At 40.0% G+C, this 144,179-nt stretch overlaps 1 non-coding gene across 1 annotated transcript; it reads right to left on the minus strand.

Moving 5' to 3' along the window:
* Positions 1-97,303: 97,303 nt before the first annotated feature.
* Positions 97,304-97,378, minus strand: TRNAS-UGA (transfer RNA serine (anticodon UGA)). The gene has a single exon. It is a non-coding gene; the product is annotated as a tRNA-Ser (tRNA).
* Positions 97,379-144,179: the final 46,801 nt, after the last annotated feature.

Consider the following 144,179-nt stretch of genomic DNA (forward strand, 5'->3'; position numbering starts at 1 on the left):
TAATAAGCAACAATTTCAACTGAAAGATTTATACGCGATCAAATAGAACGTAAATTATAGCTCTTGTCTACTCTTCCGGCAAACGATCTATATGCTGGCAAGAAAGGTGGGAAGAGAGGAAAATTCAGCAGACCAACCCGACCACAGCGTATGCGCCTAGACTTACGACGTCGCGGGAGGAGGTGCTTCACGCACCTCATACTACAGCAGCTTACTAACACAAGGCTGCTGCGCAGTGTTGCCAACAACTTGAACGTAAAAGTCGCTAAAAGTCCTTAGAAAATCCACTAGAAAGTAGCTAAATGAAATGTAAATGCTCTAGAAAAAGTCGCTAAATCAAATGTACTTTTAAAAAATAGCAAAAAGGTGAAAAAAATCTAGTACTTGCCTATAAAAATATTTCCTCGTTACTTTCCTCTTCCTCTGAACGCTGCACTTCACACTGATTACCGATGTCAGATACTACATCAACGAGGAAATGCATTGCAAGAACGTTGTTTATTATTTCTGTGCACTTGGTTTTATGCAGACGAATGCATGCTGCACTGCAGCTGTCACCAGACCTTTTCATACATAATTCGGACAAGTGATTCACAGTTAGCAAAGAACAGTGTTCGGCAACGAATAAAGCTAAACCAGCTTCAGCACTAGAAGTATTTAAATTTTCCGGTTTGAACTGTTTTTCTGCTGTTTTGCAGAACAGAAGTAACCAAATCTGACTTTATGTTTCTGTGTTTCCGAAAGTTTTTTTCCAGATCAGTAGCTTTGGCATACAGATAGTTCTACTTTGGAGTACTTACAGTACGCTTTCGCCGTGTCACTATCCACAGGGGCCAACCATTTGTAGAGTTTTCCCCACTCTTTCCAGCAATGTTGCTTGTATTGCGGTTTTCCCATACTGGACACTACCCTGTCCTGGTCTGCGCACAAATCCACACACAAACTTTATAATTTACACTAGCACTTCCTTTGTCACCACACACTACACAAGAAACTACAATCTGAACCCACGCACGACGCGACCGCGAAGTCAAACGTTCTGTTTTATAATAACTCAGCCGTAACGGAGCCAGGAGGAGTATCGGATAACAATGAGCTGTGAGCAGTGATGTTTACAAACATCACAAACCTTACTGGAAAAGGGGATACGCTTTGCTTCGGTTTCTCTTTGCGCATCAGAAGCGAATTGCGAGGGTGTTTACTTATTTAATAACTATGAAACGGTATTTAGACGTACCTACGCATATATTTTGTGAATTCTCCAGATTAGTTGCTAAAGAGCACACGAAGTAGCCAGAAAAGTCGCTCGTCACTTTTTCACGTCTTTTGTCGCCAACTAGCATTACAAATCCGCCAGTTTAGCGACTTCTCGCTAGAGTTGACAACACTGCTGCTGCGTTTCTTATCGCGCTGGGTTGGTCGCTTCCCCGATCCCCACTTCTCTTGGCAGAATGTAGAGCGCCCGCCGTAACATTAGACAAGAACTATAACTTGCATTCTAATTGATCACCTATACACTTTCATTGACAAAAGTTTGTAATAAAATATTCAAATTAATTTTGAAAACAAATAGGCTACAACGTTATTAGCGTAAGATGTCAGCTATATTTTATGGTTCATTTGAACGAATTTTGCTGCGCATTGATCTTGCGCGCTCGCTACTTGTGGCTTTTGCCAGGCTTCATTTACTTACTGCGGATGCAAATATTTCCCGTAATTCTACAAAACATTATATTCGTCTCTTCCACAGTAAGAATCAACACACTCACTCTCTCTCTATCTCTGTAACAACGGCGGCAGACGATTAGTCATCTAGGAGTGCGGAAGGGATACGGAATGAAATGTATGGAGTACGATGTTAAAAATATAGAATGCATGAAGCTACAGGTAATTATCGAAAGCGACAAAAAAGAAGAAACAATTCTTAACAACAATGCTGACGGAAAAGATACAGCAGCCGCTGATCTTTGTAGAGACCGCATTGAAGCAAATGTAGCTTTCTAAATTTTTCGTGGTCTGCAAGATCCTTCAAAATCTTATTAACCTTTGCAATGATTATTTTATTTTGCTTCCTAGTGTCCTTTCGGGACGCTTCACTTCCACCGGCTAATGTTCCACACGTAAGATGCTGCTCCTCAATCCTCAATACTCAGTGGCGACGATTGGGTTCCAAAACCAGGGGGCAAGATACCAAAACTGGGGGGGGGGGGCAAAAACAGTATATTTTCCTTTGTAGATAAGATTTAGCATAGTGTGAGGGCAAGAGTGGCGAGAAGTGAGGGGGCAACAGCCCCCCCCCTCGCCCCCTCCTAATCGCAGCTACTTTACTAATACTAAATAGATAACCAAATAGCCCTTTCACAAACAACATCGAAAATGAAACCAACCGCAAAAGTACGGTCACGGACACTTGTAGGTTGTAATGATTTATTTGAAAGTCAATGGTATTGTTATAATCCAGAAGTGTCCCTGACTGTACAAGGTGCAAAGTGTCAACTGAACATCTTAGAACAAGCGAGGCAACCCTACAGGGCCAGGGGTGTGGAGGAGGCAAGGGAAACTCCGAAAGCGAGTGTCCTTGACTAGACTATAATTGGCGTCAGCTTTAGTAAAGTGTAATATCACTCATTTAGAATTCATGAATACCTAAAAAATTAGTTGTTCAAACAATGATGAAGTAACTTTCTTTGTAAACAAGAATTACAGGCTGTATTATCGATGTATATAAATGCCTGAATTATTGACAATTCATTTATATTTTGCATGAAAAGTGTTCACAATTTACATTCCCTGCTGTCAAAAACTCTTCGCCACAAAAAGGCAAAAAAAGTAAAAAGGTAAAGTGCTCCCCTGTGCTTAGCACCACGCCATGAAGGCGTATAGGGGGTGTGGGGGTAACGCCCCACACTTTCTTGATCCGGTCGTGAGTGGGGGTGATGTGATCAGCATTACGCCCCTGACCGCCTTTACCCCCCAGGGTTTCCCCCAGGTACCCATATTATTCGACGCTGGGTGGGCGCCGGGGTCGCTTCCATCGTTAGAAAAGTTCCCGGATTTGAACCGGCCGGGGATCGAACCCGGGACCTTTAGCATGGTTGTCAAACGCGTTACCGACTGAGCCACCGCGCCACAAATAGGCACAACAAAAATGTTAATTAAATGAATTTCACTGTTTTAATGCGACGTAATACCCAGAAAAGAATATTCCCTCTTGTTTCTCTGCACCTGATTTTTATTTCACTAGCATAATTGCTGCATATATCAGAGAAGTAGCCTCTTGATTTTTTTTCCAGAATAATACACGAGCTTAATACATCCCGTGGCGTAACAATTCTGCACATGGTCTACAAAGATGTCAACGGAAAGTTTAAAGCTTGATGAAAACCTTTTATAGGAGTGTCTTCTCGACATCTGCGATATCAAAGCGTCAAGAATGATAAATAGAAAAAAAAATCGACTTTGGTAGTTTTTGTTCCTTTTGTGCGGTCCTGGAAGACAATATGTGTAGTCATAGTTAAAGCCCGCTTATTTCTCTTTCGGTGGAGCCCTATTTCAAAGCCGCGGGTTTAGCAGCTTGCACATAACGTCCATTCCAGTGATAACTTGCACTTCTCCAGCATTCAGCATCCCAAGTTGACCACCGCCTGGAATTTCAGGATGGGCTTCAGGACTGTTGATATGTTGTTTTGACATCAAATAGAACAGATGTATAAATTTTCAGATTCACACAATTTTTGCAAGATTAAAACCTAAATTGACGGTCTAAAATGGAAAGTTAGTCTCCTTGGATGCCCCAGTCGTTACAAAGCTATCAAGGAGCACTTATTGGCGCGAAAGAAGAATCCCTTTAATTTTATTTTTTATTTTGTGCGAGACATGAGAGTGTATACGTAGTTGTGTTTGTCCCATTGTACACTCGTAAATGCATTCTCATCGTCACCCCAAGAGATAAAAAACAACGAAAATAACTGAAGAAAAAGAGAGTGAGTGTCGAGAAGTTTCGACCTTTACAATCGTTGAGGACACGGTGCAACCTAAAAAGATCAATATTGTTAATTGTTAAACACTTGTTTTCTAAAAATAAAACCAATCGAACGCAGGCTTACGGTTGTCCGACCTGTGATGGCATGCTGTAACTGCTGTTGGCGTAAGTGAAGAGATTCCTTCCTAGAGTTTTCTCACTAGCCACTGGACTAACTGTGATCCTATATATTTTATACCCTTAGTCCCTTACCGTTGGAAAGAAGTATGCACACAAAATTACAAAGCAATTCGAACTTTCAGGATTCGTGATTTTGTTTATTTCCCTTCGCTCTTGTGCCAGGATGAGTGGCGATACAATTAAATTGATGAAGGGACACTCCTCACACACCCATGACGAGGCCGCGGGATTCGAACGCCGAGACCCCTGGCGACGTAGCGTGCTGTGCTAACCATCATCCGCCACGAAGGCCAGCCTTTCAGAATACGTCCATTACAGTGTGGCGAGGGGGTTTAAACTTTCACGTTTAAAGGTAGGTTCCTGTCGCCAGGAAAGAGATGAGCATTTAAGCAATGTTTTCTTTCACCCATCCTACTGGTATATATCATTGTTGCAGTTTAGTGTTGCTATGCGAAGGCAAACTTCCCTCAGGGCAGAAGAATTCACACAAGATTTTAGGTGAAAAGGGGGCGGCGCCAGGGGTGCGCGAGTGAGTGCTTGCGCACCCCTTAATTTTCTTCCGCACCCCCTTCAGCACACCCTACGTTCAACTGATAATACTAACATTAATATGTAATATTATGTCATGTCATATCAGTAGCGTACGCAGGATTTCATCAAGGGGGGTGTTATTTCGAAAACTTTCTACAAATTCACATTACCATTGTTTTATTATACTTTATTTAATTAATTAATAATAATAAATTAATTAATTATTATTATAATTAATTAATTAATTTAATTACTAATAATAGTTATTACTAATGCAGATGCTATTTATGAAAGAAATAGAACAAAATTACATTTCATTTGTTTCTTTGTTACAAAATAATTGTCTAGTCAACGGTTATTTGTATATGATAAGTCAGACATTTAAAATGTGAAGAAAATCCATAAGAACAAGCAAATATATTAAATTTATTGAAATAATCGAAATACGAAACTCATTCAAGGAGCCGCGCTGGTCTAGTCTGACAACTTCGTGGGATATCCGGGTTCGATTCCCGGAATCGGTTGGAATTTATCCAGCCTTGTCTCCGCACCCAGCCTCATAGCAATGGGTACCTGAGAGCAACCCTGGGACCCTGGGGGATGAAGGCTGCCGGAGCATGGTGCTGATCACATCACCTGCAAAATAGTTTGAGATCGAGAATCTTTGGGGCCCACCACACCACTACGTGTGCCTTCATGGCACGGTGCTACATGCACGGGAGAATTTACATTACCTTTACCTATGGAACTCGCCCAGGATGATGATGAAGCGCGAGAATACATGTTGCTAAATTCCACTGAGTCTATGTTTTCGTTGAAAAGTAAGTTAATAGACATTCCAACACATTTATCACTTCTAGGTGATTCACAAAGCACTTCTTCAACATTATTTAATGAGGTGGATGTAGACTCAGCATCACTTGAGAGTTCACAAGGGGATGCGAAATCAGTTCAGAGAAGACGTTTGCAATAAGGTCGGCACACTGCGACGAAGCAAGGAATTTTCACAATTCTCGCGAGAGTCACTGCGCGACTTTTTGCAAAAGAAATTGCAAAATTGAACTTTGCGACCGCTTAGATTGTGTTTGGAATGTTGTTTTTTTCTTCATGCTGCATGGGAATAATAATTCAAATTATTATTATTATTATTATTATTATTATTATTGGTGGCCGCGGTGGCTCAGTCGGTAACGCGTCTGACTACCATGCTCAAGGTCCCGGGTTCGATCCCCGGCCGGTTCAAATCCGGGAACTTTTCTAACGATGGAAGCGGCCCCGGCGCCCACCCAGCGTCGAATAACATGGGTACCTGGGGGAAACCCTGGGGGGTAAAGGCGGTCAGGGGCGTGATGCTGATCACATCACCCCCACTCACGACCGGATCAAGAAAGTGTGGGGCGTTACCCCCACACCCCCTATACGCCTTCATGGCGTGGTGCTATGCACAGGGGAGCACTTTACCTTTTTTATTATTATTATTATTACTACTACTGTCGCAGATCTTTGACTTTGATAAATTAGCTATTTTTTTTTCTACAGCATATTCCATAATATTTCAAAAGCTCAAGGGGAGGGGTTAAACCCGGTAACCCCCCCCCTTGCGTACGCCACTGTGTCATATTGAGCGCCGAATGATAGGTTATTATTGTATGCAACAGGCAAGCACTGAAAGAGGTACCAATACTTTTCTGTACTTGCGGCAGAATTTGTAAAGATCAGCGGTCGTTTTTCTTCTTTCGTCAGCATTGTTGTTATAAATTTTTTCTTCTTTTGTTTCTTAAGTGGTCTGTTCGTGGTTTTTGATAATTGCCTATAGCTTAATGTGAGTTATGTTTTTTTCTTTTTTGCATTGTTCATAAACGGTTTGTTTTCCGCCTACTTGTTCTTCCTTCCACTGGAGCAAAAAATTCAGGTGCTTTTAAAATATCACCTCACCAGGTCGTGCTCTGGAAATTATTTAATGCGAGTTGTAACATGAAGGGTAGTTTTCTTCTTAATACGTTCTATGTATTTGTTCCACGAAAAATGTCCAGTAAACGTACCATTTCAAGCTTTTTCAAAGACTGTTAGGAAGATGCCCAATGTTCACGAATAAATTTTACAGTTCGTTGTTGGGGATAGTGCTGCAGAAAGGATTTTAAAGATGACACAGTTCCTGTGCCCTTCGCGTTTTGTCTTGTGGCAGACGGTGCCTTCATTGGTTACATTGAGAAGGTTCAAAAATTGTCTTTTTAAGGGCAGGATGGATTTATTTTGTATTTCACTACTTTGTTCAACGTGTATCTGAATGTTTACACTGCATGGTATGACCACTTTCTTGGAGTAGAAGACTTAATACATATCATCATGGACGTCCAGGGGGAGGGCACAGGGTGGGGGGTAGCATCCCTGGAAAATGAATGTCAGTCTTAAGTTATATACTTCACACATATATTTTAATTTCACTCAGTAATTTATGTTAATCAGTAGCGGCGATTAGGGATGCAGTTGCCCTCTGCTTTTTGCTATTTTTGCCCCTGAACTGTGCTAAACCTTTATCTACCAAGGGAAAGTAAACTGTCCTTATCCCTCCCCTCTCCCCACAGTATTGGCACCGGGCTCCCTCAGTTTTGACAGGTTGCATGCGTGTTTCATGTTTTCCTTATTTTCAGAATCGCACCCCCTAACTTTATTTCTGCAACCCTTCAGCACCCCTAGATGAATCATTCTGGCGCCGCCGTTGGTGAAAAGGGATCGAAACTGCAGAGATATTTGAAGATACAGTCGTTGCATATTAAAATCAAGCTGAATGGAGGCATGAATTATCAGTTTTTCATAATTACATATTTCAAAGTTCTTACTTGGGAAAACCGTATTTTCTTCATAAAGTTTTGTGATGGTGTTTTAGTTTTTCCTTGGATAAATGGAAATTTTTCATAATGCAAAGGGAAATTATACTTTCCACTTTTTCAAACATTTGTTTGTTTTCTAAGTAACAATTTACGGAGTTCCGTGATTAATAATGTAATGAAATCCGATTGCTCGTGTTCCCATCATCGCGGTTATCAGCTTAAAATGAGTTTGAGTTTTTGTTTTCAGTCCACTTTATGCACAGAAATTCTAATCAGGTCTAGTCTTACAGTTTAAAGTGGTATCCGAAACAGCATGTATCGAACTCAGAACCCCCTGATTACAAGGTGACGATTACCACTGCGCCATCGGGGAGAGGTCTTGGCTTAAAATTCGAAAGATTTCTTGGTAAAGGAAGCATTCTCTCTTTCAAGTTTTCATGTCCATGCCTATGTGCGCAATTTAAATGCAAGTACAGAGAAGTTCCCAATGTTTCCTTTTCTCTCTCCAAGCTACTCGTGAAGAAAAATATAAAAACCATTAACGTAAATAGTCATTTACAATTTTGAGAACGCCTTTACATGACTAATTGCATGATATGCTTACAAAATTTCAAGGTTGTATAAATCAGTTTGATTTATTTAAATTGTGTGATTGACAAAAATCAGTGTTTCATGTCAGTTTTAAAATAAAAGAAATATACAATAATGCACATAAGTAATTTGTGGATATTAGAATCACTTTTGGTGAAAATACATTAATTTCTTAATTTCAATAGTTTTTACTTAAAGTGGGCTTAAAATCACACTTAAACAAAGAAACAATTTCCAGGAAAAATTAAGTGGACAAATTATATGTACTCATGGAGTTAAACTCGTAAGAGTTATGAATGCAGCACTAGCCACCCCCCCCCCCCCCGCCTTCCCAACAGATGCATAAAATCAGCTTAAATGTGAACTCCTTGGCGTCGCAAGGTGTTTTTTCGTGAAACGTCCTCTCCTTAATTAATTAACTGCCATATTAATGCTAAACTTCGTCACACCTTTTGCACTACTCAAATACTCTGGGTTTTGAGATATTGCATGAAATAGAAAGACGCAAACATTTGCACCGCACTACAGTGACAATGATTCATGGATTACTGACAAAGTAAATCGGCAGGCTTCCTTTGTAACTAGATTTCTCGGAGACAGTAGCTGGCACACAACAATCGTAACATAACCCCCCACCTATACTGTTATTGAAGAGTTTGGCTTGTTGTTTCCATCGCGGCTTCTCACCTTTGATCAAAGCCTTGCCGCCTGAAAGTCCCCCTCCCTTGTTTTATCTGATCAAGCTACAGCCAGGGCATTTGAAGCGGTGTTTGTTTTTCGTTACGTGTACTTCGTCTGTGGGCTGCATAGGAGTGCGCAGACACTCCGATTAAGGGGGAGGGGGGGGCAAAAGCCTTGATGAAAATCCAGTCGGGGAAATTAAAACCTCATTCTATATCAAGGGCCCATACCCAGGTTTTTTTAGGGCTGGGGGAGATCCTAAAATGTGGAACAAAGAGAAGGGCCGAAAATGCAGTTGGATTATTTTACGTCACTTTTCAGCCACTTTTGGCTAATCATGTAATCGTGACGATGCGGATGATTGATGAAAAACACTTACAAAGAACACTCATGTCCAGACCGGGATTCGAACCTGGCGTCAGAGCGTGATACGCTAGCCACTCTGCCACGGTGGTAGGCGAAAAGCTGTTGGAGTATTAGATGTGACCAGCAATGCTATGGTGGTATTGCAAGGAGATATATAATTGTAGAGTTGCAATTATGATCCAAAGTAACGGGAAAAAATTAAGTCATCGATAGACACCCCCTCTCCCAACCTGACAATAAACAGCACAGTCGCTCACATTCAAAGTCTGTCACACAGCGTACAACTGAGTGATTATTTTTGCACTCAATTCTCAGAAGTATTCATATAGTACGTTCCTCCGCAAACTGTGTTTTCAATTTTCCATTAATTTTCTTACATCAGCACCATTGAACAACCATGATAATTCTAGGTTTTGATAATAATATATTTATAAATTTAATTATGCGCATTAGCAATGATTCTTCAATGCCCTTATAATAATTAACAAAAATTAGTGTGTCTGAATGAAATTATGTGTGAAATACATATAATTTAAGGTGGACATTCATTTTACAGTGGGGCGTTGGCCTGCCTTGCTCCTCCTTCCGGACGTCAATGGTGCCGGTGATTTGATGCCAAAACTTAGGGGTGCAAGGAAAGTTTACTTTCTCTTAGTAGACAAGGCTTAGCTCCAAGAGGCAATGTTCCGGGTGCAAAAAGTAGAGGGGCAACTGACCCCTTGTCCACTAATCGTTGCCACTGATCTGCAGAATTTTAGAAAAAAAAATGTACATGTCGTATTTGACGTAGTATCAGAATCATTCAACCACCTAAGTATGAAGGAGTGCTAAAAACAAGAAATTTTCCGGAATGTTAATGACAATAAATTTGTTAGAGGATAAAGTGGGAAAGTCCAATTACATAGTAAATAACGTAATTGCTTGGAACTCTCATTGACATGAAGATATTTCATTTTTCTTTAGTAGTATAATATTGTCGATAAGATTCCTCTACACTAAATTTATAATCGGCAGTATTAAGGGACAACTGCCCCCCCCCTTTTGCCCACTCCTATGGTGGGCTGTATTCTTGATATTTGTTTTACAAAATTTATACAACACATAACTAGGGCCCGTGACTTTATTGTTATAACTAGTGTGCGGATCAATATGCACTAAAAAAGTGGAAAATATGCATGCATCTATGCACTAAAAACAAGTAAAATATGCACTCAAGTATGCAAATTATGCACTAAAGGAAAAATATAGGCACAAAAAATTCCTCGAAATACATTTCTTTTTTAAAGTACCACACATGTAGTGACCATTGAAGGTATAGACGAATTAACAACAGCTTCCATGTCAAGTAAGGTTGCAAAATCTTGTATTGAATTGAATTTACTATTTCCAGTTGTTAAACACAATATAACGAAAATCGTTAAGTAGTTTTGAATTTATGTAAATTGCAGTGCACTACAACATATCTCTAAATTTTAGTGATTTTTTTTTTCCGTTTATCAGTTAGTATATCCTTGTATGAAGAAAAGGTGCGCTCCACACTACAACTTGTCACTGGACAATATTTCAATGCAGCTATGTCCTCTGGCGTGAGATCTTGTAATAGTTCTGTTAATTCACCTTGTAGCAGAACTTTCACTCTCCTATAATCCACTGTTTTAGTAAAACAATCTTGAATGATTTTTCCTTCCGCATCTTCACACAATGCAAACTACACTAATTCAAGGTAGTACAGACTGTTTACAAGCAAAAATCTCCGTTGCCTTATATAGGCCATTGAAGAAGGCCGGGGGAGGAAATGCATGTGTTCTCTGTGTCATTTGCCAGGTATGCGCGAGGGAGGGGGGACCGTCTGCCCTGCAGCCCATAAACAGGGGTTTTCGAACACCTGTGCTTCAAAATTTTACTCTCAGAAACACTCCACAGACGAAACATTAACCAAGTAAACAAATATATTTAAAAAAAAAAAACTACCAATTTAATGATTTTTTCACGTAATATGCATTTATATGCGCTTACGCAGTAAATATGCATGAACACCTTAAATATGCATTTATATGCACTTTAAAAACCCCCTACTTCGGTTCGGAATGCTCTGAAAGAACTTTAGAACCGGGTTGCATATTAATTAGAGGATCGGAATAAAATATGCAAATATGCAAAATCCGCCCTCTAGTTATAACATATTTTTTATTTGGCATCGAATGGAATACTCATCTACGCTTATCTGATGAAAATCAGCCGAAATAGACAAACTTGACAAGGCATATTTTAACATATTTTACCAATTTCGCGTCTTTACAACGTATTTCTTCAATTTTCTCATAAGAAGACATATTTCTGTATAATTTCGTAATTGTCTTGCACATAATCGGTTATTTTATAATTTATTCTTCGTACCTTTAACGCAACGGATAGTTTATATTATCGATGGAAGTATAATTAAATTAAGGACAAAGAAATTAAAAGAAGATGCGGTTTTTTCTTTCCAACTAATACAGAACAATAATACCCCCACCCCCGATTTTTTTTATCCCGCGGCAGTTGATAGCCGTGCGAACATTATTGAGGAAAGAATGTACTCTGTCATTGTTGTGCATGCACAAGACTCACAATAAACAAGTGTCAATTGTTCTCGTTTGTTTACCTTTTTCTCGCTTCTCACAACAATCAGTCAAAAGCGAAAATAGCATTCTGTACATTACAGCCCCCTTTTCTATCGGCAATCGAATACAGAAGTTTCAAGATATTTTTCGTTGGAGTCAGTGTGTATACCAGTGTCCTTCGGTGATATCGACACTTGGGGTAGCAATCAGTGGCGTGCCAGGGAGGTTGTTGTGGGTCATAATCCCCCTCCCCCCTTTAGGGTCCAGTATTCCTAAAACTAGAACGTCAAAGAAAGGAAAGGATTGCAAAATGAGGAAGGACTATTGAAAAGAAGCGCGTGTTAATCCCACCCACTTTCGAAAATCCACAACATGTTGATTTGACTATTAAGCCAGAGATCCCGGGTTCGAACCCTTACTTTGCCATGGGTGTTATTTGTGTTTGTTCCTTCATCAATTTTATCGTACCATCTTGACGATTAGCCAAAAGTGTAGGAAAAGCGAAGTAAAACAAACCAAATTAAACAATCAATCAATGATTTGGTTTATGCTACTTAGCGTGGCTGTCACATTTGGTTAATCGCGAAGATGGTACAATACAATTAATGAAGAGACAAACACAGAAAACACACATGCCGATGTAGGGGTTCGAACCCGCCACTCCTGGTGTCATAGCGTGCAGTGATAATCACTCCCCCGCGGTTGGTTGATTTGGTGTTTAAGTCCACTTTATGTACATAAAAGCTAATCGGGACTGGACCCACAGTTTAAAGTGGGATCCGAACTACTATGTTCCTCCACCTGGTACCGATCCGGGGCACTTGCACTCCTCCACGGAGGTCCGCCGACAACAAGGATGAGTGGAAAGCTCTAACTATTCGGATACTTGGGTATCGGTAAAGCAAACTGTATATTTACTCAGTGGTACGTAAATTTCAATTGGATTTTTGAAACACCGTATTTGTATATGATTAACGTTTTTCCAAAAAAAATTGCATTGTTTGATTTCCCTAATTTCTCCATCTCACGATCTCGTCACTGAAGGATCCGGGCTCGAGCCCTGGCCTGTGCATGAGTGTTCCTTTGTAACCACTTCTCATCCGTATAATTTAATCAACGTTCATCTTCATGGTATAAGTTAGGTAAAGTGATGGAAAAGCAACGCTAAAGAAAGGAAAAGAAAATACAAATAATTTCCTCCCAGTGCATCTGCAGGGCACTGTGAAATCAGGAGTCCAGAGTTCTCTGTTTATGATTGTCCCTCGTGCAATCACTTCCATAAGCTCGTTAGCTACTAATCGCCATTAAATCTATACAGCTAGAAAAAATGATGGAAGGTGGCAAAAAATAAATATATTAGAGGGGATGAACAGTTAACAAAACATACTTTTTTGTAGTTTCTTCAAAAATATTCATTTGTCTTTTTTAGTTCTGGGATACATTTTTCATTCCAAATTATTTCAGTATTCACTGCAGAGTACAACACCTACGAACAAGAATGCGCGCTCGTCACGGGTTCGAATCCCGGCCTGAATTGTTCTTTGTTAGGTCCCTTCATCAATTTCATTATATCATCACTCATCCTCATTTTCGCGATAACGAAATGTGGCAGAAAGGTGAAGTAAAATAAACCAAACCAACAACAACAATTAGAACGCGAGTTTACTTGCCCAAATTAATACATTCGTATTTATGATTGTTTAGCTTACCCATTTTTTATTGTAGGCCAAATTATTTGTATATTTAAATAAAACTACTAAAACGAGAGCGAGAGAGAGCGTGAGCAAATATTTGTTATTTAATCATTCTATATTCCATATTTGAAAAAAAGAAAAGAAACCATAACACTTTTGTCTTCACATAATACAAGTACGTTCCCATTCATATACAAATAAAACTACGTACATCCCATATTATACATAATACATAGGGGCATGCATATTTCGTTTTTGACGAAAAAACGAAATTTAAAAAAACACATTTTAGTGTTAATTTTTCATGTTTTTGAAAGGTGTGAGATGCATTTTGTGACCATGTTTTGTCACAAAATAATGCGAAATGAACTGCAAAAAGCGAAATTAACTCTTAAACACGAAATTTAGGGTTTATTCACCGACGCGACACCTTCCGAGGTCTGAATTATCCTGAGAGTTATGCAATTCCCGGAAAATTGATTAATTCTGCTGTTAATATTGGAGAAGCAAAAATGGACTCCTTTACACAGAAATAAACTTAATACTCTGATAACTACATAAATGTGCTATTAGAAGTGAAATGTTAATTCTGTGGAATAAGTGTAGTTTTTAAATCAAATTTAGGATTATATTCGCAATTTTAAAACCTAAATGTCTTTTTATATACCACTTTTCATCCAATTTCTCACCGCTATAACACCGATATTTTATTTTATTTACCGATTTTGAACCTGAAATTGACTCAGTTTTTGTACCGAAATTTTGCTTTTTTATTTACCAAAAATATGTGGCTCTAATAATACATATTGAACAACGTTTAAAAGGTTGTGTAAATACAGAGAACATAAGTACTGCAGAAAATTTTCCCCTGAGTTCTTTAGAGGATTTACAAAGGAATCGAAGGGAAACCAATCCCCTATCTGTCCTATAGGAGATAGACTAGAGGACCTGAAACCACGGACTTTCAACCATTGGAGAGGGCGGCGAGGCGGCAAGGGACGTACAGGCAGAAATCTTCTCTTTCCCTTCGGCCGGTTGTCTATACCTGGATCTGGTAAGGCGGAAGAAGAGCCAGCTAGGGTATCCAGCCTTGCCAGCTGATCACATCGAGGGACTAGAAGCGCGTGTAAAGAAGTGTTGCATATGAACTGAGGCTTCAAGATAATAAATATTGTGATTTGAAAATAATTAGAGACGTGAGATTGATTGATCTATCTCTGCTAGACTAGCTACACCTCAGTACACGTCACTGGTGTATACTCTGTCCTTGCTTAGAATAATTGCAGTGATCCTCACGATATTTCCTATATTTTCCCACCACATTTTTCGGTTAAAGGAATTCTGTCTTTATTTAATACCCCACCTTAATCCATCTTCCCCGAATAATGAGAAATTTGAAAGTACTGTTGTGCATATATTTAGTTTTACAGGGAATATTTCTGCATTTTCTAACATTTTACATTTTTTATGACATAATTACATACATATATTACAGTATTATAGGACGTAAAGTCCTGGACCCTACACATAACACATGCCCTAAGCTCTTGTTCTCCCTTATTTTCATAATGACGATATGACCACGAGCAGTGTTAATAATATAGAACACTGACAAGTATCAAATTGAAAATCTAATAGATTATTATGAGCAGTAATTAAGTTGTGAGAATTCTTTAAGGGTATGCTGTAATTATGAAAATCTTTGTTTTGTTAAATGCTGGGACTTTATTTCTAAAATATAATATCAATACGAGACAAATTGCTGAGTGGTCTTGAGCTCCACAGTTGGCGCTACTGAGATAAATCGTACCTGGGCAATTCCGTTGAAGATTTTTCACCTATTTGATGTTCTTACGTACGAGCAACACTCCAGTACAAAACAAATTTTCGTACATGTACGTTCAAAGGAAATAAAATCAGCTACTCAAAATTCATGGTAATGTAGTAAAAAGTCCTGGAAATATAGAAACTTTTTTTTCATCTATCCTTTCATATCATATTTATCGGGTAGTTACTTCAAAGACACTGGGGTCACCTATCCAGAGGTAGCTTCTCTCACAGACCCCTTAAAAAAGCACTGAACGGATCAATGCTCTTCTTCTTCTCATTTACACATTATTTCCCAATTCCATCTACAAGAAAGAATGCTTTTAATCTTCTAGTGTCATTAGTGTGCCAGAGCAGGTGTTGGTTGGGCCATCCATACCTCTCATCCCTTTGCCACAGCATTCCTTTAAAATGAAGGCATCAGCCTCCCTTATGAAAATCCTTGACATACCACTGTATGGGGTACAGAAAAAGTTTCACAAGCAAACCCGTGAATTGCTTTAAAGAAAATGCAAGGGGGGTGGGGGTCGAGATACATGTACATTTGATTCCAAAGTGAAGTTATTTATATTCAGACAGAATCAGGTATATTGCTGGGTGGTTTATGCTTGATTGTTGTAATTTGTATTCTTCTGAGTTGCTGTTTTCCCTTTTTTAGTTGAATAGCGATGATTGGATGGAATTTATGATGAGGCATGCCGGAATTAGTACTAGACTCCTGTGTAATAGGTCGTGAGTTGATTACTGAAAATACTTCTCCACCAGAAGCGGCAAATCTACTATTGGAAAGGTTGACGTATCTTCATAAAAATAAATTCACAGTACCATTTATACACGATTTGTATGTTATGAAACGAGTGAATTATGGACAAATAATGATTGCTTATTTAAATCATAGCTTAATCTTATGTACTCGTGGTGGACCAATCGGGAGGCTGTTACGCTGTCACGCGGGGCACACGGATTTGATTTCCAAGGTGGGCGATCTCCACGTCAATGCGTCCGCTATATGCTCAAATAGGTTATTCGAGACGGGGTTACAGTTTAAAGTGCTATCCCAACCACTGTGTGCCTCTATGGAGAATCGAGACGTATTTGTTCTGCTTGCAATTTTTAACCTGGCAGGACGCACGCTGTGTAATTTTAATTGTTTTAAAGCTTGTACTTAGTAATACCTTTATTGATTAATTTAATTTTATTAATTTTGAACATTTGAATGGAATCACACAATTGATAAAAACGAGAAAAAAATAACATGTTGAAACACCAAACTGAAACGTGTGAGCATGCGTTGGGTTAAATTTATCCAGGCAGTTTCTAAGATCCTGCTAACTAACGAAGTAACTCAATGGGCCATATTATCGATTACGTCACTGGCAGACTGCTGCATTTGGAACGCTTTTTCTCCTTATGCTATACCATTCGAGCTAGATCGCTAGGCAGGGTCGGCTTTAGGGCGGTGCAAACGGTGCCACCGCACCGAGGAGGTATAGCTGTGGTGGCGCGTCAGTTCAGATTAATTTGAATGTTGTGTTGCCTCTGCACTAAAACCATCATTTCTGATATATTTCGCGATATGACGGAATACTTCCTAATTTCGCATGTCATATTTGTAGGAGACAGAGACAGACGCAAGGGGCTGATGGTATTGCAGCATCCCTAAATCCATGAACGAAAAAATAAAAATGTGGGAAATGTTTGAGAGATCATTTTTTTTTTTTTTTTGCTCACTACACTCGCAATACAAATGTTTCCAGAAGGATCATACCAAGTTTATACTTAGGCCTATTACTTTGAAAATATTGGCGCATTATCAAACTAATGTTGTTTTTGGTTTGCAAATAAACAAATTTGCCAAAAGAAAAAATCGTTCTTTTAGACATCATCAAATGTTTCTGATTGGGGTCTCGGGTTTGATACGCGGTGGAGGCATAAAATGGCTCGAATCCCACTTCAAGCTGTAGGTCCAGTCCCGATTAGCCATACTGGTATAAAGTGGACTTAAAACACCAACTCAATAAATCAATCAAATGTTTCTTCTCTTAAAACTAATTCCGACAGAACTAGAAGATTTTTCTTCCTAAAATTGATGTGTGGCGCCGAATTCTTTTCTGATCGGGGGCCAGGAGTGCTCACAAGGAAGATTCATGGCGTTCCTGAGTCATGGGGATATTTAGGGGGACAAGATTCTATAGTTTAGCTACCAATTATACATATCTTCACACAAGAATGTGGGGATAGTTTCGTTTGATTCACTTGTTATCGATTTTTAGTTATGGTTGTTATTATGTACAGTTTTTCTACCTACCTGTGGGTGATCACGGCGATGGGATAGAAATGAAACACCCCCTCTTATGCCTTTAGAATCGGTTTGGAAGGGTGGGGGAAATGCTGTTCTCATTAATACAAGGTTAGTGAAGCAAACAAACTAACAATGGCAGTGAGACTCAGCAGTTTTGTACGTTTTATGTTAGCAAACATGAAAGTGAGCCGTGCCTTTTCTTTCTTGTGTCTTTTAATTTCAACTGGATCCTGATATCCGGTTCTGATTTTCGGTTCCGGATACCCGATTTTTATTTTCATACCAGATCCGAATCTACAGTTCTAAATTCAGATGTAGATAATTATGCATCTCCCATTTTTTGTTGTATTTTATTTATACTACTTACGATACTCGTACGTTATGCTTCTAAATTGAGCATAGAAATGAGAGAAGAGAAAAGAGAGTTGTCATGGTTTTCTCTTTCGTCCTATTGTTCGCAAAGTTAGCATATAATTACCGGGAAAAGCAACTTTAGAAGTAAATAATAAACCTGTTACATTTACGTACCTAAAAGTAACAGAGTTGCAGTTATTCCCTTTGGAAGGTAACTTCGTTACAGTTAGGTACTCGATGAATGTAAGTATTAGTTGCAAACGGCGGCATTAGAAGTAACGAATTACTTTGAAGCACTGACCCATCTCCACTATTTACTTACGTACATAGTCTAATCTTCACCTTCCCGTTGCAAATTTCAAACACTTCTGCCTTATAGTGTAAACTAACTAACTAACTCTCTAGCCTTCTTAAACCCGAAGGTTCATGGCTGCAGCAACACAGGCCTTCCATCTGTCCCTATCTTGAGCAAGATCTATATACTCTTTTCCATCCCTACCGATTTCCTTTAGGTCTATCTCAACGTTCTCCCTCCATCTTCGTCTTGGCCTTCCTACAGGTCTGTTACCATCAGGTTTCCCAACAAGAATCCAATAAACTCCTCTTTCCTCTCTTATAGTGTAAAAAATATAATAAAATTAAAGTTAAATGTAAGCAAGAAATGCCATCTATCCCCACGTGAAATCACACATTCCAGTTTGGTACCTTTCTTGAGGTTACTTTTTAAAAATTGTAAATAAGCGAACATTACACAAGAATGAACCCACCACGACAACTAGCGCCCCCCCAATCTTATGACCCTTTGCCTCACACAGGGTAGTATTGATTATTTTGGGCATCACTCCTCGAGCAATATGGTTTACCATTGAATCTGATCCCAACAGATACATGATGTCACTAATGACGGGAGTTGAAAAACAAAATGGTTATGCAGTTAAACCTGAGTTATATGTATGTCAAGGTAAAGAGAAAATAATACGTATAACCATAGGCGCCGACTCCATAGGGCTTGGGGGGGCTTTAAGACCCCCAATATTAACTATGTAGGGCAGAGCCCCCAAATAATTTTGCTTAAGATGATTTAATGTATTATTTTGCTTCTCTTGTAAAGTTTACTCTGAATTGTGCCACATGAACTTAACTTTAAATAAACATTTAAAATTTTCTAGACCATCAACTTTGGGGGGCTGAGACCGCTAAACCATCAACTCTGGGGAGGCTATGACCAGAGACAGTCTGAGTATTGTTAAAATGTTTACTAAAAAGAGTTTCAAAAGACGAGGTGTATGAACTAGGGTAGTGGATGGGACATTCGGGCTACAAATGGCTCACATGACATTCTGAACGAGGTCATTGATATATTAGGGAGGTCTGTTTTGCGCTCCGTGGTAGCAGATATTAAAAGTCGGGAATATTTTGCTATTATGGTTGACGAAACTTGTGACATGTCCATCCGTGGTATATTAATATTCTGCAAAAAAATGATATTTTTGAGGAATTCATGGGCTTTTATTAGGGGTGTGCGGGACGGGATCGGGACAGGAAATGTTCGAAATTTCCGGAAGCTCTGAAAATCTCGAATTCTACACGTCATTTTCACTTTAAGTGATTTGTGGATTAAATACTAACAATTTACGATAAGTTCCAGAAATTGACAATGCCGAAAACGTCGAGAAATAACGACATTTTAAAATGAGCATTCGGTATTTCCCGACTGCTCGGGATCGGGACGAGAAATTTTTTCCCCGATGCCGGTCCCGACTTTTCAGAATCCCGCACACCCCTAGCTTTTACGAGATTCCGAACGCTGCGGCCAAAACTTAAAAAAGGGAGAAAGTGACTCATTCATTAATTTTTTTCAGTAATCAGAGCCCCTGCGTATAACTGAGAATTACTTTCAAATCAGATTTACATAACACGCCATTATTAAAATAAGTGCATATATTTTGAGTTACAACATACAGTATAATACAGGTCATTTCTGTCATAAAGTGCTAAATTAACGAATTTAAAAGTTAACAGTTTGATTCTTAAGTACATTACATTTGCCACTTTAATAGTTTTATGTCGATTAGCGTCCACTTCCCGTATACAACTTACTTTCTTGTCAAGCATGTAAGTTTTCCTCTCTCATGAATTTAATCATATCATCATTCATATTCATTGTTGCAATTAGCCAAAAGTGACAATAAGACGGTGTTAAATAACAAAAATCAAATAAGATCCAAAGGAAAATAGATTAAAGAGAATTATATAATATTTCAGGAAACATATAAGCAGCATGACTGGTATCTTGTTCTGAGCAACTGCGTCAAATCTCCTCTGATTTCATGCCGCGTGCCGCCTCTGTTTGTTGTCTTCTCTGTGACACCGCCGCGCCGCACTCCCCTTTCTCGCAATTCCAGACCGACCGCCGCCGTATCCACCTATCCTGTTGCGTATTTGTGTTTTTTTGTGACATTGTTGTAGCTTGGTTACGTACAAATCAACTGTATTTTATGTTATAGGTATAACACAGAATTACCTATAAATGCATTACGTACAAGTAAAGGTTAATTAACTCGTTTTAAAATTATATTTTCCCGAGACCTACAGTAATTGACGTATAAAACCGAATTACGCAGAACTGAGTTACGTATGAAGGAATGTGGATCGTGACGCTACGTTCAGATTGGGTTCGATTGTTGGGCAGAGTAAAACACCCAAACAAACAGGCTGATGTAGAATAGGATATCATATTGTATCAACTTGATAATTAATAGTTAATTCAAATCACCAAATTTCGTACTTGTAACTAATAGTTTCGAAAATATCGCAACACCAAATATACCATGTGATATCGGTTTGGTGTTTGATTTCTTTTTTACTTAAACCTATCCAATCATTAATTTTACCTTTACACCAAGCACCATTAAAGTGTTTATCGAACCTATTGGTAAACAGCTAATAAACACAAGAAACCAACCAACACAATAAACAGCGTCTAAAATAGAGGAGTAGCATAACCAAAATCTCTCTCTTTTCTGTCCGGTTTAATTGATTGATTTGGTGTTTTAAGTCCACTTTATGCACAGTAAGGCTAATCGGGACTGAACCTACAGTTTAAAGTGGGATCCGAACCACTGGGTGCCTTCACCGGGTATCGAACCCGGAACCCCTTGATTACAAGGCGACGACGTTTCTGTCCGGTTTAAGTACTAGGGTATAATAATCGGAGGTTGAAATATTCAGCTAATGAAGAAAATCGTAAACATCAAGAAGTTTTAACTTGCATTTTGCTATTTATGGTCAAAATTATATGTATACTGGTTAATTGCGGCGATGAGGATGAACTATTATATATGTGATAAAAGAAACACAATCTAAAGGCAGCCACACCCTGACCAAGATGAATATCATGACTCATTGAATTTGCTGTCAGAATTAGTAGGTCACTCCACTAGACACTAAATAACAAAAGGGGAAGTGAGTTATATTTTCCTTCAAAATTCGATTACTTTAAACAAGAAGAGTAAAGTTATATACACCTGTTTCTTCAATCCACTAATATTTCCAATATCAATTTTCAGAATTTTATGGAGTTGATTGTATCAATATATATTTCAATGCATAATAATTAGGATTATTAAAGTATAATGAAAGCGTTCGTTATAATTGAATTGAATTGTTGTTTTAAGTCGACTTTATGCACAGAAAGACTAATCGGGACTGGAACTACATTTTAAAGTGGAATCCGAACAACTATGTGTTTCCACAGGGTATCGAACCCTGGACCAGCGATTACAAGGTGACTACGCTGCCTCTGCACCATCAGGGAGGCCCACACAGACCTATTATAAGTCTTGAAGTAAAAATCATATGTTGCAACAAAAGGAAAGAAGTTAATGACGAACTATGCATGCAAAAACAATAGTAATTTCTCATACACACATTCTTCGTTTGGCAACTTCACTCATTGCCATATCATTTCTTCCCTCTAATCTCTTCAACGCTGTCACTTACATTGTACTTAATTCCTAGCCATACAAGCGATTTCAGGATTATTCTGTTTCTGCACAGCAACAACAAGAGAAGAGGGCCTTGGGGAATACTGCACACACTCAAAATGCCAGAACATAGATATCAACTGAGCAGACGGTCCCACGAATCACAACAATTGCCACTTTCAGGTGAATGTGGAGGAGGGGATATAAATTATATACGTATACATACGTATATAAAAACAACTGTTTATTATTATTATTATTATTATTTTATTTATTTGCTTACTTAAACGTCCTCGTTGTCTCCAACGGAGAGAAAACCACAATCGTAAATCTTGGTGCGTTGCCAGAATTAATTATATACAGAGCATTCCCTTACATTCGCTACGAGACTCGGCGGCAAGCGGCCCGGTAGCAGCGTTTGTCTTTCCCTGTGAACGGGGTCCGCGACAGTCGCTCGAGTCGGCTATTAAAATTACAGTTTTCATATTGTGTACTAACCTTGACTACAGAAGGTGTTGAAAATGATGTCCCTCTGCTACAACACATTCCTGGCATCTCCGAAAGAAATTGGCATTTACACGTGCAAGTTCGTTTACTACTGTAATTCTCCCGATTTCTCGTACAATACTCTCTTTTAACGCACGGATGGTGTGCGGATTGTGTTTGTATACTTTATTTTTTAGATTTCCCAATTTTTCTTTCCACTTTTATTCAGAACTGACACTGTTACTCTAAACTTTTTTACGAGGTTTAATATAGTGGTCCTATGTGGAAGGGGAACACCAGGAAATTTCGTTGCAAAACGTCGTTGCACTTCTCCACAATTCCTCTTTCCGAAGTAACACTCGACAACGTAAATTTTGTTGTGCCATATTAAGCCACAATCTTCAACACACGGACACGACACAACACAACTTCCGAGGGAAGATTATACTGGCGTCAGTCTGCAACGTCAACAGAAAGGGAAGGAGAGCGAAGGCAGGGAGAGCGAAAAAAACAGACTGTAGCGTGCGACTGTCGCGGACCCGTTCACTGGGAAAGACAAGCGCTGACGCCGGGCCGCTTGCCGCCGAGTCTCGTAGCGAATGTCGGGGAATGAATGCTCTGTAGAAGTGCTGAGATGGTGTGGAATGAAATTAAGGGGCGCGGTGTTGAAAATAAATAAAACACGAATCATGCATGAATGTTTTAGCCACTAATTGAAATTCCAATAATATGCCAATGAAAGTGGATAAAACTAGCGAAAGGTGTCCCGGGTTCGATACCCGATGGAGGCACACAGTGGTTTGGATCCCACTTTAAACTATAGGTCCAGACTTACTGTGCATAAAGCGGACTTTAAAACCCCAACTGCTTCACTCTTGCTCGGTTTTAGTACAAGACATGTTTAGAAATTTGATTGATTGAGTTGGTGTTTAAGTACACTTTGTGCACAGGAAGGCTAATCGTGACTGGACCTACAGTTTAAAGTGGGATCCGAACCACTATATGCCTCCAGCGGGAATCGAACCCGGAACCCCTTGATTACAAGGCGACGATGCTACCACTGCGCCATCGGAGAGGCCAAAAATTTGAAAAGAACAGCTTGTTGAAGGGAGGCCAATGACACATGAAAAATTGGAAGATTTTTTCCAAGGAAAGGCAAGCAAGGTATTTTCCCACAGGATGGGAGGGAATATGTTTCAGAAAATTGATAAGACACATTTGACTTTTAAGCCCATAAAAAAATTGAAAATTAAGAATTATATTTACAACCTTTCTACCTGCATATTTAAATTTGATCACGGTCGGACGATTTTTTAAATTTTTTTTGATTTCTTGTTTGGAAAAAGCAAAAAAACCGGCAGTTTTTTATTCTCAAGACGACTAAAAATCGAAAATAATATGTTACTATAGCTTAACATAGAATTGAAACAGTCAAATTTTGATGTAACTCGTTTTTATTTAGGTCTACTGATTAATTTTTAATTGGAGTCCAAAACTCGAGTATACATAGCTTTTGATCCGATAGTAGGCAGACAACAAAAACGGTGTATCAACAATGCAAAGGATAACACAAAGCACCTGACACTAAGCTATAGGCATTTATCGACACACACAGACTACTTGAAACATAAGAAGAAACCATTCTTAACAACAATGTTGACGAAAGAAAGACAATGGCGGCTGCCTTTATAAACTGCCGACAGTACAGGAAAGAAATCGGCGATCAGTGTTTGCCTGTTGTAAACAATAACAGCGGTCTCACTTTAGAACGCAACATTCGGCGCTGAATATGACATGAGACAGCATGGCACTCTAAGAGTTGTTGTTGTTGAGTTGGTGTTTTAAGTCCACTTTATGCATAGTAACGCTAATCGGGACTGGACCTACAGTTTAAAGTGGGATCCGAAGCACTATGTGCCTCCACCGGGTATGGCACTCTATAAGAGTTGGTGTTATTGGTTGAAAAATGGGTGAGGAAGAAAATTAAAGGGTGCGCAAACACTTCTTCGCACCTAGCCCTTGGCACTGACAAAGAAAGGGTAGTTCAGAATTGCCAAGCGTCTGGTCTGAACGTCTGACCACTCTCCCCCCACTTAAACAGGACAGGGAGGGGGGAGGCGGGCGGCGTTTTCCTTTGGTTCGTTTTTTTCAAGGGTAGCAAAATACTCATTGCAGTTCATTCCATCAATACTTGCGTCAGTAACATCTCTACAAGCAAAGGACAATTTGATCAAATCTCATACTCTATTAATTAAAGTACTTAATATTATTATTATTAATATTAATATACATATTCAAACTTGCAAGCAAAAACGTAATTTCAATCAAGTTCAACGTAAGATTCTTTTTAAGTACACTTTATTCCTAGAAAGGGTAATCGGGATTGAACCTACAGTTTAAAGTGGGATCGGAACCACAAAGTGCCTCAACCGGGTAACGAAGTCTGGACCTCTTGATTACACTACGTTCTGGAGAGAGAGATTCTAAAATGGCAAACTTAGGTTTCTCAATGGGTAAACACTAGTATTGTAACTGTGAATAGTACAGAGTATACAGAATATGAAAATCGCCTTGTAAACTGGCGATATGCAGTGGAGGTGCACTATACACTGGTTCGAATATTATATTATATAATATGTAATATATTATATATTACATCTTATATATTATATGAATAACTTACTTTCTGTCCTCCAAAATCTGGGGGAGAAGTTAGTTCAGTGTAATACGACGCCAGGGTTTCCGGGTTTGAATCCCAGCCTGGGCATGAGTGTCCCTTCCAAAATTTCTTCTAATCACCACACATCCGCACCGTCGTGGTTAAATAAAATGGCAGAAAAGCGCCTCCTAATAAAATTATTGAACACTGTGAAAAAGTAATTCACGGACTGTAACTTCTTTCTTAAAATCTGTCAGCCATAATTCTGTTTAATTACGTTGATTATAAGAATAATTTTAAAAATATATTTTTTTTAAATTTATAAAGTGCTTATTTTTATTACAAAGCGAAATGAAATAGAATGTTTATGGATGAATGAGGAAAGAATCTGATTCCAATATTTCAACTGATTTTACAGTCGAATAATCATTACTGACTGAGGGAGCGTAGGGCGGCAGTGTCCCTCACTTTTAGCCACTTTTGTTCCGACACTATGCTAAAGCTTATCTATAAAGGAAAAGTAAAGTTCCTTTGTCCAATCCAGTTTTGGAACCCAATCGCCGCCACTGTCGACAGCACGCCTTGCAACACACACCACCATCCTGAGCCCAAAGGAAATTTTCCTACCTGGCCACCTTTAGTTGTCTTTGTTAGGCTGTGAAGTGGAAATGGAGACTTGCTACTCCTTGCCGCAGGCCTATCTCTCATCCCTCCCTCATGTATATGCCAGTGGGCGATGCACTGACCATACGTAGGGGACGATTCGTTGCTGCCACTCGAGAAGAGGGAAAACACGTGCCATATACTAAGTTAAATACAATTGAGTCGCCGTAGTTTTCTGGTTTTCGATATCATAGTCTGCTCCAATTGTTCTCACGGTGACACTGGTGTAAGCAGGATTTTTGTTCTGGAGGGCCTGAAATTGTAAAGGTGTATAGTATATAGCTTTGTTCTAGAATTGTGGAATACCGAATAAAATATATAGGCTATTGTATATTTTCAGCTTTTCACTATTAAAACTGCACTCGAAGACAGATATGGTTATCGGGTGTCATTTTAACTTTAAGGGAGGTTTGCGTTTACATCTTTCCTTTCTGTGAGTTCTTACATATTTTCTTTTAAAATTTGGATTTTCTTAAAATTTCTGGAGGGCAGTAGTAGCCCCATCAGCGCCCCCTGCGTACGCCAGTGCAAGGTGCTATGCCCCATAGGAAATAGAAACCTTTATTGCTCGCACAAAATCATGCGTGTCGTGTCGTTTCAGTGTGAAATCCCCATGTAACGTGCTTCTTGAAAACAAAAATTTTGAACTGAAGCGACACAAGCTGCATTTATAGCTTGGACTGGACTATGTTCTCAATACGGTGCATCGTGTCACCTGTTTCTGTTGTTCCCGCATACGCAATGAATCTTTTGCATTAGATTGAAGGGTATCGTGTCGCTTGTCGCTTGGGTGTGAAATCACCATGTCGCTCGGGCCATGCATCAAATTGACTTGGTCTGTTCAATTGTGCGCGGTGTATGTGTTGCCTTAGTGAGCTTTTGCATGTCGCTCGAACTGGGCTCTTCTCTCATTGAGAGATTTCACATTGAAGAGACATGTGGTGCTTGAGAATCTCACCAGTCGAACTCAGTCTTCTGGGGCTACCGGTAAGGTGTGAAACGTTGATATTGATTGACTAGTTCCGAAGCGACATGTATTGTGTGTCGCTTTGGTCTGAAAGCTGCTTGGCATCTCCGTGTTCCTTGTCGCCTGTAACTTTCAGACCGAAACGTCAAGTAACACGTGGATTTCACTCCAAACAGCAAATGCAAATGACATATGTCGATTGGAAACGCGTCAATCCGCAGCAACGTTTCATAACGTAGCGGCAGGCATAATAGGTCTCAGAAACTTGCGTTGGATTGGTGAAATCCTCAAGCAACACGTGTCGCCTGTAAGTTCGGTGTGAATTCTACCTTACTTTAGAGACATGTATTACGAAAAATATTGAAATGTTAGTGTTTAACTACGTATTTTGCCATTTTTGAACATATGCATCAGCATTCTAGTGACGAAAGAAACATTTTAAGGGTGGAAGGTATTTCGGGAAGGAGATTGAAGTCGTACTCTTAAATACGCCACTGTCACCACAGAGGAGGAGCAAATTTTTAACGAGTTGAGTAGACGGAGAAAACGAATAGTTAGACCACAATTAAGAACGTAAATATGTATGTTGTTTTTGTACTATATTGTCCTGTATCTGGCTTTTGTGCTTTAGTTAGAGTAAGCGCAACCATTTCCAGTATTCTAGCATAGGAACTCTGGTTGAATATTTTGTTAATTAATACAAGAAGAAATCCTACTAGTTTGCTTTCTTGATGAGGAAATACACAAGCATTTCCTACAATATTCTTTGCTCGCTCACACGCGCCCTCCGGCAGATTGCTACAATTCTTCGTTGATATATATATTTTCCGAGAAATACGAGACATAATTGCCCAAGCTCAAACCGTTATATTAAATACGGCTACTATCACACAACGAACCCTCTCAGAACGCAATCGTGAAGCGCCGTTAACATTTCCCATGTAGGCAATGATGTAGCAACGCTGCGAACAATGCAACGTTCAGAGCCGTCAGTGAAAAATGCTGAGTCATGTAAGTTGAGGCGGAGATCCGACAACGCTGTTCTCTGCAACCGCAGGCCCCACCCCCTACGATCTTCCTCGCTCCGCCTTGACGTCACCGCTGATGTAGTTCCGCAATTTTTCACACACTGCAGATGTCTCTGGCGTCGCACAAACGACACACACGTTGTGTGTAGGTGATAAGCACAGAGCCCCGTTGAGAGGAACCGATAAACACCTGATACACACGTACAGGCACAATGCCCCGAAAAGAGGAACCAGAAAAATGCACTGTTTTGTAGCATAACTCTGAGTACAATTGTCGGACATTGTTCTACCTTTTATCAAAATACTGATCTTGGTCGCCTTCGTCGATTAATTCCACGACATTAAATTTTCCTTTGCCGGTTCGGCCATAATATTAAATAATGTGCTTTCTCGTTCCGAGGAACCACCAAAATTACCTCGCAATGAAAAAGTCCCTCTTAATGCTGGTAATTTTTCTGATCTTGTTCCTCGTAATGACGGGTATACCAACGCACACACACAAACACACACACACACACACACACACAGGATTTTCGACAGGGAGGGTAGTAATATTTTTTTAGTAGTCAGTCCTCATTTTGCCTTTGAAGTTTTTTTTTTAAAAAAAAAAAAATTCTGGGCCTAAGCGGGGTTATGACCTCCACTAATTCCCCCTTGGATACGCCACTGCTTCCACCCACACCTCCTACATGGGTATTTCTGAGAGTTCAAATAAGGGGGTTGGGTCGTAGTCTACTCCCGCCTGGAAGGTGGAAAGTTGACTTTTCTTTTAAAAAATCGCTAAATACACAAGGTCACGGGGAAATTACCAAATTAACCCCCCTCCTCACACACACACTTTTTCCTACAGTACCATGTGAGGACTCATAATTCCGTGCCACCGACTGTTTCACACCTCTCTCTCTGAGCGAATAAGAGGTGACACAATCTAATCGGTGTTCCCCCTATTTACCTATACAGTAGAACCTCGATTTTACGTCTTTCAGGGTACCAAGTTGAAAGGACTTAAAATGTGGGAAAATGTAAAATCCGGGAAAATTTTATAGCATAATTGTTCCATTGGGAACATGAACATCAAATGCATAATACGCGAAAATGTAAAACCAGGGAACATACAAATCGGGGGTCCACTCAGCGTGATAAAAATCATTCAATGCGCATGCGTTACTACCAGATAAAGGTGTCACGACACACGATACTGAGAATACAGCCCAGTCTGATTGACAACCATGCGACATGAGAAGTCACAGTTCTTTTTATATTATTATCCTGTACACAAGATCGCAAAGCATCATGGTACCCTAGTATCAGGTGTCTCCTCTTTTCTTTTGGGATCTGCGGTAGAGAAAGCGAGATCCATGTCCATGTTAATTGCCACCTGGATAATAATGCCGAGGGTGCTGGTTAGGGTTGGTCCGCAAGAGCACGACTTCACGTGTTAAGTAATTTAGCGTCTGGGAAACAAACAAAATGGCGGATTCCTCGGAACTTTCGTGCCGTGGCCCTCCTATTTGATTCCAGGTACGAGATGCGGTAACTTCGTTCCGAGTAGCCCTGGGCACAAGAGAAAACCTAACCCCTTTGGCTGTGATGTGGTACATGCTTTGAACGATGCAGTGCGTAGTTTGCCGAAAACTTGCAACATGGTTTGAGAGTAACACCAGCAGACATGAGTTCGTTGATTTAAAGGATACTTACCATCTCTGGCTGTTAAACATTTGCAACTTGGGAGCGAGTGATAACTCCTGAAACTACCAATCAAAACGTCAGCAGCTGACGTCATCTCAACCCAGCACCTATTGCTAACCCTCTTGCTCACAATCTAAACTGTTGGTATATAAGCTCGTTAACTAGACTCGTGCGCATTCAGATGGGTGTTTCGAAAAATCTTACTCTACCAAACAATGAGATAGAAGCAGTGTTGCACAATATAATTCTTTCCATTATGTTATTTATAACTGCATTTAATATTTTTTCAACACAATTGAATCTCCATTATAAAAAATCATTGGTGTGTACATGGAACAGACAGCTTTTTAAAATCATTTCCACTTCTCACAGAGAGAACATCTAAAGAAAAGCGATAATTGGAGGGTTTAATACGCATGCCCTAGATTTTACAATACGACACGTCACTTACGCCTGAAAGTTTAATACGGAAGCTACTAGCGCCGCCAAGCGGCTGGTTCGAACAAGTGAGTCGAGTAACCGTGGGACAATGGTGCAATACAACTCTGAAAATGAGTCAATAATATCCATTAATATATATTTTATGATATTCGCTTTCGAGTGTGCGTACTTAGTTAAGTAGAAAATAAAATGTATGTTTGTTGTAGGCTATTCTTCCCGCCTCCAAAGTGAAGTCATTTCGTCAACCAATAAACGTTTGCTATCTTTAATCGACTCACCTGTATTCATCCACCTGACACCTAGAATAATATATTTACATGAGGCTGTGACTCCGAAAATTTTCATGGTGGTATCGTTTGGATTCTGTGTGAATAGCGTGTTGAATTGTTTGTTTTTCTACTTTGAGATCTAATTAATTGAAGTTTGATTTGAGAATAATAGTTATAGAGTTACAAGATTAAATCTCTCTATACATTTTACATTTGATATGTGAAAGAGAAAAGCGAAATAAAAACGCTTGTGATTTCCCAAGATGGCTCAGGATGTGAAGATTAATGAGGAAAATTTAATGCAAGCAATCCAGAGTGATATGAATGTGATTGTACCTGAACAGTTAGCGGAAATGGAAGTTAGTGATAAGACTTCTTTCAAAAGAGGTCGATCTAATGAAGAATGCACGGAACCTGAAGTGGAGAAAAACCCAAAAAATCCGAAAGTAAGTGCAAGTACAAAGGTTGGTGTTGCTAAATATAGAAATGAGGCATATGATATGTCTTTATATTATGAGGGACATCAAGGCCCATATATCGTGTTGGTGGACAGTACATTACCTGGATCACAGAGCTTGAATACGGTAAAATTAGGTTATAATTTGTGTAAGGAGAAGGCTGATGTTGAATTCGTTAAACAAAGTGGCTTGAAGCAGGCAAAATTGACATTTCGCACAGCATATGATGCAAATAAATTTGCTAAAAATGAATTCATCAAGGAAAAATACCATTTAGAAGCCAGAATTCCTAAAGGTCTTTTAGTGAGAGAAGGATTAATATATGGTGTACCTACCGACATCCCAGTAGACGAGATAATCGAAGACATTAGAGCTGAAGTTCCAATAATAGATGTAATAAGGATGAAGAAAACTTTTTTCAATGAAGAGGGGGAAGTAAGGCAAGAACCTACTAAACTGATTAGTGTAACATTTCAATCTCAACAGTTACCAAAAGAAGTGAAGTTGTGGAGACAAATATTTGAAGTGAAGCCAAAAGTAAGATCTGTGATTTTATGCAAGAAATGTTTCCGTTTCTCACATACGCAAACACAGTGTAAATCCTCTCCCGTGTGTTATAGATGCGGTCAAGCGGAACATGGAATCTGCAATGCCAGTCCTAAATGTATTAATTGCAAAGGAAACCACTTATCTACCGATAAGTCATGTGTAAGATGGGAGCAAGAGAGAGAAATACAAAGGCTGATTGCTTATAACAACATCTCCTATCAAGATGCAAGGAAACAAGTACTTTTTGGAATTGATCCACGAAATGAACAGCGAACATATGCGACCTCTGCTAAAGACTTTCCTAAATTGCTAGAGATAAGAAAGGAATCAATAAACAAGGAAAGCCCTTGCACATCAGAAAGTCCTACTACGATCAGATTAAATTCTGTTACAGATTGGGAAAATAGAAGAAATGACACATATCTGAGTAACCTCTGTTGGAAGAAAGTGCCACCAGAATCTGACCGGTCTTATGAAAGTTTTAAAAAACAACACGGGGAAAATTTTAGACTGCATTCTGCTTCACAATTGAGGAAAACAATTAAACTTGTTTTGATAAAGGACAAAAATAAACACAAGGATCCACAAATTGCGTCAACATCATCAGCAGTGGCTAATACAAGTGAACCTGTGAGCACAACGTGTTCCTCTAAGGAACAGGATAGAAAATCAGATTCGATTGGACGCCGGACAACAGCGGAGAGTCCTTCTCAGAAAGAATCGCTAGTAAATCTGCTACATCTAATAGCTGAACTTACCACAACAATTTCAGTGAGTGATGATTTATTATATATTAGGAAAATAATCTTAAAATGTAATGACATTTCTTTACAAATTTTAAAACTAATTCAAGACTTACAAGATTTCGGGGACACCCCTTAATTTAAAACAACAATGTGTTACCAGCAAAGAAAATACTTGCCATTAATAATACAATGGAATTTAAGATCCTTCTCTGCAAGGAAACTTCAATTAATTAAATTAATAGATGAGTGTCACCCGTTAATTATTTGCGTTAGTGAGGTATGGGGTTTAAAATCAGAAAATATTCATATTGCTCACTATCATAGTATATTAAATGATTATAATGTGCGAAATAAGGGTGTGGGAATTTTTGTTCATGAAAGTGTACCATTTCAACAAATTCAGTTTAATTCAACACATGATTTATTTTCCAAATATAATGTAGAAGTGGTCGGTATAAAAATTCAGTTAAACAACTTACTTTATAATATTATTAGCTTGTATATTCCATCTCATTATACTTCGCAACAAATACAGAGCTCTCATCTAAATTCTCTTATATCTGGCTTTCAACATCCCTTTATCATAACAGGAGATTTTAATTGTCATAATACATTGTGGGGTGATCATAGAATTGATACTTTGGGAAAGACAGTTGAAGATTGGATGGATTATAATAACTTGACAGTTATAAATGATGGATCTCCAACACATGTTCCACCAAATGGAAATAATATGTCCTCTATTGATCTAACTTTAATATCTGATAATCAGTGTTTTGATTTTGTGTGGGAAATAGACTTTGATTTACGAACTAGTGATCATTTTCCATGTTTCATCACGCTAACATTATCTCAAAAATTTCCAAAATTAATAAAACAAAAAACAATTCGTAAGTGGAGCGTAAAGAGGGCAGATTGGATGAAATATAATTCAGTTTTAGACTTAAAATTTTCAGCTAAAGAATATCAAAACCAATATACTGTACAATATGAAAAATTTGTGGATATAATAACTCAAGTTATGGATTATGCCTGTCCCCGACTAAAACCGCAATATGATCGAAATTTTCCTAAAATAGATTGGTGGAATGAAGAATGTTTTCAAGCAAAAAGGAAGCGAATACAAGCATTGAAACAATTTGTAAGTGCTCCTTCACCTGCAACTTTGATAAATTTGAAACGAACTACTGCAAAATCTAGAAAAGTATATATAAAGGCTAAGAGATTTTCATGGCAAAAATATTGCGAAGAAATAAACCCTAACACAAAATTAGACGTCATATGGCGCAAGTTCAGATCACTTAGAAAAGCACATGTAAGTCGGACTTTACCTTTGTCCACTGAATGGAAAACCGATTTTATTAATAAAGTCATTCCTACACCCTTTACATCAGCCTGTGAACCTCCTAATATATTCTACACGTTCTCATCTACATCAAAATACTCAAAGGGGTTCACATCCTCTATCACTGTAAATGAAATTCATGAAATTCTTCAAGGGTCTAAAGATTCTGCTCCTGGCATTGATGGAATTACGTATTCTATGGTACGAAATCTTCCACAGAATGCACTAAGCATGTTATGTAAAATTTTCAATCAAATATTCCTATCGGGTAAAATTCCCGTTGCATGGACCTCTCAAATTATTATACCAATTCTAAAATCAGGGAAAAACCCTTCGTTGGGTCAGTCATATCGCCCAATAGCTCTAAGTTCCGTACTGGCAAAAATTTTCGAGAAGCTTTTATTAAAAAGATTAGTGTGGTTTATGGAAGGTCAAAAGGTATTTTCGCCCAGACAAATGGGATTTCGTAAAGGTTATGGAACCCAGGATGCATTAGTAACATTATCTTCTCATATGTATAGCGTTATTAAAAGAAACCAATCAGTACTTTCAGCCTTTATTGATATTCAAAGTGCATATGACAACGTGGATATTACTGTTCTATTGAGACAACTACAATTACTAAAAGTGCCACATTGTATACTCATAATGACATGGAAATTGTTATCTAAAAGACAACTTTATTTTCATTTTGGTTCAGAAATGGTAGGTCCAATATATATTGGACAAGGACTACCACAGGGAAGTCCTCCTAGCCCATTATTATTTAATGTTTATTTATCAGATATTAAAACAATAATAGATTCCCCATTTCAGTTTCTACAATATGCTGATGATATATGTATATATTTAGACTCAAACAATCACTTAAAAGATTTTTCAATGTTTGAATATAAATTAATAGAATTTAACGAATGGTTAAAGCAGAAAAACTTATCAATATCTTTAGAAAAGTCCAAAATAGTAGTATTTAAGCATAAGGGTCTTCAAAATATTTTCAACATTATTCCTAGGAGATTACAAATTCCAATTGTTTCACAAGTAAAATATCTAGGTGTATGCTTTGATGCTTCATTATCATGGCAGTATCAAATAAATATGATGAAAAATAGATCCGAAAAAATATTTCATTTATTTAAAGCTATGGCGAATACCAAATGGGGAGCACATCCTACCAGCATGCTTATGTTTTATAAGAATTATTATCGAGCAGTATTAGATTATGGATTAATGGTCTTGTGTAATCTTCCAGTAACAAAACTTTCTCCACTAGAAGTCCAGCAACGAAAAATTCAAAAAAGATGTTTGGGATTAATGAACAGTACTCCTAATGTAGTGGTATATATGGAGTCAGTAGAATGTTCGGTTTCTGTGAGGATAAAGTTAATTGCTATAAAAATGTTAATTAAAATTCAACATTCACCATGGCATCCTTTCAATGATGTTTTATTAAATCTTTTAGAGCTGCATGATTCAGGAATAACCAATGATAAATCAGCTACGCTTTGGGTACAACTATTTAGTAAATATCATCATGAATGTAGTCAAGTACTCATAGCAAGAACATTGCCAGTGTACTCGTTAGAATTTCCCACACAACCAATTCAAAATATATATTTCCCGAAATATAATCATTCAGCTGAGTTTAGAGAATCTTGGGAAGACTTTTATCATATATATACAGATGGGTCTAAAACTGAAAGTGGAGTAGGAGCAGCTCTTTATGATACTGAAAGAAATATATCAAAAATGTTTAGGTTACCAGTGGAGGCATCCATATTTACAGCAGAAATATATGCGGTATATCAAGCTTTGATTTATATTGGTACAGTTCCTGAACAGAAATTTCTAATACTGGTTGATTCGCAAAGTGTTTTACAAGCAATACAATCTAATTATAAAAATTTATTTAAAATATCACCATATGTCATCAATTGTATTCGTGCAACTAATAGCTTAATAAGCAATGGAAAAGTAGTTCATTATGTGTGGGTAAAATCACACATTAATATTTACGGAAATGAACAAGCAGACAGATATGCAAAACAAGCTGCTCAATTGAATGAAACAATCCAGTTACCATTGCATTACACAGATCTTTTGCCGAGGGTTAAGAAGAAATTTTTTGAAGAATGGAACTTATGGTGTAATAATTCATTACAAAGTGTTGGTGAAAGTTATCGTCCTTATGTTGACTACACTAGGAAAAAACCTTGGTTTTATAATTGTAAAGGTTCAAGAAATGCAATTGTTTTAATAAATAGACTAAGAAGTGGTCACGCGAGAACATATCATCATTTATTTAAAATACACATTTTAAAATCTCCGAATTGTGACTGTGGTGATTTAAGGGGTGATGCTCATCATATTATTTTGGAATGTCCAATTCACTCAGAGAGAAGAAAGACTTTATACAAAACATTGTCAAAAATTAATGTTCCTTTCCCTATTAATATGACTTCAATGTTGTATGCTCCAGATATTAGAATTGGATATGTTATACTTGCTTTTTTGAGAAAAGCTGATATAAAATTATAATATATTTTTGTTACTGAATGAGTTAATGTAGTTATATAAAATTGTGTTTAAGAGCGTTTATGAACTTTGTGTGTAAAATTTATATTAAAAATGTATCTTATGTACTTATAATGTATGCTGGGCATAAACAGCCCCCTGTAAGCTGTAAGTCCAATAAATATTAGTTGAGTTGAGGCTGTGACTCCACTGAGTGGTCGCGTGTCCCATTTGATAACGACGATATATTCTCAGGGGAAGAGTGATACGAATAAATATAAGAACATGGGACTTCAGAAATAAAACAAGTATTCAACCTGTTAGTTTGCCAGACGAGGGCTTCGTTCGTTCCAGACGTTGAAAATTGAAATTCGATAGCTTTGGTTTGGTATCATATATATCATCATATTCCCTTTGCCGCTAAGAGAGAAAGGAGTGGGCACTCAAGTTTTTGATGTGAACTTTCTCTCGCTTTTCTTCCAGACAGTCACAATTGAAAACTTTATCCCCGATTATTTTCATCCACTTTCCCTCGATAGGGAAAAGTGAATACTCTCCCAAGAGTAGAAATTGAGGTTTTTATGATCGATTCTTGGCTTTTGAAGTGGATTTCTTTTATGTTTTGGTGCTGGAGCGCTATGAAGTAATATGTTCCTAAGAAATACCAGTGAAGTTCTATTATCCGAAAAAAAATATTGACACATAAGCAGCAAGTAAGAGCTACGTTTGAAGTACTTAAGTGTTATGTGTAGGCACGCAATCGAAATTAAACAAAAGATCGAGATTGAGGTTGAATTGATCGAGATTGGGCTTGACCTTCAGAGGTTAAGAAGACAAGGTTTATATTCAATCAATTTCGTCCAGATTTTCTGAAATAAGAAACACGTGGAAATACAGGGTGAGTCAAAAGTCATGTTACATAGGAAGTTTTGATCCCATCATTCAAGACAATGCTAAAAATTGTGACACCGTCAAGTAGGGTATATGTTTTCAAATGCATACTTTCATTAACCACAATATACTGAATTAAAATCCGAATGATACTACTCCGGTATCATTGAGCATTTGTGGCTATGACGTCATCAATGTGCCCTTTTGTCTAACTACATAGTTTACGGTAGGTCTCTGATTAATCATTAATATCTCGGAAACTAAGGTACAGATTTTAGTAATTAAGACAAAGTTGGAAACCTTATAAACATCCTTTAACGTAGTATACATCCATATGTGTGACTCAATAAATAATAAATATGTTTTCGTAAAATTTTTAAAATTTAAGTGGAATATATTAGTTTCCTTAGTTAACATCTGATTTTATTCTAATCAAACGTTATGCACGGTGTCAACTGTGATGACAGCTTACAGTAAAGAAGGTAAGCAAATTTACGAAACAGAACAGCGGGGGAAGGTTGTCTTCACCAGTAGAGATAGATGGGTGTTGAAGTGATAATGACCCAAAAGCACAAGACAACGTTCTCTCAGATAACCTCAGTGATGAACTCCTATTTCCAAGACTATGTATATCCAAAACTATCCAGCGGTAACTGTATACTGGGAACATTCGTGGCAGAGTGGCTATTCGAAAACCACCACTAAGCTGTGAAGCGTCGAAAATGTTGCCGAGTGCACAGAGGCTGGACACAACAACAAGGGGACAGGTCATCTGGTCTGATGAATCTGCATTCACATGATTGTATATCACCTGGCGTGTTTGGGTGTGAAGAACTGCTGCAGAAGCCTTTCATGTTGACGGCCTCCTTCGTACTCTTAAGCATGGAGGGAGTTCTGTGATGGTGGAGGAGCGATATCTCGGTGTAGTTTTTGACCACTTTTAGTCCTCCATGGGGGGAGGGGGGGTGACAGTAGAGGAATATCGCAGAATTCTGAACATCTCCATCCTGTGATCAGGACAGTGTTCTCTGGAGAACGATCTGTTTTTCAAGACAACAGTGCCCCAATTCACACTTTTGCTGCATCAAAGCATGGTTCAATGAGCACGAAGATGAAGTTGAACATCTCATCTGAGCTCCTCAGTTGGCTGATGTTAACATAATTCAATAATTGTGAAGTATTTTGGAGGAGAAAGCGCGTCCTAGGTTTTCACCTTCAGCCACACTTTCTGAACTAAAGAGGAATGGATGCGTATTCTTTTCAACATTGTGCATGACCTGCTCTTGTACACCTCACGTCGGATACATGCTGTAATTTCAGCTAAGGATGGGTCAACAACTTCCTAGGAATAAAGATTTTTGTGTCAGATCAGGGTGTTCATATTAATTTGTCCACCACCTGTATGTCGAGCATAATTGCAGTGAACAGCTGCTCATTTCTAATAGGTGATCGAATGAACAAATGAATAATGACAACCGATATAATTAAAACATCCATATACGTATAAAAGGCCAGTATCAAACTGTGGCCTTTAGTCTGAAAATCCTCAATGGTAGTACTATGCCCTTAATAATATCTTAAAGCAATCCTTAGACCTCCGAGTGCTTTAGACCATCCTCTCCTATATCAAACCACTAAATGTTGACTTAAAAAATTCTTCCAAACCACTTCCTTGCATTAAAGAGCCGATACTACCTACAAAAGACATCAATAGGTGCATAATTCTTGGTTTACGTTGTTCCACCGTTGAGGATTTAACCATTTATTTTTCATAATAATTTTGTGTGAAGTGAATGAAGTTCATGACATACTTTGTAATAATATGTTCCATGATACATGTACTTGTAAAGACTGTGTATGTGTTTGAAGGAGATGCATCTATGAGTGGACCAAACATATGTCATCTTGAGGGCCCTTCCGATGACGTAGAGACAATGTCGTAGACTTAAAATTAAGGGATCGCGGGTTCGATACCCGATGGAGGCACACAGAGGTTCGGATTACATTTTAAACTGTAGGTCCAGTCCCGATTAGAATAACTGTGCATAAAAGTGGACTTATGTCACGTTGAATAACTACTACAAACGTTACCTTCTTGTGCTGCCAATCTACTCACATAACCGGACTAGTATGCTATGTGTTTCCAAGACTACAGGAATTAATCACATTATGTGCTTTTTAAACACCACTTATGAAACTTCCAGCCGTTCTTTTTTCCCCACTGTAAGTCATGTCGGACGATGTACCTTCGTGGATGACTATAACGTCAGTGTTCTTGCCGTCGAAGGCGGTTGGATTGTGCTGTATGATTCATTACTTACTCATTGTCACACCGCGGCTTGACCGCGGTATTTAGTAAAATTATTAGGTATCAAATTTTGATCTTGCATCGCTAAAAGGTTCAAAGCCGCACTTCGATTACTGCTTTCAGTTCCGAAGTCTATAATGGGTGGAGCCATACCTTTGGGCGCGCTCTTTTTGTGTCTGTGTAACACTGTGTTACCATGGTACATAAATAGTTTAAATTGCTTGAACATTTTTCGTAATATTTATGATTCTCCTGGCCTTATGAGGTTATCTTGTAATTTTTATGATGATATTTTAATGACGTCATAACAGAAAATTCTCAAGAATGGCATAATTCGGTTTCTGTCAGGAAATGTTGTTCATCAAATAAAAGAAGAAAAAACAAAACCTTTATACCCTACTTGATGGTTCAAGGGAAATTCTGTCCTAAGAGTAACTTATAGGGTCGTGAAGCTTTAGTTTTATTTTTCCTTAAATTTTCATGTTATTTTTAATATTGCAATTCGATGTTAATTTTCACGATTTAGGACAAAATTCGGTGTTATATTTGCATGCGTCTGTACTGTTCCCCCTATACTTAAGATTTTCACATTGCTTGAGTTCCGGAAAGTTGAGACAAAGTTTAGCTTTAGTGACAAAAGAAAATATATTTGAAGGCTTACTTTGGGAGAAATGACCACATTTTTGGCATTTGGAAAACTATTTCATCTCATCAGCCGCTAAATATACAATAAACACAAATCGTCAAACTGCAATAAATGGAGTGTGACAATCTCTTTAATCGAACTTTCACCAGCTATGCTAGAAATAACGTTACTCATTTGAGGCATTTTTCGTGTTAAAGTGCGAAATTCTGTTATTCTGAAAAATGGTATAATTTGCGTTATTTCGCGATTCCGAAACACCGAAAATTTGCCTACCCAACCTACCAAAATGCATTTTAAACACATTATTGTGCCCATTAAGGTGGCCCATGGCAACAGATGTAACGGGTTTATAATTCTTATCTTTTTTTAAAGTTACAAGCCAGGAGCGTATACTCTAGGCTAGCTAGGCTATCTGCGAAGCCTGAAGTCTAAAGTATAAAATTCAGGAGAAAAATCGATCAGAAATTGTAAATAATATTATTTATATCAGTGAGATGATGATGCTGATTCTGGAGTTAGCAACCCGATTTCTTATGAATTGGTAACCTGATTTCCTATGTGTTAGTAACCTGATTTCCTATGAGTTGGTAACCTGATTTCCTATGAGTTGGCAACCTGATTTCCTATGAGTAGGCAACCTGATTTCCTATGAGTTGGCAACCTGATTTCATATGAGTTGGCAACCTGATTTCCTATGAGTTGGCAACCTGATTTCTTATGGGTTGGCAACCTGATTTCTTATGGGTTGGCAACCTGATTTCTTAGGAGTTGGTAAATGTATTTCTATTCATAGCCTAGGACCACGTGACATAGTGAGACAGCCCAGATCTTGGACCCAGTATACGTTACTGTTACAAGCAATGTTACAAAATATCCATTTGGTACACGTTGTTAATTAGTTATAGGAGTTATTTCTTTTAATTTCAGAAATTTATCCCTCATTAGAGATTTGCAAATTGCCTTAGAAGCTTAACTAGGGCCATCTTTGGTTCACCTCTTACCTTATTTACTGAAACGTCACGTGGTCGCTTGCGGAGAAATATTTTTAGTACGTTGAAAGCAGGAGAAGGTAGCACGCGCCAGACTTGTTAGCCAGTGAGAACTTTTCAATACCGTCGCAATAAAACGAACGTCCCAAGTTAAATGAAGAAATTGGATATTCAGGATTGCATCATAGATTATTCATATGCGCGGGGAAGTTTTCCCAATGTGGTGAATTTCTTTCGCCTGAGAAGTCTATCAACTCCCACGTATCGCGCTCCCCAAAGGAGCTGTACGAAATGAGAGAACGTAATCACAGCATCGTGAATGAATTGAGAGGCTTGTGGAGTCCGACAGGGCCCCAAGCGCGGCAAGATGACGTCAGCTCCCAGGTTACGAATCAATGGAGGTTCTCAGAGGAAGAGAGAGAGAGATAGGGGGGGGGGGGCAAAAACAGCTGAGCATGCAGAAGGACTCTATTCCCAGAAACCTGCCAATGCTTACAAAGCCAAAAGCCTTTGTTTGCTTCCAAGGTACGAAGAAGTCACCATTCTCTTTGCCTAACGACCGCTGTTGACCAATCAGTAAAGGCACGTTTTTTTGTTAGCTACCACGATGTAAGGCGAAATGTTCAAAATCTTTCCGAATCATGAACGTTGTAATTATACGGGGAAGTACCGTCTGTTGAGGTAGATATTATACAGGGTGTCCCAAAAAGTCTGGTGTTGGAATAATTAAGAGATTTATTGAAATAAAAATAAGTTTCATATTGCAAAATGAAGATCAGTCCTTGCACTGTATCTGGTAGTGCACATGAGTAAAAATCTCTTCCTGTAAAGGAGCAAGAAATGCACAAACAAAAGTCTGCAAAACCCATATTTCCCCCACCGATGGGGGGAATATGGGCAGTTGTGTTTAATAGGTACATTTAAGGACATATAGACTTAAAGCCCGACCCTGTGGCCGAGTGGTTAGCACATCGCGCTGCGACGCCAAGGGTCCCGGGTTCGAATCCCGGTCGGGTATGGTTGTTTGTGAATGTCCATTTTCATCCATTTCATCACTCATCCCCATCTTCGCAAATTAGCCAAGAGGCACAAAACGCGAAGTAAAATAAACTAAATCAATCAATCAATCAATATAGGCTTAAAAATTAGTCACAGGTTAGCACCGAATGAATGCATATCATAAACAATGGCGTGCGTACGTGGAGGGCGGGGGAGGGGCAGTTGCCTCATCATAATACTCTCACATATAAATTTAGTGTAGAGAAATCTTATTACCGTTATTAAACAATACATCTATAAATAATAAAGTATTTTCAAGCCGACAAAAGTTCTAAGCAACCACAGCCTGTTTATTTCCTATGCAATTGGATTATCTCACTTCGTTCTCAAGCAAATTACTTGTTACTGTCATTCCTAGTTGTGTTAGAGTTAGATTATTTCCGTAACATCTTTGGCTGTTTGAAGCTTCGGAACGAGTCACAAGTCTCGAAGCATCCAATTAAACAAGCGAGCCGCTGACGTCATCTCAACCCAGAACCTATCGCTAAGCCCCTTGCTCAGGTTCTACACGCCCACTAGGCTCGCTAGACAGACTCGCGCAGTCCGCTGGAGATGTTCCGAAAGTAATTCGACTCTTACACCTATGTGGTCGAAGAATGAATTCGTCACACATTGGAAATGAATAAATTATGTGTAGTTGTTTTGAATCTGCTGAACGAAATTATGTTTATATGTAAATAAGTCTGAACCACAGAGAAGGAAAATAAAGGAGGAGAGGAACAGGGAACTTTTGTGCCACGGAAGCTGAAATTCTTCTAAGAGTGATTTTGCTTAGTACCCATCAATAAAAAAAAAAAATAAATAAATAAAAAAAATCAGTGAGATGGAATGAAGTTTTTCTTTCTCCGACTGAACTTTCATCAAGACTTTTGCCCCCTTAATCAGAAGGCCCTGCGCGCGTCAATGATCAAATTTCCTCACCCCCCTTGATTGCAAGGCGACAACGCTACCACTGCGCCACCAGGGAGGCCCTCACCCAATTATTTTTCGACCACACGGGAACATGTAGTTATTGCGTGAATATGGAATATACATGTTGAAAAATGTTCTGAAATATGAAAATAATATGTAAAAATAACTAAAATATGTCAAATATGAGCCAAAACCTAATACATGTAAAAATATGGACAATCATAACTAAATTTTTTGAGTATACATGCAATGATGCGCAAAGATAATATAAAATGTAACTGATACACTTGTAGGGTGAATTGTATATTCTGCAAATATGCTGTATAAGGAAACAAAGTGATGGAGTACAAAGTTAGGTGGGTGTACGTGCACGTTTCGTTCTCGTCTCGGTTGCGAAGGGCAAGTCTCGGTCTCGTGTCGAAAGGTCTACTGCACACAACATATACATAGGTTGGATAAAAAGTAGTGGCAACATTGCTGTTATTCGTACCAGGCTCTACTGGATAGCGAAAACTCCAGTTACATTGCTATATAAGAATATAAATAATAATAATTATAAAAAAATAAAGGACAATATAAGTAGTTTTCATCATTCAACAAGTTCAAGCCTGTAAAGTGTTAGGTACGCATAAAGAAGTAGTCAAGGAGGTAAAAATTAGTAACTCCAGGAGTATATTAAATATACACATTGCCACCATCCCACCAAGGAAGACTTTTTGAATTTATGCTGCATGACATAATATCGTATAACGCCGAAGTCGTGACTCGGACCCGGGACACCCGGCGTCATAACTCGATAGACTAATCTCTTCGCCAAGGGTCCGGCTGAAGCGCTGGAGGTAGCTTCTTAAAAGCATAATACACCAGCGACCTTCAGTGGATATTTAAAAACTCAGCTGACACGGAAAACCACAGGAAATCAGTTGAAATAACGCAACGCCAGCCTTATGCAAAAAGCACGGTTAACGGCAGGATGGAACTGACTCAACGGCTTTAACGATCGGAAATTCGAATCTCCTTTAAATAGATCGCGATAACATTTCTCACCCCAGTTGTAATCAAAGTTATCGAGTGAACAGTTGTTGTCTCCAATTAACAGTCTGATAATTGATCGATACGTAAGGAGTTACAGCGAGAGTTGATCTCCCGAAAGCAGTTTCATTTTAGGTCCGTGCCTTGTCTACTAGATCAGCGAGACGATCATCTGTACAAGACACCAGAGGAAAACGAACATTCCTTTTTTCCTTTTCTATAATTCTCATGACCGTGCCAGACCAGTCAATCGAAGTGTAAACATCGAATGTCAAAATGATCTCCTTATTCCACATGCTTGTTTACGGTTACCTTCGTTTCTCAGGGGTGCTACCCCAAGCCATAAACGTACCTCTCCCGCAACCGAGTAGCTTTAGGCTGACCTAGTCTGAGTTTGATCCCAAAACCCGAGGGGTTTTATACGATATATACATTGCAAAATCATGCAACAATTGAAACTAAAAGATAACTTTTATTTTGATATCATTATGTAGGTATTAAATAAATGCATACCTACAATAAACATATTATTTGACAGTATTACTTGAAGTATTTAAAAATAAAGCTATTATTTTTCTCATGTATAACCATAAATATGTAACATGGTCAAATTTTTATTTGCAGTGGAAAGTGGGGACTTCCCGCGATGTGATTCTTTCAATTTTTGCGAAGAGATCAACAGTCATGTGCACTCAGACCACGTGCCACTCCAATTTTGATCTCATTTCGTGAACATATTGTTAGGGCGGCTCTGCAATATTTGACTGAATAACACACAGCCGTTTCCACTCACCAACTCTTGCTCGTCTAACCTTCCGGTTATCCGCTACGGCAACCCCATGGTTCACAGACTCACGCGTGACAGCAGACTTGCCACTACTATCTATGCAACCCTCGTACATACTTTCACAACAAATAAAGTCTCGAAATTCGAATCTTCTCGGTACCATCTCTACATTATTCTCCGTCGCGATTAGCCAAAAGTGGCAAAAAGCGACTCAAAACGAGACATTTACTTATCTACCCGCCTTAATCCAAACACACTGCATCCCCGATAGCGCAGTGGCTAACGACGTTCCCTAGCAATCAAGGGTCTGCGTTTCGATTCACGGTCTGGGCACATACTGATTCGGGCCATGTTCTAAACTTGGCCCCGCTTAGCCTGTTTGTGCATAAAATACACCTAGAGCAAAACTTCTTCCGGGACATCTCCAGCATGTTCACAAGGCAGAGTCGTTTCATAGAACGTATCCCCACAAAGAAGCAAGAATATTGATCCGTCAAGTGGTGCTATGCGGCAACAAAGAAAAATTATATATTAAAAATGCAGCGTTTTCCATCCTGCTAAATGGTGCTTGGACGCACGACATTTGATAATTCTGACACAAGGCGAGCCCACTGTGATTGACGCACCCAATCCACGAACGGAGTACGGATTCGAGTGAAAATGCTACCAACTCTCCCATTGGAACTTCCGCCATGAGCGAGTGAATGATTTGATTTATTTTACTTCGCCTTTCTTCCATTTTTGGCTAATCGCGAAGATGAGGATGAAGGGTGATGATCAGGGAACGGATTTATATGTAAATACATATTTATATATGAAGTTAGAATCAGTTATATTTTGTATTATCTTTGCGCATCATGGCATGTAGACTTCAAAAATTATATTTTTATTTTCCATATTTGTACATTAGGTTTTGGCTCATATTTTACATATTGCTTCCATATTTCACAATACTCCATATTCGCGCAATAAAAAACATATTTGCGTTTGCTATTGTTAAGACACTTGAAACTCCTGTTTATTTCCAATTGTTGTCAACAATAGAGAATAAGGGCTCAAGCATCTGCTCCTGCTTGTCACAAACGTTATTTTCGCAACGTTGAAAAAGTGATCCAAGTCGAGCAGCCCGTTGCTAACCCCTCGCTATAATTGCGCGGCTGACAGCAGCGCCGGAAGCAACGATTTTGTGGCACACGTACAGTGGGATCCGTGAGTATTACCGTGCAAATTGTCCATCACCATGTTCGTGCACTTTATTTGACCATCCATCGCTTAAAAACACAAGAGAAAAATTAAAGAAAATAGTCACTGACAATTATTGCACGGTATAGTTCTAATGGATCCCACTATACGGGATTCGCTTCTGGATTCTCTTCAAGGCAGTCACGGTAATAGCTACAATGCCGCGAGAGGCACATCAATTGTTTTACAGCTCAAGACATACGTATCGGAGTTTAAATATGATAGTAAAGTTTAGTTTGTCTGTGCCGCGACATCTACTCAAAAATTCTTGGTGCAACAGTAGGCAACATTTCAACAGATAAAGATCAGGCGAACAAACAACGACAGCGTACTACATTTTATATAGCTCGTGTAGCGTCTTATATTATTAAAAAGGTAAATTTTACAATTTTAAGTCCATATTTTGGTGAAAATAACTAAATATTTATTTTCACATTTAGCACATATTTACTGACTCGGCTGTGTGCATGGACGTAGTTTCGTAGGGGCTAGGGGTGGGGCTAAGCCACCCCCCCCCTCAAATCACGCCTTGAGTAATGTTCATTTTCTGTTGCACAAAATGTTGAACATTACAACTTGTGTGTGCCAGTGTATTCGGCTGCAGCTGAACGGTTTTTTTTTCTGGAATGAGACGATGTCTGAAAATATGGCTAACGTCAATCATGAGGCATGACACTATTGAACATAGAAAGGTAAATTGTTGTGGACCGCAAAGAATTCTTCAGCCATGTATACAGAAGAGCAAATAAAATAGCACTTAGATAAGACAATTATGCAATGTGTGTAATAATTTTATTATTTCCATGGAACTAATCGAAACTGCTTCTCAGTGCTTTGCCTTGCAGCATTATTATTTGTTAATATCCATGAACACAGGATTACCTATTTATATTATAACACTTTAAAATTATAAGTTCTTTATCCTAAAGAAGAAATGAAGACCACAGGGGAAAAACGTGCTTTGTTTGTTTGTCAATTTTTGGCCAAATTGAAGTAAAGGTACTATGAAATAGCTCTGTGAAGGGTCTCTCTAACTAGGAATTGTACAAGAGTAACTTTCTTTTTCCATCCATTACAAAGAAGTTTTGGTTGCGTGTAAAGGGAAAGAACATCCTCATAACATGGAAATAATGTGCTCTCCTGTAAAATCAAGAAAATGGACAAAGCACGTTCTTTCCCTGTGGTCTTAAAATGTTTTTTTTTTTAATAAATTTGCAACAATCTATAATAGTGCATTAATTATTTTCATAAAAGTGACGCTCGACATAAACACAATTCCTTCCTTTTGGATAAAATGATGTGGGGATCACCTGTTTCACAAAGAGAAAGTCATCACGACTTTCGTAATGGATAAAAGCATGAATAATGTTAGCCCCTTCCAATTGAACGGACGAATCTAGGCCTATGGTTTCTTTAAACCAACTACGGTTATAGTTTCGTTGATTTCAGTCAGTTCTGTTGAATTACATGTCGCGTGGCTTTTTATGCTCTAGATACCTTGTAAAATTTGTGTTTAGGGGCAATATTCTGTAATAATAAACATATGTTATTTCAATAAAAGAAACACTGATTTGTAAATTATAAAAATGAAATATGGGTACAGTGGACCCATCACGGTCGTTCCTGTATACAAAAAAAGCTTGATGTAAAATATTCTTAACATTTCTTGTAACAAATCGATAGGGACTCATTTCGCCGTATGATTGCTATAGCGTTCAGAATTTGTAAAACAAAATCTCGAAATGACTTGCATTTAAATTTTATTTTCAAGTTAAAATAGCGTTTTAAAAATTATGTTTGTAATTATGTTCCCAATTATTGACAATTGTTAGATTAACTTTAAACAGCAGGTCCAGCTCCGATTAGCTTATTGGGTGTAATAAAGTTATCTTTAACGAAACAAAACCTTCGCTTTTCTCTCAGAGCAGTATCAACGCCACAAAATGAATACAAGGTGCAGGCACGTATCTATATTTCTGGAGGTGGGGGGGGGTCCAAACCAAGTCTCTTAAAATAATAATAATAATAATGTTTAGAATTAATACGTTATTACAATTAATTTGTCTATTCATAATAATTATTATTAAAATAGGTAATTTAATTAATATTAATACCACATGAATAGGTAAAAGACTGTGTATTGATAGTAAAAATTTGACAGTAGCTGTTCATTATCTAGCTTACTTGTAGTTAACATTGTTAAAATATGCATAAAATCAAATCAAGGAAATTGATGGAAAAAAGAAAAGAAAACGAATGTTTACTGAATAACATAAAAGGATATTAAATCTAGTAAATGAAGAGTAAAGTTCCTGATTAATATTTTAAACATATTAGTCTAAGTAGGCCTATTATAGTGTGCCTAAATCTTCAATCTCAAACTTATCTTCGCTATCGTGTCGGCGCAAATAAATAAGACTCGATCACACAACAAATGCTAAACAAGTATATTTTGATTATTTAATTTTAGTACTTGGTGAATAGAATTCTTTCGGGGGAGTCCGGACCCCCTGGACCCCCCCTCTAAATACGTCCTGCATAAGTTGCCCTTTGAAAACTACACCAACTAGTGAAATCGTGATGTCTACACTTTCACATACAGTTAACAGGAATATTTGTGATTTGGAAGATTACAGGGTTTAATCTTCCATACGAGTTAGTTGTTCAATTTTTAAAAGCTGAACACTAAGTATTGGAGCCAACCGCCGTGGCGGAGTGGTTAGCACAGCGCGTTACTACGTCAGGGGTCCCAGGTTCTAATCCTGACCTAGGCATGGTGTTTTTTGTGAGTGTTCCTTCATCAATCTCATCATATCACTCATCGCGATTAGCCAAAAGTTGCAGAAGGGTGACATAAAATGAACCAAATCGATCAATTAAAAATTATGAGCTGCCTTGCGTGTCGTGGACTCGCTACTGAATAATCTGGTTCGAGTCCCGACACAAACACGAATGCCCCGTTGTAAGTGTCCGATCATGACTTTCATCTAATGTTCATGGCCGCGGTTCCCTAAACTGGCAGAAAAGCGATATAAAAGAAGGAAGAATACGAAAAGTTAGTTCACTAATTTGATAAAATGGTATCCAATATTTTCTCCTTTCCTTTCCCACACAATTAACTTTAAAATATGCCCAGAACGAGACTTCTAGATTTACTCCTTCCGAGGTTTAATAGATTTCCTTCAGTCTCTTGTAGAAAATTTGAAAATTTGAAAATTTACACAATAAAGTTGAATTGAAGGTGAATACTGGAAGTATTTGATTTCCGAAAATGTAATTTAAAAAATCCAGGCGCAAAGGTATAGTCGACGTGCTAGCTACGTTAACGACCGGCTGGCTTTGAAGTCCACGGACCGCCCACCAGCTGCAACAAACACATTCAACGCAAAGTGTTGCCACACATCTATTCTACGTCACCTTGTCCCTCCGCGCACAAGCACCTTTCCACATTGAAGTTTCAAACTACGGCAACAGCGTATCCGCAGTCATGTGACTGAGACTCCACGTGGAGTAAACGAGCAGAATGACAGCTACGCCCATTGGCTGAAGGTTGAGTGTGATTGGACGAAAACAATTCGCCCGCTATTTATCCCCACTCACGTTTGTGGCGGCGGCTTTCTTTAGTTCTTCGACGTTCCCTAAGATAGATAGATTGATTGATTTAGTGGTACCCTTCACCCTCTATACCCCCTGGACAGGGGCGCCGACTTGTAAAAATTATTGGCGGGGGCTCTGATCACTGAAATAAATTAATGAATGACTCATTCTCTCCATTTTTTAAGTTTTGGCCTCAGAGTTCGGAATCTCATAAAAGCCCACGAATTCCTCAAAAATATCATTTTTTTTTATTCACAGTTCTAATGCAGAATATTAATTGTCCACGGATGGATATGTCACAAGTTTCGTCAACCATAATAGCAAAATATTCCCGACTTTTAATATCTGCTACCACGGAGCGCAAAACAGATCTCCCTAATACAGGGGGGTCCAAAAAAATGTACTCGCTCTTTGATAGTCCATATCTTCTGACAAAATTGACTTGTGGGTACAATTTTTGACACTGAGAGAGAATTATGCTAGATGTTCAAAATGACCACCAGCAACTTCTAAACAACTCCGATGGCACCGAACTGCAGACCGTACTATGGCAGTCAGTGTATCTGGCGTAATGGCAGCACATGATGCTATTATTTCTTTATGTAGCTCGTTGAGTGTAGTTGGTTTTGTTGATACATGTCATCCTTGATGGTCCCCCACAGGTAGAAGTCCAGTGGTGTCAAATCACGGAACCGAGGTGGGTACTCAATAGCACCGCGTCGACCTATCCACCGTCCGGGGAGAGTGTCATCCAGGTAGGACCTGACATCGCGATGGTAGTGAGGCAGGGCTCCATCTTGCAGCAGGTAAACATTTCATCGCCAAACATGGTTCGGATGGCAAGCAAAATTCTTGACTGAAGCACTTCAAGATACAACTCACCGGTTACGGTACCCTCGAAGAAGAAGGGACCAATCAAACCACGCGATGACAAACCACACCACACGTTAAGCCACGGTAGATTCCCTGCCTTCACCACATAAACGTGAGGATCGATGGGCGACCAGTAAACACAATTGTGGCAGTTCACCGTACCGTTAAGTTTGAATTGCACCTCGTCAGACCACACAACTGTCCTTGCAAATTCTCAATGCTCGCGAACCATGTGCTCAAACCACTCGCAGAATTCGATCCTCCGATCTGGATCGTCCTCGTTGATCGCGTGTAGCAGTCATGGAATGTACACTTTCCACTGTGCAACCTTCAGAATGCGTCTTACGCTAGACTGGCTGGCAAATTGCCAGCGCCGCCTACCCGCGACAAATTAAACAGTTACACTACACGTCCACACGAGATTAGTACGTTTAAGTCTGTTTGTTTCGAAATCATTGCATTACAAACAGTGAGTACATTTTTTTGGACCCCTCTGTATATCAATGATCTCGTTCTGAATGTCATGTTAGAGCCATTTGTAGCCCAAACGTCCCATCCACTACCCTAGTTCATGCACATCGTCTTTTGAAACTTTTTTTAGTAAACATTTTAACAATACTCATAATTACATACTTAGTATATAGTAATACGTCATGTGTTTTGCTGTCTCTGGTCATAGCCCCCCCAAAGTTGATGGTTTAGCGGTCTCAGACCCCCAAATTGATGGTTTAGAACATTTCAAATGTGTATTTAAAGTTAAGTTCATGTGGCACAATTCAGAGTAAACTTTACAAGAGAAGCAAAACAATACATTAGATCCTCTAAAGCAAAATTATTTGGGGACTCTGCCCCCACATCGTTAACATTGGGGGGGCTCGAGCCCCCCCCCCAAGCCCCATGGAGTCGGCGCCTATGTCCCTGGAGAAAGTGAAATATTTTGCATGGTTTATGAAGATTGTGTTTATGCACGATTTCAATTGATTTTAGCTCTCGGATATGTGTTATTGTGAAGTAAAGTACGCCTGTTTCCTTAGCATGTTACTTTACCGTAAAGCAGAACAACCCGAAGGCTTCACGCAAGTGAATATAGCACCCAAAACGACTTTCCACAACAGCAGCTATAATTTTATGTAGTTAGGTTAGGATTGTTAGCTTTGGTACTGATATAGTTATTTTCGGCGTGTTCTTTCGCTATTTTGGGGTGTAAGGGGTGCTCCTTCCACGTAATGCACCCAATAGTCAACCTCACTTCCACGTAGTACAACCTGGACTGCAGACTTACGAGGCTCTGGCGACTGGCACTATGGCCAGTATAATTTTGTTTGTGTTGTCCTGTGTTTTGTTCTTATTTGTGCTGAGTGCTTCTTTACAGCCTCAGTTTTTAACGAAAGTCAGAAGATTTTAATATTTTATGATTTTAGTTATGCAACGTTAGAGTTGTTATGTATAACGATAAGGGGCTGGACCCCGTATAATGTGACGGGTACACAATAGCCTTAGTGCTGACGCACCCAAAATTTTACATTCAAATTTCGCTATTTTAGTATACATACAAACAGTTTTTACTAACAAAAAGCTGCGAAAATACTCTGAAATTGCAGGTTTTAACATACGTGGGCCATTCTTTGGGATCAAATTTATCAGTTATTTGTGCTTTCCTAAAGCTGGAACCACTTTTATATTACGTAAAACATTGAAATCTGTCGATTAAAAAAAATCGACGTAATTCTCGAGGGGGCACAGTGGGTAAACGGCCCCGATTTAGTTTACTTCGCATTTCTGCCTCTATTGGCTAATAGCGAAGATGAAGATGAGTGATGATATGATGAAATTGATGAAGAGACGCTCACGAATAACGCCCATACCCTGGCCGGGATTCGACCCGGGACCATGTGCTATATAGGCTGACACTTGCACCATATATTCCAAGCGACAACTTCTTTAGATAATGTACACAAAATTATATTAACTTACAAATTCTCTACCGTAGACTAAACTTTATCCGCTTTCACTTTCTTGCACTCGTTGTAAACAAGGTTTAACCACATTTAAAAAGGTTTCCAAGAGCATTGGTCAAGTTAACCAGTAAAAGGTATCATATGCACATCACATGTCATGGAGGCAAATGGAAAGGGGGCGTGTGTCTAAGCCCCACATATTCACAATCTCGGGTGAAAGTGATGTGATCAGTATTACGCTCCGCCTTTACCTCAGATACCATTTATTAGAGGCTGTATGAAATTGTTTTTGGGAGGGTGTTCTAAATTAAATTAGGATTATAAAAGGTCTGGTACAAACAAGCACGTATCTAGAAATATATTTCGGGGTAGGAAAGTCCCAACCAAATGTCTCAGAAATAATCATAAATGTGCGTACAATGCTGTAATAATATTATGTAAATTGATGTCGTATTGTTATTATTGCATTAATAGGTAAAAGGCGATATAAGAATAGAGATGATATACAATAACAGCACTGAATAAAAAAGGCTGTTACATCCAGTTGACGAAAAGTAAAGTTCCTGATTAAGTTTGCCGTTCATTTAATTTATTTTGCTTCGCTTTTCTGCTACTTTTGGATAATCGCGAATATAAGGATGAGTGATGGTACATTGGCGGGCATTAACACCCATGCCCGGTTCGCGATTAGTACAGGGGAAAAATTCCTGATTAACATTTTATGCATATTATTGTAAGTAGTATTGTGCATAATTCTTCCTTGGTACTGCCATTCAAAACTTTACGATCTCAATCTAATGCTCCCAGGAAGTTCGGCGGAAATAAATAATCCTCTATTATGCAACAATGAGTAAAGAAGTATATTTTGAATACTTAATTTTAGTAATTGGTAAGTATTTCGGGGAATCCGGATCCCCTAAATACGCCCTTGGCACAAATAACCGTCAAACTCACCTGTTTTCAAATCGGTCTGGGGGCCACCGCCTGATGTGTCCATGGTTCTGTAAATCCTCTGGTCTCTCGGGAAGGTTGTGTTCGTTTTCATCTCCACACCACATGCTACAATCACTATCACTGCACCGTAACACTCACTGTACGCCCACAACTTGCACACGCTAATATTTCAATGATCCACCGCGATGTAGTTGAATTCCACCTCAGACGCCTTACAACATCTACCACTAAACCCGCACTTGACGGTTCACTTTCCTCGCGGACGTTCCCCCGGGAACAAAACTCGATAAACAACACGGTAAAAAGCGCCAATTCAATGCGGCATTGGAAACAAGGACCTCCTGCTTACCGCCTCGTGAATCCGAAAGTCAAACACACAACGTACGCAGGTGTACCAACAAGAAAAGAACAGCGAAGACTTCAAAAAAGCGGGAGGGAGGAAGCTAACTCCAAAACAGCAAGCCAGATGGCGTTGCAGTCGGGTCAGAGATCCGGCTTTGGGCAGCAAAACAAGAGGTTCTCCCACCTTTGACACGCAAGGAAGGACCAATCCCGGTCGACCAACAGGTATGTTGTTTATTACAGTCTATCTCCCCGGCTTGCACAGACGAACTGATTACCTGCTATGTGCTCCCAGGAACTCGCTCCCCTCCCCCCAACACCCTCCCACGCAGGAATGCTGTTGCAGCAGCGGATGGGAAAAAGAAAGGTTGGCTCTCGCACAAGACATCATGCTTCCCAGAACTTGCATGCATAATCCTCACACACTCTTGTTTTGATGTTCGTCGGTAAATGCTTGCAATGTGTTCCTCCTCCTCCTCTAGGGCATTCAAGGGGGGAAAACATCAACTTGCCATCTTGATGTTTCCTTCTGCTGTTATCCGAGTGGCTGTAAAAGCATGGGAATGTAAATAAAGCTTGCGATTCAACTCGCGAAAGAATTTACAACTTACGGCGTAATCTTTAAAAGGTCATGGAAGTTTGAACATTGTGCTTCTCTGCTCATTATCTGTGACTGTCGTCTACACTCACAAATGACAAGATTTGTTTCTTGTCATTGCACACATGTTAAAAAATGAACAGGGACTCGTCAAGTTCAAGAGCACTGTATTAATGTCAACGTCTTATAGTTGTTGATTTCGATTCGTTTTTGTTTGGTAGGAAGATTGATTTCAAGTAATATGTGGTGTTAAACATGCAAACCGAATTTTTAGCGAATGCATTGAAGTGGAATAATAGCTTCAGAACAAGGGTGTATTTAGGGGGTGTCCATAAAATAATAAAATAACTAAAATTAAATAATGAAAAAACATATTTGTTGTTTAATCTAGGGTTATTTATTGGAAGGCAAGGATTATATTGTGATCACACGGCTTTGAATGACAGTACCAAAGAGGATAGTCTATATGCAAGACGTATTACTACTTATAATGTAACTTTCATAAAATATCACGAGGAACTTTTCGTCAACTAGATCTAACATCCGTTTTTTATATTCAATAAATATTAAATTCTTTATCTATTTGACATTAATTTTCTTGCCAGGGCAGGATTTTTTTTACAAATTTGCAGACTTTAACAAGTTAACTACTACGTGCTGCTATATCATTATACCTATTCATGTATTAAAATATAGTATAATATTAATTAATTTGAATAATTTAATTTAATTATTTTAACATAATTATAATTATTTTAGTTTAAACATTATTATTATTAGTTTGAGAAACATATTTCTAGATACGTACCTGCTTCAGAAGCACTGCAAAGTAACTTGCACGAGATCCGTGTAAAACTCAGTTGATGGCTGAGGACTTGAAATTCAACCAATTCAAAGTATAATCATTGTTCGCGTATCATAGGAACTCAGTTGCAAATCAGAAGACTTGCAGTAAGACTAGTAGAGCATAATAATACTTCGAGATGAAGTTTCGCACAATTCTTCTATTCGAATATAACGCATTTTTTTATTGCATGCTGCACTAAAGGTAACAGTACAGATTCATTAATTTCTAAAACCATCAGAACAACATGTTTTTAATTCTGTATTCAGGGTACGGATTACATGTAATGACACTTTCTCTTCTATCGGAGACTTGGATTTAGCGTGTGTGATAGCTTGATTTCTCTAACAAAATATCGTACGGGGGTTACCGATAAGATCTTTCCCCTGCTTGTCTCTTCTATTTTTCATTCGTCTTAAGTTTAACGTAACTTATACTCCTAACACTCCACCTTTATGTAACTCCAACAAACGGTTTTCAATAAAAGATGCGTGCAAACTTATAAAGCATTCAACTTCTAGCAACAAGTGCCATCTCTCATTCTTCTCTTGAATTAATTGTTACTTGCGTTCAGTAATAAGAATTAGTTAGATTGCGAGGACAGCTTCAATTTACTTTAGCACCAGAAAATCAGGAAGAACTTTCTTCTCTAAGTCTATTGTTATGAGTACACTTCACTTTACTGTCCAATGCACTGAATTATACACATGAAAAAGTGTTCAAATTGAAGGCAAAGACAGGGAATCAATCCCCTCAGGCTCCACATTATAAATTTACTTCTCAACCCGGAAGTGAATTTTCCCGCTCTCTCAAAATATTTGTATTTTTTTCATTTTTCGTGTCAATGGGGAAGTTATTATAGTACTACTAGCATGTCTCATGTTTGTGAAAAGAATCTTTTTTATTTTTACAAATGAATGAATGGCTTATTGCACAAACGGACTTGAGTCACTTTTGCACAATTCTGAAAAAAACAAGAAAAATCGTATAATATTGATAGTGTAAGAAAGAAATGCACCGCTGTTGGTTCAAATATTCAGCATAAAGAAATGTTAATTTTGCAACCCTCAATGCGGCCCCCTGCAGTATGCTGCTAGAGACAGTGGAGATGGGAAAGTTGTGACTCCGGTACCTTTCTGCAATAAAAGTGGAAACTGTGTGGAAATAAGACGAGAAATATACTACAAACGCCCGTTTGTCGTTGCCACATAAGCTAGGTAAGGTTAGGTTATGTTATATATGCCATAGAAAATTATAGATTCATCAATAAATGACAGTGTACTGCACTTTCTGGACTTATTGTCGGTGTTTGAAGTACAATAATGTACGAGCTCCTACATGCATGTGATATTCTACATCTGAGTCTGTTTCATTGCCGTGTGTAGTGGGCCACTGAAGAATATCTTCATAAAATCCTTTGACGTCGTCTGGTACATACGACAAGGCAGTTCATATGTCCTTCAATTTAGTAAGCTTGATCGGCATACGTGCAACTGGGAACGTATGTGGCGTAGGAATTACAATTCTTGCACCTGTGGACAGATAGAAGGTGTGAGACGTCATACCTTTGTTGAATTCGGAAACCTAGAGCCAAAATACCTTTAGCCATTTAGTCTATTTCACTTTCCATTTTTTACGTAGTATAAATACACATTTGTTAATATTTGCTTACATGTGCATAAAACACAGATTTAGTGTAGAAAATTACAAGTATTTTTTTTACTTTCAATTAAAATTATGTTGTTTTTCTGAAGATATTCAAGAATGGAATCCAATTATTACAATTCTAATCTCCTGGTAAGGCAACAAACCAACACAATGCTGAGGTATGATCGAGTTCGTCTGATACTCTAATTCATCATTCAACATAAAGTGATCCAATGGCATAGTGAAGAAGCTTGGTAACTACCGAAGTTAACCAAATACTCCCTGCAAATGTATTCAATATGTTTACGGAATCAGTAGGCATTGTTAGACGAAACTTGACTGTTATGTGTAAATATGTCAACAAGTATACGACAATTTTCAAATTTTGTCAAATATTTTTCATTTTTTAATAAGACATTTTTAGTACATAAAAATCAATATTTATTTTTTCATTTTTTAGCCCTTAAAATCCAGGTTCTAGTAATGATAGACTTGCCTCGACTTAGGTGGGCCACAAAATTTAAAATGTCTTACATTTTGTTCAGCTCAAATCAAATCAGCGAATCAAGACAATAAAACTATTCAGATTTGTTGTTGTAATATAACTTTATTTTCTAAATAACTTTTAACTTTATGTTATCACCCAGAACTTTAAATGTGGGAATTGGCACACATACGTAGGTCTTCCCTCTGCAGCAAAGGTAACGTCGTCGCCTATTAATCAAGGGTTGGGATCACACTTTAAACTGTAGGTCCAGTCACGGTTAACCTATCAGTATATCAAAGGTTGACTCCATTAGCACATTACAGTGCATAATCACTACTGGTGCACTATTAATGCATCAAAATACACAAAAATGCATCTAGGAATACTTTTATGAGCTGCTGTTGCGAATGATATATTGAGAAGATTGTATCAAACACGAATGTTTCAAAGATAACAAAATTCCACGTTTGAACGTCTCAGTTTATGCACCAAAAGTGTGTGTGATATGTAGCTGTATTATTGGAAATTGTTGTATTATTATTGGAAATTGTTGTATTGACTGATTGACTGACTCTCTAGTCTTCTTAAACCCGAAGGTTCATGGCTGCAGCAACACAGGCCTTCCATCTGTCCCTATCTTGAGCAAGATCTATATACTCTTTTCCATCTCTACCGATTTCCCTTAGGTCCATCTCAACGTTGTCCCTCCATCTTCGTCTTGGCCTTCCTACAGGTCTCTTACCATCAGGTTTCCCAACAAGAATCCTGTAAACTCCTCTTTTCTCTCCCATTCGTGCCACATGGCCTGCACACCTAAGTCTTCTTGATTTAATCATTCTAATAATATCTGGACATGAATACAAATTATGTAGTTCTAAAATATGTAACCTTCTCCACTCACCTGTCTCCTTATCCCTTTTAGGTACAAATATTTTCCTAAGGATCTTATTTTCAAATACTCTCAATTTATGTTCCTCTTTAATTGTAAGGGACCAAGTTTCGCATCCATATAGTACTACAGGCAAAATTACTGTTTTGTATATTTTAACTTTTAGTTTCTTAGATATTAAACAAGAAGACAAAAGTTTATGAAGAGAGAAGTAACATGCATTTCCTGAATTAAGCCTACTTTTTATTTCCTCTTTAATATAATTTTCATTTGTTAATATTACTCCTAAGTATTTGAATTTGGAAACTGGTTCAAATGAGTTTTTATCAATAATTAGATTTTGATTATTACCTAACACTTGGTTTCGGCCTGTAAGCATATATTAAGTTTTCTTCTTTGTTAACTTCCATACCTATCTCTTTAGCTGCTTTGAAGAATATTTTAGCATTATTCTTAATTGTATTTATATCATCCCCTAATAAGTCTACATCTGCATATGCTGACAACTGAGTCACACCGTTTAATTTTAGTCCTTCGTTAGTTTCTTTTACCTTCCTAACAGCATATTCTAAGGCAAAATTGAAGAGCAATGGAGATAATGCATCTCCTTGTTTTAACCCATCATGAATTGTAAATTTGTCAGACACATTAATACCCACACGAATTTTACATTCTGTTTCACTGGTGCATACTTTTATCATATTAACAAGCTTCTTAGGTATTCCAAACTCGACGAATATATTATATAATTTACCTCTTTTGACTGAATCATATGCTTCTTTGAAATCAATGAATAGCTGATGGACACTTTGATTATATTCTCTCTGTCTGATGAGAAAAAATTGATCTGTAGTTGATCTGTTACGTTTAAATCCACATTGATAATCACCTATAATTTCATTAGCATATGTGGTTAGTCTTGTTAAAAGAATGTTAGATAATATTTTATATGTTGTTGAGAGTAGAGAAATTCCACGGTAAATATTGCAGTTCATTTTATCACCTTTTTTAAACACAGGAACAATTATGGATTCTTTCCACTGTTGAGAGATTTCTTCTTTATTCCATATTAAACAAATTAATTTATGAATTTCACATATTAACGAATTTCCACCATATTTAATTAACTCAGCTGGTATTAAATTGTTGTATTATTAATGGAAATTGTTGCAAAACGCATAGAGGTGGGGATATTTCTCCCTGGAATTGAGGTGTCAACCTTTTCCTAAAGGCCCTGAATTTCGTCAACAAAATCAATGCAATAGCTTCGTTTACCATAAGCACAGGGGCCGATAATGGTAAATTTTTCAGCCAGACGAGGAGGATGTTTTGCCCCCACCGCACACACGCACTTTCCACTCCTAATAAAACATTGGCCATATTACAAATATTACTGTTTTAAATTAGAAAAATATTAGCCTTATTTTTAAATACTTTAAGTTCAGCAGTAAATTGAAGAATTTCTTACTTGAAACGACAAAAGCTTTTATTAAATTTTTCTGTCTTAAATTTTGACTTCGTTGAACACTTCTTTTCTTGTGCCTTACAATTGAGTATACGCTTTAACATGTTGAAAGATGAAAACCACTTCAATTTTCCTATCCATTTATTTGTACATTTTATTCATTATTTTCGTTATTTCTACAACTTTTGTCATACTTCAACTTTCACTAAATCGATATTTATCCTCCAATAAGTTCTATATATTATTTTATATTATGCTGCCATCTATGTTCCTTTTTTAAAACTCTTTTTGAAACAAGTAGCCACGTTTATACAGGGTATCTATAAATGAAGTATTTATTTTGTTGAAATAGTGATTTTACTCCCAATGTTTTTCATGGTGTATGTTCGTTACACATTACTTTCAACATGTGCACTATCCACATCACATGTCCTTTGATAAATTTCCACACAAAGAAGTCCATGGGCGTGAGGTCAGGAGAACGCGCCGCCCACATCAGGGATCCCCTGCGTCCAATCCATCTCCCACAAAAGTGAGCATTCAGGAACGTGCGGACATCTAAGGCATAATGGCATCGTGTCCCGTCTTACTGACGTGTGTTCACCCGACCCATTACCACAATGGAGGAGCTACCTCCGAAACCGCGTTATATACACAAGCTGCTGCCGCCATAACACCGGCAATGCTCCAGAACATCTTTCGCGCCACTGCCGACAAGTGGGAAATGTGTCGTGATGTGGATGGTGTACATGTTGAAAGTAATGTGTAACGAACACATTCCATGTAAAACATTGCGAGTAAAATCACTATTTCAACAAAATAGATACTTAATTTATGGACACCCTGTATAATCCAACTTGGGGTTTTGGCGATACTCAAGGAGAACACCCCGGTTTGGCACCCTCCCCACCGAGGGTGGCGCCCGGCTCTGCATAAGCATGCTGGTTGATGTTTTGCGACACGAGTCTCGTGAGAACAACGTTGCTGGGTCTTATCAAAGATAGAAATTCTTTTGTATAAAGATGACATGATCACGCACAAGAGAGCAAAATTTATAGCGACTAAGCTTCGAAATAAGGTTTACTCGCACGGCAGCCTTTTCCAGATCTCCACAATCTAACCGTTCCTCGAAATTCCTTCTCGAAGGAATCACGTAAGCCTCCGACGACGATATCATCTGCCTGTGAAGCAGGCAGAGCTGGGAGATGACATATCAACTCACTGTAAATAAAGTTCGCTTCTCCCCTTTTTCTTCCAGATCTTTGTCGTCTCGCCTTTTCTTCTTTTTTTTAAGGTTTCTCGTCACGATCTCCACTCCTCGAAGGACTTAATATAAGGCTTGGGTCGTGACGTCACGAGACTTGGAAATTGAAAGTCGAAAAATAACTCCCGCAGCAGGGAAGGACGAGAGGTTGCTCAACACGACATTGCCTCGGGGCGAGTTTAATTAGTGAGGGAGAGGTTTCTTCTGAGGCAGAAGTCGCATCTGACGAGTTAGCATCGCCGCTAACAAGATCAAGTCCTTAAGCATGGTTGAGGTGACTGTCTTCCAGCTGGCGGGAAACTAATGAAAGAAAGGGGTGCCCCTAATTTCCCGAACGGTACAGCACGTTTGAGTCATTTTTTAAAGCAAGCCAGAACCGTTTTAGGGTGCTATACTAGCGACCACGAAGTTAGGCGACTGGGCAGAAGCGGGAAGGTTTTCCGCGAGGTCCTTCCCTCCGCGCCGGCTGCGGAGCACTGTTGCCAACTGACTCTTTCTTGTTCTCGTTTGGCTGTGAACTAGGGCGCCTGTCCCCCCGCCCCACTATGTTGTCATCACTGGCTCCGGTCCACAGAGGCCAACTCTTGCCATGAGTATGCATTTTGCACGCGATATTGTTATATTGGCTCTGTCACCCCACCCCCTCTTACCTCCCCAGCTATTTCTTATAGCGCTGTAGCTGACGTGAAGATGTAAAGTAAAAAAGTAAAAGTGTTCCCCTGTGCATAGCACCACGCCATGAAGGCGTATAGGGGGTGCGGGGGTAACGCCCCACACTTTCTTGATCCGGTCGTGAGTGGGGGTGATGTGATCAGCATCACGCCCCTGACCGCCTTTACCCCCCAGGGTTTCCCCCAGGTACCCATGTTATTCGACGCTGGGTAGGCGCCGGGGCCGCTTCCACCGTTAGAAAAGTTCCCGGATTTGAACCGGCCGGGGATCGAACCCGGGACCTTGAGCATGGTAGTCAGACGCGTTACCGACTGATCCACCGCGGCCACGTGAAGATGGCATATAATATTGTTATCCGGGAATTCTTCATTTTCGATTTCACGCGATCATCGGTGGATTATTGAGATGGGTGAGGTCGCCAGATCTTACGGTGAAAACTAAGCATAAATGGTCGTCACAGCGCCCCCCAACCCTGTGACACCTAGAATTACCCTAGGAGACACTTTATCCAGCCTTCGAAAATCTAGCTTCTTGAAAGTCAACTTTAGCTGAAGGTGAAATGTAGCTCTTTTATGCGCATCAGGTTTGGCAACACTGCCAGAATGGCAGTAGGAAGCAAGGAGAAATGAACTGCACGTAAGGGAGCGTTATTTTATTTGTTCACTCGGGAATATCAAACATCCAATGGCGTAGAAAAGTACATGGATGGAAGAAAGACACGTTGAAGAACTCCTTGGTCGTCGGAAAAAGTCGAAACTCCCATTTGATTATACTGACCGCAACTCCACCTGGCGGTTGGGAAACAGCGAATCAGCGATCAGTTGAATTTTTTTTCGACTGAGATCGGGCATTTTCGAGTCACAAGGTACCGAACGTCGTTCGCGAGACGAAACAAATGAGCGTTGGGTACATCACATGTTGCCAAACGTACCGTAAAGCGGGAAAGAGTCTTCTAAGGCAACGGTATTGTCAGAATCAGAATCAGCGGGGGTTAATGGTACAACTGCACACACAGTCCTGAACCATGTAGTTTCCGGAAGGACCACCCACAGGTCGGAATGCAGGCCGACACACAGTCATATAAAAAGAGAACTGGGAAAACAGAAGTACACTTGTCAATGTTGCTTCTGGAGAGCGATGTGACGCCTTCAGCTTTTATTTCGCAACCGATTTTGTTGACACCCATCGGACCACACACCCCCGAAAATGATTGGGGGACAGACCGTCAAGCAAAAGTTGCATGAGGTGGCAACGTTCGCAATGCAGTGTTACCTAGTCAAACCGACAACCCGCCAAACGATGGTTTAGTTTGCTTTAAGTCCACATCATGCACAGAAAGGCTAATCGGAACTGGACCTACAGTTTAAAGTGGGATCCGAACCACTGCGCCATGTTCATCCACCGGGTATCGAATCCGGGACGTCTTGTTTACAAATCGGCGACGTTACTACTACACCACCGAGTAGGCCAATCCTTCAAAGAGAAAGCGAGCTCAAGTCAGGAATCGCTGGGCCGACCTTCGTGGAAGAGTTGCGCTACGACGACAGGGGTCCCGGGTTCGAATCCTGGCCTGGGCATTCCTTGTGAGTGTCCCCTCGTCAATTTCATAATATCATCACTCAACCTCATCGTCGTAATTATCAAATTGCAGAAAATTGAAGTAAAATAAACCAAATCAATCAATGAAGCAGAAATCGATGTTTCCGATACACGATGTGGCAACGTTCGCCATACAGTGTTGCCTAGTCTAACCACCAGCCCTCCTCCAAAAGCTCTTGTTATCCCTGATCCTTCCAATAAATAATGTTGCCGTCTTTTCTATTACGTACATTTCAAAGAAAGGCTGCAAAATGAGACATTTATATATCATAAACCTCTGTTACTGACCTGGCAACAGCGCAATTTCTCCAAGTCGCATAATTTCATGTGCCCTGAGTATAGTCACATTATGTATAAGCTGAAATGACATATTAAGGCTGAGAAATATTTTATTTATCTGGGGGGTGGGTCAATCGGCTTCTCAATACCCTTGCCATATGCGTGCGTGGTAGGAGAAAGTTTAATTGCTTCTTCGGAGGTTTTCATGTCCGACATCGCCAAGATATGTTTGTCCAAAGATTTTTCTATGATCACGTAAACCCAATATTATCCACCTTTCTAGTTTTCCCCGTTTGCAGTTCTTAATCCTTTTTCAACTTCCTTCTCTCTCTTACATTTCTTTCCCCTTGCTTCTTCTCTTCTCTACTTTTCTCATTATATGTCTCCTCTGTTTACCTTTCTCTGATTCTCACCTTATCCTATTTTTCTTTTTCTTTTCCTGTGTCTTATTACTTTGTGTGTTTTCTCCACATTTCTTTATCTTTCTGTCTTTCTCTCTCTCTCTTTAATTTCCTTCCTACGTGTCTCATCACTCCCCTCTTCTTTCTTTCTGACTACCATGCTCAAGGTCCCGGGTTCGATCCCCGGCCGGTTCAAATCCGGGAACTTTTCTAACGGTGGAAGCGGCCCCGGCGCCTACCCAGCGTCGAATAACATGGGTACCTGGGGGAAACCCTGGGGGGTAAAGGCGGTCAGGGGCGTGATGCTGATCACATCACCCCCACTCACGACCGGATCAAGAAAGTGTGGGGCGTTACCCCCACACCCCCTATACGCCTTCATGGCGTGGTGCTATGCACAGGGGAACACTTTACCTTTACCTTTTATTATTTTTCTTTCTCTTTCTGTCTCTATTTGGTGTTTCTTTCTCCATTTTCTGTTTGTTTCCTGTCTCTATTTTGGTCTCTTTCCATTTCTTTATATATCTGCCTCTCCCTCTTTCCTTATTTATTTTATATATCTATGCCCTTATTTTTTCTCATTAAGTCTCACTTTTTCCTATTTTCTGATTCTATCTATCATTATTCTATTTTTCTGTCTCTCCATGTCTATTTGCTTCATTCTCTTTTTTCCTGTCCCTATTTTACTGTCTGTTTTCTCTTTTTCTTTATCTTTTTCACTCTTCTCTTTAGTTCCATAGGTATAATCAGTTTGGAAGATTCGCCTGTCATCACATTCAACTTTCGCTATATTCTGAATAGCCGTAGATTCACGCTTTACTATCTCCACACAGCACACGCAACAGGCGATCGATTGAGAGGGGTAAAGGGGACAGATGGCCGTCGAAAGAAGAACTTCCGCTCTTTGTCCCGCTTGATGTGTGTCGGGGAATGTGTGGAGCGACAGGTGAAGAGGAAACAACGCAGGTGGGTGATAGTGGCTTCATTACGAGACCCAATTGGATGTGCAGTTAAAAAGAATTCCAACTCATGCTCTCATTTCTTTTCAGACCCCTTTTCTCAACGGATTACAACTAATTTCACCGCCAACTGCGTTGTTCATGATCTGTCTGAACATGCTATAAGGGACTATGACCACACGTTGCTGCGAAATGGAGAGAATGATCCAAAATCTTTACAGATGAACAAATGCTGAATTTTACTAGTACTTAGCAGAGTTGTAGCTAAGATGCTAACGTTATCGTAACAATAGGTAAGTTGTCGGTGGATTGGATTGATTTGGTGTTTTAAGTCCACTTTATGCACAGTAAGGCTAATTGGGACTGGACCTAAAGTTTAAAGTGGGATCCGAACCACTATGTGCCTCCACCGGGTATCGAACCCGGGACCCCTTGATTACAAGGCGAAGACGCTACCACTGCGCTATCGGGGAGGCCCAAGTTGTCGGTGGGTTAGTCCGTCGACTAAAAAAAAGATAATTTCAATTATAGTTCCTTATTCTCATAATCTTTCTATCACATACGTAAATTATGCAATTAACTTACTAATGTCAGGCTCTTGTATTATCATAAATGTTATACCACGACAATTTATAATGAAACTGTATCTCTCTAAAATAATGTACAATCTTGTTGGAACATTTTGTTACATTTCAGCCTTGAAAACCCTATCATGATACTTGACTTGCATTAAGGATCTCTGATGGGTCCATTTTTTTAGTATTGCAACGTATTGGTTAAGGCCGACAGACGATTGTAAGCTTTGGGTTCAACTCCTCCCAAAATAAAGGATGAACACCAAAATGAATGAATTTGAAAGCACAGCAGAGAATGGGCGTAAGGAGGGAGGGGAGTCGAACCGGTGCGTCGCCCCCCCTCCGCAAAATTGTATAGTTTATTTCAAGTTTTAAAAAAAAAAACAGATTGCTTGTTTCTTTGTTTTTTCTGTTTCTAACAGGAATAAAGTTCAGTTAGCTGGTATTCGAACGGAATAACGAAGTAATGTGCGCTAAATAAAAAAAAATGAGTGTAAAATGCATGAACCAGTTAATATTTTCATATTCTTCCATCAAAGAGTAAACGATTTCACAGTTTTCAAAATTTCAAAAATTAAAGTTTATATGAGAGGCCAAGTATGACCCAAGTACTTTCTCCATAACATTTAAAGCTTTTTTTTTAACAGTTCTGTTGGATATTCACTCACCTGGTGGAGAAACTAGAAAAGCCATTCAAGTATATAATAATAATAAAATTAGAATAATATTTCAAAATGTTATTAGTGTATATCGTTATTATTGTAAGGTTATAATTTTTGTATAAAAATAACCATAAACATGCTAATAATTATTATTATTATAATTATTTGTTGATTGAGTTGGTGTTTTAAGTGAACTTTATGCACAGTAAGGCTAATCGGGACTGGTCCTAAAGTTCAAGGTGGGATCTGAACCACTATGTGCCTCCACCTGGTATCGAACCGGGGACCACTTTATTACAAGCCGACGACACTACCACTGCGCCATCGGGGATGGCCTGTTTTTTTTTGTACTATTCAAGTTTTATGGCTTGGATTCCACCCCTCCCCCCCCCCCCCCGAACAACTTTTACAGCAATATATCACACAAAGCATGAAAGAGTATACTCGAAAAGGAATAAATGCGAGAAGAGTGCTTTCAATTTCTTTTGCCATCATTCCCGAGACACCTTCGCGAAAGCGCTGAAGATAATTGCGATCCAGCAACATCCTTCCCGAGCGCCAAGGTTGCCCTTTATAAGACCATCCACCCGCGCCATCCATCCACGAGGTCAGCGCAGGTTAAACTCATTGCGACAAGCAGTCGGCGCCGAGGGCCCATAGTAAATCTTGGCGCGAGAACAACCACGCCCATCGGGATGCCTGGACGTTCCCTCGGCTGGAGAAAATTCATCGCCTGGAGCCTCCAGAACAGTATCGTTATGGTTCCAGTCCGATGCAAGTTTATTGGAACCGACCGCGGAATGTCACCAGAAGCTTCGTCGACTTCTACACCGGGCTTAAGGAGAGGGTCTCCCCTATCGCACAACGCTAGGACAACCTTGTGTTCTGACGTCAGACGAGGCATGCCTACGTTGTTAGTAGTGTTGGGCAATATATCGTCCAGACGATATATCGAGATATTGGCAAAATATCGTCCAGGCAATATCAACTAGACAATATATCGTCACGATAATTTGGCGATATATATTGCTTGATAGAATTTGTGTTTTTAGTCCATTTTATGCACAGTAAGACTAATCGGGACTGGATCTGCAGTTTAAAGTGGAATCCGAACCAATATGTTCCTCACACAGGGTATCGAACCCGGGACCCTTTGATTACAAGGCGGCGACGCCACCATTGCGTCATTGGGGGAGGCCTGGTTCTCTTAGCATAAATACACTGCAAATTTATTATTTATGCTAAGAGAACTAAACATAAGTAGCCTAACCTAACAATGCCTTCATTTTTCTTAGGCCTTTAGCCTAACAATAAAATCATTTCTCGGTGACACAAGGTTGTCCTAGCGTTGTGCGATAAGGGAGACCCGTAATGACAAGGGGGAACAGGTTCCCTTGGAGAGAAATATCGCTTCCGTTGAGTAATGAGGTACTTGGCTGAGTTTTGTTTTGCAAAGGAGGAGAAAGAAGCACTTAATGGCGGGAGTGTTACGTGGAAAAAAACATTAACATGTACCGTACGCTCAGGCCGATGTTCGTTTGGAAGTTCAGTTGAGTTTTGGGTTCGAAATTTAACAAAAAGCGCTGCTACAATAGACATACCTTTTGTGTCTTTAAAATCCCGGGAGTTACGTGGTTAGGAATATCTATTTTCCATGTTAAACTTTATCCTATCTTGTGAGTAAACAATCCAAAATTGTCATTTGCATAAAAATTCAAGTATTTTACATAGTTAAGTTAGAAGCAGAAGGTATTTTACATATTGTTCCTTTATTTTATTTTTTTGATTCCATGTGTTTTGTACTGTATCCCACCCGTGACACCAAAAAAACAATTAATTTCCCCTTTAACTGTTACATTTTCCCCTCAACTCCACTAGAATATTCAAAGGCCAATTACCTTCTCTTCTGGTCTTAAATAATTTATTTTTCATCATTTGACAATTCACAGAAATTAAAATAAATTTCTTATTAAGTGTAGAGGCAGTGTTTCGTCTGTGACACAGAATTGTTCACTTATAGCTACAAACGTGGAAAAGTATTTTAAGGGTAGTTATGTTTAATCAACAGTGTTAAGTTTCAGATTTCATTGCACAGAAAATGTAAGAAAAATATTGCTTAACTATCAGTAGAATAGTTACTTTAATATAAAAAACGTAGTCCTCGTGTCCCATCCCTGAGAATCAAATGCCCCTTATCTACGTATTAGGCAATCCATACCTTCATTACGTGGGTGCATTTCGACACGTATCATCGCCCTGCGGCTAGAATTTCTACTTCTTTCCAACTTCTTTCCCGTACGTCCCAATGGACCATATTAGTGTGACGTCACTGAGCAAGATTGAGTCCAAAGTTGTCACGTGGTTTTTCCGTATTCGTAGCATTGGATTTTTCATCGCAATGGGTAGATTTAAGGATTGTGACAGCAGTTTGAAACAAAATTATGATGCGTATCGTACATGAATGTAGAGATGAGATTTAGGAGAATACGCTTATATATAGTACGCATACCTTGCAGAGAATAAGGTAAAGAATAGCTGGAGTATGAAATCGAATAGAAGCCCCGTCCAGTTCGCTGCACTTGTTGACACTAGGTGTAATGCAGTTGTGTCCCGGTGTCAGATGTATATACTATATGTCATGCATACGTATGTCTCTGATGCAACTTCAGCCAGAATGGAATGTTTGTATTGATATGTCTGACTAGTCATTTGATTCAATGCTTTCAAGTGAACATATCGCGATTACATAATCGATGTGCTCATGAATATGCACCCTTTTAACTGGAAATTCCTATATCAACGTAATAATATCACATTATTTTCCTATACGTAATGTGATCTGTTTTTGTGATTTTTGTGAATTGTTTCGTTGCTTGGTTGTTTTAATTAACGTCACATTACTCAAGATCAGGTTAATCGCAACGGGTAAATGAGAGCACAAAAGAGGGAAATGGACAATGAAGTGGCACGAAGTCGCCATGGTTCTGGTTAAAGGAACTCTCCCTGCATCCGATAGTCTCTGAGGAAAAGTGTGGTAAAATATTGTTTCATTTTCTTCTTCTTTTTTCCCACTTGTTTTACTTAGATTTTCTACCACTTGCGTCAACGGTTCTGACGAGAACGAATATTGAACTTATGAAATGGATGCTAGGACACCCACAGTGATACATCCATGCATGGGCACGCTCCCCCCTGGAAAATGATGTCCACCTAGAAAGTATATATTTCACACATAATTTCATCTTAGTCACAGTAATTTATGTTTATTATTAGGGCATTGAAGGAAAATGACATTTTCAGACGGAAGCAGTGTTTTTTGAGGAGGAATCAGTATGATGGGGGAAAAATATGCCTCCTTTGCCCCCCACTGGAAAAAATTACCTCCTTCCTGGAAAAAATCCTGCGGACGTTCATGCATCCATGACTTACACAAGGTTCGAATTTGGGACTAATGAATATCGATTCGTCTCATGATTTGTCACGTAGCAATTTTAACTCTGATCTTTTTAAAGTTTTGGGTTTGACAGCATGTGTATGGCCTGTAATGATGATTCGATGTAAACCACATTTTCAGTGAACCTTCTTGTCAATGACTTTAATATTAGTCAAGAGAACATTTTCTTGCGAGTAGCTCTTGTTAAGAAACCAATTCCTGAAACTTTCTTCTGAAGGCCTCGTAGCACTCAGCTGTTGTTTGTTGTGGCTGGGGGCATGACTCACGCTATCAATACTCAATGCATCCCAAAAACCCAGATCCACCAGGCAAACCTAAGCCACAATTTTGTAATTTGTGTTGTATAGACAACAGGCTTTAAGACGTTTGGAAATTCTAGTTCACGTGACACATATAAAACTTTCATTAACTGCCCTCGATTTTGATTCTTCTGGATTATTTGACTTGTACAAAATTTTTGATTTGCTGTACAACAAAAATAGTACAAAATTCCTGCACTATATATTTCAAATTCTCGAAAATGCACTAATGCATTTACTTGAGTGCCACTTTTGATTTTGATTTATCCCCGTTATTTGACTTGTACGTACAAAAAAATATTTGTTGTACAAAATTGAACAAAAATAGTACAAAATTCCTGCACTGTATATTTTTTGAATTCTCGAAAATGTACAAAAGCATTGACTTATACCAGTACCAGTTTTGATTTGGATTTTTCTCGGTTACTTGACTTGTACAAAAATTGTTCAAAAATAGGACAAAATTGCTATAATGTTTTTTTTTTGTGATTTTATGAAGGTGGTACTACAAGTAAATGGAGATCGACATTGAATCTTATGAAACATAGCACTAGTTGACAGTTGAATTTTCTTGAAGTTTTTCTGTAGAAGCATCGTTTCCTTGACTCCCATCTGTTTTATAGTTGTGGTAGTGGCGTAGTGCGATGATTTGGTGTCTATTACCTCTGCAACTGTCGCTCGAGGTTCGGTCTGTGATGGCAGTCCAGTTACGAACTGAGTGTTGTGGTCCTCAAAAGGGCCGACAGAATTTTGGTCCTCAAAAGGGCCGTCAGGATTTTGGTCCTCAAAAGGGCCTATCATTAATTGTTGGTCCTAAAAGGGCCGTTTTGCTATGACATTTCGTGTTATATCTGAGTTGTTTTGGTTGTCTGTTTAGACCATTGCTGTGATAATGTCGACTAGTGCCTGTAGGACTATGAGTGTTCTTTCTTGCTCAATCTTTGATTTTTCGATCTTGTCTTTCGCCGTTTTGATGACTGTTCTTATTTTCGTTTCTTGTAGTTTTTCCAGTAACCATTTGATGCTGTCATTTGCCTCTTTTTGCTCTTCAGTTGAAGTCTGGAGTGTCTGGCTATAGTTCATGGTAGTCGGTGGTGTAGTCTGCGCAGGTGGCTTCTCTTGTGGTAATCTGAATGGTAGTTGTTTCTGTTGTTCCTTCCCATCATCTGGCTTGGGTTTTGGTTTCATCTGATGTACTGATTGGAACATTTTACAGCCCCTGTAGTTGGCCGGATGGTTTCCTCCACAGTTGCAGCATCTTGCAGGGAGTTTTCGGTCTTTCTTTTGGCATTCTGCTGTGAAATGATTGTTTGCACATTTCACACATCTTGGTTGAGCCTTGCATTGGCTCTGGGAATGCCCTATCCTCTGGCATCTGTGGCATTGCAGTATACCTGGAGAGCGGTATGGTTCCACTTTCATCTCATAGTTCAGGAGGTAATCTTGGCTGTAGATATTTCTTGTTGTCTCGCCTTTCTTCAATGTAACTAGGTACAGTGGCATCGGTGTTTTGATGAAGGTTTTCGGATCTCTTCTCTTCATCTGTTGAACTTGTTCTACTTGGTAGTGCTGCGCTGCTAGCTCTGTCTGTATTTCTTTTGTTGGTAGGTCAATTGGCAGATGTCGGAGTACTACTTTAACAGGCCTCTCTCGGCGTGGTTTATCGGTGGCGTAGCTGAACGAGTGCTCTTTGCAGTGATTAATGAGCTTGTTGTATGCTGATCTGGTGTTGGCTTGTATCTTCATTCCATCATGTAGAATTCGGATCGTGGCTTGTTTGTCATCTATTACCTTTGTCACCGAAGTGACAAATTGATGGCTTCTATCTGCGTTGTAGATGTAGACTGCTGGTAACTTGGCTGTCAGTCGTTCGATTGTCTCTTCATCGTGATCTGAGAACGTTTGATACGTATTTGCTGTGTAGATTGGCTTGACTATCTGTGGTGATCTAGCTCGTACTGGCTTCTTAGGATGTATGAATGGCTCGTCCATGTCGTCTTCTACTTCAGAAGAATCGCAGGGGAACTCCCTTTTCTTGGTTTGCATCTCGCGTGGAGTGTCTGGTTTTGGTTGTTCTTCCTTGGACTTTGGCATGAAGAATTCTTCATTCCCTCTGGTAGATTGGCCAGGTTGTGGTGTTGATTGTGCCTGTTCTCGCTCTTCTTCTTCTCTCTTCCTCGCCTCCTCCCTCTCTTGGGCTCTCACTTTCTTCCTTTCCTGCTTCCAGAGTTCGAAGCACTAATGTGTATCCCATTAAACATCCGTAGAAATTAAAAAGCTTAATCTTCAACATTATCGCCTATGTCATCAAAAACGGTTGCTAAAATTACTACAGGATGCAATTTGGCATAGTCCACATGCAGACGTAAAATGTAGCAAGTGTAAGAAGGGGCATTGTAATAACTTGCAGCGTTATTTCTCCATTCAACTGTTTAGGGTACAGATACTTGTGTGCTGCCATCTATGAACCGTAAATTAGTTTCTCGTTAGAAACAACCAGTGTGCGAATTTAAAGCCCATTTTCTTTATCCGATTTTGTGACCTTTCGGATGTTATACAATGGCATCTGAAGTGAAAACTGTTTATAAATCTTCTAAACCAATTTTGACCAGAGCAAATGCAGACTGCTTGGACTATAAACTAAATAAATTAAAACTCCGTGACGCAACCAACAGCCTACCATGCTGTCCAAGTCAATGCTTTTCAATCAAAAACTTTGGGTAGAACGTAAGTCGATTGCTCAGAAATAATAAATGCCAGTAGGGCCTCCTGTATGACGTAGTGGTAAAGTCGTTGCCTTACATTCAACGGGTCCCGGGTTCGATACCTGGTGGAAGTACATAGTGATTGGAATCCCACTTTAAACTGTGGGTCCAGTCCACATTAGCCTTTCTGTGCCCAGAGTGAACTTAAAACTCAATCAATCAATAATACGAGGTTCGTTCAATAAATAAGTTTTCCGGTGACATAAAATTTGTTACAAAAATAATTGAGTAACACTATGTACATGGTTGACGAGCCCTATCTGCTGCCTTCAAGGAAAAGATAGGCTTTTCTCCCGCAGACGTGAAGGCGCATGCGCAGAGGGGAAGGAAACAACGGAAGATCGTGAAACGCAGGGCTCGCGCCATTGAAGAGGAGGGCAGCATGGCAGGTGCACGTGTATTGGACGGCTGGTGTCAGGAAGAAGTGCGTGCCGCGATTCGCTACAATGGGGCAAATGGCTTGACATCCACAGGAAGCTGGTTGCTGTGTATGGTGACACTGTAATGTGTGTGCAGATCGCCAGAAGGTGGTGCAACATGTTCACCGAAGGCAGAGTAGGTATTTTTGATGAAGCTGGATCCAGTCGTCCCTCAACTGGCTCCACTGATGAGAACATCGCAAAAGTGGATGAACTGATTCGGGGAAACAGAAGAATCAAGGTTCGTGTTGATGAACATTTCCCTTCGGACCGCTCCCAGGACTTGCGAGGAGAAGTTTTGCAAGGCTTTTTTGCACAGGGGTTCGATAAGCTGGTGAATCGTTGGGACAAATGCCTCAATATGCAAGGCGATTATGTTGAGAAGTAGTACATGTATGCACTTACCTAGACATGTAGAGTTTGGATATATATATTACCAAATAAAAATATTACAACATAGCGGCAACCCTGGATATGCCAAGCGTGGTTGCATACATAAAGGATAGAAAATAACTTTCGAATGTCACCAACGTCGAAATAAGCCGCCATCTTACGAAAGATTATCGGTGTTGCAATCGCATGATAATTGTTGCTAGAGCAAATAAAACGTGAACCTGTACAAATTACGTTTTGATATATACAAATTCCTATGTCTAACAAGTGCATATGGTGCATTCTATCCAGAGCATTCCCAATGCACATATTTTCCAGTATTTTTCAACTGAAGATTGAAACAATTGTAAAAATTGAACTCGTTATCCTTACCTCCAAAAATGTTGAGCGAAACCCGGACACTGGTCCCCACATTTGGCACACTTCTTCGTTGGATCATCAGACACTGCATTTACCCCAGCATTCATTCTTCCCTGAAAAACAAGAAAACTCAATATCACCATAAATTTCAAGAAAAGTGCACACCATTATTCCAAAAACACTCCTGTGTGAATATCTTTCCCAGTGCTTTTTGAAATTCGACACTTATAACCCGTGGCGACGATTAGGGGGGCGAGGAGGACATTTGCCCCCCATTCTTTGCCACTTTTGCTCCCGCACTACTTTTGGCTTTGGCTCCTTGCCCCCTAGTTTTGGAACCCAATCGCCGCCACTGCATAACCGAGGACGTGTTTAGGGGAGGGGTTCGCTCCACCCCGAAAGTCTTACCAAATTACTAAAATTAAATAATGAAAATATATTTGATTAGCATATGTTCTATAATGTTCTGTAATAAGTTATTGGAAACCCCAAGGATTATATGGGGATGATACGGCTTTTGAAGGAGAGTACCAAAGATTTATGCTTGCACAATACTACTGTATTTGTGATAATATGAATAAAATATTAAGCAGGACTGCAGGAAATTTACTTTCCGTCAACTGAATCTAACATCCTCCTCTGTTATGCAATAAATATTCAATTCATCATCTATTTGACAGTAACTTCTTTTCCAGGGCACTTATTTTTATGCAAATTATGCCTATCTTATCTACAGCCAAGCTAGATAATGAATAGTGCTGTTGTATCTCTATTCGTATACCGTTTTCTTATCTATTCGTGTAATAATAATATTAATTTATATATTTTAATTTAATATAATTATAATATGTTTATGTTAATTTATTATTATTGTTATTATTCCTGTGACACTTGGTCCGAACCTTCAACGAAACATATTTCTAGATACGTGCCTGCTTGTAATAGATAGACAGTTTTTCTAACTTAACAGATTACCACCATTGGTACACTTCCCGCCACTAAGTAGTCTGCTGTCTGTTTTTGCTAAACGAATGTTTGTTGTAAACACGGTGACTGACCGCACTTGCACGAGCCCTTTGAAAGGGCAAGTAAATAATATCAGTGATCTACTCAAGCCCTGAGAGGGTAAATTATATTCATATCGCCAACTGCTCCCTCTGTGTCGGCTACCTTGTCATCCCCTCCGCTGTGAATATGACAATCAAGCGTTCAAATTTCCCTCTCAAAAGGAACGGCGAGCTCTGGTTGGAGGAGAAAAAAACACGTGTGTCTCCAGCGCTCCTGTGAGTGGGTGGAAGGAATCATGCGATTAAAGCGAAAGTCATCCAGCAGACAACAAACCGCAGAGTGGCGAGAACTGTACCGAGAAAAACATTCTGGCCTACAACAAAACATTTGATGCTGCTGTGTTAGAACACACGAAAATTACTGAAGAATGGTAAGGAAATAAATCTTTTCACAAAAGTTGAGCCTTTTCCCTTCATACGGCAATGTGCCTTGTTAGTCAGCTTTAGTGTTGCTGGTAATCTTTCAGAATGCTTCCTAACATAGAACAAACAATACAGAAGGATTACTTTCATTTGTCTTGCTTTCATATTAGAGTGCTGCAGGAAGAGCATTTCGTTCGAGCGCCAAATAGTTCCCACGGGCGACGCTAGATAGCGTACGGAATCGAGATAGCGAATAACGTTCGAACAGGCAAAACAAGCGGCGTACACTCGAAGCCTGGAAGACTCGAACGAGTACGAGTACGAGCGAGTGAAAGTGGTTCCATTCAATACTCTACCTCATGTACAGTCACGGTCACTGTCGGCTTGTAATGAATACATTGACTTTCAATGGAATCGTTACAAGCCGGTGTAACGGGGAATTTGGACTCCGTAGAAAAATGACTGTACAGTCAATTCTCTACAGAGAAAAATGACTGCTCTTTTCAGTTCCCGTCAATTAAGCAGGGGGTAAAATATCCCCGTAGAAAAATGACTGCCTGTCAAATCCCACTTAAAAGAGGGGGTACAAATTCCCCGTAGAAAAGTGACTGCCCCTTTAAATCCTGCTTATATTAGGAGGGGGTACAATTTCCCCGTAGAAAAGTGACTGCCCCCTTAAATACTGCCTATATTAGGAGGGGGTACAATTTCCCCGTAGAAAAGTGACTGCCCCCTTATATCCTGCTTATATTAGGAGGGGGTATAATTTCCCCGTAGAAAAGTGACTGCCCCTTTAAATCCGGCTTATATTAGGAGGGGGTATAATTTCCCCGTAGAAAAGTGACTGCCCTATTAAATCCTGCTTATATTAGGAGGGGGTACAAATTCCCCGTAGAAAAGTGACTGCCCCTTTAAATCCTGCTTATATTAGGAGGGGGTATAATTTCCCCGTAGAAAAGTGACTGCCCCTTTAAATCCTGCTTATATTAGGAGGGGGTATAATTTCCCCGTAGAAAAGTGACTGCCCTATTAAATCCTGCTAATATGAGAAGGGGGTACAATTTCCCCGTAGAAAAGTGACTGCCCCTTATATCCTGCTTATATTAGGAGAGGGTACAAATTCCCCGTAGAAAAGTGACTGCCCCTTAAATCCTGCTTATATTAGGAGGGGGTACAATTTCCCCGTAGAAAAGTGACTGCCCCCTTAAATCCTGCTTATATTAGGAGGGGGTACAATTTCCCCGTAGAAAAGTGACTGCCCAATTAAATCCTGCAAATATGAGAAGGGGGTACAATTTCCCCGTAGAAAAGTGACTGCCCTCTTATATCCTGCTTATATTAGGAGGGGGTACAAATTCCCCGTAGAAAAGCGACTGCCCCCTTAAATCCTGCTTATATTAGGAGGGGGTATAATTTCCCCGTAGAAAAGTGACTGCCCCTTTAAATCCTGCTTATATTAGGAGGGGGTATAATTTCCCCGTAGAGAAGTGACTGCCCTATTAAATCCTGCTAATATGAGAAGGGGGTACAATTTCCCCGTAGAAAAGTGACTGCCCCTTATATCCTGCTTATATTAGGAGGGGGTACAAATTCCCCGTAGAAAAGTGACTGCCCCTTAAATCCTGCTTATATTAGGAGGGGGTATAATTTCGCCGTAGAAAAGTGACTGCACCTTTAAATCCTGCTTATATTAGGAGGGGGTACAATTTCCCCGTAGAAAAGTGACTGCCCCATTAAATCCTGCAAATATGAGAAGGGGGTACAATTTCCCCGTAGAAAAGTGACTGCCCCTTTAAATCCTGCTTATATTAGGAGGGGGTACAAATTCCCCGTAGAAAAGTGACTGCCCCTTAAATCCTGCTTATATTAGGAGGGGGTATAATTTCCCCGTAGAAAAGTGACTGCCCCTTTAAATCCTGCTTATATTAGGAGGGGGTATAATTTCCCCGTAGAAAAGTGACTGCCCTATTAAATCCTGCTAATATGAGAAGGGGGTACAATTTCCCCGTAGAAAAGTGACTGCCCTATTAAATCCTGCTAATATGAGAAGGGGGTACAATTTCCCCGTAGAAAAGTGACTGCCCCCTTATAAACTGCTTATATTAGGAGGGGGTACAAATTCCCCGTAGAAAAGTGACTGCCCCCTTAAATCCTGCTTATATTAGGAGGGGGTACAAATTCCCCGTAGAAAAGTGACTGCCCCTTAAATCCTGCTTATATTAGGAGGGGGTATAATTTCCCCGTAGAAAAGTGACTGCCCCTTTAAATCCTGCTTATATTAGGAGGGGGTACAATTTCCCCGTAGAAAAGTGACTGCCCCATTAAATCCTGCAAATATGAGAAGGGGGTACAATTTCCCCGTAGAAAAGTGACTGCCCCTTTAAATCCTGCTTATATTAGGAGGGGGTACAAATTCCCCGTAGAAAAGTGACTGCCCCTTAAATCCTGCTTATATTAGGAGGGGGTATAATTTCCCCGTAGAAAAGTGACTGCCCCTTTAAATCCTGCTTATATTAGGAGGGGGTATAATTTCCCCGTAGAAAAGTGACTGCCCTATTAAATCCTGCTAATATGAGAAGGGGGTACAATTTCCCCGTAGAAAAGTGACTGCCCTATTAAATCCTGCTAATATGAGAAGGGGGTACAATTTCCCCGTAGAAAAGTGACTGCCCTATTAAATCCTGCTAATATGAGAAGGGGGTACAATTTCCCCGTAGAAAAGTGACTGCCCCCTTATAAACTGCTTATATTAGGAGGGGGTACAAATTCCCCGTAGAAAAGTGACTGCCCCCTTAAATCCTGCTTATATAAGAAGGGGGTATAATTTCACCGTAGAAAAGTGACTGCCCCTTTAAATCCTGCTTATATTAGGAGGGGGTATAATTTCCCCGTAGAAAAGTGACTGCCCCTTTAAATCCTGCTTATATTAGGAGGGGGTATAATTTCCCCGTAGAAAAGTGACTGCCCTATTAAATCCTGCTTATATTAGGAGGGGGTACAAATTCCCCGTAGAAAAGTGACTGCCCCCTTAAATCCTGCTTATATTAGGAGGTGGTATAATTTCCCCGTAGAAAAGTGACTGCCCCTTTAAATCCTGCTTATATTAGGAGGGGGTATAATTTCCCCGTAGAAAAGTGACTGCCCTATTAAATCCCGCTTATATTAGGAGGGGGTAGAAATTCCCTTAGAGAAGTGACTGCCCCATTAAATCCTGCTTATATTAGGAGGGGGTACAAATTCCCCGTAGAGAAGTGACTGCCCCATTAAATCCTGCTTATATTAGGAGCGGGTATCATTTCTCCGTAGAAAAGTGACTGCCCCTTTAAATCCTGCTTATATTAGGAGGGGTATAATTTTCACGTAGAAAAGTGACTGCCCTATTAAATCCTGCTAATATGAGAAGGGGGTATAATTTCCCCGTAGAAATGTGACTGCCCCTTATATCCTGCTTATATTAGGAGGGGGTACAAATTCCCCGTAGAAAAGTGACTGCCCCTTAAATCCTGCTTATATTAGGAGGGGGTACAATTTCCCCGTAGAAAAGTGACTGCCCCTTTATATCCTGCTTATATTAGGAGGGGGTACAATTTCACCGTAGAAAAGTGACTGCCCCCTTATAAACTGCTTATATTAGGAGGGGGTACAAATTCCCCGTAGAAAAGTGACTGCCCCCTTAAATCCTGCTTATATTAGGAGGGGGTATAATTTCACCGTAGAAAAGTGACTGCCCCTTTAAATCCTGCTTATATTAGGAGGGGGTATAATTTCCCCGTAGAAAAGTGACTGCCCCTTTAAATCCTGCTTATATTTGGAGGGGGTATAATTTCCCCGTAGAAAAGTGACTGCCCTATTAAATCCTGCTTATATTAGGAGGGGGTACAAATTCCCCGTAGAAAAGTGACTGCCCCCTTAAATCCTGCTTATATTAGGAGGTGGTATAATTTCCCCGTAGAAAAGTGACTGCCCCTTTAAATCCTGCTTATATTAGGAGGGGGTATAATTTCCCCGTAGAAAAGTGACTGACCTATTAAATCCCGCTTATATTAGGAGGGGGTAGAAATTCCCTTAGAGAAGTGACTGCCCCATTAAATCCTGCTTATATTAGGAGGGGGTACAAATTCCCCGTAGAGAAGTGACTGCCCCATTAAATCCTGCTTATATTAGGAGCGGGTATCATTTCTCCGTAGAAAAGTGACTGCCCCTTTAAATCCTGCTTATATTAGGAGGGGGTATAATTTTCACGTAGAAAAGTGACTGCCCTATTAAATCCTGCTAATATGAGAAGGGGGTATAATTTCCCCGTAGAAATGTGACTGCCCCTTATATCCTGCTTATATTAGGAGGGGGTACAAATTCCCCGTAGAAAAGTGACTGCCCCTTAAATCCTGCTTATATTAGGAGGGGGTACAATTTCCCCGTAGAAAAGTGACTGCCCCTTTATATCCTGCTTATATTAGGAGGGGGTACAATTTCCCCGTAGAAAAGTGACTGCCACATTAAGTCCTGCAAATATGAGAAGGGGGTACAATTTCCCCGTAGAAAAGTGACTGCCCTCTTATATCCTGCTTATATTAGGAGGGGGTACAAATTCCCCGTAGAAAAGTGACTGCCCCCTTAAATCATGCTTATATTAGGAGGGGGTATAATTTCCCCGTAGAAAAGTGACTGCCCCTTTAAATCCTGCTTATATTAGGAGGGGGTACAATTTCCCCGTAGAAAAGTGACTGCCCCATTAAATCCTGCAAATATGAGAAGGGGGTATAATTTCGCCGTAGAAAAGTGACTGCCCCTTTAAATCCTGCTTATATTAGGAGGGGTACAATTTCCCCGTAGAAAAGTGACTGCCCCATTAAATCCTGCAATTATTAAAGGGGGTACAATTTCCCCGTAGAAAAGTGACTGCCCCTTTAAATCCTGCTTATATTAGGAGGGGGTACAAATTCCCCGTAGAAAAGTGACTGCCCCTTAAATCCTGCTTATATTAGGAGGGGGTATAATTTCCCCGTAGAAAAGTGACTGCCCCTTTAAATCCTGCTTTTATTAGGAGGGGGTATAATATCCCCGTAGAAAAGTGACTGCCCTATTAAATCCTGCTAATATGAGAAGGGGGTACAATTTCCCCGTAGAAAAGTGACTGCCCTATTAAATCCTGCTAATATGAGAAGGGGGTACAATTTCCCCGTAGAAAAGTGACTGCCCTATTAAATCCTGCTAATATGAGAAGGGGGTACAATTTCCCCGTAGAAAAGTGACTGCCCCCTTATAAACTGCTTATATTAGGAGGGGGTACAAATTCCCCGTAGAAAAGTGACTGCCCCCTTAAATCCTGCTTATATTAGGAGGGGGTATAATTTCACCGTAGAAAAGTGACTGCCCCTTTAAATCCTGCTTATATTAGGAGGGGTATAATTTCCCCGTAGAAAAGTGACTGCCCCTTTAAATCCTGCTTATATTAGGAGGGGGTATAATTTCCCCGTAGAAAAGTGACTGCCCTATTAAATCCTGCTTATATTAGGAGGGGGTACAAATTCCCCGTAGAAAAGTGACTGCCCCCTTAAATCCTGCTTATATTAGGAGGGGGTATAATTTCCCCGTAGAAAAGTGACTGCCCCTTTAAATCCTGCTTATATTAGGAGGGGGTATAATTTCCCCGTAGAAAAGTGACTGCCCTATTAAATCCCGCTTATATTAGGAGGGGGTACAAATTCCCCGTAGAGAAGTGACTGCCCCATTTAATCCTGCTTATATTAGGAGGGGGTACAAATTCCCCGTAGAGAAGTGACTGCCCCATTAAATCCTGCTTATATTAGGAGCGGGTATAATTTCCCCGTAGAAAAGTGACTGCCCCTTTAAATCCTGCTTATATTAGGAGGGGGTATAATTTTCACGTAGAAAAGTGACTGCCCTATTAAATCCTGTTAATATGAGAAGGGGGTATAATTTCCCCGTAGAAATGTGACTGCCCCTTATATCCTGCTTATATTAGGAGGGGGTACAAATTCCCCGTAGAAAAGTGACTGCCCCTTAAATCCTGCTTATATTAGGAGGGGGTACAATTTCCCCGTAGAAAAGTGACTGCCCCTTTATATCCTGCTTATATTAGGAGGGGGTACAATTTCCCCGTAGAAAAGTGACTGCCCCATTAAGTCCTGCAAATATGAGAAGGGGGTACAATTTCCCCGTAGAAAAGTGACTGCCCTCTTATATCCTGCTTATATTAGGAGGGGGTACAAATTCCCCGTAGAAAAGTGACTGCCCCCTTAAATCCTGCTTATATTAGGAGGGGGTATAATTTCCCCGTAGAAAAGTGACTGCCCCTTTAAATCCTGCTTATATTAGGAGGGGGTACAATTTCCCCGTAGAAAAGTGACTGCCCCATTAAATCCTGCAAATATGAGAAGGGGGTACAATTTCCCCGTAGAAAAGTGACTGCCCTCTTATATCCTGCTTATATTAGGAGGGGGTACAAATTCCCCGTAGAAAAGTGACTGCCCCCTTAAATCCTGCTTATATTAGGAGGGGGTATAATTTCCCCGTAGAGAAGTGACTGCCCCTTTAAATCCTGCTTATATTAGGAGGGGGTATAATTTCCCCGTAGAAAAGTGACTGCCCTATTAAATCCTGCTAATATGAGAAGGGGGTACAATTTCGCCGTAGAAAAGTGACTGCCCTATTAAATCCTGCTAATATGAGAAGGGGGTACAATTTCCCCGTAGAAAAGTGATTGCCCCCTTATAAACTGCTTATATTAGGAGGGGGTACAAATTCCCCGTAGAAAAGTGACTGCCCCCTTAAATCCTGCTTATATTAGGAGGGGTATAATTTCCCCGTAGAAAAGTGACTGCCCCTTTAAATCCTGCTTATATTAGGAGGGGGTATAATTTCCCCGTAGAAAAGTGACTGCCCTATTAAATCTTGCTAGTATGAGGAGGGGGTACAATTTCCCCGTAGAAAAGTGACTGCCCTATTAAATCCTGCTTATATTAGGAGGGGGAACAAATTCCCCGTAGAAAAGTGACTGCCCCCTTAAATCCTGCTTATATTAGGAGGGGGTATAATTTCCTCGTAGAAAAGTGACTGCCCCTTTAAATCCTGCTTATATTAGGAGGGGGTATAATTTCCCCGTAGAAAAGTGACTGCCCTATTAAATCCTGCTAAAATGAGAAGGGGGTACAATTTCCCCGTAGAAAAGTGACTGCCCCTTATATCCTGCTTATATTAGGAGGGGGGTACAAATTCCCCGTAGAAAAGCGACTGCCCCTTAAATCCTGCTTATATTAGGAGGGGGTACAATTTCCCCGTAGAAAAGTGACTGCCCCTTTAAATCCTGCTTATATTAGGAGGGGGTACAATTTCGCCGTACAAATGTGACTGCCTCTTTTAATCCTGCTTACATTAGCAGGATTTCCGTTTCAAGCTACGTATTTGTCGTTGTTTGTTTGCTTCAGCTTTACAGATAGAGGAAAGTGGCTTCATATGGCTCTTTGTATGAAGGTAAGTGGTATTATTTCATTTTGTACAACGATATTTGTGTTTTTTTATAATGCATTTTATTACTCCCATAATGGTTTCCCATTAGCGGCTTATCAAAATAAAAATAAAGATATTATTTCAATTAGAGGTACATGCACCCGTACCATATTTCTCAGTTGTGCAAGTATACTGTACTTTAAATTTGGTTAGAGTTCTTTACTGAACTGAAAGCTGTCCGAGGGTCGATCCTCGTTTTTTTTTTCTATTTAAATATTTGTCCTTTTATTAAACAAGAGCACCGTTTGCCTGCTTCACTGTTATGTGGGACGGAGTATATACAACAGACAGCAACAACGGAAGTTAAAAAGTAACTTACCAGTTAACAAAGGCACCTATTTTTGGACGGACTCACTCAAGAACAGAAGGACTACAGTATTCCCACGCTTCTTCCTTTATTATCGCAGATTATCATAATCATAATATACCCTGCGTTTTCTTTAAGTGTAAGATAGAGTAAAAAGTCAATTTCAGAACAGAATCTTGCGTAAATTCCCACAGTCTCGTCAAATAATTTATGAAATTTATAAAATCGTGTTGAAAGTTATACATTGAGCCCCTTATAGGAAAGAAGAGGGGGCCCGGACCGGCCCGGACCCACCCAGTTTCGACGCCCGTGCATGTAAGTACATTTTAGGATACTTGTCAATGTGATCATCATATACTGCCCACGAAAATAACAGTATCATACCAATTTCAACAGTAATATTGTCCTACAAATAGGCCCGTTCCCAGGGGAGGGGCCATGGGGGCCATCCCCACATCGAGCCATGAAATATTTCAATATGAACCTATAAAACACTACGATAACAATATAGACGATTTTGCAAATTCGTAAAATAATCAATATATTTTCTTTGAATGTGTTTGTTGTGTTGAAGTCTGTAGTTTGCAATATTGGGTAGTTTTGTAATCATTGATGCAAAGCTACCCCCGTGGTGGAGTGGTTAATAAAACGCGATAGGACGCACGGAGTTCCTGGTTTGAGCCTCAGCCTGGGCATAGATGTTCTTTGAGAGTGTGTTCCTTCATCAATTTCATCATATCACCGCTCATCCACATCGTCGCGATTAGACAAACTTGGCAGAAAAGCAACCTAAAATAATATAATTCAATAAAGCTCACATCATTTCGGTTTCCACGTATTAGGATCTACTCCCTCCCCCTGAAAGAAATTCTGGGCACGGGCCTTAGCAACATATAAAAAATAACGATAAAGCACGAATTCAATCCTAATATAAGTTTGAAATGTTATTGATAATTAATATTTGCATAAAGCAAGAATTATAAATTATCTCTCTCTATAACTTTACACACACACACACACACACACACACACATACATACATACATACATACATACATACATACATATATATATATATATATATATATATATATATATATATATATATATATAACACAGGGGTTTCCAACTGGCGGCCCGCGGGCCGCATACGGCCCCCGTTGCCTTTTTGCGGCCCGCGAAGCCAGTTTGCAAAAAAACATTAATTTTATTTATTTTTATTAAAATACGTTCAATTTTTACTGAAGGAACGAAAGCTCTGTGAAGATAGGCAATATCACAGGTAGAATTGATTTGACAGTCAATAATGATCATCAGAAGAATTTAAAGTGACTTAACTTTCTCTTCACATCATGCATTCCAGCCCTTCATTATGCGGAATGAACTCCACAGTTTCAGCGAATGCTTCATTCACTCTATGTGTTTAGAAACAAACTGCAGAGCGGCGCTATAGAGATCTTACTACGCACGAAGTACGAAGAGATTTCCAGTGTTCCAACTCGGATTGTACTGCGACTGATTGTACAAGTTTGTGCAAATATCGAAATGAGCAATATCTCCAAAAAACGTAAGATTGTAAATGAAAATAGCTTCTCTCCAACTTGAATTGTGTGATTTGCAAGGCGATGTGTTCCTTCAAACTAGGCAAGAAAAGGGGCCAGAGATTTTCAAATACCTTTCAAAGGAACGCTTTGCAAACCTTCGTAGTTTTGGACAAAAAATGACATCGATGTTCGGCAGCAGATACACGTGTGAAAGTGTTTTTTCTTCAATGAAGTTCATTAAGGACCGCTACAGAAACCGACTGGCAGATTCTTCACTGCTTCACCTTCTCAAATACAGAAATTGAAGTGGACATTCCAATTTTAATAAAACAAGTACATCAACCACTTTTTCACATTGAACACTTACTATGAGTGATTCTTATTTGTATGGTGTGTTTTTCATTTTTTTCAATTCATCTATAAGTATTGGGTTTTTGTGAAATAAATTGTAATTATACAATTTTCATTTGTGATTCCATTGTTTTTATTGCCTCATTTTAGAAATTTAGGTCATGGAAAGTACTAGATTTTCAGTTCAATACTTACAATTTTTGTAATTTTTAATCACCTCCCCCCAAAGAATAAATGCGGCCCGCCATATTAGCAGGATTTAATAGGGCAGTCACTTTTCTACGGGGAAATTATACCCCCTCCTAATATAAGCAGGATTTAATAGGGCAGTCACTTTTCTACGGGGAAATTATACCCCCTCCTAATATAAGCAGGATTTAATAGGACAGTCACTTTTCTACGGGGAAATTATACCCCCTCCTAATATAAGCAGGATTTAATAGGGCAGTCACTTTTCTACGGGGAAATTATACCCCCTCCTAATATAAGCAGGATTTAATAGGGCAGTCACTTTTCTACGGGGAAATTATACCCCCTCCTAATATAAGCAGGATTTAATAGGGCAGTAACTTTTCTACGGGGAAATTATACCCCCTCCTAATATAAGCAGGATTTAAAGGGGCAGTCACTTTTCTACGGGGAAATTATACCCCCTCCTAATATAAGCATGATTTAAGGGGCAGTCACTTTTCTACGGGGAAATTGTACCCCCTTCTCATATTAGCAGGATTTAATAGGGCAGTCACTTTTCTACGGGGAAATTATACCCCCTCCTAATATAAGCAGGATTTAAAGGGGCAGTCACTTTTCTACGGGGAAATTCTACCCCCTTCTCATATTTGCAGGATTTAATAGGGCAGTCACTTTTCAACGGGGAAATTATACCCCCTCCTAATATAAGCAGGATTTAAAGGGGCAGTCACTTTTCTACGGGGAAATTGTACCCCCTCCTAATATAAGCAGGATATAAGGGGCAGTCACTTTTCTACGGGGAAATTGTACCCCCTTCTCATATTAGCAGGATTTAATAGGGCAGTCACTTTTCTACGGGGAAATTGTACCCCCTTCCCATATTAGCAGGATTCAATAGGGCAGTCACTTTTCTACGGGGAAATTATACCCCCTCCTAATATAAGCAGGATTTAAGGGGCAGTCACTTTTCTACGGGGAATTTGTACCCCCTCCTAATATAAGCAGGATATAAGGGGCAGTCAATTTTCTATGGGGAAATTGTACCCCCTTCTCATATTAGCAGGATTTAATAGGGCAGTCACTTTTCTACGGGGAAATTATACCCCCTCCAAATATAAGCAGGATTTAAAGGGGCAGTCACTTTTCTACGGGGAAATTATACCCCCTCCTAATATAAGCAGGATTTAAAGGAGCAGTCACTTTTCTACGGGGAAATTATACCCCCTCCTAATATAAGCAGGATTTAAAGGGGCAGTCACTTTTCTACGGGGAAATTGTACCCCCTCCTAATATAAGCAGGATTTAAAGGGGCAGTCACTTTTCTACGGGGAAATTGTACCCCCTCCTAATATAAGCAGGATTTAAGGGGCAGTCACTTTTCTACGGGGAATTTGTACCCCCTCCTAATATAAGCAGGATATAAGGGGCAGTCAATTTTCTATGGGGAAATTGTACCCCCTTCTCATATTAGCAGGATTTAATAGGGCAGTCACTTTTCTACGTGGAAATTATACCCCTCCTAATATAAGCAGGATTTAAAGGGGCAGTCACTTTACTACGGAGAAATTATACCCCCTCCTAATATAAGCAGGATTTAAAGGGGCAGTCACTTTCCTACGGGGAAATTATACCCCCTCCTAATATAAGCAGGATTTAAAGGGGCAGTCACTTTTCTACGGGGAAATTATACCCCCTCCTAATATAAGCAGGATTTAAGGGGGCAGTCACTTTTCTACGGGGAATTTGTACCCCCTCCTAATATAAGCAGTTTATAAGGGGGCAGTCACTTTTCTACGGGGAAATTGTACCCCCTTCTCATATTAGCAGGATTTAATAGGGCAGTCACTTTTCTACGGGGAAATTATACCCCCTCCTAATATAAGCAGGATTTAAAGGGGCAGTCACTTTTCTACGGGGAAATTGTACCCCCTTCTCATATTTGCAGGATTTAATAGGGCAGTCACTTTTCAACGGGGAAATTATACCCCCTCCTAATATAAGCAGGATTTAAAGGGGCAGTCACTTTTCTACGGGGAATTTGTACCCCCTCCTAATATAAGCAGGATTTAAAGGGGCAGTCACTTTTCTACGGGGAAATTGTACCCCCTTCTCATATTTGCAGGATTTAATGTGGCAGTCACTTTTCTACGGGGAAATTGTACCCCCTCCTAATATAAGCAGGATTTAAAGGGGCAGTCACTTTTCTACGGGGAAATTGTACCCTATTCCTAATATAAGCAGGATTAAAGGGGCAGTCACTTTTCTACGGGGAATTTGTACCCCCTCCTAATATAAGCAGGATATAAGGGGCAGTCACTTTTCTACGGGGAAATTGTACCACCTTCTCATATTTGCAGGATTTAATGGGGCAGTCACTTTTCTACGGGGAAATTGTACCCCCTCCTAATATAAGCAGGATTTAAAGGGGCAGTCACTTTTCTACGGGGAAATTGTACCCCCTCCTAATATAAGCAGGATTTAAGGGGCAGTCACTTTTCTACGGGGAATTTGTACCCCCTCCTAATATAAGCAGGATATAAGGGGCAGTCACTTTTCTACGGGGAAATTGTACCCCCTTCTCATATTAGCAGGATTTAATAGGGCAGTCACTTTTCTACGGGGAAATTATACTCCCTCCTAATATAAGCAGGATTTAAAGGGGCAGTCACTTTTCTACGGGGAAATTATACCCCCTCCTAATATAAGCAGGATTTAAGGGGGCAGTCACTTTTCTACGGGGAATTTGTACCCCCTCCTAATATAAGCAGGATTTAATAGGGCAGTCACTTTTCTACGGGGAAATTATACCCCCTCCTAATATAAGGAGGATTTAAAGGGGCAGTCACTTTTCTACGGGGAAATTATACCCCCTCCTAATATAAGCAGGATTTAAAGGGGCAGTCACTTTTCTACGGGGAAATTATACCCCCTCCTAATATAAGCAGGATTTAAGGGGGCAGTCACTTTTCTACGGGGAATTTGTACCCCCTCCTAATATAAGCACGATTTAAGGGGGCAGTCACTTTTCTACGGGGATTTTGTACCCCCTCCTAATATAAGCAGTTTATAAGGGGGCAGTCACTTTTCTACGGGGAAATTGTACCCCCTTCTCATATTAGCAGGATTTAATAGGGCAGTCACTTTTCTACGGGGAATTTGTACCCCCTCCTAATATAAGCAGGATTTAATAGGGCAGTCACTTTTCTACGGGGAAATTATACCCCCTCCTAATATAAGGAGGATTTAAAGGGCAGTCACTTTTCTACGGGGAAATTATACCCCCTCCTAATATAAGCAGGATTTAAAGGGGCAGTCACTTTTCTACGGGGAAATTATACCCCCTCCTAATATAAGCAGGATTTAAGGGGGCAGTCACTTTTCTACGGGGAATTTGTACCCCCTCCTAATATAAGCAGGATTTAAGGGGGCAGTCACTTTTCTACGGGGAATTTGTACCCCCTCCTAATATAAGCAGTTTATAAGGGGGCAGTCACTTTTCTACGGGGAAATTGTACCCCCTTCTCATATTAGCAGGATTTAATAGGGCATTCACTTTTCTACGGGGAAATTATACCCCCTCCTAATATAAGCAGGATTTAAAGGGGCAGTCACTTTTCTACGGGGAAATTATACCCCCTCCTAATATAAGCAGGATTTAAGGGGGCAGTCACTTTTCTACGGGGAATTTGTACCCCCTCCTAATATAAGCAGGATATAAGAGGGCAGTCACTTTTCTACGGGGAAATTGTACCCCATTCTCATATTTGCAGGATTTAATGGGGCAGTCACTTTTCTACGGGGAAATTGTACCCCCTCCTAATATAAGCAGGATTTAAAGGGGCAGTCACTTTTCTACGGGGAAATTATACCCCCTCCTAATATAAGCAGGATTTAAGGGGGCAGTCACTTTTCTACGGGGAATTTGTACCCCTTCCTAATATAAGCAGGATATAAGAGGGCAGTCACTTTTCTACGGGGAAATTGTACCCCCTCCTAATATAAGCAGGATATAAGAGGGCAGTCACTTTTCTACGGGGAAATTGTACCCCCTTCTCATATTTGCAGGATTTAATGGGGCAGTCACTTTTCTACGGGGAAATTGTACCCCCTCCTAATATAAGCAGGATTTAAAGGGGCAGTCACTTTTCTACGGGGAAATTGTACCCCCTCCTAATATAAGCAGGATTTAAGGGGCAGTCACTTTTCTACGGGGAATTTGTACCCCCTCCTAATATAAGCAGGATATAAGGGGCAGTCAATTTTCTATGGGGAAATTGTACCCCCTTCTCATATTAGCAGGATTTAATAGGGCAGTCACTTTTCTACGGGGAAATTATACCCCCTCCAAATATAAGCAGGATTTAAAGGGGCAGTCACTTTTCTACGGGGAAATTATACCCCCTCCTAATATAAGCAGGATTTAAAGGAGCAGTCACTTTTCTACGGGGAAATTATACCCCCTCCTAATATAAGCAGGATTTAAAGGGGCAGTCACTTTTCTACGGGGAAATTGTACCCCCTCCTAATATAAGCAGGATTTAAAGGGGCAGTCACTTTTCTACGGGGAAATTGTACCCCCTCCTAATATAAGCAGGATTTAAGGGGCAGTCACTTTTCTACGGGGAATTTGTACCCCCTCCTAATATAAGCAGGATATAAGGGGCAGTCAATTTTCTATGGGGAAATTGTACCCCCTTCTCATATTAGCAGGATTTAATAGGGCAGTCACTTTTCTACGTGGAAATTATACCCCTCCTAATATAAGCAGGATTTAAAGGGGCAGTCACTTTACTACGGGGAAATTATACCCCCTCCTAATATAAGCAGGATTTAAAGGGGCAGTCACTTTCCTACGGGGAAATTATACCCCCTCCTAATATAAGCAGGATTTAAAGGGGCAGTCACTTTTCTACGGGGAAATTATACCCCCTCCTAATATAAGCAGGATTTAAGGGGGCAGTCACTTTTCTACGGGGAATTTGTACCCCCTCCTAATATAAGCAGTTTATAAGGGGGCAGTCACTTTTCTACGGGGAAATTGTACCCCCTTCTCATATTAGCAGGATTTAATAGGGCAGTCACTTTTCTACGGGGAAATTATACCCCCTCCTAATATAAGCAGGATTTAAAGGGGCAGTCACTTTTCTACGGGGAAATTGTACCCCCTTCTCATATTTGCAGGATTTAATAGGGCAGTCACTTTTCAACGGGGAAATTATACCCCCTCCTAATATAAGCAGGATTTAAAGGGGCAGTCACTTTTCTACGGGGAATTTGTACCCCCTCCTAATATAAGCAGGATTTAAAGGGGCAGTCACTTTTCTACGGGGAAATTGTACCCCCTTCTCATATTTGCAGGATTTAATGTGGCAGTCACTTTTCTACGGGGAAATTGTACCCCCTCCTAATATAAGCAGGATTTAAAGGGGCAGTCACTTTTCTACGGGGAAATTGTACCCTATTCCTAATATAAGCAGGATTAAAGGGGCAGTCACTTTTCTACGGGGAATTTGTACCCCCTCCTAATATAAGCAGGATATAAGGGGCAGTCACTTTTCTACGGGGAAATTGTACCCCCTTCTCATATTTGCAGGATTTAATGGGGCAGTCACTTTTCTACGGGGAAATTGTACCCCCTCCTAATATAAGCAGGATTTAAAGGGGCAGTCACTTTTCTACGGGGAAATTGTACCCCCTCCTAATATAAGCAGGATTTAAGGGGCAGTCACTTTTCTACGGGGAATTTGTACCCCCTCCTAATATAAGCAGGATATAAGGGGCAGTCACTTTTCTACGGGGAAATTGTACCCCCTTCTCATATTAGCAGGATTTAATAGGGCAGTCACTTTTCTACGGGGAAATTATACTCCCTCCTAATATAAGCAGGATTTAAAGGGGCAGTCACTTTTCTACGGGGAAATTATACCCCCTCCTAATATAAGCAGGATTTAAGGGGGCAGTCACTTTTCTACGGGGAATTTGTACCCCCTCCTAATATAAGCAGGATTTAATAGGGCAGTCACTTTTCTACGGGGAAATTATACCCCCTCCTAATATAAGGAGGATTTAAAGGGGCAGTCACTTTTCTACGGGGAAATTATACCCCCTCCTAATATAAGCAGGATTTAAAGGGGCAGTCACTTTTCTACGGGGAAATTATACCCCCTCCTAATATAAGCAGGATTTAAGGGGGCAGTCACTTTTCTACGGGGAATTTGTACCCCCTCCTAATATAAGCACGATTTAAGGGGGCAGTCACTTTTCTACGGGGATTTTGTACCCCCTCCTAATATAAGCAGTTTATAAGGGGGCAGTCACTTTTCTACGGGGAAATTGTACCCCCTTCTCATATTAGCAGGATTTAATAGGGCAGTCACTTTTCTACGGGGAAATTGTACCCCCTTCTCATATTAGCAGGATTTAATAGGGCATTCACTTTTCTACGGGGAAATTATACCCCCTCCTAAGATAAGCAGGATTTAAAGGGGCAGTCACTTTTCTACGGGGAAATTATACCCCCTCCTAATATAAGCAGGATTTAAGGGGGCAGTCACTTTTCTACGGGGAATTTGTACCCCCTCCTAATATAAGCAGGATATAAGAGGGCAGTCACTTTTCTACGGGGAAATTGTACATACCCCCTTCTCATATTTGCAGGATTTAATGGGGCAGTCACTTTTCTACGGGGAAATTGTACCCCCTCCTAATATAAGCAGGATTTAAAGGGGCAGTCACTTTTCTACGGGGAAATTGTACCCCCTCCTAATATAAGCAGGATTTAAGGGGCAGTCACTTTTCTACGGGGAATTTGTACCCCCTCCTAATATAAGCAGGATATAAGGGGCAGTCACTTTTCTACGGGGAAATTGTACCCCCTTCCCATATTAGCAGGATTTAATAGGGCAGTCACTTTTCTACGGGGAAATTATACCCCCTCCTAATATAAGCAGGATTTAAAGGGGCAGTCACTTTTCTACGGGGAAATTATACCCCCTCCTAATATAAGCAGGATTTAAGGGGTCAGTCACTTTTCTACGGGGAATTTGTACCCCCTCCTAATATAAGCAGGATTTAATAGGGCAGTCACTTTTCTACGGGGAAATTATACCCCCTCCTAATATAAGCCGGATTTAAAGGGGCAGTCACTTTTCTACGGGGAAATTATACCCCCTCCTAATATAAGGAGGATATAAGGGGGCAGTCACTTTTCTACGGGGAAATTGTACCCCCTCCTAATATAAGCAGTATTTAAGGGGGCAGTCACTTTTCTACGGGGAAATTGTACCCCCTCCTAATATAAGCAGGATTTAATTGGGCAGTCACTTTTCTATGGGGAATTTGTACCCCCTCTTTTAAGTGGGAATTGACAGGCAGTCATTTTTCTACGGGGATATTTTACCCCCTGCTTAATTGACGGGAACTGAAAAGGGCAGTCATTTTTCTCTGTAGAGAATTGACTGTACAGTCATTTTTCTACGGAGTCCAAATTGCCCGTTACACCGGCAGTGTCCGTGACTGTACCACACCAATCAATATTAATTAATACTGAGAAATAAAATAAAACTACAGTAGATACGTGATATTCTTGTAAGCTCGTTAAAAAGTTTTTCTATTGCGAATAGTGAATTATGTACATATGTCGTATGTACATTTAATTTCTATCTGTGAAAGATGCCATGGAAAGAAAACTAGGGCCGATTCTATTCTTCAAAGATGCCATGCAAAGAAAACTACAACCGATTCTATTCTTCAAAGATGCAACGGAAAGAAAACTAGGTCCGATTCTATTCTTCAAAGATGCCACTGAAATAAAACTATGACCGATTCTATTCTTCAAAGATGCCACTGAAATAAAACTATGACCGATTCTATTCTTCAAAGATGCCACGGAAAGAAAACTAGTGCCGATTCTATTCTTCAAAGATGCCATGGAAAAAACTAGGACCAATTCTATCTCAGAATTATATCATGAAATATGCTACGGCATCAAAGTACTATACGTTTTCTTCAATTCACACGCCAGTATCAATGCTAAGAAACATGCTTTCGTGTAAAGCGAGCCTAACTTCTTAGAACTTGTCGTCTGTACGTGACCACTCCAATAGTTTACAGTGAGTTATATAGTGTCGCGTCCTCACTGAGCCGGGTGATAAGCTAATATTTGTCGGAACCGTGAAAAATTAGTATGGGTTACCACGAGGTATCTTCATACAAACTCTAACCTGTTCCCGCTGAGCTGGCCTTTTGTGTGGAACCTATCGGGTTGACACCGTGACCCCGGAACGTGAGTGCCAGACTTGTTTTCCACCGTGTCACATTCCCTTTCTCTGTGATATCCATCTCTGTTCGACCGCTCTTTTGTGGTTGTCGTATCATGGTGGTGTCCATTGCCTGCCGAGTGTCTGGTGTCAAAACAAGAACTGCCGGAAGAGCAAGTTTGGAAGTGAGACGACCTGGCTTTAGGACAAAAAACGACCCATCCTTTTGTACCAGATCCCGTTTAGGCTTCAAAGTGTGACAAGGCACACGCCACCTTTACGTTTCCAGGTGTCACTGCTACACAGGGTGCAAAATTGTTGAAAATTGGAGGAGGAGTATGATCTTAATCTACACACACTCACGAATATATGTGTATGTGTATATTATTATATGATATACATATTTATAATCTTATTATATAATGCCTACTAGTAAATTACTAAAGATTCAAAAATACAACACATCAAGGGATACATTTGACACACACACACACACACACACTCTCTCTCTCAGCCTCCCCGATGGCGCAGTGTAATCAAGGGGTTCCGGGTTCGATTCCCGGTGATGGCACAAGTTGTTCGGATCCCGATTAGCCTTACTGTGCATAAAGTGGACTTAAAACACCAACTCAACTCAACGCTCTCTCTCTCTCACTATATATGTATATCTTATAAAACCCCACAATAAGTTTTCGGGATCGAATCTAGGCTGTGCCAGCCTAAAGCAACACGCCTCTACGAGAGGTACCTTTTATATGTAAGGGGACTCAGCCGTGTTAGAATAAGGAGAACACGAACGACATTCAATATTTAACACTTCTATTGACCGGACAGGGCGGGATCATGATAACAATAGAAAGGATGTTCGTTGTTTACCTATAGATTCCCGTGGAGATGATCGTCTCCACCGATTTGGTAGATAAGGCATGGTCCTGAAATGAGACGTCCTTATGGAGCGCAACTCCCCGCTTCTAACTCTACAGCGTAGTGCTGATATTCAATCTATAACTTGGAGACAACCACTTTTTACTCTATAACTTTCGGGCTACAACTGGGGCGAGATCTGTTATCGCGATCTATTTAAAGAGGATTCAAATTTCCGATCGTTAAAGCCGTTGAGCCAGTTCCATCCTGTCGTTAACCGTGCTTTTTTGCATAAGGCTGACGTTGCATTATTTCAACTGATTTCCTGTGGATTTCCATGTCAGCGGAGTTTTCAGTTCCACCGAAGGTCGACAGCGTAATATGCCTTTAAGAAGCTACCTCCAGCGCTTCAGCCGGACCCTTGGCGAAGAGATTAGTCTATCGAGTTATGACGCCGGGGGTCCCGGGTTCGAGTCACGCCTTTGGTGTGATACGATTTATATAGGGTGTATCAGAAGTGATAGCACAAACTGAAACGACGAAAAGTACACGATAGTTGAACCAAAAAGAGCCTCAGTAAACATGGGGTCGCAAACGGACCGCGTGCGAAATAATTGCTAATATGTGGTTACGATCCGCCACTGATATCAGATCAGATATATCATATATTTTTAAAGTAGCAAATTAAAACCTTTACTAGCTGATTAAAGATGTCAGTAAATTACAAAGTAGCTGAAATTGTTTAATTATGTATAAGTGTTTGTTTAGTTTTTTATTCTATTAATATAAATCAATTAGATTTCATAATTATATTTGTCTTGCATTCTTATTTTCTTTTCATTGGCGTATATTGTTAATGGTGTAGACAGTGTGGTGTTTAAGAAATTTCCAGCCGGGGGGGGGGGGGGGGAAGGGATTCTACTGACCGTCCAGGGACAGCATGAGATAATGAGTTTATGCCATATAACATATCCCCATAGATAAAATTTAGCAAGCAGAGGGGTGGAAATCCCCCCCATACCACCTACAAATAACACCCTGGGAGTAGATCTGTTAATGATCTCTTGAAAGAGAGAGAGAGAGAATGCAACATTTATAAGCAGACTATTTTGTGTGTGTTTTCGATAATATCCTTATCGACGTACACATTGAAGCAGGGGCGTGACGAGACTACTCTAATGGGTCCCCCAGTTACTGCTATTACCGTGGCTGGATCTACAAATACAAAAGGCGTAATTTTAGCATACGAGGTGTAAGAACTTGACTCACTAAAAAATTAAGATTAACGATTAATTACAATGCTTACATTATAATATAATTTATTATGGCTTACGTAAAAGCATCGATTAATTTGTTAAATTTGATATTTTTTTTTTTCTGCTCGCTCTATCATTTTCAGTTGAAAGTAAAGACTCATAGTATTTCGTAAATAGGTTTTTATAATTTTATATTTAGAAAACGATCTCTCTGTTTTTCTTACTGTGCGAGGAACAGTAAGGTGGTGTGTGTGTGTGTGTGTTGGCAATCTATACGGCGATAGAAGAAATTAAAAAGTTGCCATTAAAGGGGGTTCGGCTGATCTCCGTAGAATTGGGCAACCCACGCAACACAATGCAGGGAAGCTAGTAGCTATTTCAGGATCTAGGTGTCCAATTTTTATTGCCGGTGAGTGTACATGAAACAAGCCGTTCACACATAAGGGTAACTGGAAGTAAATGAACTATGTTGTATCACAAGAATATGAGCAAGCTCTTTCACATCATTCATGTCCCTTATCTTGTGTTTGAAAGAACTTCTGTATTTGTAACTGAAATAACTAACTAACTAACTCTCTAGCCTTCTTAAACCCGAAGGCCCATGGCTGCAGCAACACAGGCCTTCCATCTGTCCCTATCCTGAGCAAGATCTATATACTCTCTTCCATCCCTACCGATTTCCTTTAGGTCTATCTCAACGTGTAACGACCCTGCGTGGTCATCACATTTAGCGATCCTGCGTGATAGCCATATTCTTTAATATATAATTATTAATGCTTGAGAAATGCCCTGCGAGGCTTACGCTTTTGATTTATCTTTTATCTAATTTTGAATGCATTGTTGTTAAGCATATATTGTTATGGCACACACGTTTTGGTTAAAGAAAGCATGCTAAATACCCTGCGTGGTTTACGCATTCAGTTATCTTTTGTGCAGTAATTGTTGTTTAATTTGCAACTTGCATTGTCGAATCTCTTTATCTTGTAATTTCTTTAATGTAACGTGTTCCGTGTTCAGTTTAGCACACAAGTGTTAAGTTTATATCGCCACATGCTAGTGGTTTTTACAATGCTAAACTTAATAATTTATAACGCATGAGTTGCATCTCGTGAATTGAAGGGAGTTTGCAACGCTGCAGCCGGCTTAGTTCCGATTTTCTCCACCCGCCTCAGTGCTGCCATCAAACAGTATATAAACAAAACAGCGAGGCCCGGAGCTCTCATCCTTCACCGAGATGCCGAAGGCGAAGCACCTCGGAAATTTTCCTTCGCCGTGGTAGCACGGAAACTGCTCGATCCCGACCACCCCAGCCATGGAAAAGGGGAGACGGAAGAAGAGAGTCCGACCAGAAAAATAGGGGGATGCAGATACCACCAGCGAGTCAGACGATGACAGCAGACCAGAGTCGCAGCCGACCGGTGACTCAGTGAAGACTCGCAGGCCACCATGCATAACCATCTACAACACAACAACTCAGAAGATATCACTCGACATTCACGACCATATTGCTCCTAACGCTAGTTTTATCTACAGCAGAGGCTGCTGTAGAGTACAGGCATGCGATGAAATGGACTTCACAGCTATCCGTGAATTCCTCACGAAAAGTAACATTGGACACGCGTACGGCTCGTCAGCTGCCGACAAACTTAAAGTAATCTTCCGATTCCTTCTGATAGATGTAAATCTACAAGATATTCAAACCTTCCTGACAGGGCGATATGGATTCACCATCCACAGTATCAGTCGCCTAACTGCCCCAGTTCGACGTCAGACGACAACACCAACTGCAGTCCAGGGCTCCCACGGACCCGCTTCGACCAGACGCTCGCTACCATTGATAATGGTTGTACTGCCTCGAACTGAGAAGTCACAACAAATATACCAGCTTGATCATCTAGGACCTTACACGATTAGAGTGGAAAAATACCACTCCCAGCAGATACTTCAATGCCATGCCTGCCAGAGGGTCGGGCATGGCCAGCGTCACTGTTTTGCTACGCCTCGCTGCGTGAAGTGCGCGGGGCCACATAAATTCTCCGACTGCCCGAACAAGGACCAAGCTATCTTGCCAAGATGCGCAAATTGCGGATTATCTCACTACGCCAGTTATAGTTGAGTTGCGTTGATTTGGTGTTTTAAGTCCACTTTATGCACAGTATGGCTAATCGGGACTGGACCTACAGTTTAAAGTGGGATCCGAACCACTTGCGCCTCCACCGGGTATCGAACCCGGGACCCCTTGCTTTCAAGGCAACGACGCTACCACTGCGCCATCGGGGAGGCCCACGCCAGTTACAGGGGGTGCTCCCTGTTTCAAAACGTAAAGAAAGAACGACGGGCCCAATCGGACCCAAAACGCCAGGTCATACCACGACCCATTCGACAGGACGTACCGGTGAAGACGCCAGCCAGAGATTACCGTCCCAGAACTACAACCAGTCAGACCAATCAGAAGCCAGCACCCAGTAGGAGATACCGACGCCCTCCCACAGCAGTAGGTGTAACCGTACGTTCTGGCGACGTCCTTTGACCTACTTTTTATTTTACGACGTTTTACGCACTAAACTAACCTACAATGAGAGAAAAATGGACAGAAAAAGCCCTGGCATCACCTTTTAAGCTATTTTTTTACCTTTTACAAAAAAAGAGAGAGGAGAGAGAGAGTGAGAGAGGGGGACGAGTTAAACAACCGACAGTGCTGCCAATTTTCTCGCAGTGTTGCCAACATCTTACTCGAAAAATCCATTAAGGTTTTTGTTTTACGCACTAAACTAACCTACAATGAGAGAAAAATGGACAGAAAAAAGCTCTGGCATTATTTTTTAAGCTATTTTTAATGCTAACTTGTTTTTTGACCTACTTTTCGAGTAGATGTATTTAGACAGTTGAGAAACCTCTTTTGGGGCTCAGGGGGGCTCGCAGTGTTGCCAGCTGCTTACTCGAAAAAATCACCAAGGTTTTTGTTTTTGGGTCTAACCTAACCTAAAGCAAGGAGCTGGCAACGTTGCTTGAGGTATTTTCTCGCAGTGTTGCCAACTTCTCACTCGAAAAAATCACCAAGGTTTTTTTTTTTTGATCTAACCTAGCCTAAAGCAAGGAGGTGGCAACCTTGCTTGAGGCTTGCCTTACAGTGCATAAAGCAAGGTTGCCAACCCGCTGGTACTTTGCCATAGCTTTTTACAAGAAAGAAAAAAAAAGAGAAAGGGAAGAGTTAAACAACCGACGGCTTACCCACAGTTTTTTTTGCTCTAACCTAACCTAAAGCAAGGAGCTGGCAACTTTGCTTGTGCAATCAACCCGGTTGACCGCCCCTCAAGTAAAAATCAGCGTTGCCAACTCCTCACTCGAAAAAAAATCACCAAGATTTTTGTTTTTGGGTCTAAACTAACCTAAAGCAAGGAGCTGGCAACTTTGCTTGTGCAATCAACCCGGTTGATTTTTCTCAAGTAAAAATCAGCGTTGCCAACTCCTCACTCGAAAAAAAATCACCAAGATTTTTTTTGGTCTAATTTAATTTAAAGCAAGGAGGTGGCAACTTGCTTGAGGCTTGCCTTACAGCGCATAAAGCAATTTTTGCCAACCTGCACACACTGGGCAAGGAGAGCCGGCACTGCCGTAAAAGAGAGAGAGAGAGATGGGTGGACGGCAACGCAGTATGTGTGTGCGTGTGTGCGTATAATATGTAGCATTATTAACTAGAGTGTGTTGGCAATTTACTTACAACTAAAAAAAAATAGAGATGCCAACGTTGGTGTAAGATGAAGAGAGAGAGAGAGAGAGAGAGATTTATGGCTGGCAACAGTAATAAGCGAATGCGCCATATCGTAATTTTCCAACTCCGTATATCGTGATTTTTTGTAAACCTCTCTCGGGGGAACGATGTGCCACACGCACGCGCGCGCGCGCCCGTATTGTGACGCAAGCAAACAAACAAAATAATAATTGTTGTCTTTTAGGATACCTGGCCCTTGTAACCTCGCGAGGGTGCGCGGTGCCCAACACAGTTCTAATGGCCGCGGCTAACAAAGTCGTGCCTCTGTAGAGTTTCACGTGTTTTTTTTTAACCCTCCCCCCCATGACTCCCTACAGAGGACCTCCGTGTGTAATGTGTGTGTTTTATGATTGAAGAGAAGAAAAAATTTTGGTTAAGAATAGAAAGTGTAAGAAGTAAAAAAGTTTCCGTAGGGTGCTGCATCTGAAAGAAAAAAAAATATCCTCAAAATAGTGTACATAATATGATAGAAAAATATAAAAAAAACGTGAATGCAAAAATTAGTGTGAATGATTGTTTTTTTTAAAAAAACGATAGAAAAATATAAAAAAGTGTGAATGATTGTTTTTCTTTAAAAAAACGATAGAAAAATATTAAAAAAATGTGAATGCAAAAATTAGTGTGAATGATTGTTTTTTTTTAAAAAAAGTGGTGCAAGAAATATTACGTATTTTTTTTGATGAAGAAGTCTAATGGTGCGAGCAGGTTTCTTCCTCGTCATGGCACCCCCATTCTCGGGTGTGGATGTTGCAGTCGAGTAGCCTCAATTTGGTGTCGTGGGGATCAAGCGCCACTTTGTTGATCGTGGATGTACGCAACTGGTCGATGGTGCTCGTGATCCGATGTTCGGTCATGCGTTTGATTTTTTTGTCGAACAAGCACGACTTGTAATCTTCTACGGTCAGTTTGTTTGTGCTCGAACGCCCCACCCCTTTTGCTTTTTTTATTTCGGTCTCGTCCTGGATTTTCACGGCGTACATTTTCGCTCGAAGACCAGCAAACTCTGTGATGATGCGGCCGTTGACTTCATCCTTCATCTTCCCGATCGTCATTTTCTGGCTGTTGTCGAAGAGAGCGTGATCTTTCGGATAATTGGAGAAGTCGAAATAGTGGCTCATGCTTTTTAGATCTTCGTATAGATCATCGGTGTGGATGTTGTACACGAAGCTGTCCGTGTCGGTGTACGCCACCTCGATCGCCTCTCCATAGCGTGGTTTCATGATGTCGTAGTGAAACTTGTACATGGCCAGCTTCGACAACTCGAGGATCGCGACTCCCACGGCGATTGGTTTGTTGAATGTTATGTGGCGGAGAGCACGTTCGATCAATACCAACGTGTCGCTCAGTATCGTGAAGTTCTTGTACGTGGGCTGAGCGACGAGCTTGTTTATTTTCTTCGGGTCGGAGACCAAGTTGATATTTCTTCTTTTCCTCGCATCTTCCATGCTCTTGCCGTAGATGCTGTTGTTCATCAATTTGTATAGGTCTTTGTCTGCGGAAGAAGAAGCTGATGCTCGACGTTGAGTGTTGCCCTCGATATAGGGTGCTAGCCACCTGGTCTGTCTAAACTTCAATCCCGAGTGCACGCGCTTCAAAACCAATCCATGCTGGAGGTAGAATTGTAGGAGACGATAATGCGCCACGTAATTTTTTTTGCTCTTGAAGGTGAGCATCAGCTTTTTCTCCGGAGCCGTTTCCATTACAGGTGCCATCGCAAATCCATGGTGTTCTCGATGAAGCGACGCAGGATATTCCAAATCTACTTTCAGGAAACATCCATTTTCATGATCTTCGCTCCATTCCAGACAATCTTGAAGTTCCTGCTCGCTCATCCATTCGTATTCTCCGATGGGCAGAGGCTCGGACATGGCATAACCATACAGGTTGTTCATGTCCCAGTATGCCAAGAAGTTTGTCGGTTTCCCTGCATCGAAATCGGCGACATATCGATTGTTGGCCTTGACGTATCGAAGGGGGCACTGGACGATTCCACCACGTTTTGCCTCTTCGACAAACAAAAGTTGATTGACGTTCTTGATGAGTTCTATCTTCACCTTTGTGGATTTTAACATCGCCTGCCAAGAATAACCCGGTGTGGTGTAGCTGAAAGCGGGGTCCAAACCATATGCTGCCATTCCTCTCGAGCGATGGAGATGAAAACGGTCGCTCAATAGCGTAACATCCAGTTTCAGATACAGATCGTGATAGTCGGCCATGGTTTGACAAGATAATGTAGACCAGACGAGCTGAGCATGATGGTAGTCCTCTTCGCTGCAACAGGTGTCGCTAAGACGACTGTAGAATGCTTCTCTCGGTGGTAACGATGTTTCTGAGAATTTGGAAGCATCCGTCATATATTCGTACGGGTAAACACCCTTGCGTCTCAACAGTGCTAAATGTTGGTCGCCGAAACATTTCCTGGTGGCGACCAAATCATCGTCGGTGAGTTGAGACGCGAGTGTCGCCAAACTCGAAGACAGAAAATTGTAGGAGTCCAAGAAGCGAATTTCTACGTGATTGCCATTTCCAACGTCGACCTTCTTGCCGAATGAAATGAATTTCTCGTTGGTGCGAGCTATGACGCTAATGGGTTGAGCGTCGCATCCCATCTCCTTTATGAAGATTTTGGCGTCGTAGCCCTCCAAATTGTGAATGAATACAGGAATAAAATTTGGTTTCTTGATTTGTAGATTACAGTTGTTACACAGGGGGGCCACATATTTTCCCGTGTGATGATTGTGGTGGCGAACTTTGACATTTTCGAGGGTGAAGTTACATTCGCACGCATCACACTGAGAGGCAAGGTCGTATGCTTCCTTCTCTTCCTGGGTAAGAGGCTCCATTGCTTTGTCTTCTCTTAGTAGAGGAGCGAATTGTATGGCCATCTGTTTCAAGGTTTGAACAAATTTTTGTGGAGCATCATTGCCGCGATATAAAATAACATTGCCTGTGTTGTTGACCATCAATCCAAAAGCGCAAGCTTCGTGATGTAGAATTTCGGTGGTGCTCGATGCGCTGGGATTCGGTTCGCATGTGGCGAGTGGAAGTTGGAAACTTTCAAAGTCGGCGCATATCACCACGGGATGCCAGAGTAACGCCTTGTCGTTGGAAAATGTCATGTCTCGAGAGGGCATTTTGATAGTCGTAGCCGAATGTTTACTGCACATTTCATGATGATCTCGGAGTTCTTCATCAGCATTCTTTTTTCCTTGACCGTAGAATATACTCAGGCATCTGTCGCATACTCGAATTTTATGGTGATTTGTGGTAATTTGACTTCTTATTAATTTTGGAAGATTCTGAATTAGACAGTAATGATAATTATCATCATCTTCGATCAGGAGTAATCTGATGACACGATTACTTTTAATGTTGCTATGTCTGAGAACGTAGATGGTGTTGTTTTTGTCTAATCCGAAGATGTGTACTGCTATATTTTCGTTTTTATCTGTCTTGTACTGTGCCTCAAATTTACTAATGTCTCGTAGATTTACAGGGTAATTAATACCAGCCATAGGTTTTTCAAATTCTGAGAGATATTCTGGCTTGTTGTAGTGGTATAAACGATGTTTGTCATTATTGGCTGGGTGATGATCGGCAATGATGCACCACAAAAAGCATCTGTTATCTTTATTTTGAATGTTGATGATGGCTTTCTTATTGGTTATTTTCCGAGGCAATTTGATGTAGCTGGATGCTCCCATCGGGTTGTATCGTGCCACCTTCAAAGTTAAAGTGTGAGGCGAACCGCAAAGTGTCCAACCCGATCCACGTTTTTGGAAAGTCTCGTGCTTGTTCAACAAAGCGTCAAACATCTGGTTGCAAATAGCATCCACCTCATCGACGTCGGCGGCGTGGAGACTCTTTACACCAGTGTAATGATGGAAAGTTTCTCGCTCTTTTTTCATGTTTTCGTAAATGACGGAAACGATGAGGTGGATTTTCAACGAGCATTGCAACAAAGCTTCGGTGATAGACGAAATTAACTTGGTTTTGACCGAATGAAAAAAGTTGTTTAGATCAGATGTTTCTTCAGATTGGAAAGTCTCCTTGGTTAAAATATTTCTAATATTTTCGCCGGCACTTTTCTGCTTTTTTCGTGGCGCTTGATCGTCAACATCGAGCTCTCTCTTACTTGATCCTTCCCCATGCACATTCTTCCGATGTCTACTCAAGTTAGAAATAGATATATATATCCCACATTGGTCGCATGCACGTTTCGCTTCCTTCTTCTCCATTTTTTGCTAAGAAAAAAAAGAGATGAAGTTGCTAAATTGCACTCATTTTTTGTGGCGTTATTTATATTAGATATGTTCTCAATTTTTTCTTAAATAACCAACATGAATCTTTTTGGTTTTCGAAAACAAACCAACATGGAGGCTGTACACCGCACGACGACAGATCATGAATTTCTACCTTCCGTATTAACTAAACTCAACGGTCTGTTGATCATTCACCTCAACAGCATTTGGACGAAATTGGATGATGATGTGGGCAAGATGTTTTACGTCTTCAACAACAATTTACATTTCTACGAAATTCCGATAGGTGGGAAACTTCAAATCACCGTGAATCCGGAGAACGTAGGCGAAATCAAAATATCTAGTGGCAAGAACATTTTTCGAATCAAGCACGACAAAATGCTTTCTAACATTACGTACGATGTTTCTGCAGGAGATTACCTTTACATGGAACTCCTCGGAGATTACGATAAACTCATTCCTCTCTTCGTAGAATTACGTATCGTCTATCCTATTATAAATAACCGTTAACCAAAAATGCCTAACGACATTTTCGGCAACACCAAGCGTGTAGACCACGCAGAAGAGATTCTCATGTTGGACGTCCGAATTAAAAAGTTGAGGAGCGATTTGATCGCTTTGCAGGAAACCTTAAACAAAAGTTTAGAGTCGGAAATCGCTACGCTCCAAACGCAATGTCTCGACCCCATTCTGAAAATCGATTCCGAACTGAAAACGCTCATAAAAAATTATGTCGACGTACCTTCTTACGACAACGTTCAAAATATACAGTTGAGCGTGGATTCGCTTCAAAATGATTTGGCCAAATTACAGCAATTTCAATCGAAAAATGAAGATTTGGAAAAATTGAAACTCGAAATCGAAGAACGAACTTCCGCAATCGAAAAAAATTTCTCTGAACTTCAAACCGTCGTGAAGGATATTGATGTAGAACGCTTGCACGTCGTCGTTTCCAAATTACAAGAAGAATTCGCCAGCACGTTGGAAGAAATTAAATCCAAGTTACAGACTTTGGAAGATACCATGACGAACCTACCATCGTCGGACGAACTGCAGGTCATCGGCAAGAGCGTTGCGAACATAAAAATTCAATTGGAGGCTTATCAAGATTTCGAACACATTCAAACCACCATCGCTACGCTTCAGGCGTCTCTGGAGTTGATCAACGAAGAAATTAAAAATATTCACGCTGAAGCGAGCGCGTTGACGAGCATTCAGGACACGTTAATCACGGTTCAGCAGAAGATCGAATATTTAGAAAATTTGAACGTCGAATCCAATCTTGCTCATTTTCATCACGTACTCGACAACATACAGGGTGATTTGGAATCGTTACGGACGAGCGTACCTTCGAGCGAAGATTTGGAAAAATTGAAAACGGCCGTGACGGCACTATCCGAATCGAGCGACATCAAAAGTTCGTTGAGCGATCTCGAGAGTAAAGTGGCCAATCTCCCCACCTCCAAGGAATTACATGCTTTGAAAAGGAACATATCACGTATGCTGAAACGATTGGAAACGGAAACGGCGAACGTGGAACAGATTCGAGATGAACTTGCTTCGCTGGTGTCGACGCTGCCCACTACGCAGAGCGTCGCCGATCTTCACACGCAGTTTATAGAGATGCGAAGCATCGTGAACGATCTTACCGAGAAAAGTTTGAAATTGAATCAAGTCGAGAACCTTCAGAACATCGTCGTCAACATCAGAGATCAAGTCGGAGTGCTGGAATCCACGCAGGAATCGACGCTGACCTCTTTCGGTGCCAAGTTGCAAGAACTCAACGAAAACTACAAGCAGTTGAACGTGGAAGTGAAAATCAAACCGTCGTTTTCTGCCGTAACGGATACCATAGTCGAGCATCTGCTGCCCATCGAAAATAAACTCGGACAAGTTCACAGTAATCTGCTCGGCGTCGACACTAAATTCGCTAAACTGCATTCTCTGCAAGCCATCGAAATCAACAGCGTACCCAATCAACAGAGAATCTCCACGTTCGTCGAAGGTAACAAACTGTACATGTTACATCCTTATCATCCGTACTACAAGTTTCTCCTCGATGGCACGATTCAGATAAACGAATTTTCGTACTGGTCTCACGGCAGAAAAGCTAGCGTTCCCACCATGACCTTGATATCGAATCGTGGTGTCCAGAAAGCAGGAAACATTCCTCTGGCACGTTGGAACGAAACGCGCAACATATATGAAATACACGAAGACGAAGATCTCACCGTTTTCGACGTGAGTGCCGGCGATAAGCTGATCATTCAAAACACAAGCGAAGTGCCACCCTCTTTGAATCCCATCACGCTTGTGCTTCTCTTGAAACGTAATCTCTAAAAAAAAAATGTCTAGGCAAGCCATCGTCGAAGAATTGCATAAACCTGCACGCCGCAACTACGAACGTTTGGCTGTGGTAACCAAGGGCATCGACGACCTCTGGCAAAGCGACCTCGTGGAGATGAGTAGCGGCAATTTGAAAAACGTGCATAAATTGAACAAGGGCAACAAGTACCTTCTCACCGTCATAGACACGTTTTCGAAATTCGCATGGGCTCTACCTTTGAAGGCGAAAACGGGGACGTGCGTCACGGAAGCATTCAAATTAATTTTTCGCGAAAGCGGTGGCAGACGACCACGGTTTCTGCAAACGGACAACGGTAAAGAATTTTACAACGCCGTATTCCAAAAGTTTATTCAAAAACACAAGATTCGACATTATTCGAGCTTCAGTCACATCAAAGCCAGCATCGTGGAAAGATTCAATCGAACCTTGAAAACACACATGTGGAAACGATTCACGCTTCGGGGAAATTACAAATGGGTCGACATCCTGCCGGAACTCGTCGACACCTATAATCACACGGTACACAGAACGATAGGCATGAAGCCAGCTGACGTTACGAAATCTGACGAGCAGCGTTTAATTTCTACAGTTTACTGTCCAAAGTACACACCCACGACAAAGAAAGCTAAATTCAAAATTGGAGACCAGGTGAGGATCAGCAAATTCAAACGCACCTTCGAGAAGGGATTCACAAAAAATTGGAGCACGGAATTTTTTACGGTGGTTCGAGTTCTACCCGGAAACCGACACACGTATATAATAAAAGATAGTAGCGGTGAGATTTTGAAAGGAAGATTTTACGAAGAGGAACTCTCTAAAACGAAACACCCCGACACGTACCTCATCGAGAAAGTATTGCGTAGGAAAGGTGACAAAGTGTTTGTCAAATGGCTGGGACTTCCGGAAAAGAGTTGGATCGACGCGAACGAAGTGATCTTGTAAGTACGTGGAACGTGGTGAAGCGTCTACCGGATCCGGAAAGTCAAACGAAGAAAAAAAACGGTGAGTTGCTTCCCGACAGCATCCGCTGTCTGATCGTAGGTCCTTCGGGGTGTGGGAAAACGACACTGCTCGTGGACAATTTTCTCCTCGCACCGAATTGGTTAGATTGGAAGAACAGGCACCTGTACGTGTTCTCGAAAAGTTTGGAGCAATCCAAATACCAGCAACTGATGAAACTGTACGATGGTCTGGACATTGCAACGTTCGCCTCGGAAATAAAACCTCTCGACGATTGTCGTGAAAATTCAGTCGTCGTGTTCGACGACGCCATCCTGGAAAATCAAAATGAAATTCGCAACTTTTTCACGCAAGGTCGTCACAAAGGAATGGATTGTTTTTACCTAGCTCAAACGTTTTCCAAAATTTCAAAACAGTTAGTGCGCGACAACGCTAATTTCATATGTTTGTTTCGTCAAGATCACACCAACCTCAAGCACGCGTACGATGACTACGTGGGCGGAGACATGAACTACAATCAATTTTCGGAACGCTGCTGCTCTACTTGCTGGAACGGTGACGATTTCGGATTCGCGACGATCGACATGACGAGGAAACCCAACGACGGAAAATACAGAAACAAAATCAACGACTTTCTAAACGTTGCAACGTTGTGAGAAACGACGTATATAAATAACGTCATGACGAAACGAAAAATCGAAGACGAAAATCTCAAGCTTCGCGATTACCTCGCGAAACGCTTCAAAGGTTGGAAATCCGAGAATCGCGGATTCTACGAAGAGAAGAAACGTCAGGATCAACCTGTGATCGATGCCATCAGCAGTCTAGGTAAAGAAATTAAAAGTGTCACGGAACAAAATAAAAATTTGATTAATGAACTCGTACCGCTCGCAGCTAAAAGTTACGCCGTACCCACGCCCATTTCAAGCATTCCTTCGACGCCGTTCGAACTGAAGGATGCACCTGCACGACGTCGAGCCATTGGCAGCACGTCGTCGTCTTCGGATAAAATCGAGTTGGGACCTTTGGCACGAGACTACCTGAGCACGGGGAAATTCGACAAGGATGAAGTGTTCGGATTGTATCCCAGCATGGAAACCAGCGAAGGCGGCGGTGTGGTGTGGAAGATTGGGAAATCGAAGGTGACCTTCGAAGGCAACGATATTAAAGTCAATTTAGGCGACAAGGATGGTTGGAACAGGTATCCGGGCACGGTGGGACTGTGGGAACTCGTCGCCAAAAAGCAGCCGAAAGATTACACCGACGAAGATTACCAGAGTTACAAGGAAATTCTGATCATGACGGATGCCTTGTACCAGAACAACGACGCCTCGCAGAATAGGGTGAAATCGAGCAGCGGCGAGAAGTACAGGAATCTCATCAAACCGATTTGGAACCAGGTCAAAACAGGCAGCGGCGTCAAACGCTACAACACGCTACCCAAAGAATTCGTTTGGGTGGACGACGTTAGGAAACTCGTGGACCGATTGTTGGTGATAGCCGGCGAGGAGAATGCAGGCAATCGTAATTTCTACAACGAGAAGGTTGGCATCGTGGACATGATCAGCACGAAACTTTCCAACTTCATCGTGAACGACGACAAGGGCATAGGTTACCTGATCAAAATCATCAACACGCTGCCTCCGAAATTTTGGAACGTGGCCGAATGAAAGGGACTTGTGAACGACATCATCAACAAGTTACCTTTCGAGATGCATCTACCTGGCTACCAGTACTGCGGACCGGGCACCAAACTCGAGAAAAGATTGGAGAGAGGAGACAAGGGTGTGAATCCGTTGGACGCGGCATGCAAAGATCACGACATCGCTTACAACACCACGCAGACGGATCTGGATGCACGTCACGAAGCAGACAGAAAGTTAGAGCACGCAGCTTTCGAAAGGTTCGTGAGCAGAGACGCATCGCTGGGTGAACGGGTCGCCGCACTGGGTACCACCATCGCCATGAACACGAAACAAAAATTGGGGTGGGGTATATAAATAACATACAGTAAAAAAAACAACATGGCTTGCATAACTGATTTGCCGCACGAACTACTATCTAAAATATTCAAAAAGGTAGTTAACGGAGATGTTAATAAACTTGTGATCATAGCAAGAACAACGCCGGAATTTCGCATCCCTTGTGAAATGGTTCTCAAGGACCATCTTCGGGAGATCAGCGGCCTGAGGTGCGATGATCTCAACATTCTGCTTTCGGCCGCAGGGGAGAAATTAAACGATAGGTCCGATGAATTGCACGAGGCAAGGCAGGGAAGAAGACGGTACACTGTAGATTGGTACAAGTCTATGCAGGAGACGGAAGATATCATTACGCACATCATCGCGTTTTCCGAAGCACGGACTTTCTTCCTCTGTTAAAAAATAATAACATATATACGTGTCAAAAAAACTTGATATATAAATAAATAATCTTCGGTATATATAAATAACACACATCGTGAAAAAACAATTAAATTTCTCTCTAACACTTTGAAATTTTTTTTGATATGACGACTGAAAAAATAAGTGATCTCCAAGCATTAAAACAAATGCTAAATTTGTCAGTCGAGTATGTAAAAATTCAGGAATTGGAAGTCGACAAACCTTACACGATAACTTCCGGTTCAATCGTTTCTACCCAGTATGGTCCCAAGGTACGCCTGTTGTTCAACGCACAATACAGTCTATTTTTACCAGATCGATACGCTAACATGTTATCCGACGAGAAGCTATCTATTTTAATCGAGAACAAAACTCGAATTGTGTACAAAGGGACAAAGGAACTTCTTGGCAAGAAAACAAAGCACGTAATAGAATTTGTGTAACAACTGCGAGGCCTTGAAAATATATAAATAACATACCGTAAAAAAACTACACAAGAAAAAAATCTCAGAATATATATATAAATAACATACCGTGAAAATAACACATAGAGCATCAACATGAAGCCCAAGGGTGTCGTGTACCAGATACCATATTCGAATCTAAAAAATCTAGGTGCCCTCGATGGGTTACTCACCAAGAAACAACGCGAGAAGAAACGTTCTTGCTTGTCGAAAGGACACGGAATGAAATTGCTGCTCAGCACACCTCAACTGAAAAGATTGCAGCGTTCGCGGAAACAGCAAAAGATCGGAGGTTTCATATTCAGCATCCCGGCCATCCTGGCAGCATTGGGGGCCGTTGGAAGTTTGGCCGGCGGAAGTGCCGCCATCGCGAAAACCGTCATTGACTCGAAGAAGAACAAGGCGGAATTGGAAGAACAGAAACGTCACAACCTGGCCATGGAGAAGAAGGGGAAGGGCGTGATGAAAAAGTTTAAAAAAAAGAAACAGAAGCACTCACCAACCGAGACATTGAATCTCTGATCGGACCGTTACAAATCAAACACTTCAGAGGAGTTTTCATGTCCGACTCGCTACCTTCAAGCGTTAAAAGAAAAGAATGCGGAGTAGTCAACTTGGACGGTCAAGAAAATCCAGGCACGCATTGGATATGTTACCACAAAAACGACAATGATAAAGCATTCGTTTTCAATTCTTTCGGAGGTGTTCCACCTACAAATTTAGTTCATTATCTGAAAACGAACAAAACCTCCATATACTACAACGACGAACGCATTCAAGATTTCGGAGACGTAAACTGCGGTCATCTCTGCCTCTCCGTGCTCACGTTTCTCTCTAAAATAAATAACCCTACGGTCGAAGATTTCCAGAAAGCATTGTGGAACCTCAAACAGCATCACTAGGATGGGCGTGTTCCATCTTACGAGCGAATCTTCAATCTTGAAACTCACGCTGCACGACGACATCGTCTATCCTAAATCCGTGGCTCTGCGTGCATTCTACAGCATGTACCTCATACCCAATGTTACGCAGCACAACAACAAAATTAGCGTCGGAAGCGAACACATCGTCGTCACGCCAGGACAATACAATCTTTCCACTTTGCAAGCTCAATTACCCAAAGGCACATACCTTTCTCAAAATTCGGTCACGCACAGAGTGGAAATCCTATCCGCGACGGAGACCGTGGACCTGGGCACCATGGGAGAACTTTTAGGTTTCGAGAACAACACCAAACTCGAAGCTGGCATCAAGCACGTGGCAACCAACATTCCTAAATTCTTGGCCATAGAGACTCTGAACGTACACTGCAACGTGGCGGAAGGCATGATCACGAAATCCTCGGACGGATTACTGGGAAGTCACAAGCAGACAGGAATCATAGCCACGTTCAAACCAAGTTCCGAGTTCATGGAACCGATCATCTACACGCCCTCTTCGCCGATCTATTTTCCAGTATGTCGCAACCGCATAGACGACATAGAGTTGGTGGTGACGAACGAGAAAGGAGACGTGGTGGATTTCGCAGGTGCCACTACGACGGCCATCGTGGAGATCAACGTGTAATAAATAACCATACATGTAAAATGGAGCAAATCGAAAGTTACGAATTGCAATCTTTCCCTCCCAACCGTCGCACGTTCGCCAATCTGAACGAAGCGAACAGGGAGATCGAATACGACGTGGACGTAGGGGATGGGTTCGTTCATCCTCACAGAGCGGACCTCTACCTTCAATTCGACGTGGTGAAGAAAGAAAGCGGAGACGCGTTTCCCGCAGCAGCAAACTTGATACTCGTGGACAACTTCGTGCCTCACCTGTTCTCGCAGGTGGAGGTGAGGAAACACAACACCGTCATCGACAGAATAGATTATCCAGGCATCACGTCGACGGCAGTGGGAACGTTGAAATTATCCAAAACGGACGCAGCGTACTACCAGGCCGGGGGATTCGAAGCCGGGACCAAAATATCGACGAGAAGTCACACGGTGCTCTTCCCCATGCGTCTGCTGCCTGGTTTCTTCTCGGACTACAAGGAGATCATGTGGAAGGGAGGACTGCGCGTTACGTTTCGAAGAGCGGCCAACGACAACGACGCACTGATGCGATACGCTACTTTGGGTCCGGACGGCACCACGCCGATAGCCAACACTTTACCCGAAGCAGCAAAATGCGTCATCCGGAGCATGGAATTGAGAATGCCGGTGGTGGAATACGAAACGAACTACGCCCTCAAGTACAAAGCGGAGATCTTGAAAAATCCGCAGGTGCCGATTTACTTTCACGGTTACCAGTGCGTGCAGAAGATGGCGTCGGGAAGTCACATGGAATTCGACGTGACGACGCAGTTCAACAACATACAGTTCGACATGCCAGATTTCGTCGTAGTGCTCTTTCAGACCGGACGCGATAACAACCAGGAGAAAGATTCCAGCAAGTTCGACGACTGCAAGATCAAGAACGTTTATCTGAAGAATGGACGCAACGAAGTGTTCCCGCGCGAGAATTACAACCTCGACATGACCAAAAACGATTATCTCAAACTTTACGAAGCGTTTTCGGCTTACAAACGCGTGACCGAGGGAAGCGTGGACATGTACTACACCCCCAGCGAATTCAAAATCCACAGGCCGATGTTCGTCATCAACACATCTAAGAGAAAAAAAGTTGTGGTCAACGATCGAACCAACATCAAGGTCGTCTGCGAGTTCCACGATGCCTTGCCCGAGAATACCCTATGCAGTGTCATCCTGATTGCAGAGAAGTCCTTCGCCTACGACGTGAAGAACGAGAGAGTCACACAGCAGTTTTAACAGGTTTTTAACATCTTTTCTTGCACAATAAGTAATTTTTTGTACTAGCACAATCAGTTACAATGGCACAATACGAATTTCACTAGTTCAGATCAGTTACAAATATCAATTTCATTAGTTATCAGTTACAATATCTTTTTGCACTATAGCACAAGAGACAATCAGAAAATTTGCACAAAAAAAAATTTGTTGTTGTTTTTACACGTGAAAATTAACAATAAAATTTCTTTTTTTGTCGTTTCAGATGCTGTCGAAACATCTGAAACACATACACGCACACACTAGAAAAAAAAAACATGCAACTTTATTTGTAACACACACACATACATTCTCCATCTTCATCAAGAAAATATTAATAATAAACATAATTATTTTTATCTATATCTCACAATAAAACTCTATATCCAAAAATATCACAACATCAAATAACACTAGAGTCGTTAGTACACGTTGCATGCATTACGGAGGTCCTCCGTAGGGTTTCATGGAAGTTTGGGGAAAAAAAAAAAAACACGTGAAACTCTACAGAGGTGCGGTAATCTATAACCGCAGCCATTAGAAAACTTTTACATTTTTGGTTGGGCACCACGCACCCTGGCGAGGTTATAGGGGCCAGGCATCCTAAAAACAACAATTATTATTTTGTTTGTTTGTTTGCGTCACAATACATACGCGCGCGTGCGTGCGTGCGTGTGCGTGCGCGTGCGTGCGTGTGCGTGTGTGTGTGTGTGTGTGCGCGGCACGTCGTTCCCCCGAGAGAGAGAAAGGTTTACAAAGGTCGCGATATACAAACGTTGGCCCCCGGGAGTTGGAAAATTACGATGTGGCGCATTCGTTCATTACCGTTCCCAGCTATAAGTTTTTCTCTCTCTCTAGCCCTTGCCAACTAAAAAAAAAAGTGTAGGTAGGAATTAATAACACTGCGAGAAAATAAAAATCATGCCTTACAAGAAAACCATTAAGGCGATTTTTATTTGATGACGTTGAACCCGTGCAGTGTTCCCATCCATCCATCTTTCTCTCTTTTACGGCAGTGCCGGCTCTCTTTGTTTAGTATATGCAGGTTGGCAAAAATTGCTTTATGCACTGTAAAGCAAACCTCAAGCAAAATTGCCAGCTTCTTGCTTTAGGCTAGGTTAGACAAAAAAAAGCTGTAGGTAAACTGTCGGTTGTTTAACTCTTCCCTCTCTCTCTCCTCTCTCTCTTTTTTTTGTAAAAAGCTATGGCAAAAATACCAGTAGGTTGGCAAATTGCTTTATGCACTGTAAGGCAAGTCTTAAGTAAACTTGCCAGCTCCTTGCTTTAGGCTAGGTTAGACCTGGTTAGGTTAGGTTAGGTTAGGTTAGGTTAGGTTAGAGTGGGTTAGGTTAGGTTAGGTTAGGTTAGGTTAGAGTAGGTTAGGTTAGGTTAGGTTAGGTTGGGTGTTGGCAGCTGTCGGCTGTTTAACTCTTCCCTCTCTCTCTCTCCTCTCTCTCTCACCTCTTTCTCTCCTCTCTCTCTTTTTTGTAAAAGGCCATGGCAAAAATACCAGTACGTTGGCAATTTTGCTTTATGCACTGTAAAACAAGCCTCAAGCAAAATTGCCAGCTTCTTGCTTTAGGTTAGGTTAGACCAAGACAAAAACCTTGGTGATTTTTTTTCAAGTGAGGAGTTAACAACACTGCGAGTCCCATTTTCGATTGCAGAACTCTCAAGCAAGATTGCCAGCTCCTTGCTTTAGGTTAGGTTAGACCAAAAAAAAAACCTTGGTGATTTTTTTCGAGTAAGAAGTTGGCAACACTGCGAGCCCCCTGAGCCCCACTTCCGGTTTGTGAACTCTCAAGCAAAATTGCCAGCTCCTTGCTGTTTTAGGTTAGGTTACACCAAAAAACCTTGGTGATTTTTTCGAATAAGCAGCTGGCAACACTGCGAGCCCCCTGAGCCCCACTTCCGGTTTGTGAACTCTCAAGCAAAATTGCCAGCTCCTTGCTGTTTTAGGTTAGGTTACACCAAAAAACCTTGGTGATTTTTTCGAATAAGCAGCTGGCAACACTGCGAGCCCCCTGAGCCCCAAAAGAGGTTTCTCAACTGTCTAAATACATCTACTCACAGCTCGACAGCCTTCTCGCCAAGCAGCTCCTTCGACACCAGATCATGCGTCCTTGTTGGATTTACTTCGTCAACTGGCGCAGCCCGACATACTCCCAGGCCTGATGCAGCTCCTCCAGGGACTACAAACAATCCGGGAAGCGCCGGACCGGTCGACACGACGACGGGTGATTACCCAGTTAGTCGATGCTTTGGCACCGTAAGGTACCATGTGACCCATTAGTGCAAGCTATAGGTCAGATAAAACCCAGAGTAGAGAGGGTTTCACTTCCCCGTCCATGATTGTTTATATAAACCAGATAAATAAAATGACAATCAAGTTAATGTAATGATTGTGATTGTGAATGTTCATATATATGTAGTAGTGAGTAGATTTTGGGGATTTTCTGGGAACATTGTAAATTGTACTAACGCGACAGTTGCGTTAGTTTTTGTAAAATATTGATGTAAAGAAAAGTAATTATTGTAACAGTATTGTAAATTATTGTCGATTCCAGTTAATGTTAAATGAACAATATGCTGGGATACACAAATCCTGACGTCAAATCCAAAAAAAAAAAAAAAAAATCCATCCAAAAAACCCGGAGCTCAGTCGACTGCCAGATGCCGACTGCGAAAGACCTGGTTCCCAAATCTAGAAATCTAGTCTGGATGTTTCCCCTACCGGGATCAATAGCTTCCTTGAGAAGCAAGGAGGAGGATAAGAAAAGCAGATTTCCTACCTACCTGGTCTGCCCCATAAGAGCTTGGTGTGCTACCCTTGGGTCGTGGCGGCCCAAGCCCAAGTCTTCTGGGTGCTTCCAGACCTACCCTTTGTAGCTTGCCGACTCTTGCTACTGACTGGACATACCAAGGGACCGAACCGTTCCCTTGTCGTAGCTGGATTGACTTTGCGGCGTCCTTTCAGACCAACACCTTTGTGAAACCGCGGGACCCTTGGCCCGTCCCTCGCTATTGATTGGACGCTTTCGCATGTTGTCCCCTGACGGCGTGGCACGTGACGACTACCAAGGTTCCTATTGGTTACCTGTACTAGTTGGTTCCCCCTAGATTAGATAAGAATACTAATACTGCCCAGGTACCTCACTGAGGAGGATTTAAGAGCATTTGTGCTAAACATGCTATTTACATGCGTGTATAAATATAAATAAACATTTACTAGTTGACCTTTGACCCTTCCATAATAAACCCCGCAAGCCCTGAGATACTTTGAGTCCATGTCTTCGGCTGGCTACTAGCTAGCATATATGGGTACACTTTTGTACCGCTCCGTGGTGTAGTGTGCAGTGCTCCGGCCTGAGGACGTTGCAAACGTTGTCCCTCCATCTTCGTCTTGGCCTTCCTACAGGTCTCTTACCATCAGGTTTCCCAATAAGAATCCTGTAAACTCTTCTGTCCTCTCCCATTCGTGCCACATGGCCTGCCCACCTAAGTCTTCTTGATTTAATTATTCTAATAATATCTGGACATGAATACAAATTATGTAGTTCTAAATTATGTAACCTTCTCCTCATTCCTTTTAGGTCCAAATATTTTCCTAAGGATCTTATTTTCAAATATTCTCAATTTATGTTCCTCTTTCAATGTAAGGGACCAAGTTTCACACCCATATAATACTACAGGCAAAATTACTGTTTTGTATATTTTAACTTTTAGTTTCTTAGATATTAAACGAGAAGACAAACGGTTATGAAGAGAAAAGTAACACGCATTTCCTGAATTAAGCCTGCTTTTTATTTCCTCTTTGATATAATTTTCATTTGTTAATATTACTCCTAAGTATTTGAAACTGGTTCAAACGAGTTTTCAATAATTTTGATTATTACCTAACACTTGGTTTCGGCCTGTAAGCATGTATTTAGTTTTCTCTTTGCTAACTTCCAAACCTATCTCTTAAGCTGGAAGGGCGGGTTGTTGGGGGTCATAACCCCACCCTCCCTTTGACCCAGTATTCCTATAAAAAGGAACGTCAAACGCAGAAAAGATGTCAAAATGAGGGCCGAAAAAGTAGACGTGACCGTACCACAGGAAGGTTGTATCACCCTCTATGTGTCAACTATTTTCATGCGTTTAAACCGATTGTCCGGTTGCCAGCAAATTATGTCAATCATCGGGTAAAATATTGATACGTTGAACCAACTCTCTCGGTTGGCAAGTATGGACAGATTTCGTCAAAGTGCTTATATATCCTTTTGATTCCTTTGTCAGAGCATTCACTTGAAATCCTCCTTTATGATTTCAACAAGTGATTCAAACGATCCCCGAAGCTCAGTCATTTCTAAGAAAGCGATCCGTGAAAGAGATCATATGCAGGCACATGAAGAAAGTCTGCTTGTAATGACTTAGAAGTGATATTAATCTTCTCCAAGATTTTACATTGAACAGTCAATAATAAAATTAAACTGAAAAGTTCAATTGTCCCCTTAAGGCCAATTTTAATAGCCCCTGATCTTTCATTTGGATTCCTGCTTGTTATTAAGAAATAAACTTTTCAAAACATGAAAAAGCCTCGGCTTGTTTATTGTTCAAGATTTTAACTCTTGCCATCACAGAATACTGTTACTAATATATATATATATATGTGTGTGTGTGTGTGTGTGGGGTGTCATTTTAATGGCGCCCACGGACCACAGATTCGTATAGAGGACATCAAAACAAACAACTTTTCTCAGTAACATTTTTCTCGTTGGTGCGTCGATTCGACGCTACAGCCGTTCAAAAAAGAACGTTTTGCCGCCTGGATGCTGGCAACCCAACACAACTTTTAAACGTACCTGTGACGTCATATCCTGCGGCGAAACAGCGCACGGCAGGGTTGCAAAGAACACACAAATTTTGTGAAAAATGACAAACTACCAACCACATTATTAGCTGTAAAACAAAGCGAGAAACGCATCCAGAAGACCGAACATCATAGCCTACCAGCCAGAAGATCAGCAGTCATCTCAGGGGAAGGGCGAAGTGAACCAACGATATGAGAAATTTAAAAAAAAACTTATTCAAAATGAAATGTTAATGTCGGATTTTGTCTCACCTACATCTAAAATATCAACAACAATAAATTTTATTGGACTTACAGCTTACACGTGGCTGTTTACGCCCAACTATATGTCAAATATTTGCAAATCTCGTTGCAAGGTTGATATCTACAGGTTTGTGTACAAATGCCATGCGGTACTTTCGTGCTGATAACGGAAGTATCCGAGGTTCACGTTGTTACATTACGGCTAAAACACGTACAACCACAGTAACAACGTAATGATGAATCAGTAACGAATATACTGCCCTGTTCAGAGTTGCAAACTATTAGATATGTATCGGGTGAATAGATAAAAACATAGTCGTCTTAGAGCTTGTATTACTGCTACTTATATCCCTGTATTTTCAATCATTTTTGCCACTTGCCTCATAATGCCCTGAATATACATTATTATTATCTGTTGCTTACGTTTTGGAATTTTGAGTTCTTTCATTTCTATTTTGTCATCTGTTCAGTGTGATACAGACAACTAGTATCAGAAGAACGAAGTGGCTAGACTAAATTGTAGATGCCAACTTGGTAACTAGATTTGCAAATATTTGACATGTAAGCTGAGACAAAATTCGATATGACCACTTCCACTTGAATTCTATTTTCTTTCTACTATTTTTCGTATCGTTTGTTTACTTCCTGTTAGGTTCCAGAACGTGCTTTCTCGTTTTGTGTTACGGTACATAGTGGCTGATTGTAGCTATGTCATTTTTCACAGAGTATGTGTGTTCCTGGCAACACTGGAACGCATCGCTTCACGACGAGATATGACGTCACCAATGCAATCAAATGTTGTGTGTGGTTGCCAGCATTCAGGCGGCAAAACGGACTTTTTTGAACGACTGTAGCGCCGAAACGACGCACCTAAGAGAAAAATGTTACTGGGAAAAGTTGTTTGTTTTGATGTCCTCTATACGAATCTGTGGTCCGTGGGCGCCATTAAAATGACACCCTGTGTATATATACAGGGTGTCATTTTAATGGCGCCACGGACCACGGAAACGTGTAGAGGGCATCAAAACAAACAACTTTTCTCAGTAACATTTTTCTCGTTGGTGCATCGATTCGACGCTACAGTCGTTCAAAAAAGACCGTTTTGCCGCCTGAATGCTGGCAACCACACACAACATTTGATTGCATTGGTGACGTCATATACCGTTGTGAAGCGATGCGTTCCAGGGTTGCCAGGAACACACATACTCTGTGAAAAATGACATAGCTACAATCAGCCACTATGTACCGTAACACAAAACGAGAAAGCACGTTCTGGAACCTAACAGGAAGTAAACAAATTATACGAAAAACGGTAGAATGAAAATCGAATTCAAGCGGAAGTTGTCATATCGAATTTTGTCTCAGTTTACATGTCAAATATTTGCAAATTTAGTTACCAAGTTGGTATCTAATATTACAATTTTGTCTTATCCACTTTGTCCTTCTGATACTAGTTGTCTGTGACACACTGAACAGATGACAAAATAGAAATGAAAGAACTCAAAATTCCAAAGGTAAGCAACACGTAGGCTAATATAATGTATATTCAGGGTATTATGAGGCAAGTGGCAAAAATAGTTGAAAATACAGGGATATAAGTAGTGGTAATACAAGCTCTCCGACGACTGTGTTTTTATCTATGCACCGGATACACATGTAATAGTTTGCAACTCTGAACAGGGCAGTATATTCGCTACTGATTCATCATTAGATTGTTACTGTGGCTGTACAGCGGGATCCAAAAGTATTGCTCAGCAAATTGTCCATGACTATTTTTGTTGGTTTTTATCCTCATCCCTCGTATTTTTAAGGACTATATTTTTACGTATGCTGGTTCAGAGGTTGTAAACGGATTGTTTGGTGTTTTGTGTCAGTCCTTGAAGATCTCATTGCATAAAACAAAGGGAGTAAACGGGGTGATGGACAATTTGCTTGGTAATACTTATGGATCCCACTGTACGTGTTTTACCCGTAATGTAACAACATGAACCTCGGATACTTCCGTTATCAGCACAAAAGTACCACAAGGCATCTGGACACAAACCTGTAGATATCAACCTTGCAACGAGATTTGCAAATATAATTGACATGTAGCTGGGCGTAAACAGCCACATGTAAGCTGTAAGTCCAATAAAATTTATTGTTGTTGATATTTGACATGTAGGATGAGACAAAATCCGATATTGACACTTCATTTTCAATCCGTATTTTCACCATTCTCATATCGTTGGTTCACTTCCGCCTTCCCCGGAGATGACTGCTGATCTTCTGGCTGGTAGGCTATGATGTTCGGTCTTCTGGGCGCGTTTCTCGCTTCATTTTACAGCTAATAATGTGGTTTGCGTGTTACTTGCAACCCTGCCGTGTGCTGTTTCGCTGCAGGAAATAACGTCACAGATACGATCAAATGTTGTGTTGGGTTGCCAGTATCAAGGCGGCAAAACGGTCTTTTTGGAATGGCTGTAGCGTCGAATCGACGCACCAACGAGAAAAATGTTACTGAGAAAAGTTGTTTGTCTTGATGTCCTCTATACGAATCTGTGGTCCGTGGGCGCCATTAAAATGACACCCTGTATATTAAAAACTGCTACAAAAAAGTAGCTCTTTCCCGGTTACTTTCTACAGCATTAAAACCAAATTTAAATTATGACTAATGCAATTTTAAGGTGCAAATTGTTGGGTTATCTTTTCTACGTAAACCGATTTCCCGGCGAGCGTTGCAATCCTTACTTAATTGTTTAAAAAACTCCTTTCTTGGCTCATTAGCATAGTGGGACTGCAGACGTGCAACTACACGAAACCACCAGTTTTGGACCTCACACGTCACTATATACAGGGTGATTCAAAAAGGACTTTACAACTTTGAAATCATATAGAAATTTATTCTGATAACTTACAGAGTCGGTTGAGGTGCAATGTGCAAAGAATACTTTTTGTAACAAAGAAAACGAAGGTACGCGTAGTACGAATCGGCGAAAACATTTAAAGGAGAATTGCACATGATAAAAACTTTTCAGTCGATATTTGTGGAGGTATCTTTGCATTGAACTCAAGTGGGGAAAATGGGTAAAATTAGTATGTCCTGAATTGTCACAAATATAAATAGTTAGTTATTTTACATGTAGGAGGAGAGTTGCATCTACATTTCAAATGGGTAGCTCCTTCTGCTTGCTTTCAGGAGCGCAAGCTTGTAGAGTAGTGGTTACCGTTAAGGATTTACAAGCTGATGGTCGTAGGTTCAAACCCCTCCGGAGGCAGAACATTTTTGTAAGTTTTAGACATATCCCACTGTGTTCATTGTCCACGCCCTGTGAAACGGCATGATTCAGTTTGGAATTAACGATGGGGGAGGGGAATATTAAATTACAAAATCTGCATTTCAACGAACCGAGAAGTGAAGACGAATTCTTACGTGGAAGATTTTTTCTTGCTCTGAACTCAGCCAAAAGGCATTTCGCACCGATCTAATATACATTCTCCAATACATTTCAAAATGTTGAATGTTTCATGTCGATAATTTGATAAATGCACCAATTCTTAACACCGAGACCATATTTTCTGCAACTACCTCCTCTCGTCTCCAGTTCCTTCTGTTCTTCTCTCCTACTTCTTCTCTCCCCTCCTTCCTCTGCTTTTATCTCATATCACCTTCCCTACTGTTCTCGCATCATTTCTTCCCCCCACTCTTCTCCACTCCTCTTATCTCCTCTCCTGTCTTCGATTTTCGACTTCACTGTACTTTTCTTGTCGTTCTTCTCTTTTTCTCTCTTTTACTCTACTCTCCACTCCCCTCTTCTCGTCTTCTCCTCACCCCTCTCCTCTCCTCCTCTTCTCTCATCTCGTTTTTCTCCACGTATCTCCTCTTGCTCCATTTACCTCATCTATCCTCGAATATTTTTCCTTTCTCCTCATTACTTCTCTTATCCACTTCTGTCGTCTATTTTCTTCCCACATTTACTTTTCGTATTCCCCTTTCTCTGTTCTCCTCTCTTTTATCACCTTTCGTTTCTTCTCACCTCTTTTCCTTTCTGTAGACTCATCAGCGATGAAATACTAGAAAACCTATTATTTTTTTCTTTCAGAAAGAATGTTGTCATTTGCGATGTAATAGTGATATTTTTATAATTTTATACAATAATATATGTTTTTATTTCCTTCGCGTATTTCATAAATATATATTGTGCACGTGGCAACCCTGAAATTGAGCCTAACTCCACAGGCAACCCATCAACTCCTTGTGCAAAATTGGGTTGCCTAGTTTAAAATGTCGTTGTCCTAAAACTTTTGAGAGACACTGTAGCACCCTCCCATAACATGTTTACCCCCTTCCCCTCCCTTTACCATATGCCTTTCAAAAATTTGATATCCTAATCCCACTGCTTCCTGTATATTATTTTCCTCGATGGCTATTTTACAGCGCTCTTGCAACATTTTTGTCACGCAATCAGTCATAATTATGTTGTATTGTTCCTCCCCCTCTTTAGTCTATACGTATTTGCGTAATATTTTCTCCGACTTTAACGCGAGTTCTGGCTTATCTACGTTACTATGAATACTATGAATATCCCACTGGATGTCGATTTCAAGTGGCATATGATGCGATTGCTTTTGCTCCTGGACGAGAGAGCCAATAGCATAGTCAATATTACTACTTCCCCCGCCCCCACGTATGTGAAATGTTCCGGATGGTCTGGAAAAAATTTCCATTTAATATTTGGAGCTTATGCAACCCGCATAGTTCTAGCAGCTGCCTCCCTCCCGCGTTTACTATTTTATCCCTGCTTTATCTAGGGTTTCCTAAGTACATGCCGTCGTGAGTCGTTTGGTCACCGTCTTGCCCCCCGTAGTCGTCCCAGGATTTCTCCTCCTCCCCTATTCGGGCGTTTAAGTCGCCAGTCACCAATATATTGGCCTCAGGGTGTTCTTCCGTCAGTTGTTGAATAGTTGTCCCTAGCTTTTCGAAATATTGCTCTGAATAGAACCTGGAGCCTGAAGGTTGTCTGTAAACTGCCAGCACGATTAAGTTGAAGGACCCCGCTGCAAAATGTATCCCCAGAATTCCCTCATTATCGATACATAGCTCTTTTATAAACTTTTTCCATTTTTGTTTGAAGATTATTGCCAACCCGCCGGGAATCGCCCTCTACTGGCCCTTCTAAGCGTGATTTTTAGAATTATAAGTTTTCTTGTCATCCGAACAATATTTTTTATTTTCTTCAATTAAAACCTCCCACCTGTTTGCTTTTGCCATTGTGAAACACTTGAAATTCCAGCGTGTTTCCAATTGTTGTCAACAATAGAGAATGAGGGGTCAAGCATCGGCTCCTTTTTGTTACCAACGTTATTTTGGCAACGTTGGAATAGAGTCCCAAGTGGAGCTGTCCGTTGCTAACCACACCCTCGCTATAATTGCGCGGCCGACATCAGCGCCAGAAGCAACGATTTTGTGGCAAACATACAGGATTCGCTTCTGGCTTATCTTTAAGAGTCTCACGGTAATAGTTACAATGCCAAGACTGTATGTTATGTAGGTCATGCAGTGTCTTACATTATTAAAAATGTATTGTTTTACAATTTTATTACCGTATTTAACTCCATGTGGTGGTGAAAATAAATAAATATGTTTTTACATATTTAGCACATTTTCACTACACATAAATCCGTACCCTGGTTATAAGCATCTTACGTTTCTCCTCTATTTCAGAGATATTTCACTGCACAGAGTTTGCAAGTCTGGCATGTACGAACCGGTTACACCACAACGCCACATGTAGGCAAAGCAAGGCAGTACCCTGAATCCATACGTGACGCAGAACATTTTCCCCAATGATTAATTCGCGGGAAAACACAACCTCGACAATGCTCATCGCTGTGAAGTATGGGAGAAGTCCTCCCGTGGCAGACCCACACAATACGTGATTACCCTGAGCTGAGTCGAATTTCCCTGGCGTTGGTAAAAGTACACCTGCTCGGCGAAAAACTGCAAATTGGGAGATATGGTCACGTTTCAGGAGATAAGGGATCGGTATCATGTATATTCTTCCTTTCTGAGCGTGTCAAGTTTCCCAGCGATTCTTTGGCCGTGTCCGAAAGGTGACAGACCGTACTTGAAGCGAGCACCCTCCGAGAATGTTCTTGCAGTGCGGCCTTGAAGTCGTGGAATGGAAGCGAAAGTCTTTCGAATTGCAGTTCGACTGCAGTGCCAAATACGAGCAGTAGATAAAACTGAGGACACTGTATTTTCCCCGTGTTTTAAACACTTGTTTTTCACCACAGGAATTGCATAGCATATTCAAATGTTCTTATACATACATTTCCACACATTAGAAGAATTTTAACCAACAACTTGCTCGCCTATAACGTATATTTAACCTGTGTTGCTAGCTTTCTACCTCCGTGATTTCAAACAAATCACCAACGAGGGTAGAAATCACGTGATGAAGTCTGCAACGATCCGTGCTACGAGCTGTGGTCTTGATTGCTCATGTACTTGGCGCTTTCGAACTGTACTAGGTGCCGTCACTTCCGTCAAGACCATATTTCAAGTCTGTACTTTGTACCTTTCGGACACAGACTTAGAAGCCCCGTCTAATTCGCTGCATTTGTTGACACTAGGTGTCAGGCTGGTGCAAGTAAATGATCAATCAAGTAGACGGATAGCGGTGTTCAAGTTCAGAAGATTCAACAAATGCCTGTCTGCTGCTTTAAATGTTCATTTGATTAGTTAGCACGCACCACGTGATCATACACCACAGGCTCATGAACGTAGTGCAAACGGTGCAGACACCAAATACACTATTTGACTCTAAATCAACGAAGCAGACGGGTCGGTGTTGTGTAGAGAGAGCCAAAAAGTGCAGCGAACTAGACGAGATGAAGGTTTTCTCTAGTTGAACGGACTGATCCCACAGGGGCGACTCAAGATAGAATTTTTCCCCGAGTGAATTTTCAGTTTTCACCTTGCCATTCCTGAATTTCCACCCTGTTCCCACTACTTTGATACGTTCAAGGCCTGTATTATTATACTATTAAACGTATTGTTTTAATAATAATCAGCGGTGAACGATGAGACTCGGTGAAGTACACAGACTCCTCTCAGGTACAGGGATAGTGTTAGGCAAAGACAATATTCACAGCACAGAGAAATAAAACCACATCGCTGCAATAGATAAACTAAAAGGTTTTATTATTTATTTATGGCAATTATAATGCGAATATACTTGAGACGAAGGCGAGGATTTCGCTTTGTCGATGAATTGACTCAACCAAAACGCATAAACCCAATGCGTGGCTATCGGCATGCCTATGATCACATAGACCTAGCTTGCGCCCCGAACTACCACATCAAGAGATATGCAATGATAACTGAGCCAATATTTGTTCTTTAGCCTTTTATTTCCAAATTAATCCTTAGGCTAGCTTTATTATCTAACGTAGAATGGTTGCAGTATTGTGCATAGCATCAATGCATAGCCATCGGCATACCTATGATCACATAGACCTAGATTGCGCCCCGAACTACCATGCCAGAATGTATGCACAATACCGAGGAGTTCTTTTTAAGTTTAAAATCTTCGACGATCCGTGGCGAATGTGTGATATTTCTTACGCAAACTACTCATAATAGAGCATAAAATACAATAAACATTAAACAAAAGATATACATTACAAACAAGTTGCAATATTACATATAATAGCACAACATTTACGTGTCCTTTCATAAAAATATAATATATCAGTGACATACGTTAAAGTTGTGACGTCACATAAAAAATATGGATAATATGATCTTTCCCCTCGCAATAAAAACTTTGACGATGTTACATATGTACGGTTTTAAATAAGAAAAATGATAGCCTTATGATTAAATACAATTATTTAAACTATACCTTTGTTGTTTGCATGCAATTTATTTAATATCTACATAATGATATCAACATAACAGCAACTTCTTAGCTTAAATTGCTACCTGATTTGTAACGTATGTATTAGGTTATGTTATTGCAGAGGTCGACTAGCCCTTCTGTACCAAAATTATTACTTTGTTGAACACTTCTTCATGCGTGCCTAACAAACGACTTCAAGCTTGAAATTGTTGAATGATAAAAAACCTTCAAATTTCATTGTAATTTATTATCTACATTTTATGTATTGTTTTCATGTTCTCTATATCATTCTATTATACTTTTAATTTCACTAAATCGATATTTATACTTCAACAATTTATTTATATAACTTCACCTTGTGCTGCCATCTGTGTTTCTTTTTCGAAACTCATTTCTTGCCATCTCTTGTGGTTTCCAATATGAAAAGTGCTTTGTAGTAACTCTTTTTAAAACAAATAGCCAAGCTTAACAATCAAAATTAAGGTCTTGACAAGGGCACCCGTAGGATTTTTTCTCAGGGGGGTTGGGGGCAGAGTCTTAGAAACTATTACTAATATTATTATTACTGCTATTATTGTTGTCTTTGTTGTTACTGTTATTATCACTACTACTACTTCACATATCATAAAATTCAAATTGAATTGAAAATACTTTGGCGTTGTATAGAAATTCAGACTCGGAGTCTACTATTTAGGTACAAAACCGGAATCACCTTGCTTCCTTTCCATAAACATCTATCACTTTCTTGATGAACAATTCTTTTTTGTACTTTATCGCAATGCACAGATACCAATCAGAATCAGAGACCACTTAATCTACTGTCCTTCATCAGTGGCGTGCCCAAGGGGGGATGTTGGTGGGGGTTATAACTCCTCCTTGGCCCAGTATTCCTAAAGAAAAGAACGTCAAAGGTAGGAAAAATATGACAAAATGAGGGCAAGAAATACGTATAGTATACGTAACCTCTCCCTTTCGAAAATTCTGGGCACGCACCTGTCCTTCTTGGCACCTCTGATCCGAAGGGTACTGTAAAACAATAATAATAATAATAATAATATGAGAACGATTAAACAACCAGGTACATCACTATGTCAAAATTGGCTATACAAAATTACAGAAATGAATAGCCTATATAATTATAAAATAATACAGTGGATCCTACAATCTTATACATCATCATAAATTCAAATTGTAGGTTTCAACACGATCAGCTACTAAACCTCTGGCCCTATTTAGACATGTAAGAATTGAGATATACCTCTGGGAATATCTGGGAATTTTATAAGTTTTTTTTTATTCAAAAAAATATTCACTGTCAATTTGGAAAGTTAAGATCTTCTCTACAAAATTTATCCTTTTCATTTTTCTTCTTTCTTCTAAGGTAAACATATTCAACTGTGTTAACCATTCAGAGTAATGTTGGTCATAGTAATTTCATTTAAACTTTGTGCATAATAACCTGATAAAAAGTTCTTGAACTGATTTAACTTTTTGAAGTGACTGGTGGGTGTCAGAAACCATAATTCATTAGCGTATTCAAAAATAGGACGAGCATCGAATTATCAGTTGGTATTATTAGTGATTATTGAAAATCATTATTTTTTTTATTTTTGGTTACTCCAAGTTCTTTTGCGCGCTATAGATTTTCAACACCCAGGATGAGGCCCGCTTGAGACGAAATAATTTTCCTTAGCATTTTTCTTAACATTTGTGCCATGACCAAAATGCTACCGTTTAAAGCGAAAAATTGTAAGGCATTTGAGATTACATGGCATTTCTCAAGGATAGAATCTGTCCTATTTCTGTAGCATTTTTCGTAGCATCACCAATCAGAAGTGACCTCTAGGTCACGAGTGCAAGTGCGTGGCGTAGTGCTTCGTCCGAGGGCTACCATCCTAATAATGTTTAATGAAGCTTTAAAACCTATTGTTCGTTGCTTAGGTTTACAGTGCGATAAGATCCATTGTTAGCGCCAGCCAGGACTGCGTGCCTTCTTTAATTGGCACCTCTATGAAAATAGAGGTAGGCCTGCCGTATAGTCTCGTACTCGGCATGAACGACAGGGGGTCATAAGTGACCCATGGACCCGCACGGATAATCCATGGATATTTTAAGTTATTTTTAGAATGTTTAAAATGCTTAACAGCTCCATGGAATTACCGCAATCGGCAGCTGTCGCTTTGTCAGTTAGTTGATATAAATATAGATAACATCTTAATAAGAAACTATAATCTCAAAGTATTTTAATCCATTTCGATAAAGAAAGAGACATTTCTTAAAAATTTGGCTATGTCTTCTGACTGCTCCATTGCTTCAGTGGCTCTTAAAATTCTGTTGTCCATCGAGACATATTTCTTCTTCCTTTTCACCCCTTCTACATGCAGCTCCATTCTTACAATCTTAGCATCTGAATGTTCTGCTTCTTTCTTCAAATACGTAATCAAATCTTTCACTCTGGATTGTGGTTTACTCACGACTGAGTTCAATCGGTGGTTCCACCCTTAAACCTCGTTATTTGTCCTGTGTCTCCTTTGGTGGCAGTTCCACATGTCAATTGAAACCTGTGGATTTTCCAACCACTGGTCCACAAAGTAGTAGAAAAATTCAGAACTGCAGGCGTAACATTTGTCTCTTCCCTAGTGCTTCCTAAATCTACGTGAACTGTGTAAATATTTCTTTCCCTCTGGAACTTGCAAATATTAATAACCTCTCACCTTCACAGTAGTCAGCTAGTAAGAAAGGGTTGCCATTTGCCATGACTAACATTTCTGAATCCAAGCTCGGACGAAACGCAACTCATTAGACCGTCGCGGACGAACTGTACCATTTTTCTACGCATTTCGCTTTCGGACGAACTGCAACTCGGACGAAACGCTACTGAACCGTGCAAGTGTAATGGCAGCCGCGCGAGATGTAAACAATGTCTCACTTCACATTTTTAAAAGCTGATAACTATTCAACCGAGAGGAATATCTTCTAGTATAAAACGTTATTATAGACAAAACAATGGCGCTGCTTAAATACATACTTTACAACGTTTACTGCACACGTATGGAAGAATATTTTAGTTGTTTCAAATGTAAACACGTGCACTCAGCATAGATGGTGTAACTCAACGTGCCTTTCATGCTGTATATGTTATACATGGTAATCGCAAGAGCTAGCCGAAAACTTACATGAAATGCTTACGTGTAAATTACTATCTGCTATAAGAGTTTTGGAAACATTTACATAGCATTTATGCTAGCAAAAATGTTAAACGAAATGCTTTCGTCTAAAGCCGGCTTAAACCACAAGCCACTGCTTCCACCAGCTTGACACTGCGATGCACTTGCACTACACCTAGTGTCAAAAAGTGCAACGAACTAGACTGGGCTTATATGATACCGAAATTGGGAAACCGACGAGGTCCTAGTTGGTCTCCCTTTTCCTCCTAGGGGGTGGGAAATGATGGTTAAATTCTCGTTATATTAATTAGAGTGCGTTGGAGTTGAAACACATGGAAACTTTTAGTGGTTGGATACGAGAACCAAATCGGGCACAGGAAGCCAATGCGATGCCTTAATTGAAAATTCGGCGCTGTAACTTAGAATGTTGAGTTGCTCAAAACCAGTAATTTCACTTCTTGCTTTAACAATTCTGGATATGCTGGCCTCCGTGGCGGAGTGGTTTACACAGCGCGCTACGATGCCAGGAGTCCCGGGTTCGAATCCCAGCCTGAGCATGGGTGTTCTGATAAGTTTTGCTTTTATCAGTTTCAACATATCATCACTCAGCCTCGTCTTCACGATTAGCCAAAACTCACATAAAAGCGAAGTAAAATAAATCAAACCAATCAATCATTTTGGGATACTTTGATAGCAGTGGTTTTTTTTCCTGACAGTACACAACGCCTACTACCGGCACATTTTCTCATGAATCGACAGTTTGCAGTAACGAACGAAATATAATAAATAATCAAGTACAAACGTACAATTATCAAGATGAATTAAACTTTGAAGATTATCATTTTTATTTTCAAACTTATCGGAAGTATCAGCACCTTTCTACCAAAAAACAAAACAAAGAAACACTATTGCAAGTATGATTAAACGCACCAGTTCGAACCATTTGTACTTACCTGAGAGGAAATGTTCACTGCACACTCTGTAACATTTGCTTTCTTAATTAATGTTGGCACGATTAACTTTCGCCAACCAGACGACGCGGTATCTTCTGATCAACAATAATTATCGATTTCCGTGCCGTGAAGAGCACCTTCTGTTCTTTCTCGGAAAATTCGAGGATGAACGTGAGTTTCTGTTAAACAACTGAATACGGCACGGTACCATCGTAAACAAGGTTGAAATCTCCCGGCCGCCAGCTTGAATTCCGTATGTTTACGAGAACCGGCCGCAATCATGGCTGATCGATCCCACAATGCAACAGTTTGTGACGTAGGTGAAACACACCTATTGCGCGGTCTACTGCTTTTTCTGTGCAAAGTGAATCGCGGGGGAAGGGGAGGGGGCTCGTTGAGCACTCGGATACTTGAGTACATTTAGTCCTTATTTATCAGCTTTGAGATATCATTGACGAAATAGCGATGAAAAGAATAACCCTTAACGAGGCGCACTTCTTTCACCACCTTAAGTAGGCGCGTGGGGCTAAATTTAACCCCCAAATATAAAATATTATTTGTAATCAAGTAAAATACATATGCACAAAAAAATACTTTTATACGATTAAACTGACTATTTTCAAGAACTTAAAGTAGTTTTTTAGTATAGAAAATAGGTGCAATTAATTTTTAAAAAATAATATGGACAGACATTGCATTTTCAACATTTCAAAATTAATAGTTAAATCAAATGATAATAATGAGGAAAGTGTGGAATAAGCAATAGAAAAAATATTTTTTGTAGGGTATACACTTCAAATATTTGTGTAAATTTAGCAATATCCATTTTTTTAAAGAAATACAAATATATATTTTTAGTAGGTTTTCCCTTGAAAAGAATTGAAGTTCCAATACACATCAATTTTCAAAATCTCAATTGTTTTACACAACTAACTAAACGGGACCATTGTATTTTTCTTATCATATATTATGTCGAATATACTTGTCTTGTTTTTAAAACTTCATCTTCATCGGCAAATTTACCATTTCTTTCCCTTAGAGAATATCCCCGCATAATTTCTACGTACGTATTGGTAGTTTCCACAATGATTCTCACAGTAGTGTCATCTATGAAAAGTGAAAATGCTCGACAGCAGATTTGGCATTTTTTGTAGTTGCTAGTGATCCAAGAAGACGTAAAACAATGTTCATACTTCTTTTGTGAACATTCGAACATGAGCAGGGAGCTTCTTTCCATCGAGTTATTTTGTCTTTTCCCAGAAAATAAGTTTCATCTTCATCCGGGATATAATTCTCATCATCATGATTTGTTTTAGAATTAGTGAAATGTTCTCTCAGTAACATGATATTCTACATCATGATCGGATTTGGAGTCAATTAGTCATCTTGAAGCACTTCAGATGAACTGGGTTCGAAATGTCCTCCAACGGCCACCATTATACGCCCCTGCTGTCTTTCATACTACGAGCTTTTGAACGATTTCTTAGAAAAATTAAAAATTCACTTTAAAACACGGTCACATAACGCAGATCAAGTAAAAACTGTTAAAATATTTCACTTACGAAGCACAGTAAGCGAAAATTCTAAAAAAATGAGCAACAAAAAATCACATACGTAACTAGGCGCGTGGGGGTAAATTTGACCCCCATCAACTTGTGAACAGCTTCACCTTGCTGAAATTACACACACAATGAAGGAAATGACCTCGACAGTTGGATCAGGCTGTTTTAGAAAGGTACTAGATAAGCTAACACCGAGGGCAACCAACAAGTGTCTGGGCGTTAAGAAATACCTACCTGGGGGTCAAATTTACCCCTCCCCCCGCCTAGTTAAGGGTTAAAGGGAGAAAAATTCGAGACGAGACCCATACGAGATGACATTCTAAAAATTGAGATAAGAAGACCAGATCTTTCGAGACCGGACGGAGACAGTGTTCGATCCCCCCCCCGCTCCCCCGATCTTATTCGAGACTTTGGTACTTTGGTTTGCAACATCTAGGTCATTTGTTACATCTCGGTAACGTTGATCGAGACATTTGTGAATAAAAAAGTGGTAAATAGTTGGAGAACGATAAAATAAAACTGCCAGATGATGTATACAGTATCTTCATCCTTCGTGAGTATTGCGCGTTTACGTCCCCGATGTATTTGACGCATGCGCAGTGGTGTTAGCAAAAATGACGGCAAGTAGTATGTCTGTAGCTGTGGGGCAGTGGTGTACGTGAATCTATCTGACATTTTGAGAAGATTGCAAGCACAGCACGGGGAGTAAACAATGTCACGAGCAAGAGTGTATGAATAATGTCAGCAGTTTGGCGAAGAATACTAGTTGCTGAAGAATGTACAGCAAGGACACACTTGTCCGACTGGGACATGCAAGGTGTTCTTCATGTGTTTTTTTTGGGGAAAGGGTCAAGTACTCCTGCAATTTGATGAAGGGTTACGTACGTGATGTCATTCGCAAGGAAAGACCACGGATGTTGTCTGCAAATGCCATTCTTCACCATGACAATGCACGACCTCACATGGCCAATTTGACAGCAACAGCTCTCCGAAAGAATTTTGCTCCATGCTCTCACACTCCGGACTTAGCCCTCAGTGGTTATCAGATTTGTTTGAGCCGCTTAAAGAGCATATGAGAGGGAGAGAATTAAAGACAGATGAAGCACTGATAAAATATGTCCTGCAGTGGCTACGACAGCAGTCAACTTCCTTCTACGCCAAAGGAATCAGGGAACTGACACAATGACGGCAGCAGTGCTTGGATGCTCAGGAAGATGGATTCCTTTGCAAAACTCACATAATTTGTTGCTCGTACGACTTTCCAATTTTTTCCTAGAAATAAAAGTCTCGGTCAACATTGAAATACCTTCGTAGCTATAGAAAAATATATTTTGTTTTTATAATAGTAATAGTAATTTCAAGGCCAATCAAAGAGTCACAACTGCGAAACTGTGGTTGCATATATATACATTCGGGATAAAATCCCATTTTTACGATAGCGTCAAAACGAGGCGTCACACGAAGAAACATTATTGAGAAAAGTTTGGGCTGTGGCAAATTGGATAACTTGCTTTCGAGGGTAAATCAAAAACTAAAGGCAATTTTCTGTTTTCGCAGGAATATTTCGAGACTCGAGAGTAGAACGAAAGGAAGACGGATGTGTACAAATCGAGACGAGATGAACAACGAGACGGGCATTTACAACTGGAGATGAGCTTGAGACTGCCAACTCGCGTCTCGTCTCGAATCCATACCATCCGTTATAACCCAACCCCCTCTCTCTCTCTCTCTCTCTCTCTCTCTCACACACACACACACACATATATATATCTCAAGGTAAAAACAAAAATTTAAGTTTGAATTATAAATTCTACAGTTAAAGTGCCTCTATACTTTGGGCCTTCGAAAAAAATTTCCTCGTTATTCCAAATTCCGAAATATTTCAAGTGCTTAGAATTTCTTCTTGGACGCTCAAGTATTGGCGCTCTGTTGTATAGATCTCTGTTGATAGAAAATTGTCTCACGGCGCCATGAAACATGAAAGCAATGTACAGTCCCTGACAAAAAAATGACAGATTACATCCTGAAATACTCTCTTCGGCCATAGCGTTATGTGTGTTGCCTAACTCTACGGCGTTGATTGGGTTTTAATAGCAACATTTTTATGGCAAGTTCTGCTACTGCAATATACATAACGCCTTGCAGGGAAGTGAATATTTCAGGATCTAGCTGTTCCATTTTCTTGGCGTTGACTGTACATGGATATTCACTTGAAATCTATAGAAATAATTCTGCATTTGATAGGGCCTCCCCGATGGCGTAGTGGTAACGTCGTCGCTTTGTAATCAAGGGGTCCCAGGTTCGATACCTGGTGCAGGCACATTGCACAATTGTTCGGATCCCACTTTAAACTGTAGGTCCAGTCCCAATTAGCCTATTTGTGCATAAGGTGGACTTAGGACAGCAACGGTAATGTGATTCTTTTTAACATTTGAAGAAAATAGCAGCTTTTAGAAATGACAAATTTTCGGAAAAGTATTTGAGCGGCGGCTAGCCTCTGTGTCAGAATGGTTAGAAATTCTAGGTTCGAATCCTAGCCAAGGTTTGCTTCGTTGTGATTGTTCTTTAATTTTTTCATCAAGTCATCGTCACGATTAGCCTAGAAAGGTTGAAAAGCGACGTAAAATAACTAATAATACAAATATAAATACAAAATTAAGCCGCGGAGGGCAACTACAGTGCCAAATAGAACCTCAACTTACGCATCAAGACATTCTCTAAAGCTGCTCAAATTGACTCTCGCAAAATGTAAGTGTTGCACTAGACGACTAACCTAATCTTCAATTCAAAATGGTTTATTCCACGCCGCAATATTTCGGAAGTCTATTAAATACGGAGCAGAGACGGTTCCAGAAGCGGAAATCCTTTTAAGTTTTGGGGGATAGTGGGAAGGGAGGTGGGGGGAACAAAAATGAAGTTACGCGGAGAGATTTCGGAAGATTTGGAACCTACTTAGGCCCAACAACTTCTCCTTCGCTACCCCATAATTCCATTCGATTTACCTCTTGCCCCGGAGGAGTATGAACTCCGTCGCCGGTAATTAGTGCACAGGCTCATGCGGCAGTGTTGCCAGGTGGTGGGAAATTTACGGACGATGGGGGAAAATACGATTTTCTTCGATGATCCGAGGAACATCAGATTTAACACTATTCTTTATCCAAAAAGAACGAAGTCAATGTAAGGAAAAGTATGTAATGTGATGTGATATATATGAGGGATGAGCCGATACCAGTGGTATCGGTATTTGTTGGTATTTAATTACCGATACCTGCCGATACTTTTTCGGGATTGGGTCTTTTTCGATTTACTTTTACAAGAATGCTGTGTGACACTCTCGCAGAGCCTAATTCTAGGCTGTTAGGGAAAAAGCACTGAAGTAAAAAAAAATAATTAAAAAATGCAATTTTAGAGAAAGCTGTAATGTACGTTTTTTTTACTTTAATAGCAAACTTTACAGACTTGACCCATACAGCACAAATCTCCAAGGGATATCCATTGCATATCCACAATGTCCAGATCAGATCCATGGATATTATGGACATCCAATGGATATCCATGGGTTGTCTAATGGATATCCAGAACTGGATATCTGAAACTCGATCAATTCTAGACATCTAATACATAGCCCAAACATGTATAGAACTAGCTGTTAGAAACATTATCCAATTCCGAATATCCAATATGTCGCCAGATCTTGTCTAAAACCGGATATCCAAAACAGGTCCAATTCTGAATATCCAAAACATATCTAGATCTTGTCCAAAATGGGTTGTCCAAAACACATCCTATTCTGGATATCCAAAACATAGCTAGAACTTATCCAGAACAATGGACATAAATAGGATGCGTTTTGGATATTATAAAATGATCATAATATGTCCGTTATGTATACTTTTTCATACTTTATCGTGGAATTGAAAAAATAATTTTATTGAAACCTTAGACTTTATAAACTTATTTACCTGTTATTTAGTGATTTATTATTTTTTCTTAAAATCAGAAAATTTCGATTTAGCCTTACTCATATACTTACATGTTACAACATCACTGTTTAGAATCTTTACACATGCTCAATATGAAATTATACTGTGTAGTTTCTTTAATTGACTCAGTCTGACTTAAATGAAAATAACACAAAGTCGCAGTTTGTGACTTGTGCAGAGGCGCCGCAAAATGTTCCAATATTTTCACTGAAGTTATGATATGATTGTTCCAAATATGTGCTTACTTAAGGTAAATTCACCAGTGTTCAACAGCTTAGTGACGAAAATCACCGTTTTTATTTTGTACGTTGGACATTTAAATTACCTTACTCAAAAAAAATTCCATCATAGAAATGAAACCTTGATTTGACATTTCAAAGAATTTATTTCTTGTTTCATTGAAAATTGTGGCCATAACTTTTGATTTTCTAAAGTGCAGATAATGTACCAGTATTCGACACCCCACGCTAGTAATCGACATACTATGTCCCATGTCGACACCCCTTCTACTTTCTTGAAATATAATACGTACAAGCCTTTTAAAAAGTGAAGAAAAGCGATGCTACATGCATGAAGATATAAAATATTGCTTTTAAAAAAAACATAACTTTCAGGAACTTTTGAGGCTCTTGTATGCCAGAAACGACATTTTCTAAGAAGAAACTCCTGAAATCACAAAAAGAAAGTTTAAAATATGCATAAAACCCAAAGTAAAATTAAAAATTCTTGACTGGGATAATGTTTTCAAACATATACACAAATGTCTTCCCTTGTTTCACAATTTCGCGGGTGTATTCCCGTTGAAGCCGGCGCCTTTCCAACCTCGCGATTCTCAAACTTGCCGCGAAGTACAAAAAATTCGTCGCTCGAGAACTAATTGTCGTAGAGAGATGAAATTGGTTCTGTTTTCTTTCTTAAAGACAGGGTTTTTAGCGGAGGTAAAATTTATACATTGTGCCTCCCAATAATTAGTGTTATGAAGGAAGAAGAAGAAAAGTATTATTAAAAAAATGGCCTCTGTGCCCCCCTCAATAGATCGAAGTGAGTGAAAAATGTAGTATGTAGCGGTGGTACATTTCTACAACCGTGCAAAGTTTCGTTGAAATCAGACTAATACTTCTCAAGTAAAAATAATAACATTATATAAAGCGGCCCTATGGACGCTGGATGCACAAAATTTGGAGAGGATCACGAAAAAAGACCACTCTATGAGGATATGTACTTCTCGTGCCAAAAATTTGGAAAATACACAAGTTGCGGCGTTCGGAAATTTTGCGAAATTTCGGAAAAATTTGAACTTTGGGCCTTTGCTCTCGCTTTCCCCCTGGACCCTTAATTGTCGGATGTTACTTAAAAAGTTACTTTTTACTCATTCTTACATTTAGAATTTAGAATTTTCAAAAAGATGCAATGGTTGAGCAGTTATAGACTTTTATCTTAATTTTATCCCATCAACAAAAGGGAAACAAAGGTCATTTTGAAACGGCGCTCGTTAATAATAATAACAATGGATATATTGTTTTGTACCAAAGATAAAAGAAAAGCATTGAAATATTATGTGCGGTTTTAAAAGAATGGCGCACTAATTGCTGCCGTGCGGTGCTGGTCCAAATATCGACCATTCGTACGCTAAAGGCTTTAGCTTTACACTCGATGTCCTTACAATTTACCCAAGGAACGTTTTCTCATTTTCTGCAAACTCAGTTTTTGACACGTAGTTAAGTACCCGGAGTCAAAAACAACAAATAAACGCGTTGACCAGTCTTCGACAGGTAAATGCACTAGTAATCGGCCGGGGGTGGTCGAACACGGGATCCGAGTGTCGTAGGAAGCTGAATTTTAGACCGGATTCATTTTCACTCACACTGGTCATTGTTAATGTGAACCAGTTTTATTTAGCGTGTCCAGTGTTCGACACGGGTGTCGAACTTTGGAGCACTCATAATATGTGTGTCACAATGATCGGCATAGGGTTAATATACTCGTTAGTCATAGCCTTCCATTTTAAACTCTCAAAAATATTAACGTACATACAAGCACATTATTGAAGTAATGGTGAAAACAAATCAACAGAAAGAAGAATAATTAACTGTCAAATTAATTACACTTGCCTCTAATAAAATTGAGAAGGAAACCAAGAAAACAAAATTTGCGCCACCAACAGTAGTACCTCGATAACAGACGACAGAAGCCGGGAGTTGTACAATGTTGCCAAATATTTTCTCGTGTTGCTAGGCTTGCACATTCCCTTGTTTCTTGACTTTTAAAAATGACTGGTCGATTACTGGTACATGGTCGGTGCATTTACCTTAGTACCTTTTACATATAAAATGTTTCTGAATTTGAAATATGTGTCTATTTTTTAACTTAAGGCAAGCAACCTAACTACACTAAGTGAGCGTGCAAGTGTTAGATAGGCCTGCACTCTGACTTGGGCGCCGCGGAAAAATCTTGAAACACTAAGGGCGCGAAACGAAAATGTTTGGGAACCCGCGCTCTAAAATTACCCTGGAAATTATTTTACACAAGTTTTATGTGAAAAACTTGAATTTTGTGATAACATAAAATGTAATTGAATATTTTAAAGCAAAAATCTTTGCAAATTGATGCATATAATTAGAATGAAATATTTACACACCAATATTGATCGATATTTTGAACAAATTTTAATTGTTACAAGCGTCGGTATAGGTATCGGTGGGAATCGGTAAGAGTATCGGTATCGGTTCAAAGTGATATCGGCTCAGCCATATATATATATGTACACGAGGTACAGTCAAATGAAAACAATTTGTTTTTCGTTTCTATATCTAGTCGATATCTGTATGTAAAGTTGCACAAGTTTGCGCATTTTAGCATAGACCCATTGCTGATCCACATATACACATATTTTCAAGTCTGAGTTGGTGCCTGTACACCTCAAGAAGAAGAATATTTGGAAGCTATGTGCAGTCACTTATGAGCCACACTTTCTCCACCCATCTGCGTGCGGACTGAGGCCATTGAGGGACTTCCTCCTCTATTTGTAAACTTGCTGGAGTGGTAAGCATGCATATAGACATTGAATTTTCATTTGCCATAGAATGTCTATAAGTTTTAGGCTTCCAGATGGTAAGAAACCATTGCTCTTCGCTGGTGCATGTGTATGCAGGAGGCGCCACCTTTCAAATGACAAAAATTGTGTTGTGAAGCTCACCTTATCAGTATTGCAGCCTTGAGGTAATTTTTTAAACAACAGTCGATATCTCATGTGGATTTGAGCTGTTTAAAGTCTGTCCTGTAATCTTTGCCTGACTTTTAAGGTTTCGTTTGACTCTTCCTCCCATATATACATACATACATACATACATACAAACATACACATAATCTCCCCCCTCTCTCTCTCTGTGAAATTTGTCAACTTTGCCCACCCCAAAATGTATATGAAATATACTATTTTCAACCACACGTAGTCTGGATTGCATTTCTATTTCCGTTACCAGCGATAAGAGATAATGGGAGTATGGGTTACTCTGGCCAGCATATGAAGCAAAATGTTTATAAACATTACTTGGAAAAGTAACCACTATAATACTATACTTATCGAACAGTTTTTACAACTTCATGTTTAACTTATGGTTACGAGGGATATTTTTACTCAAAACAGGGAATTTCATTAGCGAAAACGGGAAAGTTGCAAGTAAGGAACTGAGAACACTGTCTCCTGCAGAATGGCCCACCCCATCTCCTCTCGGAACTCCGGCACGATAAGCAGACAAGAGTTCATCTCTTCCTGCCAAATTTAGCCCTCGTTAAGGGAAGGTTCGCGCACAGAAGTTGGCAAATTAGCCGCCTGGAAGTTTATCTTCGTTTCCGACGGGCCAAGATATTGGAGGGCTGATAGAACAGCCACTTACGTCAACTGTACACACGGCCCACGCAAGGAATGCGAGGCAGTGGGGTTTAATTACCTGTGAGGTGGGAGATCCCTTCTCAAACGTGGATTTCAAAGCAGCGGAAGATTCCCCAAAGACCCCTTCGGATCTTGAAAGCACGTATTAGGGCTTTTCGAAACAGAAAACTCAGATGTCTGGGCTCAAGGAAATTTGTAACCAGGTACAAACAGTGTCATATTAAAGCAAACTGAAAAACATATAGCTTTGAACATAAATCAACATCCATAACCCAACATCATTAGTAGAGGCCGGATATGTTTGTACGTATGTAATTACATATTCTATTCCTTCCTAGATACATACCTTGAACAGGAAAACGTCAACGAATTATATAACTGACATGATTTTGCAAAAGTTTTATGTTACATATTTGCCAGGATATTACATATTTTACATATTTGCTAATTTACTTTACATAAAACAACATATATTTCGGTAATTATTTTCCTATCGTGATCCCTTTTCCTATATTTTCGATCTCTGAAACATGATGAAGGAAATTTGTAGTTCATGTGATGTCATATTTTCTAATCAATAAGATGCATAGTGCTTACGATCACCTTAAGTTGGCTGCCAAGTCGGAAGACATGCTCAAGAACCAAAAAAGATAACGGGAACTGTTATTTATCGAAAGATGCTGGAGTTTTACGACAGTATATACCCTACATTTACATATTCTACAATTAATTTGCGATGTAAAAAGTAATTAGTAGTTGACAAAATTGATTTCTTCGTATGTACACGTTGCTGTGCTTTTTTGAGTTTATAAATTTGATACAAATTTTAATTTGAACAACATTTGTCCTTAAAATTATGTTGAATATGTTCAAATAAAATAAATATCTAGCAGAATACTTGCCATTGCTTGGATACTCGATTATTATTAATATTCTTTGATACTACATATTTAGCTACATATTCTTTTTATAATACATATTTAGGTACTTATTTTATCAATTATTGATACATATTTATGTACATATTTTGTACTTTGATATTACATAAACATCCGGGATCTAATGATTAGACATCTTCTTTTTCGTCATCTTCTTGCAAATAAAACCACAGTTCCTCCCAATGGAACTTCTCTTTCCTATCGAAAAACCGCAATGACATTTCAAAATCTGAAAAATTACATCTGCTTAGGAATTTCTTCTAGAGCACTCACGTGAATCTCCGTGCAATTTGCTTGCGCTGTTGTCTAGATAATCACAAGAGTGTCGTGACTATATAAACCTATTATACTATTGCGAATATCTTGACAACAGCGATAGCAAATCACACGAAGATTCATGTGAATGCTCTAGAACAGCGGTTCTCAAACGTTTTCCTCATTGTACACTCAGAGAACTAAATGCATCATATCGATTGATGCGCCAGAATGCATCGATTGATGCACTAAAGTGTGTTTTATGGTTTCTTCAAAGAATCAGATGCACATTTGATGCATTTGGGTGCATTTTTGTATGTCGTGAAAGAAACACCAAAGTGCATAATTTGATTCAAGTGAGGATTTATTTCAGCCGAGATGCACTTCAATGCATCTGTTGATGTTCCTTGATGCACCTTCCTGCATCTTTTTTGATGATGTTTAATTGCATCATCAAAAAAGATGCATTCTGGTGCATCAAAATGCACCAAGGTGCATCAAAACGCCACAGTGATTCAAAAATTGTGCAAGTAAGTGATTAAGTTTTCCAAGAACGTATGTGTTGTCTTGTGTAGTAGTACGTTCTTGGAAAACTTAATCACTTACTTGCACAATTTTTAAATCTGGAATACAATATACAGGTTGTTTACAACTTTGCGCCCCAATAACATGAATTGCAATAGGCATACTGCTGTTCATGCGCCAACGTAAGACGTTAGTTTTCTTTTTCAGCAACACGGCACGGTGCACCACCACATTAGGCCAGGGTTGTGAGATGTCCTGAACATAACTTTTCCAGCACGTCGGATTGGTAGAGATGGTGCAATTGCCTGGTCTCCTAGGCCTACTGATTTTACACCCTGGACCTTTTTGGGGGGAGGGGGATTAGGCCAAAGACAAAGTGTACCAAACTTCTGTGATTATTCTCTTGTGATTGGAAGACCAGAATAAACAATGTAATTTCCACGCGACTTCACTCACCCTCATCTTCGCGATTAGCCAAAAGTGGCAGAGAAAGGAAGTCAAATCAACAAAATTATGAAATTTAAGTAAGTAAATAAGTGGTGAGAATCTATTTGCTACTATTGTTGATAGATATCGTAGTGTAAGCCTATGGGCTGTATTGTATGAAGGTAGCGCTCTCTACTACAGCTATTGGGAAACCAGCTGAAATACAATTCGATTAATATTTGTCGGAAATAATGTCGACTGATCGGCGTATAGTGGTAACCTGGTAGCCTTGTAATCAAGCGGTCACAGGTTCGATACCAGGTGGAGGCACATAGTGCTTCGGATCCCACTATAAACTGTAGGTCCAGTCCCTATTACATACGTGTGCATAAAGTGAACTTAAACAAACTCAAACAAACGAACAAACCTCACTGCTACAGAGCATCTTGCTTGCACTTGTGGAGGCCAGCGGGCCTATAAAATGATGTCACATGCAAAATAGTGAAGCTTCCACCTCATGTTACAACTGCTGATATTCCAGGTGTTCCACGTATTAGGGGAGAGTGGGGCAAGTGAGACCCCTTAAGAAACGAAAGGTCATAATGTGCACATTATTTATTTGAGAAGAAACAAACTTTTACCAGGCTACACGTACAACAGTTATGAACATTTTTATCTAGTTCAAATACAAAAAAAGAATTAACTTCTCTGTTAAAAAAAAATGAAATAAATCAAGTCTGCATGTGGACGCACTTGTCCCACCGGGTGTGGCAAATGAGACCAGCCAGATACAGAAATTGAACAATAAAACTTGGCAAATAACTTTCACCAGACATACGTTCTAAATCATGTGTCCAGATTAATGGAATGTGCTGGGGAGTCCTTCAGACAGCAAGATTAACTGGCAAAAGGAATGGGTGGGAATTCCCCAGAACCAAAAATTTAGCACGCATACTGCTCAATACACATGAGGGCATTGTTGTTAAAATTAAACTAATGGTAGTAACGAAACGAAAAATAACCTGTCAGTGATTCAATCAAACTTGGAACAAGTGCGACCGACTAAGATTCTAGGTGGACGCTCTTACCCCACCCCACATGTTTTATTTACTTGACACCTGTATGCGAGTCTAATAATGCTACATTCACCGGATGCCAGTATGAGGTTCATAAAGAGATATATTATGCAATAAATATATTACAAGTGGTAAAATGTATTGACAAAATGGAATGTAGACTTCTGTATACACCATATTCCTTATAAAGATAACACCGAAAATAAATAAATATATACCTATAAAATCGCCATTTCAAGTGAGCGTACAACTTCTTCGCACACAGCCATTCCAGCTTCCATGACACCAATTAGCTTCTCGCGGAGTCATTTCCTATCATATGGTCTACAATTTAGTTAGGGTGGATGAACTTGCCCGACCTGTCTCACTTGCCCCACCCTCCCCTACGTATATTTTCTTGAATATACACAGATTTTGCAGATAAACATGAAATGTACTCGTAAGTAGCAGATCTCCATGGAGTAAAGAGTTAGCACAGCACGCTACGACGCCAGGGGTTCCGGGTTCGAATCCCGGATTGAGCATGGGTGTTCTGCGAGTGTCTCTTCATAATACCATCACTCATCCTCATCTTCGCGATTAGCCAAAAGAGGCAGAAAAGCGATGTAAAATAAACAAATCAATAAAATAATGAAATGTAAGTAAATTTGTGGCGAGAAATTATTTGCTACTATTGTTGATAGATTTAAGCCTATGGGCCATATTGTATGAAACTGCTGTAGAAATAATCTACGGGTTGGAAAGGACGCATTTCGTAGAGTTTTACATGTTGTTGTACTCACCTCCGTTCATTGAAATCGGGAAAATTTTATCGCGACGTGATAACTGGGTGACAAATTTTGAGATACATTTCCTTAAAATAATCCATGAGGATAACATACGAATGATCAGACGTATATCTCGTAGAACTATATTTCGAAGCGTTCCGAACCAAATATCTTACATATAAAAATAATAATAATAATGATGATAATAATAATAATAATAATAATAATAATAATACTGTTTGTAATGAATGCGTTAATAAGGTAAATATGTATATTGATGATAACATTATTATTAAAATTGGGAACTTTATTATTATTATTACTCCACACCATCTATACGCTTCATGGCTTCGTGCAAAGCACAGGGGAGCACTTTACTTTATTGTTATTACTATAATTATATTAACAGGTAAAAAGTTCATGTAAGAGCATGTATTCATTATCTGACCTACGTGTACTGAAATTTGTATAAAAGCAGTTGTCCTACCAAAGAAATTAGTCTCAAAATTATTATAGATTATATATTGAATACCAAAAAGGTTGTTAGGTCCAGCTGATGATAAGAAGAGCTCGAATTGTATGTAATTGCATATTCTCTTCCTTTCAAGATACATACCTTGAAAAGGAAAATGTCAACGAACTATGTAACTGACATGATTTTGCATAAGTTTCATGTTACATATTTTTACATATTTGCCAGGATATTACATAGTTTACATATTTGCTACAGTAATTTTATTTACATAAAACAACATATTTCGGTAATTTTTCATATCTTGATCCTTTTTCCTATATTTTCGATCTCGGAAACATGAAGAAAATTTGTAGCTCATGTCATATTTTCTAATCAATGTGCATAGTGCTTACGGTCACCTAACAGAAACCAAGTCGAATGACAGGTAGATTTTTTCTATCTTCAGTGAAGACCAAAAAGTACGAGAACTGTTATTTATCGAAAGTTGCTGGAGTTTCCCCCTCCCCCATTTTCTGTGCTTTTTTGAGTTTATAAATTTTATGCAAATTTTAATTTCAACAACTTATGTCCTTAAAAGTATGTTGAATATGTTCAAATAAAATAAATATTTAGCAGAATTCTTGAAATTTGTTGGATACTGGATTATTAATAATATGACATATTCCTTTTTATTACATATTTAGCTACATATCCTTTTGATAATACATAATTGGGTATATAGTTTATAAATAATTGTTTTATATTTATGTACATATTTTGTACTTTGATATTACATAAAAATCCTGGGTCTAATTATAAGCAAAAACTTTGTTCAATAATTTTATGCTCTTATTATTATACTGAACGCAACTTCAACTGGCGGCTGACATTGACGGCTATTTCTGTCCCTTTTTGTCCCCCAGTCGTCTTCGGGGGTGTGTGGCTCCATGGGTGTCAACAAACTCAGTTGCGAAGTAAAAGCTGAAGGCGTCACATCGCTCTACCGAAGCAACGTTGCCAAGCGTACTTCTGTTTTTGCCAGTTGTCTATTTCCGTGTTTGTAGAGAACTGGGTGCACATCCATG

The sequence above is a fragment of the Lepisma saccharinum genome, chromosome 5 (genome assembly GCF_977018435.1).
Source record: "Lepisma saccharinum chromosome 5, izLepSacc3.1, whole genome shotgun sequence".
Taxonomy (NCBI): Eukaryota; Metazoa; Arthropoda; class Insecta; order Zygentoma; family Lepismatidae; genus Lepisma; species Lepisma saccharinum.